The sequence below is a fragment of the Buteo buteo genome, chromosome 2 (genome assembly GCF_964188355.1).
Source record: "Buteo buteo chromosome 2, bButBut1.hap1.1, whole genome shotgun sequence".
NCBI classification, from domain to species: Eukaryota; Metazoa; Chordata; class Aves; order Accipitriformes; family Accipitridae; genus Buteo; species Buteo buteo.
The window spans coordinates 77701685-77823574 of NC_134172.1; the positions used below are offsets into that span (position 1 = coordinate 77701685).

The window sequence follows — 121890 nt, forward strand, 5'->3', positions numbered from 1 at the left end:
GCTGGGCCAGGAGCTGCCCAGGCTGGCGTGGGACCCCCAACCCCATCTGCTCAGACCTGGGTGCTCAGCACCGTGCAGGTCCGCTCTAGGAAAGAGGCCAAGCCCAGCAACATGGGCTGGGGAGCAAAGCAGCGGTGATTTATCTCCACGCTGGATGGAGCACGACCCACTGGCCGTGCAGCTTTGCAAGGTGAAATGTGTTGCGAAACTGCCCGAGGAGAAGGTGTCATGTCCCAGTTTCTCAGGAAGATGACTCAGGTTTGCCGATTCCCAGGTCAGGATTAAGGTGAAATGACAACCAGGGATCCTTTAACTCACAAAACTCAATTTTTATTGGCTTGCAACAATTGGTATGCTCACCACCAAAACTGGTATGATCACAACAAAAATTGGCATGAAACTATGTCAGTAAACTGTGTAATATGTGCTAACCCTACATCAACAAACATATACTACAGGCCTTGCTTACTTGGGAATCAGTTCAGGGAAGAGAATAAGGAGAGCCCTCCCTTTGAATCACAGGGTTCAGGGCAGACCCCCGGCTTTCTAGACTCCTCAGTGAGGAGCCCAGGGGCGGCTGGATCCACTCCTAGTCCCAGACTTGGTCAATGGTTTCTGTCTAAAGGGATGAGGTGTAGGGATTGTGGAAAAGGGAGAGAGAGAAGAGAAAGATGTCACCAGTCCTGAGTCCAGCATTGGTTCAGTCAGCTGAGGGGTCGGTGGGCTTGCACACATGGGGCTTCAGGTTTTGTCCTTTTATCATCCTTGCCCCTCCTTCGGGTGGGCATTCGAACTCATTAGGCTAATTAGAGAGCCTTTGGGCTGTGGGCTTGGTGGTCCTTTGGGGAGTAGCTTCCCCTTCCCTGTAGACCTGATCTTTGGCCATCTATGGTGAGCTGCCCTGCTCAGCACCTCCGAACAGCACACCAGAGCTGTGCCCCCTCCTGCACACCCTCCCCTCCTGTTGCTGATGGGCCCTGATGGGTCCTGGTGGGCTGCTTTTCACCTGGAGTTCCTTGCTAGGCAGTTAGTCGTTATTCAGAACTCGCCCCACCACAACGTTTGAGACGTTAACTCCTTCAGTCTCTCACAGAAGGCAAGCAGCTGCTTTTGGGACACAGCCCCCAGGCAAAGGTGCTGGTTAGTGATGGAATTCACTTTCCGAGGTTGCATAGTCATGGACTTGGTGCTGCATCTGCATCATTCCCACCTCTGCTATAGATGATTCAGCATCTCCATCACCAGCAGGCAATGGCAGAACCCACTTGGGTGATGTCCTCTGGTGATGCTGGTGTTCAGGGGGCTGGAGTGTACCTTGGCCTCCCTGGCAGTCAGTGGCATCGGCTTCCAAGGTAGCAGGAATGGGATGGAAGGTCAAGAGATCTCTGCTTGGTCTTCCCCCATAGCGGAGTGCATTTCCAAATGCTGTTGAAATGCTTCAGATGTCATCAAGACTTTTAAGTCAACGTGAGACAGGCAGGACCTCGCTGCCCACAGGGGGGTTAAGGCTCAGCAAAACATACTGGGAGACTGGTGACAGATGAAGGGAGCAATGGGAAAGGAGCTGCCTTAACCGTGGAGGCTTTCTTGTGTGTCCAAGCTGCCACGCAATGTTCCACACGTGCTGCCTGTGCTGGGTCTCTACAGGGATGTGCCCAGGCAGACGAGGGGTCGCAGCTGATGCTTTAACTTGCTTCCAAGCACAAAAGGGCAGCGGGCAGCTCGAATTCACCCAGCTCAGCATCTGCAGCATGGCTTGCACTTGCAGTCTTGCAAAAGCCTTATAAATTTTTTAGATCAGCCCAAAGTGCCTGCTGAGTCGGCCAATCAGCTCCGGTGGATTAAGGAAACTTACCTTAAATTATTAACAGCACACAACCAGACACGAGGCCCATGGGGTAGAGGTGGGAAAGGAGAAGTTACTCATTCCTCCTTCTCCAGTGGGTGCCACGAGAGCAGCCAGCACCAGGCTGGGGATGGGCAGAGGTGTCTGCTCACGCCTGGGAGGATGGTCCTGTCCGTGGGGTGTTCCCTTCTCCATCAGGAAACCCCAACAAGGCATCAGTGCTATACTGTGCGTGGGGCGTGCTTGCTTGGTGGAGATGATGTCCCTTTCGGAAACTGGCTGTTGGTCCACGTCCAGCCCCCCTGCACCTCCCTCTCCTTCCCCCTTCTTCCAGGTCCATCGGTTTCTCAAACAACCTCTTGAAGAGCTGATCCGCGGCAGTACAGGAGAGCCAGCCCTGACGCTTTTTGACTTTCCTACCACCTCTAGTAATTTTCCCCCCACAAGCTTTAAATTTCAGGTAATACAATCACAGTTGCAAACTCTGGTCCCCAAAGAAATGACAATAAGCAGTTTGCAGCTCCCCAGGCTGTACCCTTTGCTTCGCTATGGACATGCTGCCTGCCAGGGCCAGATTTTGCAGAGGTGGGACGTGGAGCTGGATTTCTTTTCCTTGGCAGCTGCTCCAGCAGGACTTTGTCCCTGTTTCCACGAGGTGGCATCGCTGAGACTTCTACGGAGGCAAAGCATCCACCGCGACATCTGCAGGGAGGACGACGATGAAAAATGCCTCCAAATAAAAAAAAGGTTGCTAGGAAAAAATGCCTCTGAGTTCTCGGCTGGGGGATCCCAGTGCACCTGGCCGTGGCAGAGAGGAATTGGAGGAGAAGGCAGTGTTTTAAAATGCATCTCACCCTATATGCAGCACAGCCCTATATATCACTCGCCACAGGCCACGAGACACCCACCTGCTTTCCCACGGTGCTGATGGCTCTCGAATCAACTTGAGTTTGCTGCAAGGTTTGCCAAAAGCCATCTGTGGCCCACTTCAAGGTGATGTTAGGTTGCTTATAATTTTGGTAGAAACCCAAAATGGGTCACCCACCCCGAACAAAGCATTGTTTCCCAGAATGCCTCTGAGCCCTGCAGGGTCAGACAATGATATGCACGTGGCAGGTCATTGATCTGGTCCCAAAACCTGGATCCACAACGAGTCTTCAAACCCAAGGTGTGGGTAGAGGCAGGTCATGGCTTCATTTGATTTTGATTTGAGACCCCTAGAAATTCAGCGTACTTGATTTTCTTTTTGAACCTCATGCTTTGAGGTGGGTCTAAATCAGAACATTTCTGTTTATTCTGGCTCTCTACAGAGCTTGACCCAAACCTCCCAAAATGGGGGATGCTGCAGTTGCAGACATCTCACTTCAGGCCCTGCCTCTTCCTTCTGATCCTGCAGATTACCTGGGGTACCAACAGCACTGAAATCAGGCTGAAAATTTGGACCTGTTGTGAGCCATGAACAAGTTTGAGTTAAACCCTCTGGGGTTTATATTTTTCCTTTTCTGCAGCTACACTGTTAATTACCTCACTACTTGTGCATCGCTCCCAGAGCATCTTTCACAGCTCCCCTGGCATATTTCTATGGAAACGTAGCTGTGGTTTTGTCAAACTTGTTTTTGCTTTTAAAATAGCTATAGAGGACCAGGTGCAGACTTTACGCCTACTCTTCTCTGTCCCTCTCCTGACCCCAAAGTTGTCCCCACTCCTGCTGTGCCAAGATCCAGCTCTCGTTGGGGACCAGAGAGCTGGAGGTACCTGCACAGTAGCAGGGGGATGTCCCCATGGAAGCTCCTGTTCTTGCTGCTTTTAGGGATGGAGAAAAAACATGCACATGGTGATGTTCTCCTGCCCTGCTTGGAAATACCTAGGAAGGGGCACAAGTCTGCCGTGCTGGCTCAAGGACAATGTGCCTCAGGAACCGAGAAATGCATGAGGAGCTGGAAGATGAGATTAAACCATTAGTGGGAAAACAGCCTCCTCCCACAGTCGTGCTGTGCCTGGAGGGATCCCCAGGTCCCTTTCCAATTTGTGGTATGCCAAGGACACGGCACTTCGTAGAGCCCAAATGCTGCAGAGACCTTGGGCACCAAATCCATTTCTATGGATGAAGCTGGTGGCTGCTGGGGGGTGTGAAGAGGGACGAGGAGCCTTGGTGGTCTGTGCGCACAGTTCTGGGGAACGTGGCTCAGTAAGTTGGTATGTGACTGGGATGTGGCATGGGGACAGCGTTGGGGGAGCAGGCGGTGATGGCTTCATGCAACACTCTCTGTAGTTCAGCTTGGTGTCCGCTCCTTGAAGCTCTGCCTGGGGACATTTAGTGCTGCAGAGCATCACATGTTAATTAGGATCATTAAGGGCTCCTGCAACGCAAACAATAATGATGCTTGTGCCTCTGGAGCTCTCCTGGGAAGGACCTTGCATGATGCAATCCTTCACAAAGCCCATGCATGGCGTCCGCTCCCGGCACTGTGGCTTCCTCTAAAAGCCAAGTCATCAGCACAGACAACCTCAGGATGCCCCAGCACGCTGCTAACCCCACCTTTGAGAAGGAAATATCCCTTGGAAATGTCTCCGGACCATTGTGGTGGGGTGGGAGTAGCACCCTCACACCTCGTCCCTCCATCTCACTGCCCCACCCTACCACCTCCCGCTCCTCCCCACGCTCGGTGCTCCCACCCTTTCTCCCTCAAAGCACCCGGCTGTTTCATTTTGGTCAATCCTAAATATTTGGCAACCATAATCCTTTGGATTGGGGCAGCTGCCACTGGGTGGAGTGGGGAGAGGAACAGACCTTGCCCCAGGCTGCAAGTTTTCAGTGGGAGCCAAGACACTGTCCTGGGTGAAGACCATGAGTTTGAGGGCTTCTTGGGAGTCCTGAGTCACGTCTGAGCTCCAGCACACGGCTTCAGCTGGGGAGAAACGTTCCCGTTGTGTTGTTTGGAAAGGGCTGGGGGATCCACCATGTGCGAGGTGAAGAAAGAATTAGAGAGAAGGCAGCCTTGGCCACTTCTCCCAAAATGATGGGGCATTATGAAGAATAAAAGCGATGCTGCCGGCCCTTCCAGGAGGCATGGGGTATGCTATTTTCTCTCTTTAAATGGCCTAACTTTAGGGGGTTAACTGAAGCTTATTTTGCATGGAAAAAATGATAATGAAGACCCTGATAACTGGTATTAGACACTTGAGCAGGTTAAGGAGACTATAAAAACCCAGACTGTCATAAAAGCAGCCCCTGCTTTAGGCTGGGGGAATCAGACCAGACACCTGCATCGGTTGAGGGGCGAGAGCTGGGTAAGGACTGGGCCTTGGTGACACCCTGAATATGGGTGCCAAGCTCTCCTCCTTCCCCCGTATTTCCATCTCAGCCCTGCCTATGCCCATCCCCACCATCTGCTCTACGTGGGACTACACAAAACCCAGCAAAACCAGCCCCTCTCAATGACAGACACACACACAGAGCTCCACACTTTTGGGGTTGGTTGGTTTGTTTTGTTTTTTTTGTTTTTTTGTTTGGGGTTTTTTTTTCCACTGTGGATGTTGTACCAGTTTTATTGGTAAAATTAACATGAAGCCTCACAAACGCTGGAACATGCTTTTCCTTTTAAAGAATTTCCACTGGACCTTAATGGTGAGCATCCAGTCGTTGACATATAAACTCTTACAAGCTGATGTGCACACATGCGCCCGGGGGAGACGGTGGCAGCGTCCTGGTGTCAGGGATGGTTTCTGCGCGATGCACTGGGAGCCCACGATTCATTTGCCAGCCTTCTGGGCCTTCTGGGCAGACTTGGTGACTTTACCGGCCCCACCGCTTTTCTTCTCCACGTTCTTGATGACGCCCACAGCCACGGTCTGCCGCATGTCACGGACAGCGAAGCGGCCTGTGGGATGGAGAGCGGGGGGACGTGAGTGAAACGCCTTGCTTTCGCTAAGGATGAGCTCTTCTGGATGGGTGATGGTGGGATCTGCACCCACCACTCATGATGCCATGCGTTACCCCTGTCCTTGGAGCAGGTTCTTGCAGGAACCAGCCATGAGCCATCAGCCCTTGCTCTGAGCACCAAGCTAGCCCTGATGCTCCTCTCTGTTTAAATGACTATTTATTAAACTTAAATCACATCTGCTCTCTGCAAGCTCCCGGCATTGCCAAAGCTTCCAGATGTGCAACATCATCCAAGGAAAACACGGCACTTCCCTACTTTCAAAGGTGACCTCTGTTGAGCAAAATTCCCTCTTTCTTCTCCTGACCAGTTGTGTTTTAGGGCAGAGATGGGGAAGCTGAAAAATGTTTGTGTTCAGAAACTATCAGGGTTTAGTAACCTTGAAGGAAAGGTCCTGGTGGTCCCAGAGGAAGAACCCAGCCCTGTCTTTGGAAACCCAGCTCAGCAGAGAGCCCGTCCCACCACACCAGCCCTAACACAGTTCATGCATCAGTTTTGTAACCCCAGCACATGGGGGAGCAGCAAAACGTCCTCAGCTCCCTCCTCCCCAGTCTAACTGGTGGGGGATACTGGGAGAGGCTCAGCACATCTGGTGTGAGCTCTACACCCATAGAGCCTTCATGCTCCTCCACAGGAGACCTCCAAAGAGCTGTTCCCTTACCGAGGGGTGGGTACTGGGAGAAGCTCTCCACACACATCGGCTTGCCAGGGATCATCTCCACGATGGCCGCGTCGCCCGATTTCAGGGACTTGGGGTTGTCCTCCAGCTTCTTGCCTGAGCGCCGGTCGATCTTCTCCTTCAGCTCAGCAAACTTGCAGGCGATGTGTGCGGTGTGGCAGTCGATGACGGGCGAGTAGCCGGCGCTGATCTGGCCGGGGTGGTTCAGGATGATCACCTGGGGGACAGAGCGGTGTCAGGGCAAGGATGGGAGCCGGAGGATGGTGGCAGACCGTGCACGGTGGCACCACCAGCTCTGCTGACCTGAGATGTGAACTGCGCTGCCTCCTGCGGCGGGTCCGACTTGCTGTCCCCGCAGACGTTCCCGCGGCGGATGTCCTTGACGGAGACGTTCTTCACGTTGAAGCCAACGTTGTCCCCAGGCAGAGCCTCGCTCAGGGCCTCGTGATGCATCTCCACGGACTTCACCTCAGTGGTGATGTTCACGGGTGCAAAGGTGACCACCATGCCGGGCCGCAGGATGCCAGTCTCTACGCGGCCCACGGGGACTGTGCCGATCCCTGCGGAGACAAGGACAAAACAGAGCGAAACGTAACTTGCTTGGCATATCCCTGGACTAGAGCCTGGCTGCAGCAAAAGCAAGACATCTCCAGTGGTTTAACCAAAGACCATGTTTGCTTCTTGCCCAAACTCCCCCAGTTTTTAGCTGCAAGATCAATATTAGGCTCTTCAAAAATACTATGAGTCCATCCTTTCTACCCAATGTTTTGTAAAAAAGGAGCAACATCATAATCAGAAGGCCCTGAGCAATCCACGTGCCCCAAAAGTTCTTCCTTTGTAGCAGCTGTGACATCTCCTGCACGGAGGACTGGGCATATCATGGCGTGTGTGCAACAACACGCTCCACATCCCTGACGTCCACACCATCCACTTGGGAGGAGGACCAGCTGTGCCAGGGAACGAGGGTGGCTAATTAAATGAAGGGGACCTTTTACACCCTGTGTCATCAGGAAACTTTGGGAAAACTCACCTTTGGAGTCAGGTGAAGAATCATTAAGAGAAACAGCCTTGAAAATGGGGCTGGGGAGGTTGGCTGGACCCACCAGCTCATTCACATCTACCCTGCTGCCTCCACCCCCCAGCTTCCCACGGTGTCCCTGCTCTCTAAGGACCTACCTCATGGTAAAACCATATCTCTTTGCCCCAGCTGAGCTGGGGGAGGACACCGACCTGCTCACCACTTTCCTCTCCACTGCAAACAAAAGACTGCATTAAAAAGCCTCCTAAAACCCATGTGCAATCCCTGCCTGGTTTCTGCAGCACATGTGTCCTTGGAAAAGTGTGGAAAAGGGCTGGAAAAGGCTCTGCCTGCCTGATCCGGCAGCCGGGTGAGTCAGCAGGGCTTCCCACTGCTGCCAGCAGGTCAGAGAGCTCATGGGGTATTTATAGCTCAGAAAAGCATCCCCATCACTGCTCCAGAGGGAAAGGGAGACTCACCGGCCACTGCGTTCCCTACATGGCTGGCACCACGGTCCAGCTCAGCAGATGGAGGTGCCAGTGATGGACACCAGCATTTGGGAAGCACGGGCAGACCGTGGCCAAGCTGCCAAGCACCAGTGTCACCGGTGGCCCTCCCTGCTGGTCTTTTCCCTCGTCTGGGTCCCAGCACGTTTTTTGCTGCCTCCAACTTGCCTTGCCAGCCATGACCTCTGGGACACCCAAATTTGCAGCCATTCTGGCACTGCATGTTCCCTGGGGAGAGCTCACAAACCTGCTGCTCCTCTCCGGTCCCTGGGCACCTTTAGGCATGTCTACCTCCACCCCAGACAGCCCAGTCTCAGACGGGGTCTTTGCCCTGGAGCTACCACCCTTCTCCTCCACATTATCCTGAGTTTGAAGAATCCAGTCCCTCCAGTTTCCCAATACCTGGAAATGTCATTCCCAAATCTCCCATGGAACAAAGATTCCAGTTAAAGCAGAGGGAAGAGGGACAGTGGCAAGGCTTTTGCTCACCTCCAATCTTGTAGACGTCCTGGAGGGGCAGGCGCAGGGGTTTATCTGTGGGGCGGGTCGGGGGCAGGATGGTGTCCAGGGCCTCCAAGAGGGACACCCCACTGGCATTGCCTTCCTTGCGCTCCACCTTCCAGCCTTTGAACCAAGGCATCTGGAAACAGAGCAGCAACAAGATGCACTGAGTGTGCCTGTCCTCAGCACCCAGAAGCGATCCCAGAGAGACATCCCACCAGGACAATCTTCACGGAGTCGGTCCAGCCATGTCCTGGCTTTACCTGGGGGCTGGGGAGCTCTTTCCACTCCACCATCCCTGCAGGCTTATCTGCACCCCTTTGCTCAATCTCCCCCCTTCTCTTCTAGAAACGTGCAAAACATCCATTAACAGGAGAAAAAGGATGGAAGTGGTTAAATCCAGCAAACTCACAGCCCCCGTTTCCAACACCAACCCATGGGCGCTGCACCAGCTGCCTGGATCCTGCCCTCCAGCAATGATGCCTCCAGCACAGGGACCACAGGGTCTCCAGCCAAGTCCCAGCTACAAAACCCCCAAACTTCAGTCCTGGGGACCAAGTTTCTTCCAGGTGAGCCCCAGACATTCATTTCTCTCTGCTCACTCCTGTTATCACCCCTCCAGGAGTTGGATTTTAAACCCTTGGAAGGCTTGGAAGATCCTGGAAACGCAGTGCTTGCACTAGGGCTGCCGAGGGGCAGGATCATTTTTCACAGATGCTCTCTGCTCCTGCCCTAAATTGGACCCTTGAAGCTAAAATTGGCCAGAAAAGAGGCAGAGAGGTATGGAAATGTGCTCAACAGAGGCCATGGTTTGATGCAGGGAACCACAGTGCTGTCTTGGGGTGATGCTGCACATCTGGAAGCTGTAGTAACGCCTGGGGCTTGCCAGCAAGAATAATTCAGCCCTGGGTCTGAAACAACCCTGATACAACAGAGATCAGAGTCTGCAAGGTCATTCCCCCTTCCTCTGCACAGAAAGGTGTAGACAATATTTTCCCACTCAGATGTAAAATGCTGCCCGTGTGCCCCGGCTCCATCACACACATTATGGACGTCGTTTTTCCCTTAGGCACCAACACCAGTGGCACAGTGCAATGGGTATGGGGCTGGGGCTAGGGGCGAAATGGGACCCCCAAAGTGCCCCCAGTTTCACAGCCATCCCTGGAGGACACGGCTATGCCAAGGCAGGTTTCTTATCCTGCAATCTGCACTGCTTTCGGGAAGGAGCAAGGCAGGGAAGAGCCAGGTCCAGCCAAGGAATTCAGCCCGCATCGAACATATTCAGGTCAGCCTCCTTCGGAGGGTGACGTCTGACACCAATTGTCTTCCTTGGCGACAGTGGCAGGAGGACCCTGGGGACACTTTTGCAGAGGAATCCGTCCCAGGGCACTGCAGCTATTGCTACGCAGCCGGCCCCAGCACCAGGCTAACAGCTCGGCAAAATGATAAATCCATCCAGCCGGTGACGGAGCCGCATGTGATGCGCAGGATGACTCAGACCTTCCCTCCAGCCTGCTGTCGCACGGCCCAAAATGCCGGGCAGGTGCCTGTGTGAGCAGCTGCCCCGACGGCTGCCTGCCCACGGGCTCTGCTCTCGAGGGTGACGGCCACCCACGTGCCCGTGGGTCCCGTCCCTCTGCCCCTGCACGGCTTGGGGACATGGAGAAATGGCAACCTCTGCCCCGTGATGTGGGGCTGTCAGAGCCGTCCTTTTTCCTTTCGATGCTTTAGCCAGAAAACTTGACATCCCAAGAATCAGATAAAGATACAGTTTGACACCTTCTGGGAGCAAATCCACTCTGCAAGACCTCAGCATGGCCCTAGGGTGAGAAGCATCTGCAAAACCTGGTTTGTGCTGCCTCCTAGGGCCACGCAAGTAAAACGTCTCTTATGTATTCCCCAAATCTGCTTCCCAAAGAGCAATTCCTATTCCACCACTCCTACGGCAAAAGCAGGATCTGACCAAACCCCGCAGCCAGACAGGACAAACTGCAGGCTCAAGCCCCCATAAATAACAGCTGAGCCCCAACTATTTTGCACCCCAAGTGCATTTTACAGACCAGTCGCCTTTCTCTGATTTTTTACCCAGCCCGTGAGCATCCCAGCACGCCCACCCCACACACCCCAACGTTGAGCCTGCAGCCCCAGGCCACCACGCTCCCTCGCCCCACAGATTGGGTGCCTTTGGGTTGCAGCATCCCAAAGGGGTGAAAGTCTCCCAAACCACATCGAATGGCCCAGTTCTGTTGGCTGCAGCAAGAGAAAGCTGCCTTCACATAAAAAACCATTTGCCAAAAAGCTCTCAAATGTCAAATTTTGATGCAAGCGCAGCCCAGCCATCATTTTTTGCAGTTGGCCTTGGGCTGCTGTGCAACAGGGATGTGGGCTGGAGTCTCCCACGCAGAGCTGGCTCCAGCCTGACGTACCACCACACCTCCCCTCGCCTGGAGGTGACAGGAGCTGCAGGGACGTCACGGCTCTAATCCCCACTTTCTGATAAGTCCCCTGACAAACAGACAAGTCAGTTGACTGCCTTGTGCTTTAGAGAAAGCCTGCCAGAAATTGCGAGTGAAAAAAAAAAGAGCTTTTTCAGGCAAGGAACGAGATGAGACATATCTACACCAGCTTCCTGCTCGAGCTTTCCTAGACATGGTGCAATATGGGGAGGAGGACCCTGTTCCAAGCTGGTGTCCTGGCAAAGGCAGGATGGGGACCTCCTGGGGACCACAGCATGGGGAGGACCCTGCACCCTCTCCAGCAAAACTCACGCTGATCCAGATCTCTGGACAGGCTCTTTTCCCACTTCACCAGCTCAGGCAGCTTCTGGCAACCCACCCTGGAGCCAGCTGCCTCCTTACGGCAGAGAATTGAGTTATTTTGGCCCCTGCCTTCTCTTGGGCAGTGCATTACGTTGAGAACATGCTCTGAGACCCATCTGGAGGAAGGGGGCCAGGGAGCCCCGTCCTGCTCCGTGCCTCCCCTCTGCAGCCTATTAATAGGAGAATTGTTCGGGATCATCTTCCCAGCCCAGCAGCTGCTGACATTTGGAGCCTGTCTGATTTGAGGCACCCAGGAACTATGTGGCTGGGTTTGGCATGGCCGCAGCTGACCTTTATCCCAGCTCTGCTCCACAGGGGATAGGAATCTCGTAAGCACCCCAAAAATTCCTTCCTTCCAAGCCAGCCCCAACTGAGCTGCTTTTCCCGTGCAAGGCTGTGAGCTGCGTTTCATGATGGTGTGAGCTTGCATTGCAGCGCTCCTCTAGCTCAGGCTCGTGATCCTTGACCTCCCTCAGTCGCTGCTACGCTCACACGTTGTCTCTCTCGTCACAGAGCCCTGACCCGTAATCCACAGGTGAAGTCCTGAAGTCCCCTTAAGCGTCATATTTCCCATTGGTTTCACAAGAGATTGCTGGGGATTTCTGGTGTGAGCAACTTGCTCAAGGTCACCCAGAAGCCAGCAGGAGAGCAGGGACCTTTCTCTGGCCAGAACTTTCCAGCCCATCACTTCTTTAGAAGACTAAAGCTGGGGCAGCTTTTTCTCCAAAAAAATGTCAGAGGAACAACTGTTATTGGCAGCCTGTCTGCCAAGAAGCCCCCATCCTTCTTCAAGCTCTTCTTTCTCCCCTGCTGTCATATGAAATAAGGGCAAGGGCCTACCCAGAGCACCCTGCTTTTGTATCCCCACCATCCTCATCACCGATGGACAGAGGGAGGGCCTTGTAAAAATCAACAGCACAAGCAGCAGCCCCAAATGGATGCTCTAGGAAACCACGGGTTTTGGCATGGGAAACTTGGTACCTCCTCAAGAAAAAAGTCGCCTTAAGGAGTGACATCCCAGCACTGGAACCGGAGGTGCGGCCACCACAGTGGCATTCAGCACCAACGGGAAAGGGGACCTGATACCCAACACGCGGGAGCTGCGTGGTGGGAACCGTTCCAAGCCTGTGACCAGATCATGTTATTTCACTCAGAAAGCAACACCCTAAAAACATACATGATGTTCCCACTGAGAGTGACAATTTCTGCAGATGACTCTGACATCACCACGGGTCTGACGATATGAAACCTTCAAATTACACCCCACAAGCAAAGCCATATAGATCATGTCCTGAAGATGCTCATGTTTAGCCACTGGGGTGTCTGGCCACGGTACAGCAACCAGCGTGCCCATGAACAGTGCTCCCATTCATCCTGGCTCCGTGCAAGCAGAGCTACGTGACAAACACATCCATGCTGGCAACACGGGTCATTACGCACAACGGGTGCCTGAAATGTGCCCGTGGTTTTCAGAGCATGGAGGTCAGCTTCAGCCTGGATCAGGACAGCCGGGGTGGGGGGAAAAGTCTAACACAACGCACACTTACATTGGGAGAAGGCTCCAGCATGTTGTCTCCATGCCAGCCCGAGATGGGCACGAAGGGAACTGTGGCTGGGTTATAGCCGATCTTCTTGATGTAGGCGCTGACCTCCTTGACGATCTCATCGTAGCGTTTCTCGCTGTACGGGGGCTCTGTGGAATCCATCTTGTTGATGCCCACGATGAGCTGCTTCACCCCCAGGGTGTAAGCCAGCAGGGCGTGCTCACGAGTCTGCCCGTTCTTGGAGATGCCGGCTTCAAATTCACCGACACCGGCAGCAACGATCAGGACAGCGCAGTCAGCCTGGGAGGAGAGAGCTAATGAATTGCTTCTGTCCCCAGAGAGCACTGCTCCTGGTGACACCCCTGAGAGGTTTGAGTAAGTCCCACATGAACGCTACTCATGGTTTGGACAGACTCCCTGCCAGCTGCTACCCATAACCCTGCTGATCTACCTCAAACCTGACCTAACTGTGTTATTTCAGACTTGCCAACTGTGCGTGGTGTTGCAGTGTGGGCTGGAAACCAGGGTGGGTTCCTCCAGGTTGCATGACTAACCAGGACCTCTTCTTGATCATCCAGGGATGCACAGACAAGGCCTGATGTAAAACCCTACCGAAGTCTTGCAAATAATCTCCCTGGATGATGGATGAGACTACGGCCATGCAAACTGTGTTCCCTGGCTTACCTCTGTATCCAGAGCCTACAGCAGAAGCTGCATGGGTTTGACAAAAAGCCATGCCCAGCCCAACTGGAATTGTGATGAGAATCTCACTGGGCATGCAGCGAGGCTCATCCAGCACCCGTCAACCACAGCGAGATGCAGGAATGTTCTGCAGTGTGATGAGGGGAAAGCGCCCTACCCTGGAAGGGTAGACCATGGAGTTTGGCAATGTGATGTGGTTTATGGGACAAAGACAGCTGTTTTGAGAAAAAGGAAGGAGAAAAGACCCATGGAGTCTCCTTTAGCCAATAAAGGCTAAGGGATTGTTGGAAGTTTCTCGTATACCCCAGTTGGCTGAGACTAAAATAATGTGGGAGACACCCTCACACAAAGGCCTGTAGGTCATAGCATCCCACCTCCCAGAGAGGCCATATTCATCCCCACCTCCTCCAAGTAGGGGAAATGGGGTGGAGAAACCACCCCTCTGTGCCCAAGGAAGCCTTTTCTCCCAGACACCCAGGGAGGTAAAGGCCCACGGCGAACTGGGTCTCCTGGTGCTACTCAGCTTCTTGCGTGGACCCTGCTCAACGTCACTTGATGTCTGCTGTGCCAACTACTCACCTCCAGAAGGACTCCAACAGCACCTACGTGACCCTGGGCTCATCAGCAAGCCTCAGCCTCCCACCTCTGGCAGCTCCCCACTCCCTGGCCACCATTTCTCACCTGGGAGGTCCCGGTGATCATGTTCTTGATGAAGTCCCTGTGGCCAGGTGCGTCAATGATGGTGATGTAGTACTTGGTGGTCTCAAACTTCCACAGCGAGATGTCAATGGTGATGCCACGCTCGCGCTCGGCCTTCAGCTTGTCGAGCACCCAGGCGTATTTGAAGGACCCCTTCCCCATCTGGCCAACACAAAGGCAAGAGCTGGTGAGAAACCCAAGCCCATAGCACTGGTACCAGCAACCTACCCTCTAGGGCACATCCCAGGCTCACACAGGCAGAAGGTCACGTTACAAACACTGAAGGCAAAAATCCCTAAATTCAATGGCAGCCATGATCTATTCTAATAAATACAGGTGAAAGGAGATGTTGTTCTCAATGCGTTCCTCAAGAGGGTGGAGGAAGAGCTATGAAGTGAATTTGTGAGTGGGGCTGGATGGGCAGGAGCTGGAACCGGTGATCCACGAGGTCTCCTCCATGAAACGCCACAGTCCTGCACTGCTGCTGGGAAATCATGCTGCTACAGAACTACACAGCAATGGTGAAAATCTTCTTATTGTTGCATTTTAATCTGTTAACCAAACCTGTGAGACAGCTGGTTAGTGGGAAAGGGCATTGCTGCATGAGTGAGCCCATAACTGACAGGGGTGGAGGAGGGGAATGGGTTAAAAGAAAATTAAATGCGAGATGGTTGCTATGAGCAGAAAAGAAATGTGATTGATTTTTGCCACAGAGTGTGCGAATTCACACAAAAAGCTACTGCGAGCTGCAGCCAGACCAACTGTTGTTGCCAAATGGCCAAAATCTCAGCCAACATTGTAATGCATAAAATCATGCTGGGTGAGATTAGCTACAGTAAATCTCTCTGTCCTGTGATAAAGCACATTCCTTGGTAAAACCACAATGTCACTTCTGAACTGCTTTCTCCTTTGGGTCGGTGTCCTTTGACATCATGCCATCAGGGAGAGCCGGAATTCCCCCCTCCCAGCATGGAGGTGGTGCTCCCAGTCTGAGCTGGGATCCTGCCAACGTGGAGTTGGGGCAGGACAAGACCGGCCCTTGCTGACCACAGTGTGCCGGGGCAGTCTGGGGAGCCTGGCAAAAGCAAAGGGTTAATGGGCATCGATCATCTGCTCTTGGCCTCAGATGCAAGGGGTTTTTTAAGATGGAAAACGGAATTTAGGTCATTTGCGGATGATTTAATGGGCTCCTACCACTGTGCAAGGACAGATCTGAGATACCCCGCTCCCATCCATCCATCCTGGTGTTCTCTGCGACCGTGGTTTCTTCTAGAGTATCAATGCGTAAAATTCATCCTGGCCAATTATAAATCACTGGTCCAGAGGGATGCGCTTCCTGATGGCAGGCAGCAAACGCTTCAGTGACGATCCTCACCAAGAAGGCTAACAGAGCATCACATCTAAACCTGTCCTTGCCCACGCCGTGCCCAGGGGCTGGTCTGCCCCGACTCCCGCACTCCCAGCCAGCACAAGGAATTAACGGTGCCGGCCCATTTATGTAAGAGCTGAGCGCTGCGATGACTTTGCAGCTTGCTCTGGAGGATTATGGGCAAAATCCTAAAGCCAGGGGCAAGCCTCCCCCTCCTCGGAGGGGATACTGGGTTCAGAGGGTGATGCCCCATCCCTGCTGGGCAGCTGCGAGCTCTCGTACCTGCAGGGAGGGCAGTTGGGGGGTGTGTGGAAAAATCCAGAATCAAATCTCTGCTCCTAAGCATCCTCCTGGCATCAGGCTTAGTGAGGGGGCAGAGCGGGAGCTCGGAGGTTAACCCCTTCCAGCATGTGCATTGAACCCCTCTCTTGCCAGGGAAAAGGGGGGGGGGGGGATCGTTAGAGCGTGCTCATTTACTGCTGGAAACGGCGGAGATACACCGAGGAACGGTGCATTTTGTGCAATGCTTTAATAACGGGTAGTTGTCGAGCAGGAGCTCGATCAGCACACCCTGCAGCCTTTCACCCTTCGGCAGCCTATTCCTTCACTTCTGGATGGGGAAACTGAGGCACAGAGCAGACCCCTGGCTCTCCCGTGGGAGCTAAGTGGGAATCAGCACGTTATTGCAGGCAATGCACACAAAAAGCCGGTCATCTCATGTGAACCCCCCCCCGCCGAACTCGGTATCATACGTAACGTCAAGACAAATGAGATCCTTTATTTAGCAAACAGTTTCCCTCCTTTCACGGGGTATATTCAGTTACCCAGAGCTGTTGTTGAAAAAAACCAGGGTATTATCTAGCTTTGCACAATACCTTCCCTGTTCAGTGCCAGAAACAGCCTGATTTTCCTTGATCAAACCCCAGCGGAAGGACAGCTTTCTATTTGGAGACCACAAATACTGATTTTCTTTTTTTAAAAATAGAACAACTCTTCTTTCGGAGATACTGTTACCTCTGCCTCTGAGTGAAAAAGAAAAAAATAATCCTTTCTCTTTTCTCTTAAAAAAAATATCAGACCCTGGGGTTTTTTTGTTGGCTTTTTGGGTGCACACAGGCCTCCATTTCCTGCGAATGCCACCTAATGGAAGAAAACCCTTCCCCAGCCCTGCATCAGAAAATGGAGTCTGTAAGCTCAGTCAATAGGCTATTAATAGCAGCTTCCAGTCCCCGCGTATTCTGGCAAGTGAGTGAAAGTGTCTGTTCAATTAAAATAGCCGCAATCATATCTAGGATCACCTAATCAACGCCATATCCGATCTGTAGGTAAAGGGGGGAAATATATGGAGGGATATCAGCGACCATTTTAAAACAGGGGCGAGAGAGATCATTTTGTATGAAGGAAGAAGCTTTTCATTCAAAGGCTGGAAAAAAGGGCTGACAGTGAGGCAGGAAAATGGGTGGTTTAGCTGAGATGCTATCAGCAAATTCAAAGGGTTAAGACAGACAGACAGCAAAATGTCTAATCAAGAGTGGCAGCTCTGTAAACCTTTTTTTTTTTTTTTCATTGAAATATGGGATCTTGTCCAGAAAAAAATAAAAAAAGGAATCGAGGGATATCTGCATTAAAGATTCCTGGAACGATGACGACAAGCCATCTTCCGAGAGACCAGATCTGCCCTATCAATAACACAGCCAGGCTTTTCCTGGCTCACCCACCTCTCTAGAATTTACCATCATTAATTTCCGAGAGCTTCCAATTCACTTTTTTTTCTTCCTCTTTAATCTCTGTGTTTGCCACATCATAGATATTGGGTGGTGCTTTCCTGTGTGACAGCCTGCTGAATGCATGCACTATTAAATTGCTGTAAATGCCACCATTATAGGAGTTAAACAAAAGAATTTAACTTAAATGCTCACGCTTTGTGCCAGCTTTTCTGTATTAAAGGCTACCAATCGAGCTACACGTCAGACCACCCTCCTGAGAAAAATGGGAATGGGGTTTTTAACGAACTGGATCAAACGATTGGTCCAGCTGATGCTGCACCTTGTCCCCAGCAGGCACTGGAAGTAGATGCTTCAGAGTGAAATTCAGAGAGTCCTGCACTAGGCAATGAGGGATTCTCAGATTTTCCTCCTCAAGCACAATATTTAGAACAATTTCATGCCCTGAAGCACCACGGCTTGTGGCTCTTCCAGAATCCTGGTGATTCCCGCCGGTTCCCTAACCCGTCTCGCAGACCTCGCTGGTGCCCCTGCCCTCATTAACAGCCCGCAGCAGGGAGTCCCCCAGCTCCGCAGAAGAGGGTGGCGAGCGCCCAAATGGCCTATTTTCCCAAGGCCAGAGAAGTCAGGAAGACCCAGTGGCGCAGAGGGGAAAAAAATAGATGGGAACAAAGGGAGAAAGAGAAGGTACGAGAAGGGCAGCGCCGGGAAAAGGGGAATATTGCCCGTGGGATGCTTGTGGGCGTCAGTGCGGAGCATCCCTGCGGGTGGGAGTGTGGGGTGGGGGGGGCACGCTGAGGGACGGGCTCCTCACCTCGGCAGCCTCCTTCTCAAATTTCTCAATGGTCCTTTTGTCAATGCCCCCGCATTTGTAGATGAGGTGCCCGGTGGTGGTGGATTTCCCAGAGTCCACATGCCCAATGACGACGATGTTGATATGCGTCTTCTCCTTCCCCATGCTGGTGGGCTACGAGGGGCTGGCCGGGGCTGGCGGCGGCGGGGAGGGCTGCGGGAACGCGGCTGCGTTTTTGGGGAGGCTGCGGAGGGGGGGGAAGAGGCAGACGTGTCAAAAGAACCCCCCGTGACGGCAACCTCCCGGCCCATCGGGGAGGGCTCTCCTCCCCTCGCCCCACCTTCCCGCCGGACCACGCGCCCCATTCCCGGCCGGAGGTGCCCGGCCTCGTCTGGCAGCTCTGCCCGTGCTGGGATGGAGCCAGTCCGCCCCCGGTCGAGGCCAGCCGGGCTATTTCTGGCCGCCACATCCAGCCTCCGTGTTCTCCGCGAGATGCCACGTTTTTCAACGTCTCGCCCTCCACCGCCCTCCCGGAGACCCCCCAGTTCCCAGGGCTACGTCATCGGTGCCTCGAAGGTGCCCTTCCTCCCCAGAAAAACCTTCCTCCGACTCAAGGCTGCTACTTGCCGCCTTCTCGGTCTTTCCAAACCCCAGGGCATCTCCTCCATGTCGTGGGTGCCCTGGGAGGAGCCGTGGGTGCCCTCGCCACTCCCAAGCCGTGCAACGGTTCGGGTGACAACATGGTGTCCGCAAAATGGGACGCGCAAAAATAGCCTTCGCCCGCTCCCCGCCAAGCGGGGCTGCAAATAGCGGGGTTGCCGAAAGCTCAGCGGCACGGGCTGAGCTTGCGGCGGGACCGGGGCGGGGGGTTATTATATTTTGCTGCCGTGAATCTGGATGAAACGGAGGGAAGAGGCTAAAAACGCCAATCAATATATCGGGGGAGCTGTTCTGGCATCTCCCGAGCGTTACCATGGCTCTGCGGCTGCTACGCAAACCCGGCACAATTAGGAGCTTTAATTTGACGTCTAATAAAATCCAATTTTACGAATCTGCCCATAAAAGTAAAGCAGGTCAGGAGGAGTTTGCTGCTCTAACAGCGATGCAGTCGTGCGGGCGATAATATCCCCTGCGAGAAGCCTCCCTGGGCAGCAAAAGCCCTGGCTGTGCCCCCCCCCATTCCCTCCATTCCCTCCCCTGTCCTTGAAGAGCTCCAGCCTGGATCTGGCCATTTTGCAGCCCCCCCCCCGAGATGCCAGCTCCCCGGCAGCACCCAGCCCTGCCTGGGGGTCCCTCTCCCTCATACGCACCCCCAGCACCGAGGTTGGGCGATGCGGGGGGGGGGGGGGGGGGTCGCTTTAGGAACCGGGGGATTGATTTTCTTTTCTTTTTCTCCCCTCAAGGAGCTAAACGCTGCAGGGGGAGGGGGAAAGCGGGTTATTTCCCACCTGCGGGATGAAGGAACGGTCCAGCTCCATCCTCTCCCTCCCCACCCAGGGGTACCCCCCCACCCCAGTGACCAGCAGCACCCCATGCACTTTAAAGGGGGGGGGTGCTTGTATATGCACCGAACCCCCCCAACCCCTGGGACCAGGATATTCCCCTCCCTCCCCCCGAAAAGCCCGGTCCCCCCCTTTGCTGCGGATCGGGCCCCATCCCAGGGAGGTGGCGGGGGGGGGGGGGAGAAGACAGGGACCCCCGGAGCTCTTACCGGAGCGGCGGTCGGGGTGGCAGAGGCTGCCAGCTTGGGCTCCGGCGGCTTTATCTCCCCGGGAGGGGCCCACCTATTGACGGCGACAGCGCAATGCAGCGACCCCCCCGCACTACGGCAATGCGGTACCGGGCGGGGGAGGAGGAGGCGCGCCGGGGGGAGGAGGAGGAGGAGGAGGAGGAGGAGGAGGAGGGAGGGGGGTGGGGAGAAAGGGGGGACGGGGCTAGGAGGGAGGGAAGGTGGAGGGGTGGGAGAAATGGAGGGGGTGGGAGATGGAGGGCTGGGAAGGATGGGGGGGTGGTAAAAGGGATGGGAGGGAGAATGGAGGGCTGGGGGTAAATGGAGGGGTGGGAGAAATGGGGAGGAGGGGGAGGGCTGGGGGTAAATGGAGGGGTGGGAGAAATGGGGAGGAAGGGGAGGGATGGGGGTAAATGGAGGGGTGGGAGAAATGGGGAGGAGGGGGAGGGATGGGGGGTTGGGGGGGTGGGAGGTAGGGGTTGGAGGGGGGCAAGGATGGAAGGTAGAGGGGTGGGAGGGAGGTGGAAGGCTAAAGGATGGAGAGATGGGAGAGGTGGAAGATGAAGGCAGGGGAGGGAGGTGGAGGGCTGGCGGAGATGGGGAGGTTGGAGGCAGAGGGATGGGAGGAAGATGGAGGGGTAAGGGGAGATGGGAAGAAGGGCTTTTTGGAAGACAGGGGAAATGACGGCAGTGCTGGTCCAGGAGGAGTGGTGGAGATGGAGGCCAAGTGGGGCTTGGACCCCCTATGGCAGCCTGGGGGTGGAATCGGAAGGGGGCCCAGGGCCACCAAGTACCACAGCCCTCGCTCTGCCCCCAGTGGGGCCAGTGGTGCAGAAGGGCTGTTTTCCCACGCGTGCTGGGAGGAGAGGGGTCCCTGCACGGCACAGGGGGCAAACGCGTCCCTGGGCAGAGCCCCGCAGGCGCTGACCCACATTTCTGCCTCGGTGGAAATGCATTAGGCCAGGAGCAAACAGCAAAGCAAGGGACAAATGGAGCAAAACAGATTCCTGCACCTGCAACACGTATGTTGGCTGCTCGAGAATCTGTGGTTTATTAACGTCATCCCGTTTAATGGGAGATGGGGTTCAAGTCCCAGGGGAACAAGGAAACCGTATGTAATCTCCTTCGGTAATACCACGAAAATTTCTTTGCATAAAAAAAATGAATATGTAGTGGTCAGAATATTTATACCTGTGTCAGCTGTGCAATTACAAGGCTAATGCAAATTTTTCTGTGTCCCAAAGCCAAATATAGGTCAAAAGAAAGCTAATTTTGAATTAAGCTATGTAATAGTCCAGGCCAATTTTATGGCCTAGACCATCCTTCCAGTGAATTTAACAGCTAAATCAGGTACCCTTAGGTACTCTTATGAAGGTACTCTTACCTTCATAGACTAAGGGTTAAAAACTTACACATCATCTAGATTAAAATGTTACTAACCTCTCATTAATGCTTAAAGGGAGACTTTATTTTTTTATAAATGTTATAGTCCATTGGTATTTTCTTGGAAATATGATAGGAAAGATATCTGTTACTTTTATGCAGCATTCCTTGCGCAACATAAACACTGAGTGCCAGAAAAAATAAAAAGAAATTTCCAAGAGGAAGGCTCTAAGAGAGCATTTAAAGGCATTGACCCAGCCTTGGTTTGGGATAGGAGCAGCAGACTTACCCCAGGTCTGGATGTGCTGGGGATGGACACCAAGTGCGATAACACGTGGGAGGGATGGGTATATAAATACCTTATTCTTTCTATCCTTATTTTAGTGCTTTGCCAAGAAATAACCTCCCCTTTTTATACAAGGGCTGCAGGCAGCCTGGGAACTGCCTTCAGCCGGGCAGAGGCTGCATTTGCTAATGAAGACTTTAGTCTTTGTGGAGATGGAGTAAATCCCAGGTCCCTCTGCCACTTGGGCCAGGTGAGTGTGTGATGGAGCTCTCCTCTCTCCATTCCTTCTCCAGTAAAAAAGAATTTGAATTTTCACCCCTTTTCCCAGGCAGGGAAAAGAGAAACAGGCAGTGCACTGTACTTCTGCAACGAAACAGAGCCTGATGGCCCATCGGACTATAAATAGTATGGGACACGAGTAGGAGAGAGGGCTGTCAGACCTGGCTAATCCCGGCTCGGTTAAGCCACTTTACGCCCAGCCTCCGAGAAGCTTAAAGCCACAGCTATATGCCCAGGTCCGGCCGGTGCCCAGAGAAAAGGATTTCACCGAACACGTGTGGTCCCTGTGGACCATCAAGCTCGATTGTCACACCCAAGTGGAACCGTTTTCCCTCTTGGAAAATAGTGGCAATCTGTCCTTAAATGTTCAGCTATGTAAAATTGAAGAGACCTGAGCAGGCAAAATCCGAGGGCGGCTGAAGTTTAGCGCCTCGTCTCCATCCATCTGGCTTCAGATTCTGGTCCCAGCTGAAACAACTCCCGTTCATCCCATTTAGGCTTGATTCCCTCACCCCAAAAACCATCACCAAATGATTTGGGGTCACTCAAGAAAACAGACACCACCCCCCCAAAAGGAAGGGCAGGCTGCATACATGCATTATAAGGTACCTCTTACCCCTTTCATCATCACCTTGACCCCATCCAGTCTCATAGCCCCCAGGTTAGGATCTGATGCTTTAAGCTGTGCTAAAATTTCCATTTGCCCAGACATAATAATTGAGTTTGTTGGGTTTTTTTTTCCCAAAGAGGCCCTGCATAGTGTGACTGGGAGAGTGAATAATCCGCAGTGCCGGTAATTTGTATGTATCTGGGATGCGAACACCCCAGGCTGCCTGCCTGAATTTGCCTTCACGCTGGGGGTGTTTCTTCCCGTGAGTAACGCGTTCAGCTAACTGAGCACTTGTGGTTTTGTCGCTATAATATGCATCAGGTCTTCTTTGAAGGTGGGGGTTTGGGCAGAGCAGACAGCAGCCACGAGGGATGCCTGCCCTGATGTCGCTCCAGAAACCCTGCTCTCACCAGGGAAAAGTTGGGGCTGGACACAAGGAATGGCTATAAATTGCTATTTTCTTCCTTCTTCCCATGCAGAAAAATAGAGATATTTTCCCTGAAAGGAAGAAATGCCTTATACTGGCCTCAGGCAACAGCCATCGGAAAAGCAGATCAGAGGCGTGTAGGGCAGTGGTTGTCCTCTATAGGGCAGCTTTATGGAAGGGGTGAATGCTTCTTCCCATGGTCAGGCTTCCAGCTCCTTCCACACCAGTTTTGGAGGCTTTGCAGAGGCTTTGCACCCAGATGTTTCAGCATTTACCGTCTGCTGGAAGTGGACAAGCTTAAAACACCGAGACATTGGCCATCCTCTCCTCATCTATACAACACGCATCCCATGGCAATTCCCAGTGCCAGTGCTGGTGCATATAAAACAGGTGTTCCCAGTTCAATCAGGCCCCAGCTTAACTGGGGCTAAGATGGGGTGGGATTCCCCGCTGCATCTCCCAGAGGTTTCTAGAGCATGTTTACGTGGGGTTGGCTTTGAGGTCAACTTTTCCAGGCCCCCGTGTTGATGTGTCATGCCTCTCTCTGTGTGTTTGCCTGGCAGCACTCCTGGCCCAAGGCACCAAAACAGGAGAAGATTTCATGGAACTTTTAACGTGAGCAGGTTTTTCAGCTCATGCTCATGCTGTAGACCTGGAGAGGAGAGATGAAGACAGAAACGATGGGACAGAAAGGCAGGGGAAGGAGGAGGAGGGGAGTATTTTGAGGTCCTGCACTCAGCACATGCTGCTGATACCTTTAAATTGGAGCCAGGGGGTTAAAAATAAACTTCAGAAGCAATAACAAGATGCCCAAGCCCTCCAGCCACCCAGCCAGCTGGGGACGGTGTCTGGTGTCATCCCTGATGGGACAGCAGTCTACCTTGTGCAGGGCAGGCTGCACTCAAGGACCCACCATCGTGCTCGCACCGCTGGGACCTGCCCTCCGGGGTTTCGGTGTAGCCACAGCCATCGGGTGGTAGCAATGCTGAAGGGACAATGCTTAAGGACCTTTAAAACTGTCCTCATCCACCCTGGGCGTGGGTGGATGCTCTGCCAGAAACCTTTTTTCCACCAAGCAGCTGAGTTATGGGGTCGAGATGGGAAACTCCCTCCGCTCTAGGGCTGCCACCTCTCCGAGCCCAGCAGAACCTCAGGGATTATAAGACACCCTTGGGTGCACATCCCCTGGTCAAACAAAGCAGCTCCTCGCCAAAACTCAGATTTCCTCTGAAGATTTTAACTCCTGCACTGCTCTTCACCCTCCCCACTGTCACTTTAATATTGCTACTCTATTTCTTCCAGCTCTCCAAGATGCCACTGGCAGAGAAGAGGCTGTGCAAGGTAAAACTGCTCAACGTGAGCCGCTGTCCATCCGGAAAGCAGCCCGGAAGAACATTTCCACACTCTGAAATCTTTTTTAACACCAGGGGAGGAGAAAAACACCATTTTAAATGCATCCCTTCAGGGACACCCTGGCATTTCTGATGCCTGGATGTAGCATCTGCGGGGGCTGCAAGAAGCTGATCCTGTAAATCTCCCTGTGTGCCGAGGAGGGGACAGACCCTGATCTAGGTCAAGCCCAAGTGAGATAAGACATCTCTGCCCTGTGGTTTAATGCTGTTTGCAGGATGCTCGGTTGCTCCTGGACCACACTGATTTTACGGCAAGGGAGTCTGATGCTGTATCAAGCTACAACAGATTGATGTGTTTGTTTTGGCAGCAGTGCACATCTCCGAGTTAGGAAAAGCCTGCATTAATCCTGGGGATGGCTTTTCATATTAAAACACAGCCACTGAGCGAAAAGAGCCCTGGCTGCCCATATCTTCCGATCACTTTAGTGGAAGGGCTGTTAATGGAGATACCTGGCTAACAGCATAAGCTCTGGATGCATGCAGAGGGAGAAATAAGGATCAGGGAACTTAATGAGAAAATTTGTTGCTGAACCAACCCCCATCAAAGCCCACGGATTTATATTAGTGAGGAATTTGTTTGCATATGATGGGAGCGAAATTTCCCCCCAATCCCACAAAGGAGGTGCTGGTCTGAGAGTTTTCTGTAGGGAGAGGGATCCTGCTCAGCACCACTGCTGGTTCCTGCAAGATGATTTTCCAGTTTTTGCAGAGGAACAGATGGGCCAAAAGTCAGGAATTTGTGGGACCAAGTTCACCTAAAGCCTCTGGATTACAGCAAGCAGCAGTCCCCTGTCTTCACTGCTTTTTCCAAATCGGAGACATCCTTTTTGCATAGGCAAATCAGGCAGTTGTTGACTTTCTACCTAATTCTCTCCACAGTGTGTGTATTTGCAGATCAGACTCAGAATTTTAGGGGGGGCCCTGATGCCAATTCCCCGAGCCTTTGGGGAAATCAGCCCTGGATGATTGGGTCACTTCGTTGCATATATCTCAAAAGGGCAGAGCGTGATTTCCAGCTGACAGGTAAAATATACTGCTCGAGGCCATTCTCCCCTTGCATTTCCAGGACATCCCCTTTTCCAATTTAAACATGCGCAGGCAGGGGAAGATGCCCAGCCACAACACGACCATGGGTTTGGTTTCGCAGCCACCCTTGCTCTGACTTCTGTGAGGCTGCAAAAACCCTGGGCAGAGACGAGCGGATGGCCCTAATGCAGTGTCTGGGGTGAACATTTTGGCTGTTTTTTATCCATAGGTGGCAGCAGCTGCCTGCGCTGGGCAGATACTGTCCGAATCCCAAACCTGGCACTGAGTAATACAGCTGGGCAAAGGCAGCCCAGGAGGAGTAGGAAGGCAAAGCCTGAGCACAAGTCATGCCTGCTTCCCTTCTCAACAGAGGGAGAATTAAGCAAAACCCTCAGTGGTGCAGGATCAGGCCCTGTAGCACTGCAGAGAGCTCAAGTCTGCACGACTGCTGTGCCGGGAGCAAGCGCTGCCTTCTTACCCGGGAGGAAAATAGCTGCGTGCTCAGGCGCAAGGCGGTGGGCAAGAGGCTGCTGCGTGATTTTCTCACCATTGACCAAATTTCTGAGGCCACTGGGATGTCACAACCCCAGAGGGAATCTGGCAGCAGCATTAAACCTCATCGGCTGGGCATTGGGGTGCCCCATCGTCCCCAGCACTAGCGAACACCCATCTGTGATGTCCCGTGAGTGCTGGCGGAGTCCAGAGGCAGCAGCTCCTTCAGCTCCGCAGCCTTTGCTGCCTTCCAGATGTTTCTGCCCAGTACAAAACGTGACACGAAAGGCTATTTCCCAACGGCACACACAACCAGCAGGTAACAAAAGCCAGTTGCCAGCTGTAACATGGAGCCCAGGGAGCCAGATTGGGGGAAAAAAAAAAAAATAAAAGGAAAACACAGAAACCTTGCTCAAAAGCAAAGTATAAGGAGAGTTGCAGTCAACTCAGAGGCTCTAATTAGAGGAAAATCGAAGAGAAAAATCTTTTCAAATCTTGTCATCTGCTTGCTTTTAAAACTACTGATTCTTGATCAATACAAATGAAATGTATCTTCCTCTCCTCAACACACCCAGGACAGGCTTTGTCGTGGGAAACCAGACTGGATGCTCCATCAATCCCCCTGGCTGCGCTGTCCCACCGGCGCTGCTCCCGCTGCATCATTAAGGTGAAGCGGATTTGGCTTTGGGATGAAGAGCAGAGCAAGACAGGTTTTGCTGGAGACCGTCATTCATCCACGCAGGGAGATCGATCTCCCTTGAACCAGCGAAGCCCCGATTCATCCCCCATTGCTACGGGTGCAGCATCGTGGGCCCGGTGCTATCTGCTTAATGAGCTGATCCTTTAAAAAGCAGCCCCAAATGTGGGTGTAAGTGGTGTCACTGCACAAAGGGACTAGGAAGTGTTTGTTCATCTCTGCTCCATCATTAATTAAAGCAATTAGCCCACTCAGGCTCAGTGAGGTACAAAGGCACCCTGTACCTGCTGGGGAAAATATACTCCATTATAGGATATAATCTCTATATCGATATCCTCTTATTGCTCTGTACATTATTAGAGGGACAGGGGATGCAGGAATACATCTCTCAGGAAGGATTTGAGGAGGAACCTGAGAAATGACACCGGCTTCACTAAAACAAAAGGGACTTTTCAGGTCTGAAGCACCCCATTTTTAGCCTTCCTATCTTTCCCTTCGGGGCCAGAAAATTCTCCCAAGCCTGTGCCCTAGAGCTCTCTGTGCTTTGCAGCTGGTGGGGCTGGGAGCGAATGTTCCCGGCAGGGCTGGCCTGCGGGTCCCAGGGGCCCCGAAATCAAACCACTGATCAAACCTGACCATGAGGCACAAAAGCGAAGCCTAACGCTGGGCACGAAAACAACCCTGTGGCTGTTTAAACTGCCTGTTGGTATTTGTATATTCAAAGTCCATCACAGCTTTTAGCCAACTCCTGCCCTGGAAAGCACCGAGTCAGTATCATCAATGGGGAAACTGAGGCACGGCTGGAGGAACGTGGTCCTGAGCTGGATCACACATGCTCTTGTGTTGGTCCTTAAACCTCAGGGGGTAGACTTTGAAAATAAACAACTTATTTATAGCTCTGTGGTGCCAAGGCTTTCCCCGAAGCCGTCCCGGATGATTTCCTGGGATGATGTGATGGCCGGAGTATTGCCTTGTTGCGTGGGCGAGGTGGGGGGATCTGGGGACATGGGTCACACAGGGTGTCCCCATGCTGGGGTGGGGTGGGGGGGCTTGCCCCGCCGAAAAACACAGCCCCAAGGGCATCTCAGCACTTTTGCAGCCCCGTGAGCTGCGTGGGGAGATCGATGTCCTCCTGGAGCGAGCCAGCCCTGCCTCCCCTGGAGCTGGCTGCTCACCCCCGGTGCTTAACGAATCACCCTGGCTTAATAAGAAAAATCACAGGCTGGGGGAGGAATGAACCTCACTGCAGGGTCAGTTTGTGCCAGAACCACCCCAGGCTGGGATACGGGCTCCCTCCTTCCTCCAAACCCTAAAATGGCTAAAGCATCACCCCCTAAAAATGCTCTTTCCCACAGCCGCAAGATTTTATTGCGAACCCTCAGTGGGCCACAGCACGCTGCTCTGAAGTATTGCTGGATTTGGGAGAGCGAATAAATGAATGACACTTCAGCTATAGCAAATAGCCCACTGCCTTTGTGGAGACACCGCGAGGCTCTTGTGTCTCCCCGTGACGCTTACGTGTGGATTCCCTTTGTGTTCTCAACCCCATTTCCATTCCACACAGAAAGCAATTTTCTGGAAAGTTTCTGTTTTCCATAGGCATTGCCTCGGCTCTCCAGGACTCGGACCCCGCAGTACCAGTTTTTTAACTCTTCTCGCCCCAAATTCCGGGTGTTATTTGAACGTTACGTGGAGGGTTTGTGTGGCAGTTCCAGCGATTCCGAAGGACCCCTTCGCCCCACGGGGAACGCGGGACCCCGCAGCGCGGTGCGCGGCGCTGCGCACACCCTGCCCCGCCCCTCCCTCGCAGGCCCCGCCCCTCCCCCGCAGACCCCGCCCCCTCATTGGGGGGAAAAAAGAGGGGGGCGTTCCCGGCCGCGCCCTCCTCACCTCGATTGGCGGTGCGCCCCGAGGAGGCGTGTCCAGAGGGGATATAAAGGCGGGGCGGGGGGCGGAGCCAGCAGCGCCGCGGCTCAGGCCGTGCGGTGCGGAGCGGAGCGGAGCGGACGCTGCGTTCCCCGGGCGGCGCCGCCGCCGCCGAGCGGCCCTAGTGCCCGCCCGCCCGCCGGACCCCGCCGCTGCCCAATTCAGGTAGTGCAGCCCCGGCGGGGGGAAACGGGGCGGCCCGTAGCAATTTGGGGTGGGGTGGTTGGTTTTTTTTTTTTTTTGCTTTGAGAAGGGGCACTGCAAGGCTGTGCCGAGTCACTTTGGGGTGAAACTTGGGGGAGACGGCTCCGTGCCTCAGTTTCCCCACTAAGGATTACTGTATTAACGGGGACGTGGGTGCGTGGAGGACGTTCCGTAGCAGGATACCCAACAAGAGCGTGCAGCATTAGACCAGGAAAAAGCCTCATCAGGAGCTGGGGAGGAGCTGGATGGCCGGGGGCGGGGGTGAAGACCCTGGGGTGCTGGCTGCCTCCCCCGCACCCGGCTCGCAGCCCAGGTCGGTGTTTTTGCTGTGCCTCCGGATGGCGATGGGGCTCGGTGTCCTCTTGCAGGCCCAGGGGACCGTGGCTTGTGCTGGCAAGAGGCACCTTCGGCTGTTTGAGCCTTTTTGGAGTTTGCTTGAAGAAGAAGGGATCAGGCCAGGGGACGTGGGAAGAGTCAGCATCTTAGCAGGGGTGTGCGTTGTACCAGGAGGAGAAAAATAATTCCCCAGAATAATTGTGGGCCAGGGAGAGCAAATTTTCTCGCCGGTGCTGGAAGCAGACGTTGCAGGAGGAGGGATGTGTTGTGCATGATGGTGGCCCGCAGGTTTGCCCCCCGGCTCGGGGGTGGCGGAGGCACTGCTGGGGACAGGCTGGGGCTGGAACCCCTTGCATGAAAATCCTCGGTATGTGCCCCAAGCTAAACACTCCTTTGCTACTTACGCAACCTCCGCCTGAGATTTCATAACTCCCAACTGTTGATACAATGAGGGGAATTGGATTTTTTGCAAGGAAGCCAAGCACCCGCGTGGGGTTCGGGGAAGGTGCTGCGCAGACTCGCCAGGCCTGTGCTGTGTGCACACAGTCGTTTTTGAGGGAATTATTTTGGCTTTGCACGCAGCGCTCTTGGCTCTACAGCTGCGGATTTAAACCACGTGTAGCACCACGAGCGCTAACCTCTGTACCCAGCGCAGTGCCGCTGTGAGGTTATGCGTGTCAAATCTCTTGAGAAATCACACTGGTACCATTGAAACTCTTGCAGTTTTCTTGTGTATGGGCAAGGCTCAGGCCCGGGGCGGGCGGGGGCTGCGGGGGCCACGCTTCGTCCCCTCTGCGTTGACAGCTGCCCCTTTGCTCGCAGGTTTTAGATCTGCACAAGAACCAAGATCGAGAACCATGGCATCCATCCCATCGAGCGGCTCGCTCATGGCGACGCACAACTACTACAGAAGTAAGGGCGCGCGCTCGGGGCTGGGGTGGGCGAGCGGGTGGGATGCTCTGCCAGGCTGGGGGGGGGTTATGGCTCCAGCAGAGATGAAGCTGAGCTCAGGTGTGAGCTTTCAGCTGAAGCCCCGTGAGAGCTGGCAGGGTCCTTGCTGGGGAAGGGGAGCAGCCAGCCGCCATCCCTCCTGCTGCTCAGACCCTCCTTTGGGCCACCCCTGCCCAGTTGTACCAGCTGGAGATAGGTCTTGAAAACTCCTTCACTTCTTATTAAGGTTGCAGATGAAGGGAGGTGATGGCCTCAAATGCATCTCACACTGTTGCTGTGGAAATGAGCTGCAAAACCAGCCTGGGCAATGGTAGCTACTGGTACCTCTCCAGGGGAGAGATTTTCTGGTTTAATGGATTGCCTAAACCAGAGGGAATTAAAGTGTTCCCCTTGAGCTGAAACTAGTAACAGGCTTCTAGCAGTTGGACTAAAACTGCGTGGATTATATGCAGGAATCTGCATCCTCTTGGCCTCGAGTTGTCTGCACAGGCCTCCCAAGTGTTGCATACAGATGCAAAGCCATTAAATAATGTCCTGGGGTTGCAAGGGTTTTCCTTCAGAGGTGTTCAGGTGCTTTTCTACTACCTGCTGTCGGCCAGTTTGTAATCTCAGCAGTATTCCCTTCCTAGTGTTTTTTATTGACTTGGCACTAAAGCTGGGCAAGTGCTGGAGTGAGACAGCGATGAGACTGAGCCGTGTCGCTCCAGGGACGGCCACACCGAGGCCGTGCTTTGCTTTTCGTGGCGCGACCGAGGGTCGGTGGTGGCTCTGATGGCCCTGATTTCTCCACAGGGCGCCTGAGCTCCACATCCAGCAACAGCTCCTGCGGCAGCTCGGAGTACTCCGGGGAGGTCATCCCCCACCCCCCGGGTAAGTGCTTGCCCGGCTCGGGGCCACGGGAGGACTCTGCTTCTGGCCCCATCGCTCCAAATCTTACTGGAGGTGACCCAGCCTCTCCAATGGGATGAGACCGGGGTGGTAGCGGGATTGCCTGGGTTGCACTGACCCAGACTTTCCCTGGCACACGCTGTCCCCCAGGTCTGCCCAAGTCTGACCCCGGCCACTGGTGGGCCAGCTTCTTCTTCGGGAAGACGACTCACCCGGCCATGACAACTGTGTCAGAGTCCCCGGAGAGGTGAGTGCTTTCCTCGGATGAGATGACACAGGCGAGCACCAGGGCAGCACCCAGGGTGGTGGTGGGGGACATCCCTGCTGCGTCCCCCGAGGTGCATCCCGACCCGATGGGTGACGTCTTCGTGCCCAGGGCGCCCCGCTCCTTTGCTGCAAAAAAATCAACGCAGAGCGACGGCGCAACGCCTCGGCGTTGGCCTGACCCTCTCTCTGCTCTGTCTTGCAGCTCGGGAACGCTGCGGGTGACAACGGGACCGATGGCGTGTGGCCTGGTTCCAGCCCCGGGAGCGGGACGGAGGCGTCACGCCAGCGAGCCCAGCTCTGGACCCTCGGCGTGAGCGGGTCAGCGGCTGCTCCCCAGGCCGGCGGGCACAGCCCCTTCCCCCTGTAGAGTAGGCAGGCTGCTCCAAAGCAAAGGTGTTGCTTTGTAAGAAGAAAATGCAGCAAAACCCCCCCCGTGATTCCCACACCAGCCTTTTTACTCTTTCTCAACGTAACTACGCCCTTTCCGCCCGGACGCGGTAACGTGTTTTATTTACCTTGTACTCGTACGATGGCAAGTAATAAACTCGAGCAGCCTTTTAAAACGCTGTGGGTTGTTCTTCATCCGGGCTGGGAGGGCAGAGCGATGCTGCGGATGGTGGTGGGGCTCAACCAGGACGTGGTGCAGCCTCTGACCGCAGCAGCAGGGTCTGGTGACGCTTGATGGCACGGTCGTGTCAGCGTGACTCCCCGGGACGTGTGTGGTTTGCATGTGAGCAAGATCCGGCTGGGCTGCGGTGATGCTGCAAATGTTTTTCCCCCACCCTTTCCTCCTAACTTGGCTGCACAGCCTGTCCCTGCTGGCACCGAACTTGTTTTTCTCCCCAAGCCCATTGCTGCCCTGCCCTGCTCCAGTGCCTCCTGGGGTAGGAGTGAGCACCTGGCTCTGGTCGGGGCTGGGGGAAGGATTTAAGTGCAGAGTGAGCCTTCCGTAACGAAGGGAGAGAGAAGGCTCGCTCAGGGCTTGCATTTTGTGGGTCTGATATCAGGCTGGAGCTCACGGTGGGGATGGCAGCTCTGGGGGTGCATGGGGCTGGGCAGTCCTGGAGCCCAGCTGGCCCACGTGCTGTACTGCCCTAAGTGGTGTTTTGGCAGATTTTTGCCTTGAATTAGTCAGCTTGGCTGTTTGGCCCTTCTGCGATCAGCCTGATTGATAGCTGGGGTGTGCTGCTTGAGAAAGCACTGAGAAAACAAGAGCCTGCGGCTGCCTGCATGCAAGGGGGCAAGGTCCCCGTCCTGGTAGAGGCAAACAAAACCCTGGCAAGGGTGGATTTAAAGGTGCCAAATCTTCCTGCTCCGCCCTGCTTTCAGCCCCAGCACGAGATACGGGACAGTCCCTGTGTGCGTGAGGAGCCGGGGGGCCACGGGACCCCCTGAGCGGTGACTTTGTACCGCTGGCATCCCGTGCGGGCAGGGCTGAAGGGTAAAGCTGCGTTCAGGCAGCTGCCTGAACTGTTCTGCTTTTTGTCCGTGCTACAGAGGCATCCAGGGTCGTTTCCAGCTTTGCTTCTTGTTTCTGGTAGGGAAAAGCGTTGCGTAAGCTTTGCCCTGAGTTCTACCTCTCCTTGTCCTCAGGGCAGAGGGTCTGTGTCCCCCCTGTAGCACTGGGGCAGCACTGGGACCTCCGCTCCCCCCCTGTGTAGGCATGTGCATCCAAAGGGAATGGCTGTGGGGGGGTTCCCCAGGGCCAGCAGCCTTGGGCGTGTGGTTTGGACCCCTGTGGGTGACCTCTCCGTCCACAGCGGTAACATCACCCCATGACTGATCCGATCTGACTTCCAGCTGGGCAGCAAACTGCTGGGGGGGCTGCACCTAGGTGCATGTGGCTGTTTATGGCAGGAGGCACACGGCAGCTTTTAAACGTCACAAAACACAGGGAAATTGAGGGGGGAAAAAAAAAAAAATCCCTTCTGAGTAAGACAAGACGAGGCGTGCCGTCTGGCTGGTTTGCTGGAAGAGTGGATATGGCACTGACTCATACCAGCAAGCGCTGCTTCGGGGTCTTCCCATGCCCTGGCAAAGCCCTTTGGCTGCTGCTCACCCCCGGGATGCTTCAGGGGAGTAGCAGGGTCTCATCTGCTGCTGGTTCCCAGCAGAAGCCCCAGATTTTGGAGAAACATTTTTTCCAAGCCTGCAGCCTCAGAGGCTGCAGATTAAAGGGTGGACGCACAAAGGTAAAGTCAATATTGCCGTATTTGCTTGTTGGTCTCGTGATCGGGGAGGGTCAAACCCAGCAACTGTCCCCAGGCACCCGAGGGAGGCTGTGGCAGAGCAAAGGTACCAATCCTGCATCCCTGGTTTTCAGGTGGGTGCTTTCCCTGGCCTGACCCAGCTCTGGGTGAGCTGCTTTGGCCGCCCGCTGCGATGCTACCAGCGCATCGATGCTCCTCCATCCCGTTTTTAGATGCTGCATGGAGGTTAAGCAGGTTCCCACGTCGCTGCAAGGCAAGTCGGATTTACAGCAGTGACCGGAGCATCGGTGAGTGGCTGCCCCGATGCCAGCGGCTCCCTGTCCAGTGCAGCAAAACTGCCTGAAAAAGCCCTGCTGAATTAAAGGGGATTTTTCTGAATGTCTGTAAAGTCTCACAGACTTGGGCTTCTGCTCTGCTGGGGGTGAAAAAGCAGGGAGAGCCCGATCCCTCCCTCCAGACTGCATTCCCAGGCAGCTTCATGGTATTGCTGAGAGCAAACACCTTGGCATCGCTTCGGTTGCTTGGGGTGCCTGGTGCTTTTGGGGCTTTTCTTGCCCCTTGGCAGCACTCAGATGTGTTTAGGAAAAGCATCTGACAGACAAGCACGTTTATTTTTGTGGTGTTTCCATCCCCGCTGCTGTGGGTGTCGGTCTCTTTTCCCAAGTAATAAGTAGTAGGATGAGAGGAAACGGCCTCAAGTTGCACCAGGGAAGGTTTAGACTGTATATTAGGAAAAATTTCTTCACTGAAAGGGTTGTCAGGCATTGGAACAGGCTGCCCAGGGAAGCGATTGAGTCACCATCCCTGGAGGTATTTAAAAGACATGTAGATGTGGCACTTAGGGACAGGGTTCAGTGGTGGACTTGGCAGCTAGGTTCACAGTTGGACTCAATGATCTTAAAGGTCTTTTCCAACCTCAACGATTTAATGATTCCAGCTGATTTCCTGTGTCTCGGGTCATCGTGTTGCCCGCTGTGGTGGGCAAGGAATTCACTGGGCAACAGAAGGGAGACAAGCAAAGGGGCTCTTTATATACCAAACCCTTCCCTAATCATCCCCCCCCTTGCTATCGGAGGGACGAGCACCCACCTCCCACGGCACCAACCCCCACGGGGACGGACATCCCCTCCTCTGCTCCCTCGTGACGCTTGACGAGACGCCGTGTTCTGACTGTTGCTTAGCTCACGTTTTTGGGGAAAAAAAATAGCTGATGCTTTCCGCTCGCTCTCGGCCCTTGCAGCGGCCCTCGTGTCACCCCGCCACCGCCGAGGAGCTCTCACAGCAGCCCCGGCGTGAGAAATACTTCCTTTCATTGCCTGCCTCTTGCTGCTTGGGGAATTTTTATTTTTTTTTTCTTTTTTTTTCCTCCGGCAGTTTTGCTTCCCCCTCACCCTTCAAAGGCCAATGTTGGGCCTTAAAAACAGAAAGAAACTGCGCAGCTCAAATACATCGCGTTAGCCTGGTGCTGTTTTCAAATGCCACTTGGTCAAGTTGAATCCGCAAATGGGGCACATGCCAGGCTGGAGCCAGAGCAGGCGAATGACAGTATTTTCAATGCCCACTCCGGAAGGTTTTGGAAAGGATTGGGACCCCAGCAGCTCTGTCTTCGTGGAATGGATTTCGGTAAGACCCCGGTCCCTATAGTGGCCCCGATTTTGGGGGGGAGCTGCAGTGCCCTGCCCAGGCTGAGATCCTGGGAGAAGATGAGGAAATCTGGGCTCCCCCCCTCCAACTCTGTCTACTTTTAGGCAGCAAGTGATGACTCGGAGAAATGCCAAAACCCAGCAGATCGTGCTGGAGGGCGAACCCGAGCAGCGTCATCGGCTTTTCATGCAGCTGCAGAGAAGGAAGGAAAAACTGCTGTGGGCAGCACCATGTCCCCATGTCCCCCCCCTCCACTCCACCCATCATGGCATTGCTGCAGCAGGGCGAGCTGCTTTGGGACCACATGTCTGATGGGACCAGTGCGGGCAGCGAGGGCTGCCCACCCATGCACTGCTGCTCCCCACGCCAGCCCCCCACCGCCCCATCACCCCACGCACGCCTTTCTCCTCCTGCTTATTTTTTAGCTCCATCTGGTGGCAGCCGGACCTGCAAATTTAATATCTTTATTGCTGTAACAGCCTTGCCCTGCCTGCACCACACGTGTTCCTTTTTTGGCGTGCAGTAAACCCATCACCTGCCGGACAGAGCCGCGGTCTTTAGTTTCTTGTGGAAGGGAATCTGGGCTGTGCACACGTGTGCTGTTTGATCAGGCTGCAAAACGTTTTGCAAGATGAGGGTCTCCGCTTGCAGCCGTGTCCAAACCCAACCTGTGGCTTTTTTCCAGCTGTGAATATCATAACGTGGAGCTGCTGCCTTCCCAGGGCACGGCCGCAGCTCCCGAGGGCTCAGCAACCGCCTCACCCTTGCTCGGGCATCAGAGGAAGCCCGGTCGGATCAGGAATTAATCAATCACACCCCTAAACCACATTCCCACCTCCCCTTTTCCAGGCCCCTCATGCACGGAGACTTGCTCAATTAACAGCCAGACTTGTTTCTGCTCTTTTGCACAGCGTGGATGTCGCTCAGGCACGGAGAGTATTGCATAAACTTTATTAACTTTATGTATTCCAACCCTGCTGTCGTTTCAGTCCTACCGGTCACCCCCTCTGATGGAAACAGGCAAAATGCACTTGTCAGGAGAAAATTTATAGCCAGGTTGCCTTTCACCCACAGCATGTTTTTCTCCCTGCCATCGGTGCCCCAAGCACATCGGTGCCAGCCCCGGGGAGGCTGCCGGCACCAGCCTGGGACCTTGGCACTGCTCCTGGTGTTGCTTTTTCGGTGAGTCCTTCCACCGCTGCCAAGGACAGCCCGGCCTCTGAGAGTGTGCATGGGTTGGGGAGGGGAAAAAGGTACTTGGCTGGAGCAAATGCTTCCCTCCAGCTTTTTGGGGGGGGACAAGAGGCTCAAGGTCCTCCTGTATCGCTGTACCCTGGGACTGGCGAGGAGCTGGGGGTGGTGAGAGCATCTCTTGGCTTTGCACCGTGGGCGTGATAAAGAACAAAACAGTGTTTTATCGAGTGCTGCCTCTGCCGCCTGCACCTGGTATTAAATATTTGAACCCAGATATGCATTTTTCTTGGAATAACCACACGATGGTGAGTGAGGTAAGGAGCCAGAGCGGAGCAGCCCGGGCAGGAGCTGCCTGTGCAGGGTCCTCGGGGCAAGCTGGGCTGTTGCCTGGGTTAGGGGTGGCAGACGCGCACGAAGGTTTAATGCACACCTGGATGAGCAGAGAGCAAAGAGACACAAAGGTGGTTATATTTGTGGTTGCAAGAGTGGAACTGGTTGCAAAACATTGCTTCCTGGGCAGGGAGGGGAGCAGCGTCCAGCGATGCCCTGCAAGGACTCACGTGGATGGATGCACACACGTTTATTGATAAATACACCGGACACTCGCTACAAGAAAAATCAAGCGGAGCCACAACTGAACACAAACTGCAAACCTTCACGTTGGCGTGGGGAGCGGCAGGGACCTCCCACCCTACTGGCTGAATGAAGATGTAAACTCTGGGTGATGCCTTCGCTACCACGGGGCTTTTCCAGACTGCTACACAGCCAAGCGCTGGCAACGAGGTCTCCACAACTCGTTGCCTTTTCCCTTAGCCACCTCCCTGCATCCTGACCGAGAGGGACCATGGGCTGGTTTTGGGGGGGGATGTGCTTTCCTTGGAGCCCTGTCAGAGGGCAAACCAGAAGGAAGGAGCTTCTTGGCAAGAGCTGGCCTGGAGGGGCTTGTGCAGGAAGGATGGTGGGAAGGATGGTCCCTCAGGAGAGGGAGCTGAGCAGCCGTCTGTAGATGAAGCCCAGCTTCTCCCGCAGGGCCAGAAAGGTAGGACGCTCCTCCGTGTTGCCGCTCCAGCACTCCAGCATGATGCTGTAGATCTCGGGAGGGCAGGAGCTGGGCCGGGGAAGGCGGTAGCCCCTGGTGATCTGCCGTACGGTTTCTTGGTTTGTCATTCCTGCAAAGAAGGAGAAAATGGCCCTGAATCTGATGTCCCCAGAGGATGCCCTGAAGGTACACCTGCGTGGGCCAAGGTGTCAACTGGCGCTGCTGTGAAATGGTGTCTCTCTGCCAGGAGGCTGGTAGAGCAGAGGCTGGGGGAGATCATCCAGCCCAAACCACATTCCTGCCCCCAGCTCCTGCATCGACTCTGCAAGCACTGAAAGTCCCTCTAAGCAATCCCTGAAGCGGACAATAACTTGCTCATGCTCTAGGAGCTGCTTCCACATCCCGTATGGGAGGGATGATATAACAATTCATGACGTGGTGGCTTTTGGGGACCGTGGGCCAGCTGCCTGGCATGTGGAGGGGGCTGGCAGCCCTACCTTCATACGGGATCTGTCCGTACGTGAAGACTTCGTAGAGCAGAATCCCATAGGACCAGACATCAGACTTGAGGGAGTAGGTGCGGTAGTTGGCTGCCTCCGGGGCTGTCCACTTCACCGGGATTTTAGTGCTGCTGCTGGTGGAATAAATGTCATCCTGAAAAGCAACAGGAGGACAACGGGTCGTGAGGGATGGTACGATGAACACAGCCGCTGCTTTTGGGGCTTTGCTGGGGCTGCGGGCTGGGAAAGGGGACGGCGGGGGAACGGCTGCAGCGTGGGGCAGCTTGGTGGCCTGGGGTGATGGGAGGGACCCACCTTGAGGAGCCGGGCAAGTCCAAAATCAGCGATTTTGCAGGTGAGTTCTTCTCCCACCAGGATGTTTCTGGCCGCCAGATCCCGGTGGACAATGTGCTTCTCCTCCAGGTACCTCATCCCATCGGCTACTTGGCAGGCGATGTTGAGCAGGTGGGAGGTGCCCAGGGACTTCCCTTCAGGACCTGTTAACCCAGACGATCCAAGCGTTGGGGGCAATCTAGCAACATCTATCTGGGGTTTTCTGGTTTGGAAGGAGACCCTGAGCCATCAATGTGGGACCAGGGGAACATGTAAAATCTCGAACTGGAGGTCCTGCCTAACAGTCCTGGTTGTACTGCGTGGGAAGTTCAGCACAGCCATATGCTCCTCAGGAATGGGACAAGGGTGAGCTCTGAAGAGCGCCTTGTGCTGCGACGAGGGTGCAGACATCCATGGCTCGTTCAAAGCTAAAGGTGACCTTCTGCCATGCAAATCTCCAGCCGGGCCTCTCAACCTGTCCTACCTGCAAGCTCCGGCTCCTCCAGCACCAAATGCTGCTGGAGCCCCAACCAAAAACGAGGTCAGTGTGGGGGAGGAGGGGATTGTACCCAGCAGAAAAACAGGTTGTGGTGGGAGCAGTTTGTCTTGTTTCCCTTCAAGAATGATTACTGGGTCAGGAAAAGAAAGGCCAAGAAAAATAAACCGATGGCCGGGTGATGAGTAGACCACGGCCTGTTACTAGCTCTGCGCATGAACAAAACCATGCTGCCGGCGCAGGAGGAGGTTTGGCCATTTCGTTCCTAACGAAGGCAGAGTTACCCAAACACGGCAGTGGGGTTTCTGTGCGCTGGTGGGAGCTGGCAGACCGTGGGTGGGTGAAGGAGGAGGGATGAAGGTCCCTACCAACACGGTTGGGCTCCCAGGGACTCATACGGACCCAGCCCACGCAGACACCAAAAGGATCACGCCAGACTGTGTCTTTGGGTCTTGGGGTCACCCAAGACCATCTCCACCAAGCACCCATGGAATGCTCTGCATTACCACCGAGCTAAACAGGACCAAACCCAGGCTTGCACTCTCTGAGGGTCCCCACTCGGGTTCACAGGACCATTCTGGGCCACAGGAAGCATCCGCAGAGCAGCACTGCCCCAGGAGCCCGCTCCCCGTGGTGCCGGCATGGGTACTCACTGTTGAGGTAGCTGTGGAGGTTGCCTTTCCGCATGAGCTCAGTAATGATGTACACGGGCTCATCCAGCGAGCAGACGGCATGTAGCTGGATCAGCTTCTCATGCCTCAGGCGCTTCAGGTTCTGAATCTCCTTGGTGAAGTCTTCTGCCTTCATGTCAGCTGGGGGAGAAAGCCAACGCGGCTGTTACGAGCTACTTTCTTACATGGATGTTGGGAGCTCGGCACCTCCAACTGGGATAAGGACATTTTTCCTCCTCACAGCCCACCCCTGCTCTCAAAGTTCATGTCTGCACACCTTGTGTCTCAGATCCAAACACCCAAGAGATGCTTTTCACCAGGCTTTGCCATTTTCAGGATCATAATCCCATCAGGACTTGACTTATCACAAACCCATTGGCCTTGACTTATCACAAACCCATTGGACTTGACTTGATGTGACTTATCACAAACCCACTGGATGGAGCCACTTTATAAAGGTGCAGCCCAAGCTTAGGTGGGTCCACAGAAATAGTCCAGTGGTGACTTGCCAGGTCCTACCGCAGTTCAATCGATAAGACAGACGCAGCGACCAAGAGGATTAGGAAACAAAAGGGGGTGAACGATGTGGCAGTGAATGAGACACCCAGTTGGCCACTGTTAACCTCTGCTCCTCCACCTACCTTTTATGATCTTGATGGCCACCGGCACCGTGTTCCTCCACAGTCCTTCCCACACCTCTCCAAAGTAGCCCTCGCCCAGCTTCCTCCGCAGGGTGAATTCCCAGCGCGGGCGCTCCCAGCCGTCCCTCTCGGGGGGGGTCTGCAAAATAGACATTGCACGCTTGGACCGGCCAGCCAGGCAGGACCCGCAGGCTGTGCATTGCTTTTTCCCTCTGCTAAACGTTCATTGGGGGCACAAAGCATGTGGGGCATCCTCTGCATTACCCCTGCTGGGAGCCGGTATATGCAAGGGGGGAGATTTTTGGAGGCTGCATGAAATATTAGGAATTCGAGTCATGATTGACTCCTCATCAGACCTCAAACGTGGCTTTTTTCCATTTCCACCAATAAATAAAAATGAGTAAATGAATATTATTGCATATTATGGCTGATTCAGACTTTGGCTCATTAAGCATTTATTTTATCTTACACCTTTCAGTTTCACTCTCGGATTATTCACATGTTTAATTGTTATTTCTAAGTCATAATCGGTGGATGGAATTCTAATCAGGAAATGAGTCGGCAATTTGGGATTAATACTCTAATTGACTTTATGAGTGCCACACTAATTGGCATGGAAACTACATAAAAAGCAATGTGGTCTTATTATAGTCTAGGAAAAAAATTGGAAGCGCAGGTATTTCCAGATTCAGCATCAAAGGGATTTGTAACAATGCAATTTCTAGTCTTCAACGTGAAGAAGACATTTCAGAAAGGCCTGTGCATTTTGGCTGCTCAAAAATATGTATAAATGCCATTCCCTGGCCTTAACATGGCTGATAAAAGGTGATGCTGGCAGCTATATTAATGGCATATTTTAAATTTAGTTTAATAAAGCTCAAATCCCAAACGGATAGACTAATTGTTGCTATTTTTCCCCTAATTTCTCTTTCCTTTTTTCCACCCTGGCCATCTCCGGGACCTTGTCCAAGCCGTGCCACTGGCGTACGCACCGCGGGGCTGCAGGGCTGCAGCAAGGGGCTCTGGATGACCTTCCAGTGCTCGGTGTAGAAGGCGAGGAGCTCCTCCATGTCGGGGAAGGGATGCCCCTTCTGGATGTAGAGGCTTCCCCCGGGGCTCTTGCAGATTCGGAAGTGGCTGACCTTCGCGTGGTTGCGCACTGCGGGGAAGCCCGGCGGGGGGAAAACTCAGCTTGTGCAATCGCCGCCTCCTTCCCACCTCCCTGCTGACTCTCACCCTCTCTCCTTTCCAGGCATCCGATCTATTAATTCACCCTAAAGCAACTTAACTCGCCCCTGGGGTGTTACATCCCACTCCCCATCACCCCTTTTTCTCCCATCTCCTGGCTCAGAAGACTCCTGGCCACAGGCGAATGGGGCTCATTTGGACCGGAGAGGTGATGCTTTATTAGCAGGGATAATTCCCCACTCAAACGAACTGCTCGGAGAGCGGCAGAGCTCGTTGCTGCTCCAGGTGGATAAACCAGCAGCGGCTGGATGTCCCGCAGGCATGTTGCAGCCCAGGGGACCGATGCGGGGTTCGCCGAGAATTTTTGGGGGTTGTTTTTACATGGATTGGACCAGACTGTAACAGCACTGCCTGGTCCGAAGCCCCCCGATTTCTGTACGTGGGAGCAGCCCAGACCCTGGTAATCTGGAGTGGCAGCATATTTTTAGACAACCCTCAGATGACAAAAGCTGCTGGAATGAAAAGCTGGGAGTTTGTGCCACGAAACCATCATTAAGCCGCTGTGAATTGTTTATGGCTTCCATACCCTGGATGGGAGAAACGTACTTTCCTTTGCCGCAGTAATTCGGCAATCCATACCTGCATCTATTAGCTTTCCCTACACTTTCAGAAAGCAGTTAATTCACTTTAACAAGATGCTGTAAAGCACTTTAAGCATATTTCCGTGTTTTTCACCCCTTGCTGACCAAGCCAGGAGCTTCCCCTAAGGAACAGCCTGGTTCCTTTCCCTGTGCTAATTTTCTCTGGATAATTGCCACAAAATTACCTGAGAGAGAGTATTCGCCCTTGCTGCTCTCACTGTCGCGGACGAGGAAGGAGCCGTGCTGGTTGGGAGGTGAGAGGAGGAGCTGTTCGGCTTCGTTTCGGCTGATCTTGCTGAAGTACCAGCTGGGTATAATAAGAATAAAGCAGAGCAAAGGGGTTAGCGTGGTGCAAGGAGATGATGCACAGACGGGGTCACATCCACCCCAGGGGTTCCCGCACCTTCTGAGCCAGGGAGGGGGAGCAGCTCCCTCCCACCGTTTTGCTTATTCCTGGCAGTCACCAAGTGAGCGGCACGGTGGCCAGTCCGCGGCTCAGAGCCTGTAAATGTGGCTACCACGCTCGACATTGCCAGCCCGCGTCGGGGCTGCTTCGTTGGATTGGTTTTGCGGGCACTTGTTGCGTTTTATTGCAGCTTGCTGACTGCAAACCATTTTCTCCAGCAGTATCTGGTCACTGCTGTGTCAAGCTGGCCAGGTCTCAGCTCCATCCCAAAATCAGGAGGTTTATACTTGCGGCTCAGGGCAGCATCTGGGCTGCCAGCCTGCGGTAAATAAAGCACCGACCGCCTGGTGCTGCGTGGAAGATGCTCTGGTGGGCTTGCACCCATCTGTCCCCCCACAAGAGCAACAGCTACAGACACAGCATCGCTTTGCACTTCTTGACCTGCGGCTGATGGACACAACCAGCTCTCAGAGCGCCTGAGCAAATCACGTCAAGGAAAACATCGCTGGGAATTGCTCTTTGCTGCTCCAGACACGGCAGCGCTGGTCGGGGACCTCAGCAGCACCAAGCCAGGAGGGAAGACCCAGCCAAACCCCTCTTCTGTGCCCAGTCAGCGCCCAGATTCGTCACCAAATCTCCAGCAAGGAAAGGCAGGTTGGCTGGCTGGGTCCCGACTCAGCGGGATGCACGGGAGCGTGGAGAAGATGCTGCTTCATCCAGGCTAATACAGCCAGGACGTGAGAAGCCCAAGATTTCGTCATGAGCTGGGATCGCCAGCATCTGAGAAGCCGTGCAGGAAATTATACGTCGTGGGGTTACGGCAAGCTGAACAAATTACCACCCAGCTCTGACCTGCGGCTCCGCAGAGTCTGCGTGCTCGCGGCTCGTTCCGGCTGCAAAGCCGCGCACGTTTGCTGCCAACCGCCCACCCACGCCGCGGCATCCCCCTCGCCTCCATCCTCGGGACGGGGCTGGGCACGAATCGTGCACGTACACACGCACGCTCGCCTGTAGCCTGCCCAACTCTTTCGTGCAACGGGACTAAAGCAGCGAGCCGACCCCACGGCCCTCGCCGGTGCGGCGTCTCCCATCCCACTGGCCGCAATCACTGCCTCTGCACATCAGGGACCATTCCCAGGTTCCCCCCGCTCCTTTCTTTTACTCCTGCTCCCAGGGAAGTGCCGGGGGAGCCTGCAGGGCGATGACACCCACCCCGTCCACACGCTCCCCATCGCTCGGAGTGACTCAGAGCCCGGTGCAGAGGGAGCAGCAGTGTCTCGGGGCGCTTTGCCCGGCGTGTCGGGACCGGGCTGCCTTACGCAACGATGAGCCTGGGCTTTCCCCAGCTGAGGGAGGGCTGAGACATCAACCCAAGCTCCGTGTCGGGTGGGAAAGGCACTGACAGGGAGGGAGCCCCCAACCCTGGATGGGCAGGAGCTGGACGGCAGCAGCAGCACCACGGCTTGGCTCTACAGAGCTCCGGGCTTCCCAGCACGTCCCAACCCAAACTGCTTCTCCCCACACTCCTGGGCCCTTTGGCAGGGCTCAGGTACAAGCTTCCCCAGCTCCCTCCCTCCCCGCTGCCTCCCCTTTAATGCAGGGCAGGAGGGAGAGGAGCTGGAGCAAGCGGGAGCCCGTTTATTTGGCACCGTAGCTGCACCCGTGCGCACCATCGCGCCGCGTCCCAGCCCGGAGCCGTCCCATCTCGTGTGAGGGTGATGCGCCCGGGGAGGGGGACCAGCACCTCTGCATCCCCCCCAACCCTCGCTTGCTGTGCCGAATACCTCCACGCCACTGCCGTGAGCTGCAGGACCTCCACGGCAGGGATGCCCGAGGGAGGACAGATCCCCACTCGGTCCCACCGCCGCTGATGGCAAAAGCGGGGGACGAGGAGGTCGCACTCCCTTTCCCTGGGCAGGGATATGGCACCCTGGTCCAGCCTCCATCCCCCAAGGGGTCCGGAGCATCGGATACTTACGGCCGGTGAGCGGAGGTGCCCTGGCTGAGGTTGGCCACGTACGCAGCGGGAACGTACCCCATGGCCGGTTCCCCCAGCAGCCGCCGGGCTAAGACATAGTCTCCTTCTTCTCTGAGGACACGAAGTTTGTCCCCTGCGCTTACGCTCAGTTCCTCCGCGCTCCGGGCTGTGAAAGCGTATAAAGCGATAAAGAGAGAAGACTTGGGGATGAAGGAAACGGAGTTCGGCTCCGAGTGCAGCGAAACGGAATCAGAACCAAGATACCCCAGCGAGCAGCTCTCCGGCACGGAGCGGGGACGGAGCTTGTTCCAGAAGGACGTCAGGAAGGTCAAACGCTTCCGGACAAACTGCTCCATCCCCGGCGGATGCGGTGGATGCGGTGGTCTATGCCACCGCTCTTCTCGAGGCCGGAGGAAAGGACGATGCAGAGGTCATGCCGCCGGCCGGGCGGCTCATGCCGCCGTCCCGCGTCCCTCTCGCACGTCTGGGCGCTCGCCGGCCCTTGCCGGTGAACTTCCTATTTCTGAAAGTGAAACTGGTTGATCTGGTGGGACGAGTCTGCAGGTGGGACGAGTCTATAGGCAGGAGTCCCACGGGCACATCTGGGAGCCGGGCACAGCTGGAGCCAGGCTCGCCGCTCTCGGAGAAGAACAGCTTTTTTTTTTTTTTTTTTTTTTAATTATTATTTTACAGTCTGCTCTCCTGGTTGTTACTAGAGCACCCGTAAACACAGCTCTCTGTTCTTCAAGCAGCTCTTGTGACAAGTGGCTGACTCGAGTTAATAGTCTTGATCTCACTTGTGTGGGAGGGTATTTTTTTTTTCCATAGGAAAATAATTGCATCCACAAATATGCACGAGTTAAAACAGAATTAAGGAAATAACCTTTGAGGAGATCTGAAGTGGTCTGGATATTTGCTGGGTGGATATTGTGGGGTTTATAACACAAGATCCTTTTTCCTTTCGGTCTGCAATGATCTCCCAGGGTTACCTCACTAAAGCATTTGCCTGCTCCCACTAATTCCCCATTGCAGAGGATCTCTAGGGAATCCACTTCCCAGATCCACCAGGATCTGGTGCTTGCTGGCATCCAGCAGAGATGGGTCCCCCTCAGCATCAGGAGGTCCTCACCTGATGCAGGGTCTGGATCAGCCCCAGGCGCCTGCGTGGCATCCCGAGCCGAGACCCCGGCACGCAACCCCCCCGGCTCCCGCTGCCGTCAGCACATCGTGGTCCTGGTCACGCTCGGCCACAGACATGCTACAACTCCCCCGCCAAACCCCAGCAACCACAGGCATCGGCCAAAGGACAGAAATTCCCACCTCGCATCTCACACTTGTGCTTTAAGCCGCCTGAAGATCGCTGCTCCGGTGAGAAATCTCAATGCCAGCCCCCACCGCCCCCCCCAGCCCCTGCCTGGGTTTTGTCATTTAACTGTTCTATCTAATTAGTGGGAATTTTGTGCCTGGCAACTCCGCTCCTGGCCTTGAGCCCATTATTTCGATCCTCCTCTGCTTGTAATTGGTCCGGGTAGCTCATTTTGGGTGTGCAGTTGGGTCTTGAAAGAGGATGCTTAAAAAAAAAAGAAAGGAAAATTAATTGTAGGGGTCTAGGTTGCAGACTGCAACTGTATGGTGTATGAGGAACAAACTGGACCCATCCCTGGGTCAACAGCTCTAGGCCTGCCGTGTCCTGTGTGCTGCGTGTCCCATGATGCCCAATCAACCTGCAAAAGCTGGATTTCAATATCTGGGTTTGGGGGTCAGCTCTTTCCTCACCCTCTCCCAGGCAGAGAAGCCCAGGACAGAGGACAGGAGTACACAGTGCTCCGTGAGCATGCCCGGCACATTGCTGCACAGATGGAAATGAGGAAAAAAGGGAGTCTTTAATAAAATATGCTGCTCCCTACTTACCAAAGTAGCACCTGAATATACGGGTAATTCCCCCAAGATCTTCCCGCACCTGTCCAGCACACAGCACCGCCCTCGGCGGCACGCAGGGATGTGTAATTTCTCTGTGTATTTTTCCCACTTCAGCATGGGGAGGGGAACAGAGGATGGAGCACAGAAAGGCTTGCAACACCCAGGGAAGGGACACCCCCTCTGCTGTCCTTCTGCAGCGCTTCTGGCAAGTCTGCTCCTCACCTCACACTCCATCAGAAGGAAAATGGGCTGCTTGGTTATGCATTTAGAGATTATCTGATTAGATCAAGCACCGAACGTTTATGCCTTACTGTTTTGAATGAGGACTTGGTAAACTTGTGGTTTGCAGAAGGAGACTGGAGACCGATTTACCTTTATTGACCTTTGCCAGATTAGATTCTCTAGTGGTACAAGCAATAGACAAGTGCAGCTGATTTATAAAACGCAAGGCTTTGGATCTTGATTTGCACCTAAATGAAAGAGTACTTCAAAATGACAAACATCCCTGAGGACTAAATACTGCCTCTGAGCTGAACTTACCAGACATGCATAACACACTCATCACTGCAAACCTGTGTCTGCACAGGACACGCACACACAGCTCAGAGTCCCACGCCAGGAAATAGCTGATAAATCACAACCTTTCTCTAGTATCTTTTTTATTTTTCCTATTAAGTTCCAGGAGCATCCCTGCTGCTTTGAATCCCTTTGGTACTATAAAACACCTAAAAATAAAAAAAAAAAAAAGAAGAAAAGAAAAAGCATGTTCATAAAAGTTTCTGGTCCTTGCACTGTGGGAGGGAAGGTGGGAGGATGTAGGAAAAGTGAGAAAGATAAGGAAGGCACAGATATCTGATGGATCAAGTATTTTCTCTTTAGTCCCTGCGACCAGCTAACAAAGATATATTAAAAACTGATCTGTCCACAGATTTGGGGCTATGGTGGATACACAGGGACCTTAGTTCTAGCACCACTAAAAAGCACCTCCAAAGAGCAACAAAACCAGAAGACTTGTTCAGTAGAGCTGGTTACATAGTCCTGGTTTAGTTGCAGAGCACCTGGGAGCAATAAACACAAACAGCACTTTGCATTCATCCGTGTGTCAAATACTGCACATAGTGTTCCCCCGTACTAATTGACAGAAAACAGCAGCTCCCCTCCACTAATGAGAGCGCCCATTACATCTAATTATCTGAGGTTCTGTTCCAGGTCCTGTTACGTTTACACTCAAAATACGTCTTCCAGCAAAAAGCCTTTTAGGAAGAAAAAAAAAGGGAAGACAAACATAAATCCAATTAAACCCCTAAAGGGGCAGAAAGTTGGAGAATGCAGGTCACACCGAGGAAAATGTTTTTGAGTACCGGGCATGTAACGGTAGGTGACTCGCAGGGTCACGTAACCCAGGACGTGCCGCTCGTTACCCGAGGACTGGCAAAACACAGCAGCTGATCTTGGCATCGGGGCAGCCACGGTCTGCTGTGTCTGGCATCCCATCCTGAAGCACCCAAACAGCCGGGAGACTTCCCCAGGCCTTGGGTTCACCTTCTCGCTGCTGGCAGGGACGGCAAGCCCAGCCCAAACAGTGCTTGCCAGGGCCCTGAGGTTCCTCTTGCTCCTTCTGTTGGCATGAGAAGCTGGCTGGGGAGTTGTTTTGGGTTTCTTGTTTGTTTATTTTATTTTTATTTTTTTTTAAGATTTCTCCAGATGCTTCCTGGCACCACAGTGCATATGAGAAAGATTTTGCTTCATAATGAATTCTTTCGGTTGGGTGCCCATGGGACATTTCAGACAAGGGGAGGTAGATGACGACAGCATCGCGTGGGAGGAGGACAAGAGCAGAACAGTGGCACTAAAGCAGCTTCAATAATTCTCCATTTCCTGGGGACTGCGGAAGAAAGCAGCGTCTCGGCAGACCGCTGGTCTGTCCCCATCAAAGAAGGCAGAGCCCATCCCAGGGAGGCTGACAAGGGCAGGAACGGTCCAGGGGCCGAGGGGCTCGTAGGCAATCAGTGCAGAGGGTTCAATACAGGCGAAAGTACAGTCGTCCTGGGACGGGGAGCGGTACAGGAGGTGTGAGAGGAGGCAGAGCATCGCGGGGTCTCGTGGCTGCTTTCTGAGCCCTGTAGGAGTGGGTTGGACTGGCTGGAGGAGAGCGGGAGTGCAGGTCACAGGGCACCTGAAATAGCACAGGAAAGCAGAAAAACTTTATGGGAGGCAGCTGGAGGCAGAGCGAGCTGTTTGTACAAAGCCTGGCAGGTCTGGGGCATGCAAAACTGCAGCACCAAAACAGCGACAGCCCTTTAAACCCACAGGAATACTTTTCAGGGACCCTGTAAACCCTAGAGTGCACTTCAAGGATCTGAAATGATGGCAAGGAAAAGCTAAATCATGTGTCACTCTGTAATTTATCTTAAATTTCTAAAGGGGAATCGCTGTTTGACTGGAAAATCTGTAAGGACCAACACACCAAATCAGACTGGAAAACAGTGTGGCCAGCCTACAGGCTTCCCCTTCTGCTTTCTGCTGAGATTACCAGCACAGACCAGCCTTTGCTTGCCCTATCCTGTAATCTAACTTCCAGAGGATGCTCCTTCTAGTACAGACTGCCTGGCAGAACAACGCTTCTGCATAACTCCTCTGCTCCTGTCCCTGGAGTAATCATTTGCAACACATAAAAACCATTAAAAACCTTCTCCAGACTGGCAGGTGCCAGTGAATTGTTCATCCTCTTTTTCAAGGCTGCAGAGATCTCCATGGAAAGCGGGCTCAGGGAGCTCAGTCTGTGCTCTCCGTGCCCCTAAACACCAGGGACCAGAGGTCTGGCAGCTTTCTACCAGCACCCTGCCACAGCTGAGCAGCAGCAGGAGTCCCCAGGCTGGCAAGTGCTGACAGTGACTTTAGACATGCACTTCACAGCCTTGCTCCCTTGGCTCGAGCTGAGCAAACAGAGGACTGGTGCCTTCAGAAGAGAGGTGCACAATGACTCAGATGTTGAGGGGGAAATCTCTGCCAATATGTAAGCAAATGTTGGATTGCTCCATCTGCCCAGATGTCCTTGTTTCCCTGAGGGGGAACCAGTCCATCTACTCCATCACTGAGCTTTGTGATATCTCTCTCCCCACAAAGGTCCTTTGGAGGCTGTTGGATTTGGGGTTATGATATTAAGTGTTGTTAGAAGAAACCTATCCAGAGTCCCAGAAGAATAGGCCTGAGAGACCTCGCCCAGTCCACCTAGTCCGTCCTATACTTAAGTCTTTCCCCATCTTTGCCAAACCAGTTCTTAAAAGACCTCCAGGAATGGATATGCCACAACGTCCCCAGACAACCCACTCCAGTGAGTCACTAATCATTACTGGTAGAAATGAGTGTCTAACCTGCTGCATTTAAGCCTATTACCTCTTGTCCCATTCATCACCAGATTGCTCCATCCCTTTCTGCAAAAGCATCTTCTGGATGCGAAGACTGCTGAGGTGTCCCACCACATGCTCAGCAGCACCACATTGATCCACCACTTGGATCCCAGCCCAGAACAAACACACTGACCTTAAACGAACAGTGACATGGTCATCTTTTTCTCCATTTGTCTCCAGTCTTCTTCCCCTGTCCATGGGTGCTGGTGTTCCTGTGGTGCCACCTCAGCTGGCTCTCTAGTACATTCACCTGGTGGGGATGAGAAAGAGAAGTCTGCACCATTGCACAGATAGTCTTTAGTCTGTCTCAAATACAAGAAGAAAGTGCTGGCTCAAGTTACTTTTGCTGAGGCTCAAACTTGCGTTTTACCCTACAGTTGTAGAGGTCTGAGCTCACAGAGCTCAGCTTCATCTCTTCTCTCCCTACTCTACCTCTTCTGTACCTGTTCCCTCTGATCGGATGGTTGCTCTTGGCTCTGGAGGACACAGAAGTTGCAGAGGCTGCCCGTAGCAAATAGCTAAATCCTGCTCCTGGGGTGACTCCACGGAAGACAAACATTGGGGCACAAAGTTTTACCTGTTTCCGTAGGGAAGCAACTGTCTTCTCCAGTTCAGCCACAAGGGACTCGAGATTCTCTCTGGAGGAAGGGCTTGGAGAAGGCGCCTCATTTCTGGGGTCAGGGATAAAAAATGAAAGGAATTATGCAAATGTCAGCATCCTGGGTGAGAGAATCATTCTGCCTGCTCCAACATCAGCCTCCAAGTAAGCATCAAACAGAAGGGCCCAGCTGCCAGATTCACCTGCCAAGAGATGCCAGCCAAACAGCCACTCAGCCCAGGTATTTAAATATTGGAGTCAGGCTCTGCACTAAAGTCTTGGAGGACTTTGACCGAGCTCAGCATCTACCTACTGGAACACCCCTGACCTCCAGACCTCTGCAGAATGCCAATTTCAAAGGTCTGAGTAGACTGAGTTATTAAAAACTTTTCCTATCCTTCATAAAATGGAGGTAAAAGAAGCGGCGATACTACACCTGGGGAAGGCAGGCTTATGCTTGGCAGGGTTTTCCTCTGGGTAGCTGAAGCCAGGAGACCTCTTGCTTCGGAACCGCTGAGAAAGAGCCCTGAATTGCCCACGTGTCTGGCAGTCTTAGGAAGGAAGGGAAAGGCTGCAGTGAGCACTCATGTTTAAAGCAGAACCATGTGGATTGCAGGCAGCGCTGCCTTCCTTCACCATCCACCCCTGACACAACCAAGGTGTGTAACAGGGCATGCATCACGCATGGATTCCCATGTGTCAGCTGGACATCTGTACCCAGAATATAGCACAAAGGGACAATGGCAGGATCTGTGGTTTAATGGCAGAGTTTTGCAGACTCCCAAATGAATCTGTAAAGTGATACATGGCAGGGATCACCATGCCTACATCTTGTTTCAGTCTGTCTTCCAGGCATATGCTGTTGGCTGCTGCCAGAGACAGAAGCCCTCAGCTAGGAGAGGTAGGTCCCTTCCAACTGAAATACTCCATTCTATTCTGTTCTATTCTATTCTGTTCTATTCTATTCTGTTCTATTCTATTCTGTTCTATTCTATTCTGTTCTATTCTATTCTGTTCTATTCTTTGCATCCATTTGCTGACAGTTGGTTCTCATGGTATAGCATGAAACCAGCTCCTGGCATTTCATATAAGCTGACGGCACATGACGAATGCCACCCAGAGCCATCCCCACGTCAGTCGGTGCTAGAGCAGCCTCCTTCCTTACCCTCACAGCAGTCCTGCCACAAGCGGAGGTCCACTGTGGAAATCTCTTCGCAGCCGACCATGCCCTGCGGGTACGACGCCACCCGGAATACATCTCTCTGGAGCTGCTGGATGTGGTCACTGTTGTCACAGATGACACGAGCAAGGGATGTCTGTCTGATCTGAGTCAGCTGCGCCGGTGTGAAGACTCCAGGATTCTCATACCAAAATCTGCAATGGGTTGTAATCACAGCATGACTCAGGAGTAGGAGAAGATGGGGAGTGAGGCTGGGAGAGGGAGAAGCGTTCCCCTACATCTGTGTGGCAGCACCCACACCCCTCAAAAAGGAGCTTTTATTCTGGTGTCAGGCAGCTGCAAACACAGACTGCCCTTTTCTGAACCCAGGAACCCCCATGAGCTGCTGGTTGGAGCTGCAGGATGCCACCACCTGCAGGTACAGCCCCTTGGAGGGGATTCCCAAGGTTCAGACGGCTCTGCTGTAGCACGTTGGGGCACGGGTGAACAATGCTCCTGCCCTAAGTGTATCGAGGGCAAAGATGTGTCTCATTCACACAAGCACCAAATAGGAATTGGACAGGAGCTGCTGTGGACATTTGCTAGCATTTTCATGAGACATTGGGCACATCCTCAGTGGTGCTCAGTGTCCTGCAGTGAAATGAGAATCATTAAATCAGGAAAGAACACATTGACAGTAACTGTAGCAAGTCCTTTTGCAAATGCACAGGACAGAGGAGACTCTTCCTTGTATCATAAGACCAGAAATAATAAAAAATTACAGGTTCTCTTACTCCCTGTAGGGAGCAAATCCCCCCAAACAGAATAGCAAAGACTTTGGGTTGACTCCGATGATAATACCTGTCTCCATCCCTCAGCCTTCTGAACTGTGTCGTTAACAGGCACATCAGCGTTGGTCCAACTCTGGTACCAGGAACAAGATCTTCCACCATCAGTGCTGGAAACAGGTCAATATTTTTGGTAGTTCCATATAAACTGCAGGATAACAGATATTAAAAAAACAGTTAAAAGACTATCCAAGAATGGGGATAATATAAATCTGATCCCGTCATAGGAATTTGTACGCAAGGAACTCATCTGGACAATATTTATAATGGTCTTATCTAAAAGACAATGGGATGAAGGCCTGCCTTGGAAAGAGGTGGCCAGTGCAGATAGGATGTAGTTTAGTCTCACTGGAAAATAGCTCCAAGGCTCAATCTGCTCCCAAACTACACCACAGCAGTGCCTGATGACATTCCACACAGAACCAGACGGATCACTTGGAAAGACCTCATTTGTCTTACCCCGTTCTTAAACCACAGCTATTACCCTATCTTAACATCTCTGAGTAGCAATATCTGGGAAGATTATTTGATGGGTGTCCTGGGAGAAGCAGAAACTTTTCACTGACTGATCTCCAGTGATTTTGATGCTTCCAAGTCCAGGCTACAGTACCTCCTGAGCTTTTCTCTGATCTCCAAGTTCTTGATCTCATTTCTGAGGTCCTCAAACTCCTGTGCAGATGAGAGGTTGCAGAAGACCCTGAAGTCGTTGTAAGGTGGGATGCCGTGGTCTCGCCCTCTCTGGATATTGATAGCAGCCAAGTCCAGTGAGACAGAGTGTGCCATGGAGAAGAGTTTCTCCGTCAGCTCCATGTTGAGGAGTTCGGAGGGGACGCGCATTTTCCCAGGAACCCCAAACAGCCCACGGAGGAGGGGGTCAATCCCACCCTCCTGCGTGATCCTGAAAGGGGAGAAGAAGGCCTTGTGCAGGGGGATGTGGCCTTGGCGGATGGGCTGGAAGGTTTCGTTCAGCCGGTACAAGATGGGGTTGATCAAGGTGTGCCCAAAGCGGAAGGCAGCAGTGGCAAAGGCGTTGAGAATCCCCGCGTTGACGTTGGGGTCGTAGCCTTTGTACTCACCCAGCATCTTCATCCCAGCTTCCCCAAGGACCTTGGGGAGCCACTGGGCATAGGTGATATGCTGCATCTGGGCACCCACAATCTTCCGTGCCTCGTGATACAGGAGATCTCCATCCCAGTGGGGATTGAGGGCCGACAGCTCTGTGGCAACGCGGTTGTGCTCCCTGAACCAAAGCGTGTGCATGGCCGTGAGACCCAGCTGCTCGTTGGCACGGTGGTCTCCTGCCAGGAAGCACGGCACGGGGCTCTCGTTCTCATCTCTCATGCACTCGGTGGGTGGCCCCACAGCAAAGGGAAGGAGATGCTTCCCCGAGCCAGGCACAACTTGCCCTCGCTTCAGCAGCCCATTTTGGCTGCTCAGATCCCGCAGCTCCCGCGATTCCTGCTCTGTGCTGCCATAAACATTGGAGGCATCGATGTAAGACGTCAAGTGGTTGATCTGCTCCCTGGCGTAGACGGAGTTCATCAGCAGGGAGGTCATCCCGCTGCCGCACACAGGGCTCGAGCGGACAAAGAACATGCAGCGCCCGTTCCTCACGCGGGGGTCGTTAGCAGGGACCATGACGGAGAAGCAAGGCGGGTCGTTGCTGCACACCTCGCTGCAGGGCGCTCCGTCTGAGAAGCGGGACATGCTAATGGCTGCCACCGTTTGGTCCATGTCGTGGTCCAGAAACTGGCCCCACTGCATGAGCATGTGCGTGAACTGGTCATCAGGGGTGACGGTCTCAGTCCCGACCATGGCGGTAGAGACGAGGCGAGGTAGAGGAAGGGGCAGGTCCCTGGCATCTTCTGCCATGGAAAACCCCCGGGGGAGGTTAAATCCGTTCTGGTAGGCGGGTTTCAGGAGCCTCTGGAAGGCTGTGAGAGACGCACCCCACATCGGGTGCTGGAGGTTGTTGCAAGAGCCGTCGTGGGTCCTGTACTTCTTGTGGAAGCAGATATCCGAGCAGTTCGGTGTGCGGCGGTGGGCAGAGCAGCCCGACAGGTTGGCAATCATGTTCAGGTAGTGAGGGGACACCAAGTCATTGTACCGATAGCCTGTGAAGGTAAAAAGGCAAAGCACCAGGTCAGACCACGGCCACGGCAGCCATCCGGTTCCTACTGTCCCATGTAAGGGCTCCGCGTGAAACCCGCTGCTGGGTGGGCAGGGGAAAGCCGGGTCTCTGATCGTCGTGTTGCTGTGTAATTTATGGAAGGCAAATGAAGCACAGGATCATATCAGTCCCATAAAGAAGAAAAGAAAGGGAAAAGAGTTTAGTATAAACTGCATAGAGGTGGAAACCAGAAATGTTGTGACTGGTAGACCAAACCGTGGGGGTGGTCTCGGTCTCCATTCTAGGTTTATTTTACGTCTCTCTGGGTTGTTACTGCAACCTCGAGCACCATCAACCATCCAAACTCTACGTGACAAGCAGCAGGGAAGCTGTGGGTGACTGCCAGGGCGCTACGCCATGCGAAAGCGCTGAATAATGCTGTGCTGTGCGGATGCTGACAGACCAACGAGGAGGAGAGGCTGGCAGTCCGACCAGCTCAGACGAGACCTGCAGCCTGGAGAGAGACTCCTCGCACCCTGGAATACATCCAGGCAGGAAAAAATATTTACAGGCCCCAAATGTACATGCCTGCTACATGATGATTCACACGTATAGGTAGAAACATGCAGTGTATGGGAATGCTTGCTGTATACAAAGGAAGTCCCAGCTAGCAAGTTTTGAAGTCCAGCTGCTGGATGCTTGGACATCACTAAACATTTCTGGTGTTGCATTGCTTTGTTGCTTGCTATCCTGCCTCGATAAAAGGAACCCGAGTGGCTGGAACCTATCTGAGTTTGTAGCTAAGAGGTCAAAAGAGTAGGGAGGCAGAGGAGTGATATCCCCCTTCTGCTGTTACAGCATCCGAATACTCCAGAGTTTACAGTATTTTTCTCATTGCCACTTGGAGGGCAGGAAACATCTCTGACTACGCTGCTGAGGGACTGAACCTCAGATCCACAAAGGTACTCCTCTGTGAGTTAGATGACTAAATATTTTTAAAGATTAGAGCTTCCACAGCCAGTCAAGAAATCTTTAGCAAAACGGGGAACTGAAAATACTTTCCTGAGCACCGGGTCGGTATGGTAAACGCAAGACCAGCCTCCGGCTGTTATGAAAACCGTGAGATGTAAGAGAGAATTGCAACCCAGAGAACACATTTCTTGATATGCCCCAAATTGACCTGGACTTTTGGTACACTGCTGCACTACTTAAACTTTCTGCATGTCTACACATTGTTGTTTTAATTTAATCCTGGGCATGAAGTTAAGAAGGGAAATAAAATCTCTCCTACCTGTGACATTCATATCCACGATTAGACCTTGTTGCACGTGTTCCTGAATCAGCTGCAAGGTCCTTTCAAAGATCTCACCTGCCCTGGCTGTTTCAATGGTGTAGGGGTCTCGGGGGTAACGGAAGAGAGCCAGCAAGTCATTGGGGGTCTTGGGGCGTCTGTTTTGAGGAATTAGAAGTGATGCGGGAACATTAAAATAAATAGACTCTGTTCAGAGCAATGAGACTCTACAGGCAGCAAGAGTCAGGCTCTAAGCCTGGTCTGGTGCTTGACCCCCAAAACTAGTGCATAAGACCCATGTGGCTTACCTGCATATTGCAGATGATTAAAGAAAGGATATTTTTCCCCAGGAAAATACACATATTTAATTTCCTCAGCATCTCCTGTTTTTTTCCTGCCATAGTAATTTATTTTTCACTTTTCAACAGCTGAAACCCAGAGGTTTTGGGCTTAATATAAACTATCTTTTCAATAAAAATGTATATTGGGGTGGAAGAGGAAGGAATTACCATTCACTTGAGAAGTCATTTTTCACTGAGGAAATGCTTAGAATATTATATTATTACTTCTGTTCACCCTACACAAAGTCAGCTGCATTTATAAAATGACTATGCCGATTATTTTCTTTTCTATGCACTGTCTCTGGAGGCAACTCCAGCTGACAAAATATATGTTGCAGATATAAGTGACATTAAGAGGTGATAGTCATGTACCAGATTCTTCCAGAATCCCAAATGCCTGTTATGAAGCTCTATCACATCCCTACATCCTACATGGTGCAGCTTCAACCTCCGATACTCAAAACAATACCGTAGCTTTCATTTGCGGATTGTCAATGACAAAATGAGATTTGAGAAAGCTTCATTCATTGTCGTCTTTATCTGTTTTCTCTTTCAAGTCTCAGATCGTGGCACTTCACACACTTACTTGCTAAACAGCTCAGTGCGTGTTGAATTGATGGCGTGGTCCACACTGCTGATGGCTTCCCGTATCGATGTGGCTACAAACGTGTCGCCGCTCCGACCAATGTCCGTGGCTTTCCAAAGCAGAAAGAAAAAACAAAATATCCTAAATTCACCTCGATATTAATTTGCCTTTCAAGCTCAAGAAAATCTGTGTATCAGTACAAGCCCCATAGTTACTCCACTGCAGGTCAAACTGCGTTTCCATTTGCAACATAAACATAATGAATTTATTTTTTTAAACAGATATTCTGAAGAAGAAATTAACTGCTTGAAGGTGATTTTTTCAGGAGATGGCTGTGGAACACATAGTCAGAGTTTGCTCCTGTACAGCTTTGCAAATAAATGCCTGTTTTGGTTGGTGGTTAAACTGGAAAAAGAAAATGTAAAAATCACAGCGGGTTAACCCAAAAGAATGTATTTAATTCCCACAAAGGAAACTTCTAAAGGTCATGAAATTCATTTGAATGTATTGCTCATATATTAATTTTCCATTTGTGGAACACTTCTAATTCAGTTCAAATTTAGTGTTAACACATCAGATACATAATTTTAAATCAAAAAAGTAAGCTGTTGTTTGAATACCTTCAGAAGTAAACACATGTATTCTTAAAAATTACTACAGAATGCATTTCTTAAGCCAGGGCCCTTGTCACGTCTGTACAAACCAGTTCCCATTTGGCTACCGGTGTATGTAATAACCCGATGGAAAATGAGATATCAGTCAGGAATAAATCACAGAAATTATTTCAGGAATAATTTCAGACAACAAAGAGATTTCAGATTATTCTCAGCTCCTTGCATACAATCCCTGTATAGAAAATGATACTAAATTCATCTAATAAGCTACTCGCTATCCATGCTGGTTATTCCTGTGTGCTTGAGGAATAGCCCCTTACTTATATTTTTAACCTTATTGCTTGCCTTTGATTTTTTTTCCTTGCCAGTTCTTCCTTATCATCTAAGAAGTACAATTTCCACTCTTGACCTCTGGTTTGACTAGCAGAGGAGCGCTACTCCTCTTTATTCATTACAGCTTCCCTAATGCACAGAGCAGTAGCTTGAAAACGAGCGACTTATTTCCCATCCCCAAGGGTCGGAGCAAACGTTTAAAACCCTGTATTTGCAGCGACAATGTTGTTCTCCTTCTCCCTCCCCTGGTGTGCGAGGTTACGGTCAGACGATGACTTGTGAGCGTGTTGGCACATTTTAATAAGTTTCTCCCTCCCAGCAGAGGCAGTAACTACACGCACGCCGACAGCTCGGCTTGCAGGAGGCGGTTTAAGACAACACCTTTGGCTTTGCAGGGAGCAATTGCAGCTCAGCTGAGAAAACAGCGAGGAGCAGCTGAGAGGTGCGTGGGCTTTCACAGCCGAGCGACTCCGATCACGCCTGCGAGGGACCTGTCTGCAAAGAAGCTAAAGAAATAACAGAGTTATGCGTTCAAAGTGTAGGCGTGAACACAGCCCTTCCTCACACGAGAGCAAGAGAAGACTAGTGAGGACCACAGGAGATACCCTACCCGTGATGGTGAGCTGCATAGCGCTGGAGGTGAAGCCAAAGGGGTTTCTGGCTATGCACTCGTATCTGCCCTGGTCAGCCACGCCGAGGTCTTGAATGGAAAGGGTCCCGTCTTGGCTTATGTGGAACTTGCCGCTCTCTGTGATCTGGATACCCTCCTGTTGTCCCATCAAAAGACAGAAAACGTGTCAGGGTATGGAAAGCTTCCCATCACCCCAGCCTTCAGCCTATTCAGCAAACCCACAGACAGATGCAATGAACTAACGTGGCCACCAGATGTTAGCATTGCTCTTCCAAAGAAACCAGAAAGCTGTCCAAGGACAGCTGGTCCTGCCTGGACCCCCAGCAAGTTCCTTCTGGACCTCCTCCTGGTCCACCTCCAGGCACTCACTGCAGGGCACAGACAACCCACCCATTTCTCGGCACTTCTTACAGACGGGCTGGCTGGAGTGAGCGCTGTGCCCTGATGCTGTCACAGAAGTTTCGTGGCAGATAAAGTAAGTTTAAATGTCTTCAGTTTGGGGACAACCTGAAACTGATGGATTTTTGCTGGCCTCGAACTGCAGATACCAGCTTTTTCTGGCTCTGGGCAGCATCGCTGATCAAAATGCTGCGAGCAGCACCACGCTCCAACCCAACCTCTCAACCTGGCTGGTAGCAGAAGTGGCTTCAGGTTTTACTTTTTTATTCACCTGTTTTCTTACCATCTTTCTGCTGCCCTGCCCCAGTCTAATGCTTACTCTGCTGCCCTCCCACCAGGCTTTTTTCTTCTGCTCCTACTGTTGGGCTGGAGCCCACCTCCCATGAGACCTCCGCAGGGTAACTGAGGCTCAAGCATTTTCCCCTCTAATTTGTTCCGTGCCTGACTGTGCTCAAAGGCAGGGCAGGTCCCACTGAAGGTCACAGGTACTACAGCACAGCAGGAAAAAGTCTGAAGAGCTTCATCTAATAAATTCTTGAAAAAAGCAGCCAGGCTGCAGTGTGATTTTGAGGGATTGTGGCTTTGCCCCATCAAAGCTGGAGCCAACCAGCAACATCCAGTTCCACCACTGGGAATCCTGGAAATAAGGGCAAACTACTTAGAAAAAAAAAAAAACATTTTCAGTTTTTTTCCAGGAATAGCCAATCAAGCGTTTCTAACATCCTGGAAGGTCACTGGCTTCGAGTTACTCATTTGGAAGGAAGAACAAGAAAAACCAGGAATGTGGATTGCAAGGCTTCGAGCCTCAGAAAGAGCACTGTTCTTTTAGACCATTAAAAACCCCAAATCAGTGGAAACGTTGGTCTTTAAATTTTCATCAAACACAATTGCAGAAACTGATTTAACTAGTTATGCTGGGAGAGGCATTTAACAAGAGAGTTGTTTAATGCCCCCACGGAGGAGCGTTCCTGCTTGCCGGTGACTGTCGAGTACACGAAATCATCTCTTACTTTGACCCAGGTTATGGTGGGCCGCGGATCTCCTTGGGCAGTGCAGGTAATGGCAACGTCCTGGCCTGTCTCTGCCACCACGTCTTGGGGGGGATGAAGGAACACGGGTATCACTGTGCAACACGGGGGAAAAAAAGTCACAACTGCAAGAAATGCATCAAAGAAAACAGAGAAATCTGTGCGCAAAACATCTCCGTATGGGCAAACCAGGGCTGCTGGGCTCTTTCTGCTGTTGCAAGGGCTCTTCAAAGGGGTGTCAGTTTACCCGTGCTCTCTGTCTCTCTACCAAGTCCTCTGTAATTTACATTCATTATTTTCTGCTCCTGTGTGTCTCTGTAATTGTGGGGCAATTACATAGGAATGTGCTGGGTTCTCCGTCATTGAAAATCGTTAATTCAAAGGCTTTCTAGAAAAGATGCTCTAGCTGAAACAAGGCTCGTGAATTGATTCAGGAGTTATCGGATGAGGCTCTCTGGCAAGTGTTAGTCAGGTCAGATTAAATAATTATATTGATCTTGCTGGTCTTAAAATATTCTGTGAATTCTGTGCTTGAAGCATCACTAATTTCATGTTTCTAGATAGTTGCCTTCCCTCCAGTCTACCATTAGTAAAATTCTGCCATGTTTATGAACAAGCAGGGATGTTTGCTTATTTAGAATGATTACTTACATGGGAACAAAAGAGAAAATTAAAATATGAAAGCATTCCTGTGTCACTCGTATTTTACAGAGGCTTGATTGTAGAATACCTAAATTTAGGTTGAACCTACGACCTGGTTGCTAATGTTTAAGACAAATGTGTCCAGAGCCAGAGTTAAATCTTCCTGAGAAGGAATCATTTTGTTTTGCAGAATATTTCATTTTAAAAAGTATCTTACAATTCATTCTGTAGGAAAGCCAAAATTAAAAAATAGGAAAAAAAAAAACCACTAAGAATTTAATTAATACATTTTTTTGTAAATTATCCAACAAAAATCCTTTGTTTCCATTCCCAAAATCATTTTCTTAATGACAACTCCCCAACATATTAAAGGGCCCCATTTTTCACTCAAACTGGTCAGATATCAGAGCTCATCTGCTGGCTGTTAAAGGTCATTTCTGATCACATAACCTTGCCCTAGTGTTTATTTGTGCAGATGCCAAACGATACCATCCCGTTCCCTGGCCACACCAGATGACTTTCATTCCCACGGTTATACTTTTTCTGGACTACCAGATAAATTTTCAAGGAACACTGAAGCAGCTTCTTCCAATTTACAAATCTTGGCCCTCTGGAAACCTCTTTAACGTTTCCCATCAACTGATGGAGCTCTCAGGGCTAGATGTCTGCTCCCAGGCAAAAGCAAAATCCCATCCCATAGGAACCAGGGCAATTCCCTGCCTTGTCAGACAGTGTGTTATATACTGTAACATTAAATTAATAAACCCATTTGCCAGCCCTTATTTCCCACAGCCTCACCAGCTTACCTCGTGGGGTCACCGACAGCTGTACCGGGAGCGTCCTCACTCCGATGGCACTGATGGCATGGCATTCGTACTGGCCTTGGTCATGCAAAGCAACCCTCATCACCCGCAGGGTACCCGTGGAGAGGATGCTGTGCCTCCGGTCACTCGGCAGTGGCCCACCTGGACAAACAAGCAGTGCGATTTGTTAATAGTCTGTGAGATTTCTCTGCCCATCACTGGAGGTATCTGTGTGATGGTTAAAAATTTAATTTCCTTCCCAACATGACATCAGCCACCCTGAAATACCATCTTCATCATGCTAAGTGAGGAACAGGACAGATGCTGCTCTTCTCACACCCAGGATCATGACTGAGTTGTCTTGTCTTAGCAACTGGAAAGGAGCTGGTACCCTTTTTCTTTCCTCCTAAGTCTTTCCTTAATGGAAACTGCAGATTTAGTGACACCTGATGGAGAGCAAATCTGTGTTCAATTATCCAAACGGGCTGTTCAATCAAATAAATGGAAAAATTTAGCATTGTCTTTTTAAATTTGTTGCTTTGATTTTCTTTGGTTTGGAAACTATGTTGTTTCAATATTCCCTCTATTTAAGGAGAAAAATTGAAAATTAAAATGCCTTACCAAACCCAAACAAAATTATTAGAACTTCTCAGTTTAGCAACTTTTTTTAAGACTCCATTTTCCTCCAAATAAGAGCTCTCTTTATTCATCCCAAATACCAAAAGGAATCTGAATCCTCCCCACACTGTCAAAAGTGGCTTTGGGATGAGCGATGCTCCATCAGTTCTCCTCCTCTTGTCTTGTTCTTAGCGCGCCTTCCGTGAAAGCACTGTAAAGCCTGGCTGATCTTTGGATTGCCGAGTGACCTAGCAAACCTGGTTACAAAGCAGTTATTAACCTTACTTCTTGTCACTGTGCTCCTTTCCACATCTCTAAGAGATGCCTTCTGAAATCTGGGCAATGGAGGAAAACAGGTTAAAGGAGATGGAGAACATGCTGGTGGAGGAGAATTTCAGCTGGTCTTTCTTAACTCCGCATCAGGGCTATTGCTGTGGAAGCTGGAATACAATAGCCATGAATTCTCCACAGCACTAAACCATTAATTATGGCTTGTGAAGCATAAGGAAAAGTTGGAGGGCCTCTGGGCCAAGCGTTATTGGCTTCTGTCCCACAAAGTGCTGGATGGGATCAGTTCAGTGGAGCCAGCACTAACAACCACCCGAGACTTTAAAAGTTCACCACCACCTGTTGGCCCAAAGTGTTTTTTCCTAACCTAAAAGAAACCTCAGAGGTGTGTCAGTGGTGAACGGTGCTCTTCTGCACCGTGCTCCCCGAGAGGAGCAAATCAATGACAGTGATGGAGAGCCGGTACATGGTGATATCCACTGACTTGGAGTGTCCAGACCTTCCCTTTTCAAAGAAGGCAGGAGGAAGTTCGAGGCTGTTCGTGGGTTTCATGCCGATGAAAACCAGCACACTCCTTCCTTCTGACACGATGACTCAGTGTGTCAAAGACCCAAGAGGCTCCCTCCTCAGTGCCTAACATCGTTCTTGGTGATCTACAACACACCTCCTAGAGTGACTAGGTCTGTGCTGATCACCATCTGTCCAGTGTCACCACTGCAAGTCATCGCCCTGGACCATCAGCTCAGCTGTTCTCACCCACATCCCGTGGATGATAGCATGGGAGAGAAAGAAATCGTGAGTCAAGTGAGGCAGTACCTGCCCTCGTCCAGGCAATCACGGGTGGAGGATGACCCTCAGCAGAGCACGGGAAATCCACGCTTTGTCCCTCAGTTACTGTCTGATCAGTGGGAATGAGGAGAAACCTGGGAGAATCTGGAGGGGAAAGCAATGACTGAGCAGCAGGAAAAACTCAGGCAGCAAGCTCAGGTTAATTCTCAGTTCATGGGAGCAGAACCAGTCACATGGCTGAAATACAGCCCCCTGACCGAACACTGCATCCCAGAAATGTCATCAGCCTGGGACTCCTCACCTTGCACTATGATCCTTGCTGTCGCCTGGACGGATCCCTCGGTGTTGCTGGCATTGCAGTTGTACTGGCCCTGGTCTGAAAAAGTGACGTTCTGAATGAAGAGTCCTCCAGAGCTGGTGATAGCAAAACGGGAATCCTGCGGTAAAGGAGAGCCTGTGCCAAGGGTCCAGCTGATGCGAGGGTGGGGGTGCCCAGAGACCCCACACTCCAAGGTGACGCTTTCCCCAATCAGCACTTCAGTGTTCTGCGGCTGGATCACAAAAGTGGGCTTGGCTGGAAGGAAATGAGTGCTTCAGAAACCAGAAGCTCTGCTGCCTGCTCGGTTATGGGCAGAAATTGCTGGGACTCCTCACACAACCCAGCTAGCAATCACCTGGCTCTTCCCTGACCTCCAAATCCTCGCCATGAGCAATTCCCCCAGCCCTATTGCTTCCTACCACCTCCTCCCTCCCAGTCACTTAGTGCTGGAGCATCCCCACTCCTGTGTTCCCTTCACCCTTGATACATCTGGGCTGCAGAATTCATCCCAGCCTCCAAACTCCCTCCCCAGCCCCAAATTCCCTCTAAACCCCCAGTTTCCCACTCCTGTGAAGGAACCCCCTAAAGCTCAGACCACGCTACGCGGTTAGCCGCTCTCTTCCCCAGCACACCAAGAACATCTTGGCACGTACAAAGCTGGGACTGACTCTGACTTAGCTCCACTCCCAGCCCCAACCCGAGCTGGGCCTTCAAGGAGTGCACAAGGCTCAATTACATGGGGTGCCAAAATAGCGCAGCACGACTTCTTGCGTCTTGACCTCCCCAGCTATGTTCTTGGCCATGCACTGGTAGACGCCTTTGTCCGACTCCTTGGTATTCTGGATCATCAAGGTACCGTCTTGCAACAGGTTCAGGCGGTTGTCATCTTTCATGTCAATCTCATTACTGAAAAACAGCCACAAACAAGCAAAATCTCAAAGGAGTAAAGACTGGTGGTCTTGCCCCGAGCTGCTGGAGGAGCGGTGGGGCTTTGCATGCATTGCAAGTTGGTGTTCCTTGGAGCTATTCTGAGACTTCATGAAATTTATAGCAAGAGTTATGATTTACAGCACTGAACTTCAGCTCCAGCTCTGATTTACTCCCTGGGTGAGCTACTTTTTCTCTCACCACTGATTACATACGACATTTACAGCCCATCAGGAGAGCATACTGTTCCCATGCAATAGCATCGTTGCTATTGTCAGGGCATCTGGGCCTGGAAAGCTTGTTCTCGTTATTTACTAAGTGTAAATATAATTATGAATTAATATTGTTACTGTGTGCTGCCATTTCTATTAGTACGGGTTCAAAGGCCTCAGGGGGCCAAAAAAGCTCTGAGTAAGTCACCATGGGACCCCAACACAGCTTGGACTCCAACCCAACCCGAGCTGTGAAACATCTTCCTTCGTTCTACAATGACCTGCGACTCCTGGATCCCAGCCCGCGGCAGAAGGTCCCGCTGCTGCATCCCATTTGTCCCAGCATGAAGGAATCTTGGATGGCTGCAGACGATTGAAAGGGGAGAAGGGACCTCTCTCCCCCTAGGACAAAGGCTGAATCCACTATGCAAACTAATATGCTTGCTGGGCATTTATTTAATTCCCCTGATGTCTCCTCACTCTAGTCGTATCTCGTTTGCGGAACATTTATTATCATTACCCCTCTTACAATGCTATCTTTGGGAGCCTGCCAGCATTTCCCTAACAAAACCTTCCTTCCAGGGGGACTTAATTCAGCCATAAACTTTTGCTCTGTGCTGAAACTCTGCCTGGTGGGGAGTTAGCTGAAGAAGCATACATTGATCATTTTTATTAATAACCAAGCCCTACTCAGGCTCCCACAGACAAGAAGCTCGTAAAGCAGCAAAGTAACTTCACTTCCACAGTGGGCGACTGCTTGAGCACAGAATATTTTATTGTGCAGCATTTCCCAGAAACGCATCAGCATCTAGCATAGCCGTATATTTTTTCAGTGTTGCTGTATAGAATGATAATCTATACACTGCTTTGCAAGGTCTGTCTTTCAGTGGAGCACAGAGATTTTTCCCTTTGAAAAAAAGCCATTCTCCCAGCACACTAGGCCTTTAGTGAGAAAAACCTAGAGACTAGAAGCATTTCAGCAGTTAATAAATGGCAAGCATGGTGGCTTAGAGCAACATGAAATACTAATTTTATTCTTTTTCTGATCAAAAGACAATTGCTTTCAGCCTGCAGAGTACGTTTATGGGAAAGTTATAAGCTCTTGGAATCCATTACAAATGCAGATGAAATATTTCAAATGCAGATGAAAACACCACTTGGAATACGTGGTCACCAGAGAACACTATTAAAAGGGAGGTAAATACAACCCATGGAATACCCATTCTTTTTTTTTTTTTTTTTTTTTAATGTTGCGTGAAACAGCTTTTGTAATTACAGGCACTAACTGAAGAGCTCGATGCTTGAAAAACCTTTGCTACCCCAGGGCTCATTGTGTGCAACTTACTTGTTGTGCAGCCAAATAATCGCAGGCTTTGGGTTGCCTTCTGCCCTGCAGGTGAAATAAACTGTGTTTCCCAAGAGGACGTCGACATCGTGGGGTTGTGAGGTTATGCGAGGCCTCTCTGCAAAAGACCATTTTAACACAACCCAGTCTAGAGCAGCACAAAACCATCTACAGCCCAACCGGAGTGTAGTGGGTAACGCAACACCCATCCTGCAACCCCCGAGCAAGCTGGTACCGGCAGATCCCTAGGCACAACCCAGAGCCACCCCAGGACTTCTCACCAACATCAGCAAAAGTGACGTCAGGGAGGGAACAGCATCATTCATCTGAGCCCACCAAAAGCCCTGGAGAATCGAAGTGGCTGTTTCTATTGCCAGTATGTTGGGGTCCCCGCACAGCCCCAGGCAGCACTGAGAAAAAAACAGACCTGGCTGTACACTGGTTCACTACAGCTGCCCCAAAAGTTGGTCCCCATCTCCCCCAAAATAAGCGAAGTAGTCAGCGGCATCCTCACTTGGGTTCTTTTTCTGCCCCTGGCAGCCTGCTGCTCTCAGCAACTGCCTGCTCCATCTGAACGTAGTGCCAGCTCTCTGCAAATCACACAGAGCCAGCTCTCTGCAAATCACGCTACTTCCCTTTCAACAGGATTTCATTCATTATGCCCCTAATTCATCAGCCAATCCCTATTCAGCCAAGCCTTTCACTATGTGCTTCACTTTAAGATGTACTCAAGCACTAAGCAAGTTAAACATTTAAAGGATGTGCTAAAATAGGAAGGAATTTATGTACATGGTCTGGAGTGCTTGATCTTGATTCAGCAGAATACTTACCCGTCTAACAATCTGTGTGCTCACCAGTAATCCAGTAAAACCAGCTGAATTATTCATAAGATTAAGAACCTTCTCCAGTGGAAAGTCTGTGCCCTTACTCCTTAGACCGCAACTTAATGGCTTGGCAACTTATCCCCAACGGCAACGCCAGGACCAAACCCACCGCAGCCCGTTGGTACAAAACACTGACCCAGTGCAGATTTGCTCTGCTGGCTCACATCTGCTAAAAAGTGGTGGGTTAACTTGATGCCAGCAGGCTTCGTACTGACTCAGATATCAGCTGCCTGCATCATTAGAGCTTTACGCTGAATTATGCATCATTTGTCTTTCCCAGCTGGCACAATACCAGTGTAAAAGCCTAATGCCAGCAAAATCTTCCCACCAGGTGCTCTGGCTCATTTGACAGACATCCCACTGTGCGCCCATGCCTCAACCAGAACCAATTTACATTAACGGCTGTACCACGGCACCGGCTGTGTGTCGGGGACAGCTCGTTGTGCGCCACATCCACTTGTAGCGGGTCCCGCTCCATGTGTCCCCAGCTGCTTTCTCTAGACCCTTCCTATTCCCCCCTCCCTATTCCCCCTTCCCTTGAGGTTACAGACCCTTTTGTGCCAGTTCAACTCTTTGCGTGGCTGTGCCCTAAATTAAGCTGTGAAGTGGTCAAGATTTTGAAAAAAATAACAAAATCATAGGAAAAAAGCTGAATTCAAGCGAGAGCCCTTCAAAGTCCAGCTGATCTCACACATCTGGCACGGCCACGCACACAGCTGGACTGGCACATCCAGGAGGGATGCTAATAGCTGGCCGGGGTGAGTGGGAACATCTCAAACTGACTCCACCAGCGGTAAAGTATCAGGGAACCACAGCTGACGCTTGTGCCATCCTCTGCTGATGCCTGCACTTAAAAGTCAGAGTTTTGTCTTTTTCTATACGAAATATTTTACTTCAGAATTTTTCAGAACAAAACCTTTCATTTCAAAATGGCATTTTTCAGTGAGCAATTATCTAAATTTAAAGAATAACAGCTTAACAAATGCAATACACTACCACAGTCAAACAAAGCATTCAGCTATGTATCTGCTATACATTTGCTTAGGTTTTCAGTCGCGTTTCCAGCCATTGCAGCTCTCCCAGTGTTCCCCTTCTGTTCAACCTAACACGGGACATTTCTTCTGGTTGCTGGTTTAGCCACCGACCGCAGCAGGTCCTTTCCTGGCCCTACTCAATCTAAAAACCAAGATGACAACTGCCAGCCAAAAAAGAGCTGTCTTCAACCCCCCCACGACTGTCAGCTTTTTCTGCGTTATCCTGATAACTCGTGTGACCCCACTGGGACTTCCCCATTTCAGCAGTAAAACGGAGGGAGAAAGCAGGATGCCAGGATGGGAAAGAGGGAGGAAAAAGGGTGAAGGACACAATTCCGAGACCAAAGCCCAACTCCACGGGCTGAGGGTGGCCGGTGGAGGGGTTTGACCTTGCTCACCGCAGTTAAACTCCTGGGCGGTCAAGGTGACGATGGAGCGCCCGTGCAGGTCCCGAGGAGCCTCGCAGGTGGCAGCAGTCTGGATACTGCCCTGCTCGGCGTATTTCTTCAGCAGCTCAGCCAGCCACATCAAGTCGCAGTCGCAAAGCAAGGCGTTGGAGTCCAGCCGCCTGCAAGACCGAGGAAAAGGCAGTTCATTGCCCAGCCTCTGACTGCTGCCTCCTTCTCCGGGACACGGGAGGGGAAGAGCAGTGAAGGATCACTTGGCTGGTTTTCCCTGCATTTGATTATAGCCCAAATGAAAATTTGAGAGATTTCATTCCCACAATGGTCAAATAGGATGCTTAACCAAGTCAGAAGGATTTTGTTGAAAAACTAATGTTACCCATCACTCATTCCAGTTTCAAATGAAAATTATTCTGTTAAACTGGATTATGCATTTTTGGCTTAATTTGAGGCAAAGAAAGACACTGAAATACTGGATTTTCCCCCAGGATGGAGATTTCAACCTTTACTGAATTCTCTAAGAATGGCAGATAACACTGCCTCAGTTAGAGCTTTCCGTTCTGTTTCACTCTTAGCTCCAAAAAACTCCCCCTTGATTTTAGTGTGCATCGGATCAATCTCTTTCTGTGACCAGCTGCTAGAGGTTGTAGCATTTCTGCAAACTATAAGAACTTTTATTACTGCAACGTACCGTACGGAGCACCAGTGACCTCCCAGCGCACCCATGCTTTTCCCTCCACTGACCTCATTCCTCTGTGCAGTGCTATGCATAAGGATAAATAAAGACTATAGGGGGATTAGTTTATGCCTCCTTCCCCACTGACAGTTTTACAATAGATGGGTCTGGGCCATCGGAAAAAAACATGGAAGAAAGGTCGAATGTTTTCAGGGACAAACATTTGAGAATGTGAGATTTCACACAAGGCCACGATAGAGCATTTTATAGACATCCCACCTTTTTCTCTGACACATACAGACAACATTTCACAAGTTATTCCCTGTTAAAGAAAAGCGAAGCATTTTACCTGCTTGCAGAAACCACAGAGGGATGCAGTGAGAAACACATTATTTTCTTGCAGTTTAAAAGCATGGCAAAACACCAAAATTCTTTAGCTTTTGCTTTTTTTCCCCCAAAACGCATCATAGAACTTATTTCCAGAGATCATAAAAGACAAACAAAGCAAATCTCTGCAGGGTTTAAGCAAGCAAGTAAGCTTAAGAGACAGCCAGGTTATGTGGGAACAACACACCAGGGTATTCCTGCATGGGAGGAAAATCGTGCACCTGGGCACCCCTTGGAGTATTTTCAATCTGTAGAAAAAAAAGCCCTTCCTTTTATGACTATGATTTTCCCTGCCATGTTAGATACTGATCTGAAGACATGATAAAGGTCATATATGTGACCTGAAGTTCCTACATTTTCGAAGGATGTTTTATGGGTTCAAACCGTTGTGAGGACCTTCCAGGAATGTTCATTCCTGTGGCATTATTGAGCTGTAAGCAGATTATAGTTAGATTATAATTAGACACTAGCATGAAGAAACTACTAACTGGTTAAATCAGCTCTCATGTCCAATCAAAACTGTTTTATAAACTTAGCAGTGGCCTTAGAAGTGCAACAACTAAAAGCTTTGCCAACCAGGCACATTTTTCCTCAGGTCCTGGCCATCTGATCAAAGATAAACAATTGCTCTTTGCAGGCAATGTTTTTTACTTACAGCCGTTTGAGGGATTCCAGTTGAGAGAATGTCCCTGGATGAATCCTGGAAATCTTGTTGTTGTGCAAGAATCTGCAATGGGAGAACCCATGCCAAAACATTATTCAGTATTTGCACTACATGGATGATAACATCCCAGGTCAAAACTCAGTTTAAATACAAAGGCTACTCATCAAAACAGAGCTTAGTTTTTAAATTTACTGTGTTTGTTTCCATGAGCTATAGGGATTTCATTCATTTGCAAGTGCAATGCAATACACCAAAGTGGAGAGCGGGTGTGGACTGGAAATGGTGACTCAAGATGTGATGTAACAGGTTTAAACTGGAACCTTAACGTTAATCTGCTTCATGCGCTGCAAAGGGAGGAGAAAGGGCACGAAATCCCCACAGACTGGACCCACCCTATGCTTTCTGTGCCTGGGTCAGCTCCAGTTTAGAAGGCACCTTTTCTTTTCTCCCCTGCAGGAGACACGGCAATTTCATTGAAGTAAGGCTCCAGTAGAAGATGCTAGACAACTCATGCCCTAGACTCAATGCAGTTATTAACCCAAATCCATGAGTAAATCTAATTCAGACAACAACAGCCTAAGCCGGGCTTACCTCTGAACAAAGCCAACATAAATTGTCACTTCTCAAGTCTTAGCACACACATAAGACTCCCCAGTTCTTAGAAGAAAAAAACCCTGATTGCACTAAAATGCATCAGTGGGGACCAAGATGGGATAATTAACTCCCCATTCCCATAAGGGAGAGGGAAATTTACTTATGCCAGTTACATCTAAAACTCATAAGAGACCATTGATAAAAGATAGGAAGCAATTTTCGTAGAGAGTGGAACAGGAAAGAAATACAAAAGGAGTACAGCTTGTGTGCAAATGTCTGCATACACACATGTACATGCAAGTTCAGCCTAGTTGCCCAGCTTGGATGCTGACAAACCCTCCTCTAAAATTTAAATCCAGAATTTTTGTTGGATCAAATACAGCGACTGAGATCAGCCATGGTGTACTGATCCAGGTCTGAATTTTCCTAAGGGTGTTTGGATACCATGATTTTATTTGCCTTGTGTGTACGGATATAAAGCACATTTCCATGCAGCATAGAAGGGTCTGTTGGTTTCACCATGGAGTGGGAACCACCGTGCTAACTTTTGTCGTAGGGGCTACATTACTACTAGAAGTAATCCTGGGGAACAAGAGACATAGGACTTCATTTCCTAACTGCTTTCAAGAAGGATGCGTGTTTTTCTTGTTAGACTTTCTTCTGACTTTCTTCCTTTTCCACCCGCTTTTTTTTGTACACACTGCCCAACAGTGACTAATGTTGACCTTATGGCCAGAGTAAAATTTCAGTTGGCTTGGCCAGCGGTAGGGCTTTCTGCAGATTTACCCCTACTTAAGTGGAAACGTGAACATAACACAACATGGGAAATTCCCTTCATATTCTCAGTAACCTTTCTACTTTGTAAGTATGTAAAATCTCCTTCTTCAAGGAAGCTTCTTTTTGCATTTCCCTCTATTTTGAAGATCACACTTCATGCTACTGAAACTGTTACACAAAAAGAAGGGGTTTTCTTCCCTTCTCCTCACCCCCTTACTCATAAGAAAGGTCCCATCTTTACTTACAGCCTTTCAAGTTTAGGCAGGTCACTAAAAGTCTCCGACTCCAGACTTTCCAGGTTGTTGAAATGCAGGTAGCTGTCACACAGAAAATCACAAAGGGCAGGCTTACAGATTGCAATTTAAAAGACAGAAGATATTTCCAGATCAATCCACCAATGCCCACCAGTTGGTCACCACACATCTCAGGGCAGATGTTGAGAAGCCAGCATCCACTTCAGTGCGTCCACTTTCCACGTGCAAATGTAGTAGCCAACGCTGGCTTTTCCCTATCCTGTCAATTATTTTCTCTCTCTCTCTTAATAAACTAAAACACAGACAGAAAGGAGGACAGCTCTGCTCTTCCCTGAAGCCTAAGGCCACCACCATCACTGTGAACTGCCTGTTGCACTGTTAAGTGCCAGAATGAAACCGTTGCCCATGGAGAGCCAGCAGCAGCTGCTCCTATCTGAGCACCATACGGGAATTTTCCCTGCCTTTCCCCTAGTCCCCAACACGTCCTTGGATCGTCGGGGAGGAAGAAATAGCCTTACTACAAGGCACTTGTTCCCAGCCTAGGAACTGCAACATTTCTGAGTGGAATCCTGAGTTTGCTGAGGATTAAATTGTAGAAAAAAGCCCTGAACAACCTGATAAAACTTTGAAATTGGTCCTGCTTGTTGCTGAAGGTGGGACTGGAGACATCCAAAGGTCTCTTCCAGTCTGCATTTATCTGTGATTCTAACAGGGGCTCCCAGCACATGCATCCCTCCAGCAAGAGCAGAAACATCTGGGAACAGCTGCCATCAGGCTATTCTCTTTCTGCGGAGGGAAGGCACAGTCTCCAAAGACGGAGATGGTTCAGTCGGTTGCAACACTTGGATCTAAATGGCAGGTTAACGCGAACAGCCCAGCTCTTGCTAATGCAGGTTAATATTTTTAGTTCCACTAAAATCTCAAGTGTGACCTGCTATTCCAGAGGCCTGGGAGACCTTCTGCTCTGCCCCAGGTCACCCCTTGTCATCAGCAAAGGAAACCTGGGATCTGCAGAGCAACACCCCACGATACCTGAGACTCCCTGTTCCCATTAGCTGTGACATTCACTGGCATAACTGACGTGTTCCTGACCTTTAGATGCGTTTCGGTATGGTTTCAAAGTTGCCTAAACTCTTCCCCCTTATTTTTACACAGGCATAAATTTCACGGCAGACACTGATTAATCACAGATCTACAAATACTCATTCTGCTATTGTAGCTGAGTGCATTGAGAAATAATTGCCTAAGCTGCCACATGGCTGTTTGATTCGTAATGGAAGGATTCATGATAAATGGTCTACTATCAGAGCGCAAACCAAGAGATGGTGACTCAGATTCTGCAGTGGAGGGCAACAGTGGGGAGAGACATACGTGCTTTAATGAGTCTCACATGTCTGCTGTCACTGCTTTGGTCCTTGAGGAAAGCATCTGATACTGTCCATCAATCGGGTTATACTTTTTCTTGAAAAGTTGGCTTGTGGGGTACAGGAAAACGGGGTAGGATTTGAGCAAAGCTAATTCTTTTGGAACCACGCCTGCCTGAGATTGAAAACAGATGGGACTTTCAGCGGGTTGTTTGTTGGTTTTGTTGGTTTTTTTTCTTTTATTCGTGACATCAAGTCTGGAACGCTTATTGTTAAAATATCACTGTGGCCAGCATCATCTCTCCTCAAAGCATGGCTGAGCCGGTATCTGCTTCCTATGTTTTCTCCCAAGCATCCTTGCTGAGCTGGCTGATGAAAAACCATATTGTACAGAGGGTTGGTAGCACACCTATTATTAAGCTTGCCTGAAACTTCCTGTTATACTCTGTCCACTTCTGCTGTCAGCCTGGAGAACAAGCTGGATCCTATCCCTTTTACAGCAAAATCCTTAGTTACGTTCCAACCCTATAAACACTGCCGCTGGGAACAATCCATGAATTAGAAAGGTTTCACCTTTGGTTCCTGTTCTCCAATGAAGCAAATAATTCCTATACTTCAAATAGCCACGCTCACACTCTCTCCCCATGCACACATGTATTTACACACATGCACATAATATATCATGACGCCTGGCATGAAAAATCCAATCCCAGTTTAGCAAGACACTTTAGAAGAGTCAGATCTCAGTCTTCCCATCTCACCTTGAGCATGGAGCACTAAGAGTCAAAAAACCAAACAAAACTTCTTTGATTGAATAAACCACACAGATTTGCAATACAGAGAAGGGGAGCAAATAAGGACTGCTAGAGTGTCACTGTGATGGGCTCCAGCCGCCAGGAAAACACATGAGGCTCCTTTCACCCCAGAGTGCCACACAGCTTGGAGGGAAGGTCATTACTTTGTTTGGATCCATCATCTTCCCCCCATTGCAATTCCCAGATGCTTTACAGCATGCGAGCACCACCATCGCTCCCACAAACACCCTGCTGCCCCAGCTCTCACCTTGCACTTCATCCGTTCATTTTCAGCAAAGGTTTGGATAACAGAAAAACTCGACCAGCACCCTCAATTCAAGCAAAGGGCCAGATCCTACTCTCTGCTCCAGGAATCTCAGCAGACATAAACACAGCAGGCCAGCTGCCTTCTGCTTCAAGCCATCCTACAGACCCCGATCTCCTCCCACCCTAAGGTTCTTGGATGTAAAGGGAATCAGAAGCACAGCTGGGCTCTTCCTATGCTCCAGAGGTTCAGGGTCAGAAGAAAACATAAGGGATGTCAGTAGGAAGAGACCTCAGCATTAACTAACCAAAATCAGTACTGGGACCAGCTGTTTTCAAATGGAGCCGGGGTAGTCTTGCAAAGTTGGATCATAAAACAGTAGAAGCCTCATCCTACTCCTTGCTAAGTGTCTGGTACTCTCCTCTAGTGGAAACACAGTGCTTGGGTCAGAGGAGCCAATAAATCAGCTCTTACGCACATCCCCTTCAGCAACAAACAAGGCTCATTTGTACTTACAGCTGTTCCAGAGAACGGAGCCCGTTGAAGGCATGTTGCTGGATGCTCTGAATTTCGTTTTTATAAAGGTAGCTTTCAAAAGGAGAGAAAGAAAAAAGCATTAGGCTAACCCACCAGCAGTTGTGTTTTAAAAAGACACAGGAAACAGCTATGAACCTCAACCCAAAGCAGAGCTTGCTGATTCGATTCAAGGGCAATGTTTTATAGCTGTGACATGAACGTCCAGAAATTCTGAGGACAGAAAATACATCCTTGACTGGCAAACATTAGAAGCAGGTGGTTAAATTTCAAAAAGGTAAAGAAATTACTGAGCTACCAACTCACAGGTATTTCAGGTTCTCCAGATCTTCAAAGGATCTTCTCACAATTTGTTTTATCTGATTATTGTTCAGCAGCCTGTTCAAATCAAGAAAGAAAAACACAACTGGTGAATTCAGCACGTGTGAAACTTGTGGTATTTCTGTTCCTGGATACCCACTGAAAAATCCTGAGCTCGTGTTTCACAGAGTTTAAGATTTAAAAGGGTTAGCAGATCAAAGACCAGCTAAGTCAATGAGAAGGCTTCTCGCCCAGAGGTGCCAAGTGCTTCCAATACGTACAATGTTCAAAGACTTTTCTTTACCTTTTGCCACAGCGTTTTTCACCCCAAAGTTACAATTTTGGCCAGGAAAGGGATGAGGGGAAGGGAGACAGGCAGAAGGAAGTGGAGGGGAGGGAGAAATTAAATCATTGCTGCCAGTCTTGTACAACCACAACAGTTTTTGAAGATGCATAGTTGAGTTCAACAACGTGTGACCAGGGGCATGCAGAGCCAGTTTTTAAGAGTACAAATGCAGTTTAAAATACCAGTTCACAGTGGAGTTATAGGAGTTATAAAATGGTAACGCTTTGTTCTAATCACTTTGCATACAAATATGTGCACATGACAAATAAATAAATACAGATCTGACTCCTGAGGCTATTCAGAGACAGCCTCTTTCGATCTAGAGAGCCTTTTGCCAGATTTTAATACAAAACCTACGGACAACATCATATTGGCAAGCAATCTCTGACTTGTATGTGCAGTTGCCATGACTGTGCATGCAAATGATGGCCCGTGCCAGTGACCAGAAACACAGCTCAACCTTGTAATAACCATGCTGTGTGCAACAGCGGTAACCACGCAGCTGAACGCTACAAAAACCTCTTCTGCAACCACTGCCAAGCCCAACACCGAGAAACCGAAATAAATCACTTATAAATAGCTCTTTAATATATGACGTTTAACTATTCATCGTGGCTGCCCAACCGCACTCCTGTGGGTCTTTCGCTGTGGGATCCCACTGATGTTCAGATCTGGCAAACCTCATTGTGGCCGCAGAGGTGGTGGGGCTTATAGCTGAATATCACAGAGCAAGGATTTCAGTGGCTACACTTATTTTTAAAATTCTTAAATGGAGATGTGGATGGAAAGGAGAGCTGCGACTGTATACTGCAAAGATTTGTTTTTCTAGTGTTGTAGGAAAAACTGCTATTCCCTCTGCAAGCAGGCAGACCTTACAATGTCGGGTCAAATTCAATACGTGCATTGGATGTAGATTTTCTATTTTATAAGCTCCTCTTTGTGGTAGCTACACTCCTCACAAACGATCTGCCACCAGACAGCAGGTAAGAAGACAGTTCAGCACTTTCCTAGCAGTCCCAGAAGCCTGATCTTCTGCTCCCCTTTGCTGGAGAAAATAGGGTAGGCAGCGCGTCAGCCTCTGGCACTACAAGCAAAGGTCCTTTCCCAGGAAGAACAGTTTGTACAGGTAAAGGATGGAGAGAAAAGATGAAGAGGTGGGGAGAAATGGAAGAAGGCGTGTGGGAAAAGAAGATGAAGATAAAATCAAATGCCTTGGGGATGCAAAGATAAAAGGTGTCAGAAACACACACGTGTTATGGCAGCTTCGCAACTTACCGCCAGGCACCTGAGTCACACCAGCTTTCCACCAGCTTGTTCTCAGGTGGAGTATTACATTAAGGGTCCAAAAAGCACTTCAGAAACTTGAGTGCAAAGAAACCTTCGGAAGTCGGAACAATAAGGGGTTGAGAAAAATCTCAGTACCCTTGATTTGACCATCCTCTCTTGATTAGCTACCCTGCTACCATGGATGTGGGTACCACTATCAAACTGCACGTTGCCAGGGTCGTGGACAAGCAGCCCGATGAGGTTAAGGCAGAAAGTTGCTGCAAAGTTTCTGCACAGCTGGAAGCAATGGCTCGATACACACGGCTGAGGTTAAACAACCCAATTTCACTCATAAGGATGCAAAAATGATGTCAAGTCCTTGGAACACACGATCCTGCTTTGACAGCCAGATATGCTGAGTGGAAATACAGCCCCTGAACACCAACCCAAAGGTTTATTTGATGATTGAACACCCAAGGACTGGAAATAACTGCTTGAGAGCAGCGCGGGAGAGGGCTTTTGTCTATTTACCCACAGGACAAAGACAACACAGGCACCAACCGTGCACGCTTCCTTCCCTGCCCTCTATCAGCACTCTTTCATCTTCAGCCAGAGGAGGATGAAGGCAGCTTGTTCTCTGTTATCTGATCCTTGGCCCCACTTCTGAGGACGCTAGATGGGCTGATAGATGGGTGCCAGCTCCGACATCATTCCCATGGACGTGAGCACCCGTCCCCTGCCACGCAGCTGGCACCGGCCACCCATTTCACAGCGGGCACGAGACAACAACCAGGCGAGCAGGTCCTGGAGGCAGGGTCACGCCAATAGCCTCATCCACCACGATGGTCTGGACTCCTTCGCTGACCCTTTAATGCAATGAGTTCGGACGAGGACTGAAGTCCAGGGGGGATTTCAAATTGCAACCTGTTGTCTGACTGCATTTTGGTGCTATTTAGAAGCATTAACCTAGTGCGTTTTGTCATCTGGGCTACTTAGGACAGTTCAAGGGGGTGTAATCAGTGATGCAAGCCAAACAAGACAAATTCTGGAAGTTCAGATGGTATGCAGTACACAGGCCTCTTATCTCATCGTCTGACACTTAAAAATTTGTTCATTGCCCGATTAAAGGTTAAAACGCGTATGGAAGAAGCCATCTCTGTTTCCTGTCTCAGGATTCCCCATTGTAATAGAAGGATATGTCCTGGAAAAGACTCAAAAGTGAGATAATTTATGAAGTCCACCATAGTCTATGTATTCCAAAATGCTGCTTTCAGAGAAATCCATAGACAAGACAGCACATCTGGCTTCTTGAAAGACTTTAGATGGCTTGTGCACAGCTGTCTACTCCTCGACTTCTGTGCAATTCACCCCGGCAGAGGAGTGTGCAAAATCCTGCCATGACCTGGATATTGATGCTAACTACAATCAAACAGCAAACTTCCCAAATTCCTGCTAATGTTAAAGAGGATTGAAAGCTAAGACCTACTGCTAACCATATATGCTGGCAATAAATGCTTTGGCAGACAGAAGCTGGAAAGATCATTATTGATGCACGTCTTAAGTATACCCTGTAGCAAAACAAGCTAAATTAAAAGTATCAGAAGTACGTTTCCTGGAGTTTATCAAAAGATATCAAAATGATGTGGCATTCCCCTTCATGCCAGCTGGTGAACTGGGCTCCAAATGAGTAGGTGGACTCAATCATACAGGTTTTATTCCTGAGAATTTCTTCTGGGAGGTTTGAGATATACAAGCACCATGAGATCTGGCCCAGATTGAGTAAGAGAACACTTTACATTCAGTTTCCTTTAGGTTTTATGTCCCGACCACCCCTCCCTTCTCCTTCCCCACCCTCTCTCCGGGTTGCCAAGCACAGGCTTAAGTTGCATTAAATGAGTCGTTTTCTGTTTTGAAGAATGTATTAAATGATGTGACAGTACAGAATTCAGACTCAAACCGTGTACTCTTTCTTCTTTTCGTTTGACAAACCACATGCTACAGTCGTCGTGACACAACAGCTATTTTTTTCCTCCCCCCATTAATAGAAATCATCACATACTGTATTTAAAGGGGGAGAAAATGTGAGTTTAATATTCAGCCATGCATTCTCCCTTGTTGACAGAATGATCTGGAATAGCCATTCCCCATATTTGAGGGAGAAACTTCTATTCTGAGATCCAAGCAAGCTCCGACATCCCCTCCTTGCTGACAGGAACACATTCTCTCAAGAGCTACTAGAGGGTTCAAGACATAGCCTCCACGTTACTCCTGTCATTCACCCTGAAACCCTTTATAAACGGCATCTAAAGGAGAGCTGCAGAGTTCACCAGAAGTGCCCTTTGCTCTCACCTAAGCAGAAAGAGGAATACGATGTGAGCAACAACACTGACAGGGCAAACGTACAAGCAGAAGCACATACCACGATGGAGTCTCCGCAGAGTCCCTATTCTCTAGGGTGCCCATGCCACAAGGAGAACAAAATACATACTGGGGAAGTTAAGAAATAGTGCTTTGGTCGCAGGGCTGGACATTTCTATAGACAATGCTGGAAAGACTCAAGTAGCAGCAACCATTTGGTTGTGATGGCTTTGGTTTGAAAATACAGCAATCAACCAGTTGGGTCAACATGGCAGGGTGCTGATCTCCTGTGGAAATACGTAAGGGGACAGTCATGCAAGGGGTGTTGTCATCCATCCCCACCCAAAGATGACCTAAAGGAGCAAAGACTGGAAAGCAATGAGACGCTATGCCTCACCACAGGCTTGCCATGTGTTTGCTCTCTTCCACGGTCCACCACCTGCTGTGAGCTAATGGTGGGTTAAGTGATGCGGCTGGCGTTGGCAAGCTCAAGCGAAACAGCTGTTGAGGAGCTGTGGGTATTTTGTGGATGGCAAACAAGAGTTTTTTCCTCTCCCTCTCCTTGCTACCCTGTTTTTTTTTTTACTGAAGGGACATATTAAGAGTTTAAAAATACACAGAGGAGATCCTGACACCAACATCTGCATGGGAACTGAGAAGAGGCAATAGGAAGGGATGAGGAAACCTTTACAAGTCTAAGACGTTTAGACCAAGAGGACTTCTTCAATGCACACATTGCAGACGGCTGACAAGCAAGCTCCCAGTGGTGCAGCATTTAGGATAATTGCTTATTACCTGTGGTGCTGTACCAGGAGTCCCCAGTCAGACACATATAATGACTGTATCTCTTCCACAGACAAACAGGGCTCTTGTTTTTAATTTTAAAGTAGTGCTCTCTAATTTATCAAACCTCCGCACCAGGGAGAGAAAAGAAAAGAGCAGAGCCAGGGGAAGGGTTGAACTGTTGAAAAGCCCCACCGGACATTCATGGCAGGCTCCTCTTCTGTCAGTCTCACAGCCCACCTCCCTGCATCCAACGTGGGTGACAAAGGTTTCCTTATCAGGGTGGTTTATAAACTGTCAAACTTGGATATAGTACAGCCATCCTGCCCAAAAGGAGATGCAGAACAGAAGCTTCATCAGAATCTGCTGCCCTTCCTCTGTCAGGCCAAAGCATTGTAGGAAAAGGCTCTTTTAAAAGCACTTATTTGCTTAAGGAACACTTATTTAAGTCCCATGGCAGAAAGCTGCAAGCTCAGAGCTCTGCATATGGAACCTGAACTACTCTGTCCTCCAAACCTCTCACTTCAAATATTCTGGCCAAACTTTCCCAGCAAGTCTCTCAGGGATTTTAAAGGATTTATTCTCTTTATCACTTGAAGACCTATACGAGTCCTCAGGCAAAAGTTTACCATCTAAGAAACATCAGCAAATTCTTCAGCTCTTGTCAGTTTTGATGTGGGAATTGGAAAAACAAAAGTTCCTGGAGAGAAATTTGCTTTAAGAGTGCGAGGTCTGACATTCTTTCATTCAGTTATCAAGCTCTTCATCCGTGGGAGTTAACTACTACAAGTGTGAGAATAACTGATTTTTCCAGTTTGCTGGCCAAACCAGGAAATCCAACCAAGCATATGAAGTACTATCTAAATGGAAAGGTTTCATCTGCAAAACCAGTTGATTTTCAGAATTCAAATATAAAAATGCAGTATTTTGTTAGAGCAGTGTTTCAGCTGGTCCAGTATTCCAGCTCTGACAATGGCTGTAGGACACTATTTAGGGAGAGCAGGGGAGTCTGCCCCCCATCTGTGCAACACACATTCCTCTTACTGCCCCAGCATCCATAATCATGAGATTAGGGATGTTAGGGGGGACATTCATGCCTATTCCCTTTAGGATCTGTTCAGGGGATTGCTGTCATTATGTCCCTGTCCAGGAGGGTGTGGAGACAGAAAGCAAAAAGAATGGGACAAATTCATGGAGCATGAACAGGTATTGTAGAGAGACAGGTCTTTCCACCTCAGCCAGGCTGTGTATCTATATCTAGCTTTAAACAGAGTGGCAGGAGTCAGAAAGACAGAAGCAGAAGTCTTGCAGACGGCAGGGACCTGCCTAGACCAAGGCACCGGCAGGGCAGAAACTGGGATCTCTTACAAGGCTCTGCAGGTTGGGTGGAGCATCTCTCCAAGTGAAGGCCTGCCAGCATCCTTAGTTTCCCCAGGGTTCGGCTGAAACTAGCCTGGCGGTCCTGCCGAGCTGTCTGCCAAACATCTGTCTGCATCTCACAGAGATGACATAATTTGGAACGGTTTGTTTTCTCGGCTCAGGAGAGCTTCAGGGGTGGAAGAGCAGGTCTGGAGATCAAGATGCCTCAGCAGAGCTTCGTGATAAGGTAAAACCCTACGGACTCAGACTCTATTTTCTCTCTAGATTTTTTACTCACATTTATCACCCCATCTGACCCTATCTCAAATGACAGAAATCCATCCAAAGTATCCTTTCTCTCTATTAGTTTTGGTAATTAAGTACCACATGGTGCTGTTTGAGAGACTAATATGGGCTGTTCTTGTGCTCTGAATGAACAGCATCATTGGCAATAAAGCTTTCTACCAGTCTACTAGTTGACCACCAGTTCTGTAAGCAGGAGCCTGGGCCATGACCAGGGTACTTTGAAGCATCCTGCAGTCATGGGTCAGCCAATCAGTCCCCCACACACAGTGGAACGATCTTTAGCAAATGCTGATTTTTAAAAGATAGCTACTGAACAGGGCTCTATGATAAAGTCCTGCTGTATTTCCACTCTTCCTACAACTTCTTACAATTGACTGTATTCCTTATTGCCCAGGTCTTCCTTCTTTCAGCATTGCCATCTTTACAGGATCAGGGACGTCAGATCTTTCAAGGTCAGACAGAAAAAAAAACAATCTAGACTTTTTCTTACCATTTGGGACCACAAATGTACGAACCCAGGAAATCTGAGCATGTCTGTTGTGCAGTGCAGGTTCCCAAGCTAGCCGGTTTGCTTCACAGAGAGATTCAAGCTTGGACCTGGAAATCTTATAGCTGTTAGCGCCATGTTACGGCTCGAATAATCAGATCTGAGTCTCAACAGGCCAATTACATCCAGCACAGCACTGTGCTGACACAGCTTCTGTTCCTGATTTGGGAGCTGGTTTGTTTTCAACTTCTTGGCTACACGGTGCAGATGTACTCATATCTATCTTCAAACCCTCAGCCTTACAGCGGCAAGAAGCAGCAAAGGCTCCCACTATTTCCTTTGAGCAGAGTAAGAAACTTGTTAGTGCAGTAGTAGATCAGACTGACGTGAGTGTGCCTGCTCTGGCTGGGATGCAAGACTGAAGGAACTGCTTTCTGCTCCCATTCCTAGCTGCAGTAGGATAGTTGTAGGCATTTATTCTAGGGTAAGGCATAGGGACAAGACGGCATCTGGAAGGATGCACTCTCACTTCAGTCAATGTCATGTAGAGCAACTAATGTGGTTTATGCATTTGAGGAGGTCATAGAAAGGACAAAGATCTTAATGCATCCCTCCGCTATCTTGATCCCAAGCCAGAACTGTTTTTACAGGCTACTCTAAAGCCATACCTGCTGAAACATCATCAGGCAGTGACCATATGCATTAGGATTTTTAATATTTTTTTTTTAAAAGACAAGTTAATTGCCAAAATGTAAGTTATTAAATTGCACATTTAATTAAAAAGGGTAAGAAACATGATCCAGGCTAGAACAGAGAGAATTTTAAAGCTTTAGCTGGATATGCACAACTTGGCTGAAATAACTAAAAGACCAAGGCCATCTTTAAGCCATTATGGGGGATAGTACTGACACAAGTAATAAATGGATAACTTCACTGCAGGATCACCGAGTGGAACTTACAGCGTGTTGAGGTTCTTCAGCCTCCTGAAGGCTCCAGGTTGTATCTCCTTGATGTGGTTGAAACGTAAATCTCTGAAAGCAGAAAATACAATCAGTGCACTCGTGATATAAACAAGCCATTAGCAATCAGCATCATCCAGGGAGGAAGGGAGGAGGGCTCCTGGGAGAGTCTATCGTACCAGGCCTACATGAACTGGAGAAATGGAGACAAAGACCAGGGAAGGGAGTGGAGAAGGAGTGGGGATGATGACTGGGGTCTACTATTGTCTGCAAAGTCAGCCAAAAGCCAGAGCAAGCCTATGTTTACAAAATTCATTTTAATTTCATGGAGAACTAAAGACTGAAAGGACTCGAGTGATCATTTCCATGAACACCGGACAAGGTCTGCTGCTCAACACCCCAAGTTCACATGCAATTACACTTGCATCTCATACTGATTTGTAGAGGAATGTGTATCATCATGTGGGCCCATTTTTTAGCTCCCTAGCAAAATTATCTTTGCCCTAAAATGGTTAAATCTGATTAAATAACCTCATATTACAAGCATTTCACATTCTGCTCCGCAATGCTCCAAGACTCAGAACAGCTTATCGCTGCCTTCATTTCAAATTTGTGCCAACTTCAATTACAATTAGTGGAGTCCAGGGGATTCTGGCAAATTTCAAGGGCTGTCCATGTAACGACATTGACTTGGAGCCCTAAAACATGGGTTTTTGATTGCTAATGAGATAATAAAATAAGAGCTAAGTGGTTTAACCTGGTTAACCAAGTAGAAACACTTCTATAGGGAATGTGCATTGATTTGGCACCTTCCAGCCTATTATAACAAATCACAAAAGACTGACAAATGTTTTTTGCTGCTAGTTTCTATCCAAAGCACAACAGTGAAGCTGCTTTTTTTTCTCCTACCCTGCCTGATCTATCACATTTAGAGAATACACAGCTATTTCTTGGTTTAAGACAGCCTTTTAAGGGCATTTGCTTTAAGATGAAAAAACACATGAACATGCTGAATTGCCTGTCATTCTGGTGGTAAGTTACAGAGCATTTGGAGGCAGAGTTTAAAGAAAGAATTCTAGAAATAGCTAGAAGTTTAACACTTATTTTTAGAACAGGCATCAACAAGAATCGCAGCCGTTATAAAATTAAGATTAGAAAGAGGTGCATTCATTGCAGGTGGCTGTAAACTCGAACTGACAGTGAGTATCCAAGGGGGCTGAAACATCTTTGAGCAAGTACTGGAGAAGAGGATACACAGTAAGTAAAGATGATTTTACCTTCAGATGTAATGTTTCTTTAGCTTAACAGTTTGCCAAACTAGTTATTTTATGTTAAAAAATTCCCAATAAATTTTCTTACTTTTTAGGCAGAGTATGCATGGTATTTTTACTTAACTCAGGTTACACTGAAATAATTAAATCTCTGCCTTGTTACCCCTTTGTTATCACTGAATGCAACAGAATACACGCCCGCCAGTGGAACACTGTCTTTTCTGTTGTGTGTTTCCTGTCTAACTTTTCAACTTTGAATAAAGGAATGAAAAGACTAATGAAGTGAGAAGTCTCTCCCCTTTCTTAGTGGCAAGTATTGCACAGAGAAGAGTTAGAGGGCAGGAAGGAACACAGTTTCAATATTTCAAAAAAAGTGTTGGAATTGTAATTTACAAGCACCATTTGTCCAGTGCAAACTGCGGTCCCCAAGGATGACCCTTTGGAATTGCAGTTTTTAACAGTAACTTTACCTTTGACATTTTCTGGCGTGTTTGGCTTTACTTGCATTGCTTCAAATGTACGATTCTTGCTCTTCTTGTTGGAAGGTGTTACATATCCCTCTTCCCTGCTGATGTGAATTTGAGGATAGCTGTATGGATTTTTCAAGGCAACAGCTGACACCATAAAGCCAAATACAATTAAACATTGGCAAAGGTGGTAACACAACACACTGACTATTCTCCGCAGCCTCATTAAAAGGAAAGGAGGAGAGACTAGATCATGAAAAAAGGTGAAGAAATGCAAACTTGATTTCTACACTGTTAACGCACAGACACCAACTCTGTCTGCCCCAGGGGGCTGTAAAGAGCTGTGTAATTAGTCCAGGCAGCTGGCTACAGGTAATAGGGAACATAACAAATAAATGGAAGAAATACACAGGGGTCAGGGCTGAAGCTGTTGATGCTCATGGAAAGCAGCGGGAAGCAGGCAGTGAAGTGTAAAATACCACTTTGGGTCACAGGCTGCAGGTGGAAAAAAAAAAATCAGACTGTTTTCATGAACAAAGATAACTGCAATTCTTCACACCCCAGCATTCACACATAAGCACACAGCTTCCACAGCTGACACAAAAAGCAAAACCCAGAACCACAGGTGACTTAAAACCCAGAAAAATAAAAAACACAAGCTCCTCCACTCCCAGGGTTGCTTTCAGTACGGTTGCTTGCCGAAAACAACTCCTTGGAAGTGGTGCTGTGGAAGTTTGCACCTGGTTTCCAGCTCCCTAAGCAAGTCTGACCTCCCAGGTGGCAGGTTTCTTCACCTGCGAGTGCAATAAAGCAAACCTGGGCTGCAAAACCTGGCAGGAGTGACCCTGTTTCACTAACAGATGTCTCACGGCTGTCACTTGGCTGAACCATCTCTTAGTAGTGCTCCTGCTAAGCACATGGATGGAGAGATGCCTCCTCATAGCTCCCACTGATGAGCAAGCAATGGGGGTCTGGTTTCATGCAGGAACTTTTCCCCCACACCACCCCCAAGGAGCATATAATAAAACTTAGTTTATTATTTTAATGAAATATCTTGATTTCTCTTCTCTTTTCTGTTCCAGATAAGACCTTCAAATGAGTCCCTGGACCCCAGCTGTCTTGCGCTCCTTTGGAAAGTTCACTCTTCGGTTTGCTCTCCATCACATGAAGGCAACAGCTTTCTCCACAGACAAAAAGGGGAACTGAAACAGTGCATGTCTACTCTGAGCACTTAATTTCAAGAAATGATGTGAATTAACTGGAAAGAATCCAGAGGAAAGCAATGGGAATGATCTGAAGTCTAGAAAACATGACAATGAAAAGAACCGAAATGGCTTATTTAGCCATAGGTACAATAACGATGTCAGAACATTGCTACAAATGGAAAAGGGCAAATAGTCACTGACTAAAACCACAGATTCAGATTTTCTTTTTAAAATATCGTAAATAGCAAGGCTAATAAAACACCCAGGTGGACTGCAGGTGAGACAGACATTAGCCACATGTGGTTTAGGTAGATGGATCCTGCCCTGGAGGCAGAAGGATGGACTCGACTATTCTGCTCCCTGTACCCAAGACAGCAGTAAAAAGACACTGGTGTGGATGTCCCTACACAGCAAAGCAAGCCCCTGGAGACACAGAGGAACGCACACCTTCCTCCTTACCAATACGTTAAAATAAACTCAACACTTTGGCTCATCTACAGTGGTTTTTCTCCAGACCTTGCCTTAGCCTGAAGCTTAAGCTGGTAATGAATGCCATGGAGGGCTGCACTGGGAAATTCCTGGCTTACATGTATTGATTGAGAACATTCCCTACAGAGTTTGTCCCCTCTTACACAGAAACGCTTGTTTCTCTGTATTCCCAGGGCACTCGCTCTGGAAACTTTACGTTTCTTTTCACAAACAAGCGTGCTTTTTACGGGGACCCGCCACATAGCTTCTCCCATGCCAGCCCCTTCCAGCGGCTGTGCACACCAGCAGCTGGGCTCCCTCACTCCCACCTCCTTCTTTCCACCTTGGAATTTGCAAAATGGGGAGGAAAAATATCTTTTGTGATTTAACTCTCCACCATGTTTTCAAGGCCAACAGTCTGGGATTCTAAGATACCTTTCCACAAGGAACAAAGGGGATATCTGCTGCTAGAGGATCCCAGATCCTTTTTTACCTTCACATCCACAGTCCCTGGAGGCCTGGGACAGCAGTTGTCCTGCATCATGCAATACTGATCCCTCCGGACAATACCAGCTTGACTGGCTCTGCAGAAGACCTCACCAAACCCTCGTGCCAAAGCACCATAGCTCTGACGGGAAACTGGGCTGGCATACGTAGATAATCTAGGATCTGCTATTGAAATAACTCACCTTTTCTGACTCTGGGAACTCTTAACCCCATTGCAGAGGCTTACCAAGAATGCCGGAACTTGGAAACGGATGGGGAATCAGGTCTTTACAGAACGACACTTGAATCTTTCTGATCCTCTCAGCTGCTAACAGAACAATCGTTCCTGAAAGCATTGCGTTAAATAATTATCAGTGATTAGCATATAAAGCAATCAATGGCTTTTACAAGAAACTTCCACTTCTGTTTAATCTATTTAGGCTTTTACAGAATCATGTATTACTATGTTAACTAAGCAGATAATTAGCTACAAGAGGTATTTTACTGCAGTTCCATGGAAATTACTGGGTTTGTTTCACTGAAGCATCTTTTGTGTTCAAAACGTTGTGCACAGCAGTGATGCTGGCAGTTCTGGCCCATTTCACCCAGAACTGGTTGAGTAAGTGGCAGCCACCCAATCATTATCAACAAAGAGACAGAGAGTAAAGGTGGCTTTACAAACAGAGAGAAGACATTGAGGTTCCTTCCAGTGTCTCCTGGGGAAGGGGGGATGTGAAAGACATCCTAAACACAATTTTTAGGTCAAGTTTCCCGTATGTAAGAAGAGCCAGAACATTTATCAGAAAGATGCTTTTTTCTCTTAGTTATCCGTAGACCATCGGAGTCGGCTCTGCAGGTTCCCCCATCCTGCCAAACAGCTCCAGTCCTGGCAGGAAGGGAAAACAGCCTTGCTGAGATGGAAATGAAGTCTTCCAGATTCACTGTCATCAGCTCCCCAACTCAGGAATGTCCCTCTCGCACACGAGTCCCCAAATGGCTTTAATAAATGACAGCCTTCATCTCTGAATCCTTACATGGACAGCTGAGCATTGCCATCTCTGCTAGACAGATGAGGAGACCGCAGGGAGGCTCGGGGCTGGGGTTTTTTCCAAGTCCTGCCTATTTTGGGGCATACCAGCTTAAGACATGAAGATTTGACTGTTCAAAGAGGGAAGAGGAAGGAAAATATGCTCACCATGGAAATACCAGTAAATGAGATTATACGATCATGGTTGAAACACTGAAGAGCAAGCAGATGCAGAGAACCTCGTGCTGAAGAACAGGCTGTTGTTATCTGTTGCACTGGCACACTGCTTACATTTTGAAGTTTTAGGGATGGACACGCTAGCTTTTAATTAAGAAATTACCACAGGCATTCCTGAAACCAGCTTTTTAAGATTTCAGTTCCCACAAACAGGGGTTAGCTTTTCAAAGAGGCTCCCTCTGCATCAGCTGGGGCAAGACAGTAATTCAACAGTCAATGTACCAAGCTGTTTTGATGCCACCTTTTCGGTGCACATAAGCTGGCGTCAGTATTGCACTTCAGAGCCTGGCCCTGAAGGCAGTGCTAGGGCAGGAGGGGTCTGCTGGTTCTTCATCCCTGTGGAATCATTTCGTCGCCTGCCACAGGGCATCCCTTTAGCTCTTGCCAGTAAAGGCAGGAGCAAGGAGTATCTCCAAAACAGTTTTGGCCCTGGACACATATTCAAGTAGGGAGATTACACAGCAAACTGTTGACCTCAACAATCTTAGATAATTTGAGCTATTCTGTATTAACAGCTGGTATGGAGATTAGGATTCTGATCCTAATCAAACCAGCTAAGTCTATTCTTGGGCATTCATGTCAGCAACGAGCAGGACTCTCTTAACCTAATGCATATTTCCTTTGTACCATCTATTCAAGATATTGCCCGCGTCAAATGAAGACAACTTTCCCTCCTGCTGAACTGTGTTCTGACCTGGATCTGGAAGGAGTAAAAGAACATTTCAGAGCGTAAAGATATATTTACTTTTTTTCATAGAGTCTAAGAAGCAGTAGCACCATGTCAGCTTAAATGAACTGCTGGGGCATTCTTTAGTACCGAGTCCCACGTAGCCTAAGTGTCAGGTTTTTTCTTTTTTAAGAGCATGACTGTTCAAGTCTTTACCCAGAATACACACACATTCTTTCACCAAAAAATGCTGACTTCTTCTTAAAGAGCACAGGAAAAAATCCTGGTATACCTATGGGGAGAAGGATGTGGTGAGGTCAATGAAAATGCAAATACTCAAGTGGGAACCAGATGATGAAGCACTGTGAAGTTCAGTGAAGGCAGGATTTCTAAACCCTTGAGGTAGCTACAATCCCAAGAGTTAGGATGTTTTCATCACAAGATGCTGGGATGTTTCTAGGAAGGAAAACATGTTTTAAATACCTTCCCTCCCTATTTTTCTTCTGATGAAGGGACTTCTATAAACAGAACATACAGAACACTCTGGTCACCTCTAAAAGATTTAATGAGGATTAAATACTACAGAGAAAGAAGTCAGAAAGAGATCACACCTGGCGTATCCAGAATGCGTGGGTGTGCATTTAATGGCTGCATATAAGACTATCACACGCAGAGGAAATGAGTAATCCATTCTCCAACCCAAAGCGCACGACAGAGACCACAAAGGGAGCAGCATTTCCAAGAACTCATTTGCTCAGTAAACCTTTCCCCAACAAACGTGTAAAGTTCCTTCTCAAAACTATGCTTCTTAAGATAGACTAAGAGAGCTATACCCTGTCCTACTACAGCCTTCGCTACTGCAGTGTAATGACCTGTGGGAGGAAGAAAGGAACCGAGCGGCCACCAAACACGCAGCACAACAACGATGGGAAACAAAACTTGTCAAGCTGGCCATGCTTACACTGCCCAATTAGCAACCAGGTCTGTGAACAACTGGGTCACCTTCAGTTCATGCCAGCGATGTGTTCAGATCCCAGATACTGCACCGCCTTTGCTTGTGCCCTCAGCTATGTTTCTCTAGAAGTACTCATTCATTATGTGCTATGCATAATGCAGAAAGGAGAATAACCCATGGATAATTGGATTGCAATCCATTAGCTGCCAGCCAGGGGGGAACTTCTTTCCATGGATTTCTTCTACTCATGCCCACACATTTCAACGTTTATTGTTTTAAATGTCACACTGTAGAACAAATGACTTAGAAGGTTAAAGACCTATTGAAATTTTCTGAGTGTATGTTTCACAGCTGTTCCCTTCTTTGGGCTGCTGGCAAAAAGAACTGCTTGAATCCCAGCGGTAACCAGCAGATCACATCTGGGTAATCATGTTCCAGTTGAAGAGACAGCAGCCAAAATACGTTTGCAGTTATACACCATGAATTTTTATAGCTTACTTATCTATACACGTGTAGCCATTCCTGCCATCCTATTCTCTGCTCAGGATAAAACAAACAGACTTCATTACCAAAGATAAAGAGTCTATTGCTAAAACCAGACATTGGGCCAGATCCTCAGCTGCACCCAGCTGGGACTGCGAAGGGAGGAGGGAAATGGTGACCAAAGAGGAGCCAGTAACAGCTCATCAATCCTGGAACTGGTTCCATGCCAATCCCAGCATCGCTCGGAGAAGGCTATGGGCTGCTCTAAGTTACGCCAGCTGGCTACGGCCCCGAGGGGGCCATCTGCCAGTGGGGCTTGTTGAAGCACAGTGTGTGCCAGCTAGAAGACTCCCCCACTCTTCAAGGATTGTTAGAGAGAGGGTGGCACGGAGTCACGGAGGTCAGAAAGTCCCAAACTCCCAACTTCAAAGCAAACTCCATCTGGAAACTGCAGCTGTTCTGCAAGGGAACCGAGCTGGAGCCTGGAATCGGTGTTTGTATCTGGATTGGTGTTTGTATCTGGAGTCACAGACTTGGTCCTATTCATACCAAAGAGCAAATGTGGAAAATATCACAATCCCACATTTTCTACTCAGAATAACTCCACGATCAAGACTACTCTTGCTACAATTCTGAATGTTCATTCTGACACAACGGTCCTCCCAGGAGAAAGATTAACATACCAAAAAGCTAGAGTCGTCAGGGGCCTGGTTAAGAAGCATTCTTTGATCTTTCACAATTAAAAAAAGTTTAATTATTCAAATGCTATTTATAACAGATACAATGGGATGCTGGCTGGCAAATGCATTTACATACATTAGATCTTCAAGATAGTTAGAAAGTCAGGCCACACACCATACAAAGGCACATGAGCTGCCAACAGAGAACACTTACCAGGCTCATATGTCTTTGTATCTATGGGGATCTCTGCTCATCAGTATGGGGTTTGCTTATAATTATGCAGACAGTATTAAAAGAGAATAAACCAGATAAATCTCCTTAAAAAATACTAGTCTATAAAGACAGTCATCTCATTTTGGAATATTACTACTTTTATATCTCACACCTATACCATTTAGTTAACGTTTAAAAAAACAGTTTCTCATTCAAGGTTGGGGCTATCATGTTAAACTAAATAAACCAGCTTTCCAAAGGGTTAAGGAGGCAAAACGTGGACCATTTACAAGCAGTGTACATGTAAACTAGTTAGAGCAGGGGAGAGAGAATTAGGATAACTGTATACACTGCACTGGAAAACTGGTCACCATTCTAGATTGAGTTTTACAGACAACTAAATGCCACTTACATTGTAGCAAGATACTACCTGGAATTTTACTAAAGCTGCAAGGACAAGCCATGGACCAGAGTTAGGTTTGCCCCCTTCAGCACAGAGAATGAAGTGTGCTGTTGCCAGTGTGCATTTAGAAATACACCATTGCAGTACTGAAAAAAAAGTTGGTGACTACAGTAAATTTCCCTCCCTCTGCGAAGAATCTCTACCCAAAACACACTCAGGCTATCCAGTGGGACAGTAAATATCTCATTTCAAACAGAGAACAGAAATTAAGCTTTCTCAGTTCAGCCAACAAAACAAACTTTTCTCTCAGTAAAATCTATGTTTAAACAAGGAGAAACAAGTTACTTTGCTGAAATCAAACAGTGTAAGGTTTTTTAAATATTTTAATATTTCAAGATGCAGGGGAATAAGGGGGGAAAAAAAGTTTGGTGACAATTTGGAGAGTCAGACTCTGCAAGTTGCTGTAAGAGCAGATAACCACCACCCAGACAGTTTGCAACAAGCCATAGAGTACTGACCAGTTCCACACTGTAGAATAACCACTCCATCACTAGCCTAGGGAGAGAGCAAGTCCAGATTCTGATCTGCCCCGTGTCAAGGTGACTCCCAAGTAGCCCAGCTGCAATCAGTCTCCCCAACAGCATAGCTCTGGCAGCTGTAGCAAGCGTAGATATTTTCCTGTGTGCCACTAATGCTAGAACCTCTGCAGTTTCCATCCACCAAAGCAGAACTGGATGGCAGCAATTAAAATGCCAGCATACTGCCCATATCATGTTCCTTAGGCTGCCAGCAGAGAAAATGCATTAGCAATATTAGTGAGATGATTACAGGAGAAATGCTGGTATAGAGGTTCTGACTGAGACCAAATTTGGACTGTTACAGGCACAGTGAAAAGCTTCTCAAACTAGTCTTGAAAAAGTTTTACAATCGGCAGCAGTTTAAGGAGGATGAGTATAAAGACAAATTTTTGATGAGTCTTTCCTACTATTTACAAAAAAGGTCTTCCAAACCAAGGGATCAGCTAAGAGTAGCACAAAGGGAAGTATTTTGTCACATGCCACTGCATCTTAAAGCCACCTTTAAGGTGAGGATTAGTTTAGAATCACAGGGAAGTGCTCTTCTGGATCTATCAGCAAGGGCTTCTTAGGACTCTCCAAGCGTTACATACCCTGTTCCTCCACCTTTTCTGTTCAAAGGGCCTCAGCCAGCAGCTCCCTGCCAACAGGTATTTTATTTCTCAAGGAATCTGTGAGTTACCACAATTGTTGCTTTCCAAATAAGCCTTAAGTTTGGTTTGTATAGTTGTTCAGATAGAAACTGAAAAAGCAGTACTTAAAGTTTAGGAAAGCAATGGTGTTGTATATATTAGAAAAGTGTTTTTTTCAGTAGAGACAAAAGCCTGAACTGCTGTATTTCCTCTCTCTCCCCTACACCCACATACAAAGCCTTCTCAAATGTAAACTGTCTACCTTTCTATAAGCTCAGTTTAACACTTTTGACCTTTGATTCTCCAAAACTGTCTTCCAGTGATCACCCTGGCATTATTCTTACTACATTTTTCAATTCCCTTGATTGCCCTGTTAATAATTAACTGATGCCAAAAAAAGAGCAGTTTCTGTTTTATGCTTTAAAAGCATGAAACAGTTTGTGATGCAGACAATTCTGCAGAAAAAAAAGCATGCCTTTGGCCTTGACGTTTTCTTTCTTAAGACCAAGCAGGTAAGAAAGGCAGTAAAATGAAATGGTTACTCACAGTATGTTTGTCTGGGGTGGGATATCGGGGATGGTTTCCAACATCAGATGCATGCATCTTACTGTAGTCCTGAAGCACAGGCAGCGACTAGGACAGGAGCAGGAGAAACTAGGCAAGAGGAGAAAACACAAAAAGCCTCGAAGAGCTGAAGATTTGATCAGCATGGTGTTTGCTGGAGTGTATTTGCCTCAATTCTGAACTGCGGGGAGCTGACAAAAAAAAGTTTCCCAGCCCTGAGGTCCAGGAGGAGGGGACTCATCAGCATGTGTTTGCAATTAAATTAAGGCAGTTTGACAGTCCAACCGCCCACCCTCTCTGCCATTATGTACATCACTGAAGATCAGACTGTTCCCACCCCTCTTTAATTGTGGTGCTGAAATGCAAACTCTTAATTTTGATTTATTTTTGCCTTGTTTCTTACTTTGAACAGCAAGTTAACTCCTCACCTTCTCCTCAGGCATTTATCTGCAAGCATGCAGAACGCACCTTCATGAACAATGACCAAAAAATGACCCTGTATTTCCAAGGCTGAGCTAGGATGCAGATGGCCCAGGGTCAAGTTTTTTATGTCAAAATTTTTGCCTTAGCACACTCTCGGCAAACTAAGGATAGCATCTTATCTAACAGCCTGTCAAACGTATCAGGCAGTAAGACTTTTAGGACAGAGGCTGTCTCTTATTACATGTAGTTACAACATCCAACAAAAATATGTTTCCAACCATTGACGGGAGCATGGAATGCTACAGATAAGTGATTTTAAAAGGGAGATCACTAACAGAGATAAATAACCTGCAAATAAAGACCAAAAAACCCTGATTGTATGCATTCTGTAAAGTTTTTTATGCAGAGTAAAAGCTGATTCATTTCAAAGACCTTTTAGCTAGTATAATTTCTTTCTACAAGGATGTCATTTGGAAAAATGTCAGGATTTTGGAAAAATTAAAGGCAATTGAGGAGTGAAGAGGGAAAGAAACAATGAAATCAACTGAGTTTGAACTGCAGGAAACGCAGACCTCAGTTTGTTTCTCCCGTTGGATGACAAAGTGGAGATGCAAAAGGGAAGACTTGTTTCCAGTTGAATTAATCACCTTTTAGTGTTATAAAGTAGCTTAGAGTGGAAACAGCTTGTCTTTAGACTTTAAGTTACTACTACGCAAGATCCTAAATGAGTGCGAGGCATTAATGCTTATTAGGATATAAAGGTACTCGAGGAATACCAAACATGGCACTGCTCCACATTACCTGGAAGATCAAACACAAGTTTCCCATCAACCTGCACATCTGCTTTATATCATAAACTACAATATAATTAACATGACAAAACAGTACTTAACAAGGGTGACATTTAAACCTCCCCAGTTCTTTTCTCCCTTCAGATTCTTTGTCGCTTGAGCACAGGCGGAGAGAGCGTTGGGTTTGGGGGTTTCACTTACAAACTTCGTATCATAGATGGTCAAAATTATATTTTTTTCCCACCTATAAAAGGACATTATACTGCAGGTTTTCTGCATCTAGTTCTCAGGCAATCTGTTGCTTGTTTGCCCTAACATCACTTTAAAATTCAAGCAAGTTCGCTGAAGTCTTCCCCGCTCCCCCTGCGGACCCAACTTATGGTTTTGAGCAGAGTGTCCTCTAGTGGCCACCCAACCCTTTGTTACAAAAAAAGGTTGTAAAAGGCTAAATTATCTGCTTCAGCCTTTATGTAACAACAATTGGCAGCTGAGGGCAGATTGCTCCAGGTGAATGACAGCTTTTAATCCCAGTTTGAGAACCTAAGTGCATCCTTCATGTGCATCAGAAAAGACAACGCAGGTTATGTCAAAATCTTCAAGACTTAAGTTGTATGTTCTTCCAGTCTGATTGCTCCTCATATCATCCTTCCAAAACACATTGAACTCTATTAGGACAGGGTAACACAGCTACATAGGAGCTGCTCTGTAAAGAAGTATTTCTAGGAAAATAAACAAAAATGCTCTCTTCAAACCATGCTTCAGTATTTAGGAAAGTCATCAACATCTTCCCTGGTACATCTGGCCACTTTACAAATACAAAGCTTTTGCCTTCTGCCTCCAATCACATCTTGGTGCATAAACTCTGAGCTCTAAACCCACCATATAAAAAAAAAAAATCCCTTCCAAGTTTATTTATATTGCTAACAGGAGAGCTGGGCCAGGCATCAGTCATGTTTCTAACGTACTGTCTTTGGAATCTTATTTCAGCGCCTGGCTGTGCAGTCGGTGGCAGCTTCTGGGAGGATTGATGGGTATTTGCCTACAACTTTGTGGGAATGGGATCTTTAGCCAAGTCAGCAGATTAACAGTGGTCATACCACAAAGAATAACTTGAGTGCAAAAAAGCAAGTTCTGCAACCTATACGTTTACCGAGAAGCAAATCTTCACTTGAACTTGAAACATACTTGTTCTACCTTGCTTATCTCCCCCTCACGACAAATGGGATGTTTGTGAGATGTTACGAAATGCTAGCAATCACAGTTCCCTTACTCTTGCATTAATTTATCTTATTTTCCATCAACATGACAAACTGTTTAAAAAGGAGCATGCAGCTCTGAACAAGAACGAAAAGTTAACTCCTAAGCAACAGGAACCTTGTGTCCCATGCTTAAGCATTGTCAGTCTCTCCTAGACACACTTTTTCACACAGGTAGACTGCAAGGAAGTTTGGTTTTGTTTTTCAGGTGTGGGTCTCCCCCCCTGCCCCTTCTTTAATTTTTAACTATCACTTCTACGGCAGTAAAAAGATTTCATTGGAGTAGGTCCCCCGAGGAGCTCATCACTACTTCCCAGGAAACCGTGATGTTTTACATCTTACTATAAAGGGAACATAAACATTATCTGACAAATTTAATTTACTTGACACCATTTGTATGACACATCCATAGCTTTCCAAAGCAGAAAAGGATATTTTTTTTCAGCAAGCATCACGTGAAGGAAAACATTATCACTGAACTAGTCTCATGTTATAGCTGGTAAAAGGACATCTATCACACACGCACAGATGACATTAAGAAACACAGACTACACGTAATTATCCTGTGGAATAAAGGTTAACAGACACATTTAATTAGCAACAGCTGTATTTGCTATTATGATCAGTTTCCTATTACAGCTGAAGCCAAAATATTATTCTCAATACTAGTGAAATGGAAGCCTTGAACACCAGCTCTTAAAAATCGCCATGAATTAAGCACTGAAACAGAGCACAGGAGACGAGAGGGGAGTTGCAGTTCAGAATGCATTAAACAAACTCCTGGTATGTTTGGTTTAAGCAATTCCTTGAAATACAGCAGTGGACTAAATGACATCTTGATATTTGCTGTCTACAGGTCTAACAGCCAGGTAAGTGAATTCACTCTTTAACCGTTCTGATATATTAAATCTAGATCAGTTCTGTGTGTGCTAATTCCAAAAAGCATCTTGCACAACTCCATTACATAAAGGTTTAGAAATCATCAGCTGGGCAGGTTTCTTCTGAGAGATTATATTCTGAGGAGTTCATCTAAAACTATGCACCTGCACCATATTATTAAGTGCTTTTTCTAGTGGTCTGGTGTCTTAACCTTCAATTATGGAAATAAGTACTTATCTACAAAGTATTCTAATCACAACATGATGCAAAGCCATGTTAAGAAGGCTAAAAAGTCTTTACTGAATTTATTGATACAGAAACACTTATTAATAATGTTTAAATTGTGTAACACTTTCGCATGCCTCAGGCCAATTTAACTCTAGTTTCTACACATAGATTTTTCAACTTACACATTAATGATTAAAGCAGCTTGAAGTTCATTTCTTTTTGCAAATTTACTGCAGTATCGAAACCTAAGGAGCCACATACAATTAAAGTGAAGACTACTTTGAACACAAAAGGAAACAAAGCAGGTAAAATTCCTAGACAGCTTACAGACTATACAAAAACAGTTATGCTACAATTACTCTATTAGAAATGCATACAAAACTACAGTGCAAGTCCTTGTGCACAGGGAAAATGTATTTACAGTTCCCCTTCATTTACAGGCTATAAGCAATACTATTTCACAGTTATATTACACATAAAATTTCTACTCTGTGTTTGGATCTGTGGGTTTTTGGACAAGGTGACAATTTGACAACCTAGAACATAAATTTCCTGTATATATATTTATTTATTCAACCTTATCCAGGAAAAATAGCAGTATTTTATGCATCTTATAGAAAGCTACAAAAATCTAGCAAATGTAATAAAAAAGGCAAATCTGGTGAAAAATCTGATAAAATATCTTTTACAACTGGGGGTGAGATGGGGCTAAAATCAAACAGGGATAAATGAAAGATAATTCTCCCTCAACTGGTTGGCTTTAACAGAATCTCAACAAGGCTTACTAATACGAACTTGAAGTTTAATGTCATTTTTAAAGCAACTTCTTTAAAAGAAGTTTTGTAATTAACAAACTGAAGGATGACCTGATAGCCAAAAGTAGGAGGTGCCCTGTACTATGTAGGGGTGTGGAAATTGTGCCACAATACAGAAAGGCACATACCTGGTATGACAGCTATTAAGCAGAAATGCCTAACAAATACAGAGGTGACAGCCTTCAGGGAAGCACAGGGAAATATTACACATAGATTCTATTAAGCCTCTATTTACCACCATATCCAGGATTTTCATTTGTAGAAAGAAATTCATTGTAGTTGCCAGAATTACAAGATGGGTACTTGCATGTTTACAGGAAACCATCAGCTCAGTGGCCATAGAACTGCCCCATTTAAAATAAAGAAATAAAAATCTGAGGGAGCAAAATAGCTTAGGGTACCATTTAGGCCAGAAGTGGAGACTTGGGAAACCAGAGGCAAAACACAGCCTATGACTGTGTTATGTGCCAGCAGCCACATGACACCGTATTATCAGATGATATTCTCAAAGATATAAAAAAGCCTATTAAGCAAGGAAGAGTTCTTCACCTTGGGCTTAGACGTACAAGAGTTATCCGTTTACTTTCAAAGCCACACAGAACTTTGAAACACCATTTATCATTAGGCAAGTTGTGCAACTCAGTACCATTAACCGAAAACCCAACATACTTTTGGCAAGACAGTCTTCATTCATTCCTCCTCAGAAAATGAGGAGACAACATGAAAAAAAAAAAAAAAAGATATCAAAGTGATACCAACTTAAGTGCTGCTGATGGGGCAATGCCTTAACATAGCTTCATTACCTACGGAGAGGGGTTCCCCCCCACCAGCTTTAAGAGTATTTCACATCAATACAAGCTCAAGGGTTTCTTTCCAGCCTTTACCAGTTTAGGTAGGTTTTTCAAACAGGCTGAACCAAGTAAACTTCCCCTTCTAAACACGATATCTACTTCTATCACCATTACAGGAAGACTTGGGAATAAAAATTAGAGTTCACATCCACAGAACTGCAGAGCGTAAAGTCCTTCTGTATAAGCCTGTTAAAACATCTACTTAATTGTTACAGGAATAAAATAACTTACCAAGTTGATCAACTTCATTCTACCTACTGTATGTGGACCGTGTGTACACAGATTGTATTCTAGGCACCTTGCTACAGCAGGGGCACACACACAGGAACACCTAAGAACTGCATCAATTTGGCTTTCTAGACTGTTTTCAGGTTCTACACACCCTCCGCAAAACTACATTTGGCTGATTTACCAGGACACAAGCCACTCTGCTCAAGCTAGCACGCTGCACTTCACTCTGTTCAGCCCAGCAGATGTAAGTTATCTCATTCAACAGCAAAATCTGCAGATTCTGCTTTCACAGTCAGTTTTCACAAACTCACTGTTTCGCATCTCTCTACCCTCTTCCCCATTCAGAACTACTCTGTAAACATTTCCAGAGACAACAGTCACAACCCTGACTACCTTAGCATCCTGTCAAAGCTAATCAGCTTTGCAATTCTTCACTTGCCTCCATTGCTTTAAAAAAACAAAACCAAAACAAAACCAAAAACCAACTTTGCATCTCTTAGACCAATTCCCTAGAACAGGTGTTTCCCATTAAGAAAATCAATATTCTCTAAAACATTTTTACTTTTTACTGAAAAATTATATATAGTTTATATGCAAAACTGAGACCAACCAAAGGGGAGCTGATGCTTTCCTTCTCATTCAAAACCTGGATGCCACAAGGGTAATGCCAAAAATTCTTTCCTTTCTGTAAAAGTTGTGCTTTTTCAGGTTACTGGAAGAAACAAGATTTGCCAGGTCAGTTTTTACTAATAATCTTCATCCTCCATTAAACACACACCACAGTGAATAGATGGCAGGTTTAGTGGGAGAAAGCACAGACAGCAAAGGTCTTTGGGGAACTGCTTGAGAATATTTAAAAACTGCAATTCGGTAGAGCAGCCATGAGATTTTTAGAATATCTCTGTGCAGTTAGTTTCAGGGAATTAAATCCTCCTTTCCGTAAGCAGCTGAGCATTTCACCAACTTGCTTCCTAAGGAATCCCTGCTGTAGGATAAAACTATAGCACACAACTGAGAAGAAAGAAGAAACTCAAAAAAGCTATAATGTTTAAGTGTACAGCAGCCATGTTCCCCAGCTAGCCTACTGCTTTGGGTGGTCATATTAGCAGGCAAGCAAGTGGTATACATTTGTCAAGCCCTAAGTAATACTTTATTTTCTGCCTACTTCCCACTTTCTAGAAGAAGGAAATTACTTTTCCCTGTAATAAAGCAGGTAATATTTCAAGGGATCAGGCAAAGGCAGACTCAAGACCTTTTCCCTCAAAAAGTTTACAGGGGGATCTGGCTTTATTTCAGAGGGTTTAGTTTCTTCCTCTTCTCGTCTCTCATCTTCGATATCCTCACTGTTGTTGTTATCATCTGATGGGTTGGAGATACGACTAGCGAAGACCTCTTTGTCCAAGAAAACAATAGTTTCCATGCGACGGCGACGCACTCGTCTTCGTTTAAATCTTGGGGGGTTCTTCAGCCCATTTCCATTTTTGCCCATTGTTTCTTGATGTATAATTTTTTTAATGGTTCCTCGGATGGCTATGCGAGCCAGATCCTGGAGGCTGCGAACAGCCACTGGGGCTAAAACAAAATGAAAACCATGAACAGATATGAAGAAACTCCCCTCAAGAGTACTCACAGGAAAAGTTGTATTTGCTCAAATTAAATCAGGCCACTTGAATTCCCTGCTGTGATTACAAAAACAGCCCTATTCAACTCCTGTCAACTCAGATAAACTGTATTGTAACTTCCCAAACAAAATTTAATTATGCATTTCTCTCATTAACTGAAGAAAAAGAATGGGATGAAAGAAGAGTTTCATATTTTGATGTCAAGTCCTCACAATTATTTTACGATACACATGTCTTAAAGATTATAAGAATGCAGACTTAGTGACTGAAAGTCTGACTGTTTAATAACTTAGAAAAAGATATTTTCCGACCATAGAGAACTAGACCTGAAGTCTATTTAACTCTTCCATGAAATGATTTTTCTATTCTGAAGTTACTTCAGCTTTGCCAAGTTCTTCACTTATAAAACATGAGTACTATTTACGCTCTTCAAAAACTGCTTCAGACTTAGTGGGTGAAGACTGGCTGGAAACCATTTGGTAAAAGTAATTATAGAAGCATACAATAAGTTATTGTATTAAAATACTTCCCACATTAATGGTCTGGAAGACTGTTCTGTCTTCTGCACTTATTTGCTGCCAGCCCATAAGTGCACAACATAACTCAGGTAGTATAAAGAAAAAAATGTATTGATGCACACACATCCATGTACTAAAATGAATTAAAACTGAAACAAAAAAACCTCCCTGTCTTCTACTGACAAGTAAGCATTCCTGTGACCTGAATGAAGGAACCAGAAAAAAATTACATGTAATATATATATGCAGGTCTCACTACAAAGCCACCATATGAAGTATGCTGGAATATGCACTTAATGGGCTTTATAGCACTGTATGGACTGCTTGCTGAGCTGCTTTTTGTCATGCAAAGACACCTTTCCAGAATAAGAACAAAGCCTGACTAATCTCTTTATGGAAGTATCTCTGTCTTCACATGTTCTTAAGAGGCCTCCCTACACTGAAGTCTTAATCTAAAGATTGAGGCCACTGCATACAACCTGCATTTCAAACAGCTAACCAAAAATTGCACAACTTCTATCCCTCAAGCATTCCAGGTTCAGGATAATTCTGAATTGCTGGGTGGTGAGAGCCTTTGAGTAGATACAATGTTTGTTCACAGGTACTGCTTGTGTATTTTCCATCACCATGGCACAGTGCCCGAGAACCACGACAGCATGTAATTCAGGATTGAAATAGATGTCTGCATGTGCAAAAACAATGATGAAACATCCCACAAAGTTTAGGTACAACTTCACAAGAAATCATTTGTATTTAGAATCTGTTTTCTGCAATTCTGATTCTTGCACCAGGCCTCTGCAGGTATCCTCAAGGGTGGACTGGGAGCCAATACAAGACTTAGACAACTGTTCAAAGGAGGAAGCAGTTGGAATAATTTTCCGTGAAAGGATTCATAGGGATGTTACATCTAAGGAAGTAAGGTGCAGTTTATAGCCAAATAGCAGAAGAACCGCGCCCCCCCCCCCCCCCCCCCCCACTCAAGAATGTCTGTACTCACGCAAGTGAACAAGCCTTGATTTTCCTGAATCTGCGTGGTTAGGCTGAATCAAAGGAGCAAAAGAAACAGCAAGAATCTTCTTGGTCTCCCAGGCAGAAGGACCAATACGAGTTATCTTAGTCAACTAAATCAAAACAAGGAGATTATTGTCCATTGTGTGAACTACAGTAAGATTTCTGAACAAAAAAAGAACAAATTACTTTTCTGCCTGGACAAGTGGTTAAAGTACTAGAAGCAACAACAGTAAAAGTTACGTAATACGGAGAAACACTGGGGCTTTTTTGAGAAAATTGAGAAATCCTTCAGGATTAGTCCCAGGTAACTTCATCTGTTGCAACACAGTATAGGCACTGGCAGTTTGGGTCACCCTGCTTTCCCAGATCTTCCTCAATTCTGAACCAGAACAGCTATGTCTCACCACTGAGAAAACATGCCAGTCACTGATGAACGTTCACTCTTGAAGGAAGCCTGAAGATCACTGGATTTCTGTTCCAGCTCAAATCTCTTACACTAACTCACTGCGCAGCATCTTACTGGGAAGAAGCTCTGCTCACCTCAACCACCCTGACAGAGGTAAAAGGTCACATACCTACACCTCAGTCATTCAAGTCCATTAAAACAACACACCTTTACACCAAAAAGTTAATCTGAATTACAATCCTAAACTCGCACACAGGGCAGTTATCCACTTTTTACTAAAAAGAATCCATTGACACTTTTAAATAGGGACAACTCGCATGCTCTTTCATAAGCCAGTTAGGGGGTAATTTTGTATTTTGCCATTAAGTACAACACTAGATGATGTAACTTGAACAAAGCCTTGCTGACATTCTTCTGCAGCATGAAAATAAATCTGCAATTAAAAACAACAGATCTGAATGTGTGGAAGACTGGTTGGTAGAACTATGAATTTCTTAAATATTATTAAATGAGCAGAGTTGCGTTTCCACTCACAGTGAAAACTGGTGCACTTGCTGCTTTCTTCAATCTGCTACAAGAAGGGCAAACTAAAGGAAGAGCTATTGACTAAACCGAGATGAGAATTAAGAATAACTGAAAGAGAAACATGGGTAGAAAGGCACTCAACCTTCTCTTCTAGAGGCATGACAAGAATTCCCCCAACTTTCAACAGGTTCTTCATGTAGTCTTCATGTTCCTTCTGTACTCCAGCACCACAGTAAACACGGTCATACTGAGTACAGTCTGGAGAAATCTCTAAACAATTGCCGGTAACAAAAGATGGCTCACAAAATTCAAATCTGAAAATGAAGAAGATGTGTATCATACAAGAATGTTACAATTTATCAAATGAATTATTGTCATGATTCTGAAAAAAAAATGAAACAATGAAAAATACTTGAAAAAAACCAAAAAACAGTTTCCTGGGATTTCTCCTCTGAAGCCCATATATTCTAGACATTACCAGAACAGACCACAGCTAGAAGTCTCAAAACCACAGAACAACGAGGTGAGAATTCATAGGTGAAAATCTCCAAAGGATAAGGATGCATAATTTCATACTTTAGTTGCATATAACTCTTCAGAACGAGCTATTTTTAGTCACCTGATGCTGACTCAGTTACGATATGCAAATATAAATATCAGACGAGCAACTCCAAATGTTAAGGTCTTTTAAGGACTGCACCAGGGTTTTTTTGGCATTTTCAAAAGCTTTTAAATAGTTTTCAGATGTTGTGGGGAACTATCACCTGATGCTTCAGAAATATGCTTTGCTGAAGCCAATGGAAGTTTTGCCATTAGCTTCAAAAGAACTGTGATTTCACCCTTCATAAAAAGAAATTTTGCCTATAGCATTTCTGATTCAGTTTAGAAGAAAAATGAATGATTCTGTGATGCTTCTGGTTCTCTTACATGCTCCAAAACTACATAAGCCTTAAGCCCTACACTTAAGGGCTGATTTTGATAGAAGTTGTACAAGTACAACATATCCATTCTTCTACTGGAATCTTGAGAGGCAGCTCAATATAGCACCTATTTATTCCTAAACACTTCCTGAAACCTTCTGGTTTTGCAAAGTGTGCTAGACATTCACAGCAGCCAGCCAATAGTTCCTGCACACGGTGTTCTAACAGCATAACCCAGCGGACATTTCTCTCAGCAATGCCAATTTTCCAGACATGTTGATTTCTGAATTCAGCTCACTTTTGCTCCATAGCTATATTTGTCTGGAGAGAGAAAAAGAAGTCTTCCTTAAAACACCTATTCAAACAATAGCAATGTGACTCTGAAAAAAACCCAGTCATCTATGTGCAAGCACTGTCCATGCCGAAAACTTTCGGTCTACTGCCAACATTAAGAGAATACAGCCCTGCTATCAGCAGCTTTCCAGCACAGCAGTAATAGCACAAGGCTGAGTAGTTTAAATTCCAGCACAGAATGACTTTAATTTTCTTCCTCCCATGAGAGGAGGACTATCAAGTATCCAGAAGTGCTTTACTTCCCTGTTTGAACAAACTGTGAGACGGATCCAAAAATATGACAGCTACAACTTTTATTGCTGAGGTTACTATTGGCAGTGGTTATCTTGCTGGAAAGTTATTACTTGTGACAGCAGCAAAATGGAGGTTCTAAGGAAGAACATAAATCAAATCCCAAGCAGTTTTAGTACCAACTTAATCATCATAAAACTACCTTCATATTTTAAAACACCATTTTTCTTCTTCTCAAATAAAACATATTAGGCCACCACAGAAATCAGCTCATATTCTTCTGATAACCATGTACGCTTTCAGATCACAAACATAACTATTATTGTTATTTGCAAGTTTCAAGTTGTTACCTGCAAGTGCATTTTAAAGTAAGTAATCTTCTTCAGCTTCCTTTAAGCTCTGCAACAGCAGCACTGCTATTAAAAACACTGCAAAAATTTCTGAAACTCCCCCACAATACGTATCAGCTTCGAAGGTCATACACTGCAGCTCAGCAAGCCTAAGGAGCCAAAATCCTCAGATTACCCTGAATCCAGAGCTGCCACACGGGAGCAAGAACTGCCATGACTAAAGTCAAATGCACAAAATGAATCCAAACGAGCATTCCACATTCTTACTTGTCAAAGCTGTCACTTGTTTTAATGAAGAAGTCCAATTTCTGCTTCGCATATTCGATCACATCGGAATGCAACTCCACACCATGGTTAACACCAAAAGGACCTGCAAATATAGAACAGTACATAATGGTAACAGGCAACAACACAAAATCCAACAGGATTGAATACAGTTTTGGATACTTCCTATAACAGATTGCTCCTTGAGAGTCAGACAGTCAGCACTTGTGTAGGGTCAGCTATCTTACTACTACAATGAGGATTGTAACCCTATACTTGCAATTTCTGGCAGCAAATGAGGCTGTTTGGCGCAATTGATTTTGAATCATTTGCTCTTAACTATGCAGGAAATTCCTCTGTAGGAGGGAAACACTGATACTACTGCTGTAAAACTGACCACCTGAAAAAAACTCCAATGCAGAACAATAGCCTGCATTTTTTAATAAATCTCTCAAAAAAATCTTCATGTTATTTTCATAGCCCCTTGCTGATATGCTGAAAATCTCCTCAAAGGAATTGGGAACAGTCACCACACATTGTACCTCAATTAACAGCAAAAATAAATTGGAAAATACAGAAGTTGTTCAGCACTCATGCTTTTTATTCAGAACTGACTTGGTAACTTTTCAAAAAATTCAAAGGAATTCAAAAGCCCTGGGGTTACATATTTGCATCCTAGGTAATCTCAACAAACCTAGCTGAAAACCACAAATGGGAGATGGAGCAAGGTTCTATCCTGACAACAAACGTTTCAGCAGTTAAAATTCTTGACACCCCCACAAAAGGAAAATACGTACCCTATAGTAATTTGCTATCTATCCCGGCAGCACAATTGCTGACTGAAATACTTAAGGGTGAATTGCAATTATATAATTGCACTTTGATGCTTTGCTTTGTGTCTACTGTAGATGTGGTCACAAAGTCAGTTGTGATGCACCAACTGCTTTCCAAAGACTATTCCCACCTGTCTGTCGGTAAGAGTCAAAACTGGATTTCAAACATGTTTTGGTCTAGACAGGAGAGCGTAAAAACAAACAAGCCACAAAGCAGCTATAGTCACAGGTTTCTGTGGGCATGCTCAATCCTATTTTAAACATGGTGCTCCTGCTCCCGAGCTGGGTTCTTGCTCAAGGGGCAACAAACCTAAGTTCATCTCCATTTCTGCAGGAATCCACTACAGCCACCTGGGCAATTACATCGTTGCCTGTTCTGAACTGCCACAGAAATCTGGATCCCATCCAGTTCCAGAGAGAAGGTTGCAAGAATCCTGATAAATTGGCCAGCTGAATTAATGCATTCTTTACTTTCCTGGCTACCTTTTAGTTTCATTACTTGAGGTATGCTTCATTCCCAATTTCAAAATTTTTTCTTTTTTAATCTAATGTAAACAGTTAACATGATTGAAAAGGTATTTACCCAAGATGAGTCCAACCATGGAACTCAGATAACCAGTGCCACTGCCAAGATTCAAAAATGACAGCCCCGGTTGCAGATCCAAAGCTTCCATCACCTCAGAGTAAATACACGGTGCCGAGAGATGAATATTTCCATGCTTCCATGCCAAGTCCTTGTAGGCATTGTCTTTGAACTCTTCCAGGTAGTAATCTGCTCGATCAATGGCTCGGAACGCCTGTTCTACCAGTTCTGTCCGGATATATTGTGCCTCCTTCAGGTTATCAATTAATTCATCATTATCTTCTCCTGCACTCACTGCACCTCCCATCTTCAGCAGCTTTCTATAAGCACTAAAACTGAGAGAGTAATAAAGGAAGGTGAGGTATAGAGCACGCACTTGAACACTAAGTTATGCTGCTGTATATGAAGTACTTTGAGGGAGACCTTTAGGTACCTTAAGGACCACAAGCACCAGAAAAACATTACCACCTACCAGCACCCCCATCCCCCATTCAAACAATGAAAACGAAAATGCAGCAGATCTGGCACCCAGTACCTGACACTAGCGGGGAAAACCACAATAGACAATTTAAACGTGCAATGCCTGTCTTCAAACACTACCAACATTTTACTAGCATGTCAGCTTTTCCACTGAACCCTTTATATAAAAGGATTATTCTAGCTCCTATGCTTATAGGTCATTTTTCATTTCAAATCCAACAAACAGTGCAAGTTTGGCTTGCCTGTCAGAATTCTTGCCACACACGGACTTTCTATCTCTAATAGCAACTCGGGGAAATTAAGACACAGGCAGCAAGAACCAGAAAAAATCTCAAATTACATTCTCTTTGAACATGCATCAGGATGCCAATTTTGCAGAGGTTAAAGAAACCTCTGACCTAGTGTACAAGCTTGCTTACTTTAGCAAATGCACTTTCACACAGCTCATCTTTAGAGCTTGAGCCACCATCATTAGTAAAGCACTTAATGATACAGACAGCAACTGCAGGGAGAATTTCCACTGAAGCCTGCAGAATTTCTTAGGTCCTCTTAAGTCCTAGATGAGCTAACCCCCAATTTGGAAACTCTTCAGTGACACAGATATATGAATTACAAACACTTCTGACTTCACTGACATGATCATCTCCAGCAACCTATTCAGGCTTGGGGGGGCGGGAGGAGAAAAGTAAGCACCTTCCTTGACTATGCATTACACCAAGCATGGCTATATGCTTCCTGTAGTAAAATATCTATAGGTTTTAAAGGAAAAGGTGTAGGGGGAGAAGAACATAGAAGAACTTATCACTCAAAATTAACCTAGCTTTTCATCTCTTCCCATATCTTAAAAAAAAAAAAAATCCTTTTCAGAAAACACAACATGATTTTTTTTTTAAAATGCATTTATTTACAATGCCTTTCTCTGCTCACAATAACAACCACAGAAGCAGCAGCTTTAGAGTTCATTCCTGGGATCAGAAGATCTGCCTACAGCTAAATTGTTGGGGTTTATTTGTTTCATTCAGCAAGAGCAAATTATACACTTTCATTTTCAGAGGAAAAAAAGAAAAGCTACAGGAGTCTAAGGAAATTTCACAGTTATTCAAATAACATACCATCCTGATTACCTGCAGAGACACACAAAATAGGATATACTTAGGCAGAGAACTCAAGCCAGTTTTTAATACATTCATGTCTCAAACACATCAATCCAGTTCCAGACCATTAATAAAACTTAAAAAAATGCCACCCCTCTCCTTTCTATTGTTACTCCTTCATTTTCTCTAAAAAAAAATGATTGTGTTTTATTACTTCACAGTGGAAACACATCAAGTTGAAGGCTTAGCTGGGTTTACCAGCCAATTTGATTCTTTTTTTTTTTCCCCCTCCTCTTACATACACAACAAGTCTTTGCATCTGCACAAGTAGGGTTGCTTATATCTTTAGTCAGTATGCTTTATATAACATGCTGCATTAAAACACTCTCTTCCCTGAGGGTGTTGATTCCCTCAACTTTCCTTTGTATATGTTGTTCTTAGGCTTGCTTCTTTCTTCCACTTAAGCTCTTTTTGCTATTAAAAATCTACATTTTTAGATTTAAGTATGAATAAAAAGTTGTGCCTTTAACAGTGTTCCACTTTGGATCACCAACAAATTCTTTCTGATGTACACAAGCCCCACTGGGACAACTGGTCCAACCTGGTTTTAGCACAGCTATATGATCAACAACTGTTCTTCCACGTCCTACAACATTGAAGACATTTTTCTAATGAGATCAAGGAATATCCAAGTTGTGACAGGTGTGAGTTACTTCTGAAATGATCACTTTTACTGGACGCTAGCTTACTTCCAATAAAATGCATGTTTTATATGCAGAACATAGAACTCTGGCATTTAAATTCCTCTTCAGGTAATTCCACGTCTTTGTTTAACCTTGTTTCCCTTCTCCTATTGGAAATGGGGACCACGACTATGAGTAGGGCTTATTTTTAACAAACTTTTAAAAACCAGATCCTCTCCCTCCACAATTAGCCCAGTTGCACTTTTCACGCTTCTAGGTAAAGCACAGATTTCCACAAATCTGAGCAGGGACAAAGTTCACATGCAAAAACTACGATCCTTAGCTGATCACAACACAGGTATCAAACGAAGCAGCCTTTTAGTGTTGAAATATCCCTTCAATTGCATGTTGTCATCTTCCCCTTTAAGAAAAACAAAACAGAAAAACAAACAAACAAGTCTGACATGAGAAGCTGGATTCAGACGCCTGAAACAAAACACTGAAATAAAAGCAATTTCTTCCAAGGCAAACACCAGCAGATGCACAGAGGAAGACTCAAAACAATACACAAGGCACAAAAATGCAATTCTTCACCCCAACACATTTCCAGGATAATCCCTGCTCTGACATAATACGCTACAAAAGGAATAACAAAGGTGAGGCTATTTACCGATAAAAAAAAACAACCAACAGTTACAGCTGGCACAGCTTTCAATCCGATCCCTTCTAACCCTCTCAAATAACAAATTAAAAAGCCCCACGCCATATAGCTCAATCACTACCTGCGTTATCAGGCTGCTGCCGAGCAAAGTGACGGTGATGAGAGACTGGGAGGTCTAGGAAAGCCAGATGTTGGTATATCCCTCCTCCCCGCCCCCGGCTTTCATTACACCTGGGTGCCTCCGGTCTCCACACAACATCTCTGCCTCCAGTCATGCCCAGAGCCCCAGCGCGGCCGTGTGGGAGCCCAGGCCGCCCTGACGGGGAAGCGGTGTTGGGGCGAAGGAGAGGCCACGGGAAGGGCCATGCTCCCACCGCGGGGCACCTCCAGGAGAAGCGGGAGCCCCACCGCCCGAGGAAAGCCGCAGGGCCGAGCTGAGGCGGAGGAGGGAGGGGGGGCTGCGGCCTGAGGAGGCGGCGCGGCTCCGGCCGGGGCTGAGGTGAAGGGGAGGGGGGGGGGGGGCTGCAGCAGCCCGGTGAGGTCAGGTGGAGTCGGGACCGGCCGCACCTCAACGGACAGGGTCTCCTCGCCCGTCGGGCCGTACCTGAGCGGCGGGTGGGCGAAAGCCAGCCCGGTGCGGCCCGCTCCCCTTCCCGGGCCCGGCGGCGCGGCCCGTCCCGCCGCGCTCGGTCAGCTGTAAACACTGCCCAGCTGAGCGCCGGCCGCCACACTGCGCAGGCGCGGCGCGCACCACCGCCGCGAGAAAAGCGGGGGGGGGGGTGGAGGGGGAGCATACCACTGCTGCCCGGAGGAGGGCGCTGTGTGGGCTGTACCATGCGTGACCGGGGAGAGGTGGGAAGACTGTACCACTACGGGGCGGGGGGCAGCGCTGGTTCTCTGAGGGGAAGTTGGCAGAGAGCAGGCCTTCATACCAACCACAACGCACATCGCACCGGGCCTACGGGTCGGAGCTAAATACAGACCGGCCCTAAGTACAAACTAGGTCTAAATACAGCCTAGGGCAACAGGCGCAAGGCTTAAAGACAGACCAGAGCTGCAGGCTGGGGCTAAATGCAGATGGAGTCCACAGAACGGGCTTAAATACGGCCTGGGCCACAGCACAGGGATATGGGCCAGGCGTAAATGCGGAGCAGGTCTGAACACAGACTGGGCCAACGGCCTGCACCCACAGATCCAGCCTAAATATGGAGCGGGACTAAATACAGACTAGGACTCCCTTCCCCGTCGCGCAGCTCCTGGGAAGATCTCCCCATGGCGGCGTAGCTGCTTTCCCCCAGCCCCGTCCCCCTTACCCTGCCCTCATCGCTGGCTCCCAGCGCGGGGCTGCGTCGCCACAGCTGCTCCTTCAGGTCAGCACCCGGTTCTGCCAGTCCTCATCCCCTGCAGGACGCCTCCGCCGCAATCCCCGCTGTGACAGCAGATTGCCCCGGCTCCCGGTGGGATCGGGGCTTCCCGGGGTGCGGGAGCGGATGCATGGAGCGGCCCGGCGTTGGGAGCTGGGGAGATGCCAGTCTCCAGCTGGCACACGCGGTCCTCACGCTGTAGCTGAACCTCCTGTGTGAAGCCTGGCCAACACCAGATGTTCTGATGTCGTTAGTCAGGCTTGGGAAAAAATCATGGGAACTCAGGAAAAAAAACCCATTACTCTGGGAGCTAATTGATACTCTTCATTTTGAGCCTATGAACACCCAACTTGAGTCACGTGCTTGGATAATTTTATTTTTTTGGCTGCAACCGTAAATGCCAGATATAAATTTACTGAGAAGAAAATAAGTGAGATGCATATTCACCCGACTCCAGGGGCTGGGGCTTGAGGGAAACATGGAGTATTGTGAGACTGCCACAATATCTGACTTGCTGTTCATGCGGTGGAGGGATCCCTGTCCCCTGAGATGATCTGGATGAGCATTAGGCACCTAATTTAGATTTTATCCACCCACGCAGGCTCCTTCAGTGGCTTTAACTGACATGGCAGGGCCTGACAAGACATGGGGAAAAGCTGACTCCTGTCACCCATCTCAGACTGAGAGAAATTATCCTCTAAAACTGCGTGTCCGTCTTCATCTGTAAGTGACGCACACAGCGTTGGCTGAGGCTGCGCGGCCTGTGTGACTGCTAAGGCTGCAGATCAAACAAAATTGTCTAGACTGGCCTTAGATCTAGGAGTTGATACTACGTATGGCTACAAAATGAGAAGGAATAATCACATCTAGACAAGAGGCATCTTGCTTTAAGTTGTTTGGATTTGAATTGTGAAAAAAGAAACAGCTATCCTTCCAGACACAACAAGCCCGCAGTGGAAAAAAATAAGAATTACCCTGGTAAATAGGCTCAAATAGGAGAAAGTGAATCAGCATCCAAGATGTATTTATGCTTTAAGGTGATTATCTCAGCTCCCTTCGTTAACATGATAACAGCAGACTCTGCAAACAGGCACGGGGTAATACTGTAGATGTCTGCACTTTCATTGCGCGGAAGACAGCTGCCTGGGAGAATGGGATTATTTGTGGAGAGTGAGCGCTGAAACTCCTCCTTGCTGATTCAACCAAAACAGGACGCGGTTATTGTGCTCGCCTCATCTTGTTTAATACGGAAAGCACTCAAGCATAATGGCAACGCAGTTCAAATCTGCAAACACAGAACAGACAAACTCCTTACACTTGTGGTTCTAGGCCTTCCATTCAGCGTCTGTTCCCCTTGCCACTAGAGCCGCTTGAAAAATAGGAGTTGGTTTATTTTTTGCACAAAAATTGTTAAAATAAAAGCTGAGTAAAAAAATTCCCATTATTGCTAGAGCAGCTGTGCTGTAGGCAGAGAGCTCGCAGCAGCAGGGGTAGAGAGGAGCACTGCTTGTCCTTCCCTGCAAACTGTTACTAAGGCAGAGAGGTAGATTCGGCGGCAGCAGCAGATCTTGCGGCAAGTCCTCGAGAAGACCAGAAAGAACTTGAGGAGTGTTTTAGGGATTCCCCAATACCCTGAGCCCTCCTAGGTGTATTCATGATTCCTTCCAGCCTTTCACTGCCAGGATCCGTGAATCTTGGCAGCCCCTCTGTTTCCAGAGAATTACAGGGATTAACCAGGAGAAGCACGCAGGGAAGACGCTTGCCCACAGCAAGTCCCCACCTCATTCCCTGCACCCCAAACATGTCCGGGGGCACAGCCATGGGGAGGGAATAGCCAAAGGGACATGGTTACCCCCAAGGGACAGGTTATTTTCTGCACCTCTAACTCATACATGTCTCTGCAGCACATGACCCAAATCATGCGCTAACAGAAAACTCATGCCAAGCTGTGCCCGGGCAGGCTTGCTTTCGCTGCTGCATGGGCTCACCCCCAGCTTCCCACTGGTTCTGCTCCCTTGGGTGCTTTTTCCCCTCTGGCTTCTTTGAAAATGTAGTTATTGCTGAAAACACCTCCATGTAGGTCATAGCACCAGGCTACAGCTCTGGAGGAAACCGCAAGTTGTCTGATAATATTGGAAAAATATCCACATTTAGAAAAACAGAAGGGTTGGGTATTTCATGATTTCATGGGTCTGCGATTGCTGATTCTTTGTGCTACTTCCTTCCCTGCTCTTTAAAAAGACCTTCCTTTCATCCTTACAGCTCACCTGGGGCTTTGTTATCCATGAGTTATAGTCAGCAATAGATTAGTAACTCACTCCTACATCTGCGTTGTCTGCAAATGCGTGTGGGCAGCTCCCCCTGGCTTGAAGAACCCCAGCAGCCTCTGAGAGTGGAAAAAGCAAAGTAGGATTGGGAAAGCAGGCCCTGGTGGCCCTGGTTAAATCCGTGCATTATTATATTTCTCAGCCGTGTACCACAAGGTGTCTCCAGCAGTACAGGCATTGCTGTGGGGTTTGGAGGTTGCACCTCAGCATCTTTGCCTGGCCTGGGGCATTGCAGGGACCCTCGCAGGTGCAAGTGCAATCCCTGTCCCTACTCTCAGCAACCCCCTGCTCTACAGTCTTACCAGTAAGAATCAGGTCTTCATCCTTCGTTAGCTGAGATACTTAATTGCTGAGAACAAGCAATTTTCATGAGGGTGAGCTGAAGCCAAGAATTTTCTTGCTTTTCCTCATCTTTATTTCCCTGTGTTTTACAGTTTCCTCCGTCCTTTTTTTTTAAACCAATTTCTTTTATAAATACTTTTAAAATATCAGTCAGTGTGAATTCACTTCTGAAGTCCATCTTAGAGATGATTAGTTAAAAATGGGATGGTTTTATTTATTTGAAAGAGCAAATAGTAAAAATGTATTTTGGCACCCAAGTCAGGGCCCAACAGGCTGAGCTCGTGCACTCAGGCAGCCTGACCTGCAGCCTTGCAATACAGATTGCTGTTTAAGTCAACAGGGTAATTTGTGAGTGACAGGATGACTCACATAAATGAAGAGATGGAGGAGCGTTAAATCATAGGGTTATATTTTCACCATTTTCTCTTTTTTTTTTTTTATTTTGCAAAATATACTCTTTTGCATTTTTTTGTCACTTTGGCACTATACCACTTTCAGAAGTATATACTATATGTGCATATGCACACACATATGCTTATATGTAAATACATGCAGACACATGCATTTATACTAGTATTACTATTAACACACTGACAGCAAATCACTTGAGATCCTCCTGCCCATGCAAAGGGTATATGTGTGTGTGTGTGTGTGTGTGTGTGTGTTCCTCCTAAAGCTATCCTCCTGCCTCACTTCATCAAGGGGCTCTGTGAGTAATTGCTGAAGCAAGAGGAAGAACATATGTCTTGATTTCCACTGTATTGCACCATGCATAACCACTGCCACTTGGAAGAAGGGCTCGTAAAGACCTGGATTCATCTCACTTAACTGCGTCGTCGAAAGAAAGCAGCCAGGAGATGGTGCAGCCTGGCTGAGAGTGGGAGAAAGCGTCACCAGAGGTCCCTGCCGTTGGGGACATACAGCAGTGAGGTGCTTCAGCTCTTCTTGGTACTGCCAGGAGCACCGGTGAGCCCCGTTCAGTGTCCTGTCTCTCTCCTGTCTCGTTATGGTCCATCTGCCATGATTTAGGAGAGGGTTGCCATATAAGAATCTCAAAAAATCAAGCATTTCTTACTTACAGGGGAAGAAAATGATTTCTAGATCTTTTAAGTGATTCCTGGATTAAATAAAATCAACAGATTTTATGGATTCATAAATAATAAAAATACAACAAAACGGCAGCCATATCACGTTTTCCTGCTCCTGCTTTGGCTTTGGTGGTCCTATATATCCTATCTACAGACTGGCATGTTGGGCTGTGCCAGCCACAACGTTTGTCCATTTCCCCTTAAAATCCACGGGGGCTCAGGCATCCTGCTCAGAATGCCTTTCCAAAACCTCCCTCCTCCAACAATAAGAAAACATCTTCAGATTTCCAATGGAAATTTATTCCTGGCCAAGATGCGCCTTATTTGATCTCCTACCCGTATTATCCTCTAACTTAAATCATTCCCGTTCCTCCCACCCTGAATGTATTTATGAAGAGTAATCATATCCCCTCTTAACCTTTGTTTTTCTAGGCTAAACAAGCCAAGCTCTTTTAATCTCCTCTCCTAAGATAGGTTCTCTGTTCTGCTAATCACTCTGCCAGTCCTTCCCCGCACCTGTTCAAGGATAAATTCATCTTTTCTTTTTCCAAAGAGAGGTCCCAGAACTACAGACAATATCTCACACGAGGTCGTACCGACACCTGTACTAATATTTCTCTGCGTCTACTGAATAAATGGTTTGTTGCATGAGCCTTTTTGCACAGCAAATGGAAAATAGATACAAATCCATAAACCAATAACCATAACACAACCTTACTCAAGGAGATCACTGTTTTACTTGGAAGGGCATTCTGCCCCTTTGCATTTGTGGGTCCCGGTCCTTAGCAGGCCTTAATCAGTGGGTTTCCATATTTCATTTACCCTGGATGAGCATCAGGACCTTGTGTTGAAGGAGGCGCTGAGGGAAGCCTTGTCTGTGTTTCACTCAGGCTTTGCTCTAGCAAAACTCTCTTTGAAATCATGGCTGAGGGTTTGAACTACGAAGATGCAGAGTCAAATGATGAAAAGCATTTTGTATTCGTCTCTTCTCTTTCAAAATGATTTTCCAGTTTTACTTGGGGTTTAATTAAATTTCTGTGACCCAGGCAGGGAGTTCAGCCTTTCTTGATTAATGCTCTTTTAGGTGGCTCTGATAAGAATTTAGCATCAACAATTGAGCTAACAAGCCCCAGTGAACAGTTTATAGCAGGAGACTAATTCTATTAAGACTTTGCAGTGTCAGGACTCCACTTGCAGCTTGCAGCAGAGAGGAGGGATGGGGGAGAGGGAACAAATGTAAAATTTGGCAACAAAATCGCCAAGATTCAGCTTCTTTGTGGGCAGAGCTCATCTGGAAACTATTTTAGCTGACAACATCAGAATTTCACCTGTTCTTTTTTTTTTTTTTCTCCTGGCTGATGCTCTGCACTTTCTTGGCTCATTGTGATAACGGCTGGGAATAAGGAGTGGAACTGAATGGTGGTGTTGATAAGAGAAATGAAAGGGTAATGCGATGACATGATACTGGGGTAAGGCCTCTGCAGTTAGCCCTGCCTGTGCTGGATGTGTACCGGAGTACAGGATGGTCAGGACAAAGGTGCTTGTGCTGACAGTTGCAAATTAGTCTGTTGTGAGGGAAAAATTGAGGTTAACACTCTGCAGAAATGTTTCTGTTACCTTTTGGTGAGAACAGAAATACCTTGCAGGTCTGTCGTGCCATTCAGCACTGAAGAAGCCCGTCTGATTCACAAGCGTTTTTTCTCTCTTTCCCTCTCCTCCCTATCCTCCTTAAAGTACCACTAAAATCTCACTCTGTCTGTGCTAAAACACAGCCTGATGTCATTAAACCATAGTGCAAATTCTTGGCCAAGACATCACAGTTGATCCACCTGTACAGAGCTTCTCATCTCCAGTACCTGGAGACCCAGCTTCATACTCATCTGCTTTGAGCTGCCCACAAACCTTACGCAAGTCTCTCCTTTGTGGGAGCCTGCAGAAACCAGAATATTATTTCAGGGATATTGTTTTCCTTTCTCTCCTGGGCATTCATTTGAGTTAACCAGATCACCTGGAAATTACCTGAAAACAAGGCTACTTGGTGCTCTCTGGGTTGGTAGCAGAACTACAGTCACACCAAATAGCGCAAGGTAAAAATCAGTGTCTGTCACTGCATGACCTGCAGGTGCTTATCATTGCTTCTTGTGTTAACAGAGAGCACAGATGCTTTTCTCCACCACTGGCCACCTTGTCTCCTGTCAACCTCTCTTACATCCTCAAGGCATCCACTCAGGGCTCCTACTCATTTCTGCTTTGCCCGGTCCATGTGGTTCTGCAGCTTTCCGAGGCTTTAGGAGGACCAGGGATGCCCATGGCCAAAGGGGCTCTTCCAAGGCTGGTGGCTGAGTGAGGAGTATAGGCTCTGCAGCTCCATCAGGACAGACCTCTCCAGCAGCCATCCAGCACCCTTCAGTGCTTTCCGAGCTGTTTTTCCTGCCTTCCTTAAGAACAGGGACAGGCACCAAGTGCTGCTGGAGCTGGTCCCCCCCCAAGGGGGGCTGTAGCTGGGAGGACTGGGTGGCTGCACCTGTATATTCATCTGTGCTGTGGTCTGTGTCCCGTGCTCACAATATGTGCCCATTTTTATTTTATTTATTTTACAAAGCAGGCTAAAGATTCGATTAAATTATTTAGGCAATTCAATTACCTGTTGGCAGTGCGGTTATCGGGGAGGATTAGCAGTGTCTCGGCCCCTCAGCAGCGGGAGCTGGCGGGGGGCACACGTCCCACATCACACACTGTCTCCTGCTCAAACCCTACCCCTTGTGCACTTCATTCCGATGACAGCTCTTTGCTGTCCCTGGATGAAACGGATGGCAAAATATGCCAAGGGCACACAGACACTCTCCCTCACTCTCCCTTGCCCCAACTTTTGCTGCAGCATTGCTGCAAATTGTAGTTGTCAGTGGGGGAGCACGCTCATCAGGGGACTCCAGCCATAATCACTATAAAGAGGATGCATATATCTAAGTCCTGGATGCTCCCTAATATCAGATCACAGCAGGGACTGAACTAATACCCATGTTCCCTCTCCTGAAAATGTGAAGACCCGCTGAGAAATCACAAATGAGAGGCTCTGACAATGCTCCCGACCTCTCAGGACAAGAGGCAGCCGAAGCATCGGTCCCTAAAGGCGCCTGCCCTCGCAATACTGTTGGGACCAGGCTCGCCGTGGGAGCCACGTCGTGAGCAAGCGGCAAGCGCCAACAAAGATCCTCCTGCCTTCATCTCTACAGCTGTTGAAAATGGCCCCGCGCACAAAGGGCAGCGTCCTCATTAAATTTCGTGGAGGGTTGCCATGTGGCCAGCAGAAATTTTGTTTTGTTTTATTTCGGTAAGCGGCGCGGTAATATATTCACCACCTCCGAACGTAATGGGGTGACAGATGGGAGCTGGGCTCTGGCTTTCATGGGAAAGGCTCCTCTCAGCAGGGAGGCAGTAAGTTTCCCACCTAATCTTCTGTAACCTTCAGACTGCTAACAACTGTAAGAAGCAAAGCAATGGGTAGTTATTAAATTAATGACTTCATCCCCAAGCCGGTAATAAATATTTTACAGTTTTATCTCTCCACCCTGTAGACTGCTCTAGACAGACTAGACTGTTTATTAATCTAGCTTCTGGATTTATGTTATTTAATTGCTAAACAGCCTCAGCATGGTTGGGCTGGATTATTAAATGTTGAAGCCCAAGAAGGAGTCCTCCGGCAAATGGCAAAACCTGAGGAGCTGATCCTTGATCTTGGCCTTGATGAACTTCAGGCCAAAACCAGCTCCCCTGTGGTGCTAAGGCCAGGTTAGCCCCTGTTTGAGTCCAAACCATTTGGCCATTGCCTCGTGCTTAGCTTGGGTGGACGCTGGGACTCGCTGGAATTAAGGAAGAGGCAAGGAGAAGTTTTGGCATCTCCTGGCTTTAATAAGGGCATCCTGGAGTTAACTGTGGCCACAATGCTGTAGGGTCGGACATCATATCTTAGCGTAGATCGGTCCTCCCAGTGTGGTCCAGCCCTTCGTGCTCATCCTGGAGCTCAGGCAGAGCATATGTCCTTGCTCTATCCCTTCATGGCTTGTGTGGCTTCAGATCATCACAGATAGTCACTGACATTCAAACAAAAGAGCGTTGCAGTTATATAAATGAAAGCAGGCTTTAATGGCTGTTATACTTGTTGACAGGGTCGAAAATGTCTTTAAATCTGATACTACCATTTTTACAACAATTGGTGATTTATTCATCCCACTGAAAGAAGGGGATGAAGGCATCTGGAATAACGAGAGCTATTTGCCTGAAGAATGCATCATCCGCATGCTTTCCTACAGCCTCAATCCCACGAGCCCTTCTGTACGAAGTGGAAGGTCGTTTCCGGATATATCTTCTCATAAAAGTGTAGGAGAAGCGAGTGTGTTAACAAGTGCGGGCCAGAGCCTTTAATCCAGCCAAACGATGCTCAGCGCTGGTTGGGAGGGGAGCAGTTTCCAGCCGGGGGCTGCTCCATTGGCTGCAGTGTCATCTCCAGCCCATCCCATTGCTCCCCAGCCTCAGCATCATCTTCCCGGGGCCCAAGGAAGGTGAATTCGAGGCCAAATGGCAGCTCTGAAGAGTAAAGTTACCTTCTCTCCCCAGTAACCTGATGGAGAACAAGGCAACCCCTTCCTGACCACCCAGCTGTGCATTCTTTGGGACACCTTGGTGGCGGGAGCAGGGTGAGAAGGACCGAGCTTTGAGACTTTACCCAGAGGAGCTCTGGGGCAGGGGGACCAAAAGTCAGAAAAAATGCATGAGGCTGGGAAAGAAACCCCTTTCTGCACACAGCCGAAAGCCATCGCCGGAGCTCGTGGCTCTCGGGGAGAGGCTAGGTAAATGTTGACAAGTGGAAGGTACCACTTGAGCAGAAGAATGGAGGGATGGGTCGTTAGCAGCTTTTAACAATTAACAGTGGCATCAGTGAAGCCAAATGATGCTCTTGAGGTATTTAGAAACAACCACATGCTGACAAGTATCTTTTCCCTTGCATCCTTGAAGCAAAAGACCCACTCTCTGCCGTTCAGCTCTCACCCTACGCGTGTTGGAGAAGGCTTAAGAGCTCTCCTAAGCACACCTATAAACTGACAGTGTACCATCTTAAACCAATTCAATTCCCTTCCCTGCGATAAAGGACGCCAGTTCAGAGAAGATAACATCTCACAGTGATGGCTCCCAAAGCTGCAATTTAACACAAATCTAACCGCTCTATTATACAGCACAGCCAATTCGTTAAGAAAGGACAAGCGAGCACGTCTATTAGCTCTATCGTCATAATCAAATATTGGCACAAGGAACTGCTTGACGGTGCAAAGTCTAGTGAAACCCCCCATAAAACAATTATGTGCCCTTCAGAAAAACAACATGCCAGCCAGTTTAGGTGAACCATTGCGTGAGTCAGTCGCCCCATTTTTCTCCTTTGAAGATGTGCAGCCCTTTGCGGAGAGGACAAAACCCCATCAACTCGAAGTTGTGTCCAGCAAAGCCTCAAAGAGACTTTGTCCTTGGGGCTCCTGCTCCACAGCTCCTGGGAAAGCTGGGCTCAGTCTCCAGCAGTCCTCGCTCCCGAGGGTGATTCTGCTCAGGCTTTTGGAACCACATGGCCAGGGAATCCAGAGCAGGTCCTAAATCTGACTGCTCAGAGGGAGGAAAGCCAGATGCTGATAGAAGAACCTGGAGAAAGAGCTCAGGCAGAGGCAGGAGGAGTGCTTACCTTGGGCAGAGCCCAGGAGTGCTGCAGCGGAGTCTCCGGCTTGTCTCAACATGAGACTCGTGCCTCTGCACGGGGATGGTCAGGAAAGTTCAGCTCAGTTAAGTAGCAAATTGAATTTCTTGGTGATGGACCTGCCTGAAATTCCCATTCGACCCATCTCACTCAGCTCCAAATGGCCTTAATACGATTTACCTTATTTCACCTTGGAAACTACAGCTACGGCACAGCAAAACTGAATTTTGGCAACTTCAGAAATGACGTCTCCAAAGCAGAGACCGTTGAGAAATTCTCTTCATTACCACCACTTCAAAACATAAACTCTTTTGCCCAGTGAAAAACGCTCCATTCTTCCAGGAAGGTAATCTGTGATCATTGCGGTCAGGCAGATAGGAGCGAGGAAACCTTGTTGACAAAAACAAGCCGTCTCCTGGCATTTTAGCTAAACCTCAGAGATCAATTTGGCAAAGCCTTTTTGTAATTCCAAGAAGGGAAAGCATCCATCTCCGTGTCCCGTCCCAGGGCTGGCATCTCCTGCACCGCTCCCGATTGCACCTCCTGTGCTTGCACGTCGCCTGCGGGAGCGCGAAGCCACGAAATCCCAGGGATGCCGAGTTCTGGGGGTGCAGGATGCGACCCCTGCCCGGAGGAACTCTGCCTGCAGCCCTCGTGCCGCGGGGAAGGGGCTCCAGCAACCGACGAAACGAATAGCTGCCTTCACTTGGACTTTTGATTCTCCCCATCATGGGACTAGCGGGATTTTAGGCACGCGCTTGGCCAGATGGTGACAACCCCTTATTTTTCAAAGCCTTCAGAGATACCAAAGCTAAAGCCCTCCCAGATCACCCAGTTTAGTAGGTGGGAAGAGCCAGGTTTGGGGTGGCCACAGGTCCGAGGTGGGGGGACACGCCGACCCCCCAAGCCACGGTGCAGGAGCAAGGATGAAGCCCAGCGGGGACACGTCGGGGACGTTGGCAGCAGCTCGAAGAAAGACCATAGGAACTAAAGTCACAAACAGAACTGGGTTTTATTATGAAATAACCGTGCCAGTACATAAGGAAGTTCTGTCTGCAAAATACATTTCCTGAGGAAAGTAGATCACAGTATTCGTTTTCACAGAATAACATGTAGCCTGCTATAACTTTCAATGTGACTCTTTATTATTTAAATATTAACAGTATTCCTTCACATAAACAAGTACTCAGTCATCACATAACCGACACACAAACGACAAAATAAATATACAACAAGAGCACAGTTCATTTTTTTCCCCGACTTAAATATTAAATAAATAATAAATACAGAATTTTCATTTACTGTTATCAGTGCCTGAAACAATATGAATGAAAAAGAAAAGAAAAACTGAAAAAGTCTCTCTTCCCCTGGTGCCCCTGCCCCCGCAAAAAAACAAACCAAAAAATTATCAAAATGTCTCGGTTATAAAATATCTTTAAAAAAATTCCCATCGTTAAAAGAATAAATAACAAAATATATAAAAAATAACTTGGTTGCATCAAAATTACAAGTAGGAGTTGTAGATAGGGTTTTTTTCTTTTTTTTTCTTTTTTTTGGAATATCATTTTTTATGGTCAAAAGTTTTCATTTTTAACTTTTTTTTGCTTCTTTTATCTTCTTTTCTATGGTGCGGTGTCCAGTTCAAAATAAGTATAAAATTAATAAATAAAAAAGTTAAATAAATAGCAAAAAGTTAACATAAGTTGTTGTAAATATAAATTACATACATCTTGCCAAAATTAAATAATTTACAGGATAATTAAACTAACTACTTTTTTTTTTTCCCTCTCTTTCTTCCAGGAAGTGCAATTTTTCTACTTTTAAATACTAACTGAATTGCAGTCACAATCAATTTGGACTCTATTTACATGTTAAGAACATTGTGTTTTTAACACCTCAATTTTTTTTTTTTTTCCTTTCCCTTTCTTTTGTATTTTTGCACTTGGAATGGGTTCTAAAATAAGTGAACTCATGGAGTCTGATCCTGCAAACACTTAAGTACGTGAGTAAACCCACCCACGCCAGGTGCCCTATTGAACTCAATGGGGGGACCCACACGAGTCAAGTCGCTCGTGAGCTTCGAGGCCAGATCCGGTGGCCGCTGCAATTGCTGGGAAGCTTTCCACTGACTTCTCCGAATCGCAGATTATGCCCTAAATATCTGCAGGATTGGGCTCGAAACGACACCACAGTCTTGCCTTTAGTATGGGTCAGCAAAATCCTTCCCCACTCTGCCTGCCCCGCCGCCCGGAGGGATGCAGGATGCGGGATGCGGGATGCGGGATGCAGATGCATCCCGCACTGGGACCCCACGGTGGGGTTTGCCCCCCTCCGCTTCCCAAAAGTTTGCAGCAAGGGGGACAGCGAGCTCTGGACAGGAGCGAACGTGGGGAAGAGCGAGCCCACGGGGGGACAGCCGGCTGGCTCCACGCACGATGGAGCGGGTGCTGGAGAGCAGCGTCGCAAAGACATTCATAGAGTTGTTCTTTAAGTGCACAGTGGGCTGCGTGTACCGAGCTGCTTACAGAATGCTTCTTTGGAAGAATACCCAATACCTGAATACTTTTTTTTTTTTTACTTTTTTTGTTTTGTTTTTGCAGAATGGTGCTTGCGCTGTGATTTTGCGCAAAACGTAGAACACCAAACCAAAAAATACCCATTGCCCTGTGGATATCTGTAAGAAATCAA

At 48.3% G+C, this 121890-nt stretch overlaps 5 protein-coding genes and 1 long non-coding RNA gene across 13 annotated transcripts; 2 read left to right on the forward strand and 4 right to left on the reverse strand.

Annotated features, from left to right (window-relative positions):
• Positions 1-5306: 5306 nt before the first annotated feature.
• EEF1A2 (eukaryotic translation elongation factor 1 alpha 2) lies at positions 5307-20007 on the reverse strand. The gene is made up of 8 exons (XM_075020915.1): positions 19853-20007; positions 18163-18385; positions 14238-14417; positions 12858-13154; positions 8480-8630; positions 6770-7026; positions 6449-6683; positions 5307-5727 (listed from the first exon to the last, which is right to left on the reverse strand). Exons 2-8 carry the CDS (start codon positions 18304-18306, stop codon positions 5600-5602), a joined length of 1392 nt encoding a protein of 463 aa, XP_074877016.1. The 5' UTR covers positions 18307-18385; positions 19853-20007; the 3' UTR covers positions 5307-5599.
• Positions 20008-20501: 494 nt separating this feature from the next.
• LOC142028762 (uncharacterized) lies at positions 20502-27343 on the forward strand. Of its 3 annotated transcripts, none has more exons than XR_012649689.1 (3): positions 20502-21789; positions 24158-25290; positions 26361-27343. It is a non-coding gene; the product is annotated as an uncharacterized LOC142028762 (long non-coding RNA). The 3 variants fall into 3 exon arrangements; XR_012649688.1 differs by lacking the exon at positions 26361-27343 and adding an exon at positions 25523-26155; XR_012649687.1 differs by lacking the exon at positions 26361-27343 and having other exon boundaries at positions 20502-20892; positions 21638-21789; positions 24158-26155.
• Positions 27344-28414: 1071 nt separating this feature from the next.
• On the forward strand, positions 28415-31617 carry PPDPF (pancreatic progenitor cell differentiation and proliferation factor). The gene is made up of 5 exons (XM_075022604.1): positions 28415-28573; positions 29771-29860; positions 30692-30769; positions 30938-31034; positions 31257-31617. Exons 2-5 carry the CDS (start codon positions 29806-29808, stop codon positions 31366-31368), a joined length of 342 nt encoding a protein of 113 aa, XP_074878705.1. The 5' UTR covers positions 28415-28573; positions 29771-29805; the 3' UTR covers positions 31369-31617.
• A 4462-nt stretch (positions 31618-36079) lies between these two features.
• On the reverse strand, positions 36080-44719 carry LOC142027205 (tyrosine-protein kinase Srms-like). 2 transcript variants are annotated; one of them, XM_075020935.1, is made up of 9 exons: positions 44260-44717; positions 43996-44161; positions 41797-41918; positions 40775-40941; positions 39783-39921; positions 39124-39282; positions 37957-38138; positions 37639-37795; positions 36081-37271 (listed from the first exon to the last, which is right to left on the reverse strand). In XM_075020935.1, exons 2-9 carry the CDS (start codon positions 44055-44057, stop codon positions 37078-37080), a joined length of 1182 nt encoding a protein of 393 aa, XP_074877036.1. In that variant the 5' UTR covers positions 44058-44161; positions 44260-44717; the 3' UTR covers positions 36081-37077. The 2 variants fall into 2 exon arrangements, with proteins under 2 accessions (XP_074877028.1, XP_074877036.1); XM_075020927.1 differs by having other exon boundaries at positions 36080-37271; positions 43996-44719.
• A 1258-nt stretch (positions 44720-45977) lies between these two features.
• Positions 45978-93105, reverse strand: LOC142027214 (peroxidasin homolog). 2 transcript variants are annotated; one of them, XM_075020948.1, is made up of 23 exons: positions 92318-93104; positions 82002-82073; positions 74144-74215; positions 73820-73891; positions 70872-70943; positions 69247-69318; positions 67523-67692; positions 65207-65324; positions 63459-63628; positions 62705-62977; positions 62431-62547; positions 60712-60870; positions 59246-59358; positions 57816-57972; positions 56259-56367; positions 55332-55489; positions 52541-54044; positions 51944-52078; positions 51089-51297; positions 50360-50474; positions 49903-49996; positions 49459-49575; positions 45980-48091 (listed from the first exon to the last, which is right to left on the reverse strand). In XM_075020948.1, the coding sequence occupies exons 1-22, from the start codon at positions 92479-92481 to the stop codon at positions 49480-49482; spliced, it is 4221 nt and encodes a 1406-aa protein (XP_074877049.1). In that variant the 5' UTR covers positions 92482-93104; the 3' UTR covers positions 45980-48091; positions 49459-49479. The 2 variants fall into 2 exon arrangements, 1 of the variants encoding a protein (XP_074877049.1); XR_012649049.1 differs by lacking the exon at positions 50360-50474 and having other exon boundaries at positions 45978-48091; positions 92318-93105.
• Positions 93106-95960: 2855 nt separating this feature from the next.
• On the reverse strand, positions 95961-109068 carry PCMTD2 (protein-L-isoaspartate (D-aspartate) O-methyltransferase domain containing 2). Of its 4 annotated transcripts, none has more exons than XM_075020961.1 (6): positions 108949-109068; positions 105427-105761; positions 104014-104116; positions 102034-102205; positions 100947-101070; positions 95961-99381 (listed from the first exon to the last, which is right to left on the reverse strand). In XM_075020961.1, exons 2-6 carry the CDS (start codon positions 105731-105733, stop codon positions 98999-99001), a joined length of 1089 nt encoding a protein of 362 aa, XP_074877062.1. In that variant the 5' UTR covers positions 105734-105761; positions 108949-109068; the 3' UTR covers positions 95961-98998. The 4 variants fall into 4 exon arrangements, with proteins under 4 accessions (XP_074877062.1, XP_074877072.1, XP_074877087.1 ...); XM_075020971.1 differs by having other exon boundaries at positions 105427-108104; positions 108949-109066; XM_075020986.1 differs by lacking the exon at positions 108949-109068 and adding an exon at positions 108466-108842.
• Between the last annotated feature and the right edge of the window lie 12822 nt (positions 109069-121890).

Excerpts from the sequence above, each read along its gene's own strand:
- LOC142027205 (XM_075020927.1), bottom strand. The coding sequence starts at position 44,351 with ATGGAGCAGTTTGTCCGGAAGCGTTTGACCTTCCTGACGTCCTTCTGG. Across the intron at positions 39,283-39,782 it reads GGCCATCAAGATCATAAAAG|CTGACATGAAGGCAGAAGAC; the intron begins GTAGGTGGAGGA and ends TTTCTCCCCCAG. Across the intron at positions 37,796-37,956 it reads GACTTGCCCGGCTCCTCAAG|GATGACATTTATTCCACCAG; the intron begins GTGGGTCCCTCC and ends GTTGCTTTTCAG.
- PCMTD2 (XM_075020961.1), bottom strand. The coding sequence starts at position 105,733 with ATGGGAGGTGCAGTGAGTGCAGGAGAAGATAATGATGAATTAATTGAT. Across the intron at positions 101,071-102,033 it reads TCATGCCTCTAGAAGAGAAG|TTGACTAAGATAACTCGTAT; the intron begins GTTGAGTGCCTT and ends GTTTTGATTTAG. Across the intron at positions 99,382-100,946 it reads ATCAAGGCTTGTTCACTTGC|CCCCAGTGGCTGTTCGCAGC; the intron begins GTGAGTACAGAC and ends ATTTTGTTTTAG.
- PPDPF (XM_075022604.1), top strand. The coding sequence starts at position 29,806 with ATGGCATCCATCCCATCGAGCGGCTCGCTCATGGCGACGCACAACTAC. Across the intron at positions 29,861-30,691 it reads GACGCACAACTACTACAGAA|GGCGCCTGAGCTCCACATCC; the intron begins GTAAGGGCGCGC and ends ATTTCTCCACAG. Across the intron at positions 30,770-30,937 it reads GGTCATCCCCCACCCCCCGG|GTCTGCCCAAGTCTGACCCC; the intron begins GTAAGTGCTTGC and ends GCTGTCCCCCAG.
- LOC142027214 (XM_075020948.1), bottom strand. The coding sequence starts at position 92,481 with ATGCTGATCAAATCTTCAGCTCTTCGAGGCTTTTTGTGTTTTCTCCTC. Across the intron at positions 56,368-57,815 it reads TATGCAGCTCACCATCACGG|CCACGGACATTGGTCGGAGC; the intron begins GTAGGGTATCTC and ends TGCTTTGGAAAG. Across the intron at positions 55,490-56,258 it reads CGCACTGAGCTGTTTAGCAA|ACGCCCCAAGACCCCCAATG; the intron begins GTAAGTGTGTGA and ends TCCTCAAAACAG.
- EEF1A2 (XM_075020915.1), bottom strand. The coding sequence starts at position 18,306 with ATGGGGAAGGAGAAGACGCATATCAACATCGTCGTCATTGGGCATGTG. Across the intron at positions 6,684-6,769 it reads CAGCGCAGTTCACATCTCAG|GTGATCATCCTGAACCACCC; the intron begins GTCAGCAGAGCT and ends TCTGTCCCCCAG. Across the intron at positions 5,728-6,448 it reads CTCCCAGTACCCACCCCTCG|GCCGCTTCGCTGTCCGTGAC; the intron begins GTAAGGGAACAG and ends TCCATCCCACAG.